Source organism: Scomber scombrus, chromosome 9, assembly GCF_963691925.1.
Source record: "Scomber scombrus chromosome 9, fScoSco1.1, whole genome shotgun sequence".
Classification (NCBI taxonomy): Eukaryota; Metazoa; Chordata; class Actinopteri; order Scombriformes; family Scombridae; genus Scomber; species Scomber scombrus.
Window position 1 is genome coordinate 16,665,503 of NC_084978.1, and position 121,643 is coordinate 16,787,145.

Below are 121,643 nucleotides of genomic sequence, written 5' to 3' on the forward strand. Positions count from 1 at the left end.
CTTGATCAAAGTTTTGAATATTTTTGTGATTTTTCATGCAACTACCATCAGCATTCTTATTTTCATATTAGGAGGTTCAAAACGAGCAGAGCTACAATTTCACACTTTTATTTGCTGTACTAGATTTACAAGAATATAAAATTATTAAAATGATCATCCAGGGATTAAATAACTAAGGCCATAAAGCTCTGACAGCTAATAAGAGTTGACCTTTGAGCTTCAATTATTTTGTTATACTGCTCCCAAAGGCCAAAAATTAATTGATCAAAGTTGCTATGATGTTTTAGTTGAGCACAGAAAACCACATGAATGCAGAATAGTCATTTTTCCAACTGCAGTGAACACGCAAAAGCAAAGGCACGAAGCTGCAGTAAGTCAAAGTCTAACAAAGATGAGGCAAAGTGCTCTTACCTTCTTTTTGTCTTTCATAGACGGTTTGGTACAGTTGCCCATCACCCCACCTCCCCTGCTCAACGAGCAAGCTCACCCTGTCTATTCCTATTCTCCTTTTTTCAGTCTCTTAATCAGAAGGTTGTTTCCTGTCACTAATTGTCTTTTACTGTCTCTGTTACCCCACCCCCCTCTTTCTTTCCTCCTTTCTGTAATTCTCAGAGGTCCAGCTCAGGTCTGAGCTCTGAAGTTGATGAATAGTTCACTCCATGTTGGTTATGAGTCGTCATTACTGATACCACAGAGATGAAAACAAACTGTAAATCCATGCAAAGACAATCCTGAGTGACTCCACCCATCTCTATATGATCCAAAGTCAAGTGATGTCAACAAACCAAGCAGCACTCCACTAAACTCATCCAACCTAAACAAACCCTCAATGGTGTCTCTTTGAGGCACAGGCAGCAGCAGTGCTCTCTCTTTTTCTCTTCACACTGACCAATGCTTTTAATCTCTCTCCCTCCTCTTCATTCCTCTTATTTCCTTTTCTGCTGCTCCCCCTCTCTCTCGCTCACATATTGCATCAGCACTCAAATGACTTGATCTACAGTATGAGGAGTTTTAGAGGGAGAATTAAAAGGACACAAACAGAAAAGGTTTTAATCCCTACCATTTCAGATTAAAGAAGCAAGTGTGGTAATGAAAAGAAACTAATGCCATCATATTATCAAAATCTTGATTTCCTGTTTATCTGCCTTTTTCTTTGCTAAACATCTGACTACGCAAGTAACGTTTAAACATAGACTAAACAAAAAGGAGAAAAACGATATAAAATTAAATTAACTTGATTAATTAATAAGTAAAGTGGGAGTAAAAGATTAAAACCATACTCTATGTGAATAAGCTGTGTCCATTCATAGTGGAATTATGTGGAAAATTATTCAGTGTATGTGATATTTTTTGGCTGGACCCCTTACTGAGTAATGAAGATACACCATGTGTGTTATAGGCTGTTAAAAATTAATGGACATAGCCAACATGACATCACCCATTGGTCTGGGCCATCTTTGTTTTTTGGAGCCAGAAGTGACCGTATTTAAATGAGAAGTGGAGCTGCTAGCTTGGTTAGCATGGTGCATTTAGACTGTGATAATGCTAATGCTAATTTTTGATGAACAAAATCTACTAAACATCTGACTACTTAGAGGGTCTTTAGTCCAACCAAACGCTGAACTAGACTTTTTTAGGTGATAAAAATGTTATAATTAACTTTCATGAACTGAAAACACTGAAAAGGCGGCAGCTATGCCTATACTCTGTGAATCCAGGGTTACACCAAGGTTATGTTACCTAACTAACCTTGTCTCTGTGGTGGAAACTTGTCAATCACAAGGTAGCCACATTCGAATCATCCCTTGCTTTACCATAATTTACAAAATGGGACCATCATTTATAAAATGAACATCATGATGAGTTGAAGAAGACTTGAAACTAGTGATTGAGCTCATAAACTCAATAGGAAACTATTTACTGAGGTAATAAATCAAGTGAGAAGTAGGGTCATTTTCCAATAAGCTTCCATAAAATCAGAACTCTTTATGGAGGCAGTGGAGCTGTTGGCCATTAGAGAGATGCATCCTCAGGGGTGGTTTACAGTGGAGCTGAAACTGACAGGAGCACCAACCCACAGATACTAAGAGATGCAACGGATCAATTTTAGCATGGCTACCATCATTAACGTGGCCGTTCCATGCTGTGTGTAGCCCAGGCTGTAAAAAATAAGGTTTGGCCACAGTGTTTCTCGTTTACAGTGTTTTGCTGCTAGTTATAATTAAAACAAGTTATTTTTCAAATCAAACATCCTAAGATATGAGTGGAAAGTATTGTTCTTGCAACCGCATTAATACCTTTTTTTACTCAAACGTAGCTTAACCATGTCATATGATATGCTACTTCAGTACACTTTTCCAGCAAATATTACTGGGACCACTACAGAATATTGCACATGAATATTTAATATCCAGGAATTCACAGTATAGACACTATCTCTGACTTTCCCTGTAAAAAGTTTGCCACAAATACACACGTTGACCATACACGGCCCAACCATATACAAGGTTTTTTTTTTATCTAGTCTTGTTTAAAAAGAACAGAGAGGATTGATTTTCTAGTAGCTTTTATAGTGACATGAAAGCTCACATCCTCCCCTAAATAAGAAATTTAAGTGTTACATTCTCTAACAAGAAACATGAAAGATGCATGTTCAAGTGTTTTCCATGAAGAATTAGGATTTTTTCACAGTTAATGGAGTATGATGGATGAGCTGAAGCTCTTCAGCGAAATGCAGCTTATGCAAGACACCATGAGAGCCAGACTATCTACTGTCGGTTGGGTTGCCTCAGGTCACACTCAGCAGGATGTAACAGCTTGACATCCGAGGTGGCTCCTGTTCTTGCTGAAGTTGACTTCTCACATCCAAGACTTAGTTTGGCCACGTTGTCCAACAATATAATGACAACGTTAAATTCACAAGTTGAGGTTATAAGTGCAGTGCAAAGTGGTCAGCTGAGTCTGTGCAAAACATCTGTCAAATCTCTCCAAAAGCAGATTTGGCGGCCTGCTTACTACAGTACATCAACATGAAGAGCAAAGCTCTGTGTGTGTCTGTGGGTCGGGGGGGGGGGGGGGGGGGGGGGGGGGGGGGGGGGGGGGGAGTTGATTGAGGAAGGCTTGTGCCAATCTGGACAAAAGCTCGGGTCAGTGGCTAAGGTTAGGGTTAATTTGGCAACCCTAAGTCTCCAAGAAATTAATGTAAGTCTATACCCCAAAAGTGACTTAAGTAAACCGGTGTGTGAGAGAGAGTGTGTGTGTGTGAGAGAGAGTGTGTGTGTGTGTGTGTGTGTGTGTGTGTGTGTGTGTGTGTGTGTGTGTGTGTGTGTGTGTGTGTGTGTGTGTGTGTGTGTGTGTGTAGCATGTCAGGAGGTAAATTTTACACCTCATAGATCCAATTTCAGCTGCTAACGTTCTTTCACCAAAACTGACACTCACCTTGTTAATTACTGTAGTATTCGCACAATGGATATGGTACAGAAACAGTAAGATGAGTAAAAATTATAACAGCTGGGTATTTTAGAAAATGAAAAGTGCTCATTAGTGAAATGCTCACAGGGAAATATTACTTTACTAACTGTCTGTATTAAAAAGTTCACTGATGAAGCTTATAGTTGATGAAATAAATGTGTTTCTACATGGAAATCTGTACAATTATATATAATTTAGGTATTAAAGACCCTAGAAATGTAGTGTTTTTGTTAATAATTAATCAATCATACAATAAAACAGATTGATGGTTTTTGTTACATGCACAAAAAGGAACATTTAAAAAATAAAATATATCTTAATGCCTTTACTAATCTCCCAATTATTTGGATTCACTAACAAGAACCACACTACTGCAATATGTGATTAAAGGTTTAATGACATGGTGAGGTGAATGGATGCAAGGAGGCGGAAACTGAGACAAACAAGAGCATAAGTTAATCATGGTAGGCTCGACAGGTGACTACAGTATGTTGTCGTCCTGCTCCCAAACCTGAGTTAACTTGTTAATTTCATATGTTGTAAATACATACAAGTTTACATTAATACATGTTAGATAACTATTTTAAGAGAATAATGTACAGCATATTTAACATATTTATTGTAAAGCCTGAACTTACAAATGTGACGTTTCTCATAATCTCTCTGAGGTTTTAATGGCAAAGAACCATGTGGTTGAATGAAATATAACTGAACCTCCATTAGTGGACCGTTATAGTGACATGAGGTCAGTTGACTGTTGTTAAAAGCAGCAGTCACCACTAGAGGTTGCTTTAGGACCATTTTAACAGCTGAGTTTTAACTGACAGCTGCTGCAGTAAGGGTCTGAGACAGAAATGATCCAACCTCTACTTAAAGCAGAAGTTTTAGGCAGATGGATTCGTCACTGAAAGATGTGCAGCTTAAGAGCGGCTGCTGTAAATTAAAAGTTTACCCGGAAAAGGTTCTTTAGTAAAAATAGCCTGTTTACTCTGAAAAAGTCGTTGTGAAAACTACCCACCATGTGGTCAGATACTGTACTAGTGCTGCCTGTAGGTATTATAAGGTGACTTTTAAAAACATTTCATAAAGAAGAAGAGTACATTTAAATGTTCTGCCAGGCTACCACTGATAAAATGAGCTGGAGCTAATATTGTCAGTCTTTGGTCAAAAAATCAGATCCTCAAAGGCATTGGAAAGCATTCCCCTGTGCTCCATTCAAGAAATGATTGCTATCAAAGACATATTTAGTTTGTATGTTGTAATTATTTGTGCAAACCCTTCCAGAAAAAGCTCATGTTGATAACCTGCACTCAAACTCAAAGTATGAGTGCCTTTAAGATGCTGTTAGAAGTTACATCTTCACTCGTGTTGTGCATCTGCAATTATTTATCATGCATGAAACAGAAATACTTTTATATGGAATGGCAGTTTTACATCTGAATTTGAAATTCAAGAACTCAAGTATAAACTATGGTGAGTCAGTTAACATTTAAAAATCTAATAATTTCTAATGTTTACATGTTATTTTACACAAGTGACAAATGTTTAACTTATTTACATTATATGTTTATTATTAGAATTTATTAGTAGGCCTATATACTTCATCACCCAATTTGACAGTGAATCCTAACTCTAACTCTTTTAAATTATGCAGCAGTTTTAGTCCAACAACAAACAAAACAACTCTGTCAGTCAGTGCAATTAATTCTATCCATCACTGTTCATCCCCAACTATTTACAACCGCCAACATTTCTATTAGCAAGAGTCCAATTAGTTACATTACTGAAGGCTCATCAGTTCTACACATCACAGTACAACTTTATCAACCAAATGAGCTCCATCTTTTCATTGAGGGTCCTTCATGAGTCACCTTGATGATTGTGTGTCACACAAAACTGACACCAGCGAGTGCATTAATAACCCAAAACACAGCCAATAACATTAAACCTGATTGATTAGCAGGTTGATTTGGTCTTATTCATGGTTTCAATTAATCATGCAAATGAGATGCTGTTGCTGGTGCGTGTGTGTGTGGGGTGGGGGAGGTGTGAGGGGGCATACACACACACACACACACACACACACTCAGACTTATTTATGTTGCTAGATTCTGTTCTGATTACTTTTCAATTGCTTGTGTAAACCTGAAGATAGTAGCATTGAATGGCTGTCACACTCACATTTATTGGTTAAATTTATCACACACTAACCATGCATTGTATTTGTGTATGTGTGTGTGTGTGTGTGTGTGTGTGTGTGTGTGTGTGTGTGTGTGTGTGTGTGTGTGTGTGTGTGTGTGTGTGTGTGTGTGTGTGTGTGTGTGTGTGAGCATGTAAACCAGTAGACATATCATGTACTGATCTGGTGTCAGATATTATCAGCTGGTGTCCAATGACAAGAGCTTTTTATCAGAGAAAGGCAAGACAGAGAAGCTGGAGCAAGGAAGGTAAGAGGGAGGGAAGGAAGGACGGAAGAAAGGAAGGAAAGAGCTTCAGACTGTTATCTTGTGTCTTGCTTTTATACAATTCCATAAAGTCATAGTAATTTCTAAGAAGTTCCCTTGAAATAACTGTGTGATTTGATACTAATTATAAGTAAAATACTTCAGACACAGTGTTCAGCTAGTACATTTGCAGTTAATTTATTTTCATGAATAACTAATTTAACACGAAGAGTCTTTTAGTCAGTGCACAGCGGGTCAGCTGAACATAAAAAGGTGTGAAATTAGTTTTCAGGCAAGCATACAGTATAATTCAGCATATAGGGCCTATGGAGAATAATGTCAGCAATGATGAATTAATGAATTTGTGGTACTGGGTTTAAATTGAGAGTTTCTTTGAGAGATTTAAAAAAAAAAAATCAATTTATAAATATAATTCAGTATGGCAGAGAAAGCAACAATTCGATCCTTTATCTACCTACCTATCCTTACTTAGCTACCACAGTTAAAAATACTCAGTACAAAACAAATTTTAGACATTATTTGATTACATACAAAGTCAATGCAAAGACACAAGTAGACATAAATTTGTCCGAGAGAGGAAAGAAAAGAGACTGGAGAGAAAAACTGGAAAGGACTTCCCAAAAAATCCCTGGCTCCAGTAGTCTCCCAGTTTCTCTCCAGAAATAATAAGTCAGTCTTTTTTTCCCAATGAGTTATTGGTCTCAACTGCTAAATGTAGGCCCTCTAATCAATGTGTTGGTGGTCATTTTGGAAATTAATAAGATTTGAAGACTTGATTGACAGCTGTGATTGACAGTTCTCTCACCTGCTGCTCTCCCCAGCTCTGGGACGCACACTAATTAGGGCCCAAGCACTACAGTGCGCAGGCCATATTGTAATCGTAGAGATTATTAAATAAAACAAACGCCTTTTTGACAGCCTAAACGTGCCCCAAAACTCACAAAAATTTGCGCGCACATCAGACCCGGCGAAAAATTTGATATTTTATGGTTCGCCAAAATGTCTGTCGCAAAATGGCTCAATAGCGATCCCCTAACGAATATAAAAATGTGACAAATTGACGTACATGAACGAAATTTAGTATATATATATGTATAATGTCCAGACGCACAAAAAAGTCTATGGGGCCCATGATGTCACTCCAACAGGAAGTCGGCCATTTTGAAAAATATGTGCGATTTTGGCGTTTTCCACGCCTCATATTTTAACGAACTTGTCCTGGGGATTTTATCCGACCGACTTCAAATTCACTCAGACACATGTTGAGACATTGGAGATGAAAAGTTATCAAAAACTTTCTGATTAGGGATTCGGTTTGGGCCTGGCGGTGCCGACAATTTCCTTCGCCATTCGATCCTTCGCCAAAAAGCAGGAAGTCCTTATAACTCCTACAGACATCGTCCAATCTACACCAAATTAATCATGCACGTAGAAGGTCCCGCCCTGAACACGTCTATGCATCAATACTGTGTTAGCTCCATAGCGCCACCTACTGGATACAATAGCGCACCCTAAAAAATCTAAAAAAAATTGAGCCCCTCAACTCAGATTGACATAGATAAACGAAATTCGGTACACATATGTATCATGTAAAGACGCACAAAAAAGTCTCTTGGACCCATACCCTCACTCCAACAGGAAGTCAGCCATTTTGAAAAATATGTGTGATTTTGGCGATTTCCACGCCTCGTATTTGAACGAACTCCTCCTAGAGATTTAATCTGACCAACTTCAAATTCACTCAGAAACATCTTGAGACATTGGAGAGTTATCAAAAACTTTCTGATTAGGGATTTGGTTGCTTTGTGGCGATGTGAGGAATTTTGCCGTTTCGCCATTTAACAGGAACTGCTGGCCAAATCGGGGTACTGCACCCCGTAGAAGATTAAACAAATTGAGCCCCTCCCTCCAGATTGACAAAGACAAACAAAATTCGGTACACATATGTTTCGTCTAAAGACGCACAAAAAAGTCTCTTGGACCCATACCCTCACTCTAACAGGAAGTCGGCCATTTTGAATCGAATTTGCGATTTCGCCGGTTTGTTTCCATTTGACTTAGAAGATGCGTCGCGGCAAGTCTCGCTCATTCGTGGCGGGGCAGGGGAGCTTGGGCCCGGTCATCGCTGCTTGCAGCTTTAATTATTATTATAGTTTTACTCCTTTTTGACAACCTAAACATGCCCCAAAACTCACCAAAACTTGCAATCATGTCCGATCCTGCGAAAAATTTGATATTTTAAGGATCGTGGAAATGGCAGACGCAAAATGGATTAATAGCGCCCCATAGAAAATTTAAAAAATCAAGCCCCTCGATCCAGATTGACATAGACAAACAAAATTCGGTAAACACATGTATCATGTCCAGACGCACAAAAAAGCCTCTTGGACCCATAACCTAAGTCCAACAGGAAGTCGGCCATCCAGGCAAAAATGCTCAAACTTGATGCTTTTTTGGCCCTTCACCCACATTCCTTTTATGCTGAGAAGTCACCCAGACTCATTTGTGGTCTTAGTTTGCCATCTAGTGGAGACATTAACCCCATCACACAATGTTCACTTAAAGGCACAGGAGCAAACACATCTACATGCCAGTTTTGACAGCCCTGCCACTGCCACACGCACCGACGTGCACGTACGGCGCGCGTTACCGTTGGGGGGAAAGCTGGGGGGTGCGAGGGCCCTTCGACACTGCTCGCATTTTTAATTAATATTATTATTATTTCATACAAATATTAAAAACATGGTGCTGTAAAAAGAGGAAATTCAGCAAGGAAATATCCCTAACCCTAACCCAAAGCAAACCGACTTTGCACCAAACTGCTTCACAAAGACAGACAGTATCTATGCACATCCAAGCATGAAAGGATCAAAATTAAGATTTACAAAATTTAAACACAAGTGTAACACTCTAAGAAATCAGATAGCAGGTAAAACACTTTAACCCTCCTGTTGTCCTTGAGTCAAGGGAGGGAGAAGGAAGGAAAGGAGGGAGGAAGGAAGGAAGGAAGGAAGGAAGGGAGGAAGAAGAAAGGAAAGGAGGGAGGAAGGGAGGAAGAAGGGAGGAAATGAGGGAGGGAGGGAGGAAGGAAGGAGGAAGGAAAGGAGGGAGAAGGAAGGAAAGGAGGGAGGAAGGAAGGAAGGAAGGAAGGGAGGAAGAAGAAAGGAAAGGAGGGAGGAAGGGAGGAAGAAGGGAGGAAATGAGGGAGGGAGGGAGGAAGGAAGGAGGAAGGGAGGAAGAAGGAAGGAAAGGAGTGAGGGAGGGAGGGAGGGAGGGAGGGAGGGAGGAAGGAAGGAAGGAAGGAAAGGAAGGAAGGAGGGAAGGGAGGAAGAAGGAAGGAAAGGAGGGAGGGAGGGAGGGAGGAAGGAAGGAAGGAAGAAGGAAAGGAGTGAGGGAGGGAGGGAGGGAGGAAGGAAGGAAGGAAGGAAAGGAGGGAAGGAAGGAGGGAGGAAAGGAAAGGAAAGAAGGAAGGTAGGAAGGAGGAAGGGAGGAAAGAAGGAAGGAAGGAGGGAGGGAGAAAGGGAGGGAGAAAGGAAAAGAGGAAGGGAGGAAGGAAGGAAAGAAGGACAGAGGAAAGAAGGAACGTAATGGGGAGGAAAGAAAGAGAGAAGGAGGGAGGGAGGAAAGGAGGAAGGAAGGAAGGAAATATAGAAGGAGGGAAGGAAGGAAAGAAGGAGGGAGGGAGGAAGGAAGGAAGGACAGAAGGAAGGAAGAAAGGGGGTTGGAGGTAGGAAAGAAGGAAGGGAGGAAAGAGAGGAAGGAAAGAAGGAGAGAAGGAGGGAAGAAGGACAGACGAAAGGAAGGGAGGAAAGAAGGAACAGTCAAAACAGACGGGGTCAATTTGACCCGGGAGAACGACAAAAAGGTTAGGAGTAACAAATGACCTCCTCCGAGCTGCACCTAACCCTAGGTTAGGGCTAGGGTTAGGGTTAGGGCTAGGGTTAGGGTTAGGGTTAGGGCTAGGGTTAGGGTTAGGGTTAGGGCTAGGGTTAGGGCTAGGGTTAGGGCTAGGGTTAGGGTTAGGGCTAGGGTTAGGGTTAGGGTTAGGGCTAGGGTTAGGGTTAGGGTTAGGGTTAGGGTTAGGGCTAGGGTTAGGGCTAGGGTTAGGGCTAGGGTTAGGGTTAGGGTTAGGGCTAGGGCTAGGGTTAGGGCTAGGGCTAGGGTTAGGGTCACTCTTAACCTTCATGTCGTCCTCCTGGGTCAAATTGATCCCGTCTGTTTTGACTGTTCCTTCTTTCCTCCCTTCCTTCCTTTCCTTCCGTCTGTTCTTCCTCCCTCCCTCCTTCTCTCTTTTTTCCTTCCTATCTCTTTCGTCCCTTCCTTCTTTCCTTCCTCCATCCCCCTTTCTTCTTTCCTTCTGTCCTTCCTTCCTCTCTCCTCTCTATCTTTCCTTCCTCTCTCTTTCCTCCCTTCCTTCTTTCCTTCCTCCATCCCCCTTTCTTCCTTCCTTCCTCCCTCCTTCTTTCCTTCCCTCCTTCCTTCCTTCCTTTCCTTCCTCCCTCCCTCCCTCCTTCTCTCTTTCTTTCCTCCCCCCTGCCTTCCTCCTTTCCTTCTTTCCTCTGTCCTTCTTTCCTTCCTTCCTCCCTTCCTCTTTTCCTTTCTCCCTCCCTCCTTCCTTCCTTATTACCTCCATCCTTCCTCCCTTCCTTATTTTCCTTCCTCCCTTCCTTCCTCCCTCCTTTCCTTCCTTCCTTCCCTCCGTCCTTCCTCCCTTACTTATTTTCTTTCCTCCCTTCCTTCCTCCCTCCAATGCTTCCTTCCTTCCCTCCTCCCTTCCTCCATCCCTCCTTTATTTCTTTCTTCCTCCCTACTTCCTTTCCTTCCTCCCTTCCTTCCTTTCCTCCCTTCCTTCTTTTCCATCCTCCCTCCGTGCTTTCCTTCCTTCCCTCTTTCCTACCTCCCTCCTTCCTCCCTTCCTTCCTTGAGGGACCTATTGCTTATGCCAAGATTCTTATTATTAGGGCCCAAGCACTGACAAGTCAGTGAGGGACCTATTACTTTTGCCAAGATTCTTATTATTATACTTCATTATTTTTCAAGTTCTTATGCCGCGTAATGAATCGCATTTTTGGTGGCCTGAACATGCATGAAAACTCATGAAATTCTGCACACATGTCACATCTGGTGAAAATGTATTTAATTTAACGTGATTGGACGCAAGTGTGGTAAGGGGACTCGATAGCGCCCCCAAACGTCGGGTCATGTGACCACAAATCTTCTCGGATCTGCATGAAATTTCCATATGTCACAGCTCTCATCGGATCATGGGGAAATTAATTTTGTGGAATTTTTTTACCAAACAGGAAGTTGCGTGGCGTGCACCGATTTTCATTTTTCGAACACCGCTTTGAGGACTTTATGATGTTCACAGAATCATGAAACCTGCCACATAGGTTTCAAATCATGAGCTCTTTCATCTGATACCACATTTGCCCAACAGTTTGCCCCAACAGCTCAGAAAGCGCCCCCTAATGCCTTTTCCCACTTAGTATGTATGACAAACTCTAAAACTCACCAAATTGGACACACTCGTCAAGACTCACGAATATTATTTTTTGGTATAAGCGCAACCTTTTCAGTGCCAAGATGACTCTACAGTGCCCCCTAGAGCATTAAAAGTTGAAGCCCCGCCTTCTACATACACATACATGAATGAAATTTAGGATTCATATATATCATGACCAGACGCACAAAAAAGCCTCTTGGACCCATACCCTAAGTCCAACAGGAAGTCATCCATGTTGGATCACAGGTGCATTTTTTCGGCCATTTTCCCCATTTCTAGGCCTCGTACTGTAACACACTCCTCCTACAGTTTTGACTACAGAGACTTCATATTCGAACTGTATCATCCTCAGACCTTGATGATATAAACCTGACGACAGATTTTTACCTACGCTATACAAGGTGGGCGTGGCAGTCGTTTGTTTGTATAAACAAACAACTCCTTATACCTCCTCCATACATTGTCGGATGTTTATACATGCAGAGCGTGAATTGTCACACCTGGTGAAGCCGTTTCATTTTCAACATCATTGGGCGTGGTGTGGCAAGGGGTCTCCATAGCGCCCCCTAACAGCAGGTCATGTGACCAAAAACTTAGTTTGATCTTTGTGAAACTTACAGGACTCATAGCACTCATGGGTAAACCCCCAAATTAATTTTTTCAATATTTTCGCTCTAACAGGAAGTCAGTTATTGTGCATTTCCTGCGTCAATTTTCCGATTTTCCCACTGTGTTTAGAGGACTTTCCCGTCTTCACAGAATCACCAAACTGCCAACATAGGTTCACACTCAGGAGCACTTTAATTTGAGACCATAACTGCCCCTGGGCGTGGCACAACAGCTCAATAGTGCCCCCTAATGCCTTTATCCATTTTGTACATTTTCACAAACTCCTACACTCACCAAATTGTACACATTCGTCAACAGTCACACATATTGACTACTGACAACGTTTGGGATTTTTAAGTGAGAAGATGACTCCACAGCGCCCCCTGGAAGATTTCAAAGTTTAAGCCCCGCCTTCCACATTGACATAGAGAAATGAATTCGACAAGGCCTATATATCATGTCCAGACGCACAAAAAAGCCTCTTGGACCCATACCCTAAATCCAACAGGAAGTTGGCCATCCAGGCTAAAATGTTCAATCTGGATGATTTTTATTGGGGCCCAAGCACTACAGTGCGAAGGCCCTATTGTAATCGTAGAGATTATTAAATAAAACAAACGCCTTTTTGACAGCCTAAACGTGCCCCAAAACTCACAAAAATTTGCGTGCACACCAGACCCAGCGAAAAATTTGATATTTTATGGTTCGCCAAAATGTCCGTCGCAAAATGGCTCAATAGTGCCCCCTAACGAATATAAAAATGTGACAGATTGACGTACATGAACGAAATTTGGTATATATATGTATCATGTCCAGACGCACAAAAAGTCTGTGGGGCCCATGACGTCACTCCAACAGGAAGTCGGCCATTTTGAAAAATATGTGCGATTTTGGCGTTTTCCACGCCTCGTATTTTAACGAACTTGTCCTAGGGATTTTATCCGACCGACTTCAAATTCACTCAGACACATGTTGAGACATTGGAGATGAAAAGTTATCAAAAACTTTCTGATTAGGGATTCGGTTTGGGCGTTTTGCCGTTTCGCCATTTAACAGGAACTGCTGGCCAAATCGGGGTACTGCACCCCGTAGAAGATTAAGGAAATTGAGCCCTTCCTTCCAGATTGACAAAGACAAACGAAATTCGGTACACATATGTTTCGCCTAAACACGCACAAAAAAGTCTCTTGGACCCATACCCTCACTCTAACAGGAAGTCGGCCATTTTAAATCGAATTTGCGATTTCGCCGCTGTTTGACTTAGAAGATTCGTCGTAACAAGTCTCGCTCATTCGTGGCGGGGCAGGGGAGCTTGGGCCCGGTCATCGCTGCTTGCAGCTTTAATTCAGATTATTGTTGCAAAGTTTCAGCAACTTTAATGTCATTTGTTAACTTTACCGACCTGCGTTAGAATAATTTAGCTAAAGTAGCTAATGTTAGCCAGCAGTCAAGCTACCTTTAGGTCTGCATTATGGATAACATTTGACTCAAAGAAAAGAGGTCCTAGCAACAAATTTACTTGTCCTGCCAATAGCAGTAGGTTTCATCGGTTGAATATCAGTTGCTAGTGGCAACAAAATGTACTTAACACTCTGTTGCTAGTAGCAACCCCTGCTGGCGGAGTTTCACACAGCATGTCTGCCACTTTATCAGATCTGTCTCAAGGCAAATATTGACAAGCATCTTTTATGTGCTATTAAGCTGCTGTTAAGATAACTGTTGTATATTTTACTCTTTAGTTTTGGCCTTGTAGACTCTACAAGTATAGTTATTACAGTGCTGTACGGCCTATGTGGACTTAACCAACACTGTTTTAAAACCCTTAAAATACTAAAACTAAAAAAATCTTATTAGACTTCTATCATACATGAATATGTCTTCACTTGTAAACTAACTGTAGCAATAATGCAAAAAAGAAAAGTACAATATTTTCTTCTGAAATGTGAAGAAGAAAAAGTAAGTATAAAGCAACATTGAATAGAAATCATTTTGAAGAAGATATTTTAACTTAAGTAGCCTATGTAGCAAATATACTCATTACTTTCACCATTGATAAAACCTAACTAAAAGAACTTTGTCTCAAATTTTTCCCTTAGTGGCACATTTTATAGTATTTCCAGAAAACCCTCTTGGAAATAACTAGGAAATATTTAGGAAATGACAGTTCAATCTGTGGTTATTATATAATGTTTGTAACTTGTTTTATGAAATAAGTGAAGTATCACTTTAAGGAGATGATGAGATTGTGCAAGTCTTTTACCAGCTCTGTCTGTTTGATGTCAGTACAGTATGTGGAGGATGAGGGTCTCTGGGAATACTACATGCTCATGTTAGTTTCATGCTGTAATGCACTAGTTGCCAAGAAAAGATCAATCCTCTAATAATGTAGTCAGATATGCGTCTCTCCTCTTCCCTCCAGATTCTGCGTCCTTGCTCCCACTCACTCAGTCGTCGTCTCTTATTTTGGATCACTTACATCACCACTGACATCACTTTTTTTCCTTTTTATATTGATTTCATGTTTCTAACCTCCCGATGTGAGCAGGTGGATGTGACTCTTTCCTCATATCAAAAGAAACTCAGAATGACTCACGAGCCACACTGAGGTCAGTAACAGGGAGAGAGAGAGAGAGTGAAGCTCTAACTTAATCTCTCTTGATTTTATTTTTATACACATACAAACAGAAACACTTTCTCACACCATGATCCTACATGTCTGACCCCAGGGTGACAGATGCCTGACTGTGCCTACCGTGCCGTGTCATGTGTCACTGCTTTGCCGTGTGAGTGATGGGATGTGATGCGATACCGAGCGGATACAATGGCAGCAGAGATAGGGTATTCATCACCTCTCTGGCTGACTATGGCCGTATCTGTTACGGATTAAACTTTCGCAATGTTTCCCGAAGTAAAGGAGCTTAAATTCTCTCAAACACACGCTATCTCCATCCTTAGCTCTAGCTTTCCGCTTCGATGCTCCCACTATTTCCAGAAAGGATTTGGGGTTAAATGAGAAGGCAAAAGTGTTAACGTTTGTGTTGCTGCACTGAAGGCAGCTTTATGGCCTTAAAGAGGTCAGAGATGTGAGAGACATGGCTTATTTACAAAAACTGAAACACAGCCGGGCTTTAAATTTGAATTGGATGGCTTAGGGTTTCAATCAAGCCGTTGGAGAGACATTCAATCAGCCAGAGAACTTGATACAGTGGCACATGGGTGGGCATACAACACACACACACACACACACTCACACAGACACGAGTACACACACACAAAGTGGCAGATACTCGCCTACACACAAGCATGCACACTCAGATGAACTCATACACATACACTCTCGTGACCCAACAGTATGAACACACACACGCTGCAGCAGATGGCTCCTACCTGTCCAAACACAGAGTCCACTATGGGCAGCAGGTCTATGGGCTCCACCTCCTTCTCTCTCTCCTTCTCTTTCCTCTGCGCTCCCTCCATCATCTCCTCCAGCTCCTCCTCCTCTTCTCTGTCCTCAGCAGCCGTGATCGTCTGGGGGATCTGCCTGGGTCTCTGATGGCGAGGTGGCTGCTGTGTGGCGACTTGGATGTCTCCGCCACCCCCTCCGTTGTCGTTGCTTCTCCTCCTCTGCTTTTCCACCTTCTTCTTGATGGCGGCCTGCACCTATAGGTAGTCAGACAGGGTTAGGGTTAGGGTTATGGCTATGTTTCTGTTATGAACATTTAAGATCATATAAATCTTACTGTCTTGTGAAGCACTTTGTTACAGCTGATCATGAGCCATGACATATAAATAAACCCAAGTTAATAATGAAAATGCCAAATTCATAGCATCATATTATTAAAATCATGTATCACCAAAATGTCAAATTTTCATGCAATAAGAACATCTGTGTGTTTTAACCTTTGTATAATTAATGTTTTTAGATAATGAAATGGCAATTTGGACACGTAGCAACATTTTCTCAACATAAAAAAAGAGCATTTATATATTTATAGTAATTCAGTTTACCTGTAAACTTCAAAACGTACCAAACATAGAGACACATATTTTTATCTGTACAGCAAATGGTTAAGATATCTTTAAGTTATTACATTTTTTTAATGATTGAACACCATTATTCATTTCCTGTTAAACAAAATTAATGCAACTTTTTTTCTGCCAGTCGAGTCTACCCATAATAAGACAGTTACATATGTGCACACAGATAAGCATACGACTTTATGAGGCCAGACAGCTTGACAGAGATAATTTCACACATAAATACTTTGCTATAAATATACATAAACCCATATTGACACGCACCTGTTTTGCAGACCTCTCCTGTGGCGTGCTCATCGCTACAGCACCGCCTACTACGGCGGTCGACTCTCGAATGATCATGAACATCTTGGTGTCACAGGCTCGCACACTCTCTCTCTCTCTCGCTCGCTCACTCACTTGCCCTCCCCCTCCCTCACCCTCTCCCTTTCCTCTTCCCTGCTCTCCTCTCTTGTGTTTTATTTAATGTGCAAAAAATCCACCACAGACTCAGCTAAAGTGGTTTCCCTTAAAAATTGCTCAAAAATATTAGCTCTGTTGTTGAGACAGTGGCAGTCTTCTTTTGATCCAGGTGTTTAAAAAGAAAAAAGAAAAAGAGAGAGATAATAAATAAAGGGATTTCAGGAAAAATAAAAACTCAAATGTTCTTCTGCTTCCTCTTTCTTCCTCTCTGTCCTGTAGGAATCAAAATAATTTCCTCCAGTTGTTTTCCTCAGTGTTGCACTCGGCTTCTGTCCATATGTCTCTCTTCGTGTGTACAGGTGAGGAGGTTTTTATCATCAACTGTTGTCTAAGCTCTGGGATTGAGTTCCTGCACCACTGCCCCTGCTCGTTATCTCCTGGTCCTTTAGGTGACACTCTATACCCCCTGCACTTTACCTCTCTCACGTTATCTACCTGTACCTCCCCGACCTCTCTCTCTCCTTTTTTTCCTCCTATTTTTCCACCGTTTCCCCTTAATCACAGGTTAACACTCCCTCTGTTGCCAGGGCACTTTGGCTCAACTATCAGAGTTCACATCCTTTCATGAAATGTGTTTTTGCTGCTCCACCTCAAACTGAATATCTTGTGTTTTTCTGTTGTTTTCCTAGCCTCTTTCACTCATCTTTTCCCTCCTTATCTTATCACATTTTCTCAGATTCCCCCTCCTGTCTTTGCCTCTTTCTTGCTACCATCATTTCACTCTGACAGTAATAGTAATCCTCATCGCTTCTCTTTTTCCCTATCTCTCTCAATCTACCCATCCTCAATCTCTTGTCCTCCCCGTGTCATATCAGGAGCCTTTGCTGTAACACAAATCGGATTCTTTTCGAGGTGCACAGGTCAGCTATTCATTTAGCGACACACATACAGAGAGAGAGATAAAGAGGGAGGGATACAACAAACTCAGCAGCCATGCGATGATTAAAGACTTTGTTTTGCTGTAAAACATCACCTCAATGTTGTCCTGCGTGCATAATCTTACACAACGATCATGGCTGAGTACACACACATGTGCACACACAGGTGAACATAACAAATCACAGCTGACCTGTATTTTTAGACGTAAAGTAACAGAAGCGTGTAAACATGTTAACATATTACTGTGCTGTTCAGCTCTCTAAAGAAGCTGTATAGCTTTGCAGCCCTTGTTTAACTCTACTAAAAGCATCACTTTTTATGAATAAAGGTCTCATCAAATTTTTCACAACTATTTTGCCCTCAAGTGCCTCCCTTGAAATCTCCCTCTATCCCTCTCCTTTGTCCTTTTGCTCTCTCTGCACCTCCTTTGAGCCTGCATTAAACATTTCTGTCAAACTAAAACACACCCAGATAACATATATTCTCCAGACTATGTATAGGCTGACTTCTCTCCAGTTTCTAATGAAGTTTCCATTAATCACTTCAACTCCCGTCTTTCAGGAAGACAGAGGGGGAGGTCTCTGTCTTCCTTCAACCCCTCTCGCCATCCCTCTCCTCATTGATTATTGATGATGGGAGGGGGTGGGGGCAAATTTTTGAGCGGAGGCAGAAGGGAGATCCATTACAGAAAAGCTGAGTTACACGCGCTGAGAGTTAAAAATAGGGGTTGTATTTTTGGGAAGAGATCAGTCATCTGAGAAGAAAGATAACAGACGCATGAACAGGATGAAGAGAAAGATGAGGGATGGAATGAAGCAGAACTTTTAGACAGGAGGTCAAGTCAAGTAAAGAGATAAAAACTTTTCTTATTTCTGGAGCACCACTTTCATCTCTTATCACCTTGACCCTCACTGAAACGGAACAAAGGCGGAGGATAAATGACAGAAGGAGTGGTGGCTGAGCAGTAATGTAGAAGTGAAGGCTTGTGTTACTGCATGTGTAACAGGCTACAATAATATCTAATTACAGATCAGGATAGTTAGAAGAGAGAAGGGTTGAACTAGACATAACCCTGACAGGTTAAGCCTTAAATCCAGTCTATGGTTAATGTATAGGCAGATGACGCAAACAGATTAGGCAGAAATGGATAATTTTATTTGGGTCAGACTAATTCTCATTATTTATTTGTCTGTACTATAAGTAACAGCTTATCACATTGCTCAATTGACATGAAGGAACTCATTAACCTTGCTTAACTGAAACAGAAACACTGCGGGTATCCCTAACAGGGAAACACAAAGCTCAAACACAATATAGAGTGACATCTAATCAATTGATTATCTTGAAAACAGATACTTAAAGCCACAGGGTGCGACACCATAAATTAAATGTTAAGTTTTTGTTATCAAAGAGGAATTTGTTGCAACTCTATGCCTGTAGTGTCTGATACTGTTGTGTTTCTTTGCATTATATTGTAAACTTTGCTTGGAAACCATCTCTGACATTGTTTCCACATCTATACAGATGTGTGAGACCACAGCGCTACTGCAGCTCACTCAGATGTCTCAGTGAATCTTTGGTTTATTAGTGTACCAGCTACAGCAGAGAAACTGATGACAAATATGGCTTCTCTGAATAAGGTTTATAAAAGCTGAGGGTCTTGTTATGAGGACCGCCAAGGAGTAATTTTGCTTTCAAGTTAGTTTTGGGCGCCCTCTGGTGGAAAAAAGACAACATTAGTTGGAAATTTACTCATAAAATCTCAAATATGTGTTCACTCTGATCTGGGTTTGGAAACTCACATGGAAAAATATATTAAAATCAAGTTCTTAAAGAGTCATCAGGTATAAATGTTGTGTTCAAGTTCAGTCAATTTTTGTCAATACTTGTGTTTAAGATGCAGTGTGTAGAATTTAGTGGCATTTAGTGGAACGGATAGCAGAAATGGGATACAATATTCATAAGCATGTTTTAATTAACATAAAATCCCATGAAAATAAGAATTTTTGCAGTTTTGTTATCTTATAATGAGACATTTACCTCTACATAGGGTGCAGCTCCCCTTCCACACAGCCTGCCATGTTGCATTACACAGACAAACCAAACATTGGCTCTATAGAGGGTCTTTTGTATTTTCATCACTAGATGCCATTAAATCCTACACACTGTACCTTTAAATCTACCGTATTGGGTATAAAATACAAAAACAGTGAAAAATATATGTTCTTATATTGTTAGATGTTGACACACAGCAAGATATTGCAGTAAAAATCAAATTCAAAGCCTTTCTCATCCACCTCTTCCAATAAACTCTTTAAAAAAAACATTTTTAGTAAACAATATGCCTTACTTCTTTTCCAATGAATTCAGAACTTATACACAAACTTAGAAGACAATGCTGTGATTCAATGTTTTTAAAAAAAATTGTCAACACATGCTATGAAAAGACGGGAACCAACAATGTGTTCACCTCTCAAAAGTTTATTAGACACTCAGCCGCAAAACCCCAAATTCTTTGACTGAAAATGTAAGTCTTTAAAAAGACTGTCCAACTGTTTCCTGAAACAGTTGGGCCCTCTAGGTTTTAGGCAACTTAACTGAAAGAATAGGAAATAGAATATTTGTTTGGGACTATTTTCAAGCGCGGAGGTTAATAGTTTTTATTGCTTTTGGACAACAATGAAGGAATTCGATTCATAAAGTTTTGGCTACACAGACAAAACTTGTTTTTGGTCTTTTCATGGGATTTTTTGACAATGAGAACAATACAATATATCATCAGGCATGTCCTTTAAAGTGTCATTTGTCTTGTGATTTAGTAGTTTGTCTTCAGTCCAGTCTTACATGAATGTAAGACAAGGTTACCTATTTATCATCAGCATGTAATTTATATAGAAAACACTTTCAAGACAAATAGTTAATACTGTGAAGGCTCAAGAGAGAGTTCAGCTCCACAGCTGCACAGTTATTAGCAGCTGAATCTCTTTCCACAGTTTTAATCTAAACCAGCTGATGGAGAGCGTCAGTATAAAAAGAACATCTATCACCAGTGTGGCGTTACTATGGTGAGCGGCTCCCAGTTGTGTCCGTTGATAATTGGCCAGGGGTTGAAGTACGGGAAAACAGGCTCTTTGAATTTTGCATCATAGAAGGTGAAGAGGTGGCTCATGTCTCCGGCATCATAAAAAGACACTTCACCACGACCATAGTCTAGATATACCCCCACCCTCCTGGGGGGTTTGGAGGGATAAAGCAAGCACTCCTCTGAGTTAGTGCACGCTTCATATTCACCGGTGCCATTTCCGTTGTCACTCAGCACCAGTGTCCAAAAGCCATCATCTGGGCAGAGGCTGATATCCTCCTTCCTGTTGACAGAGGCTGAGGCCACACCCAGACCCCACGCTGTCTTGGGGCCCACCTCCACCTCCCAGTAGTGTCGTCCTGATGAGAAGGCTTCAGAGCCAAGGACGATGTTGTAGCGGGTGAAGCGTTCTGGGTTGTTGGGCAGGTTGGGCTGAATTTTGCCCACCTGGACGCTGGTACCACACGAAGAAACCCAAAGGCAGGGGTAGGCTGTGTCTGGGTCAAGGAACACCGCTGTCGCAGCTGAGAGACAACAACAAACGTGTGTTTACAAAGAGTGACCCGAGAAAGACTCCTTGTCAGTGACCTTCAGTGCGACATCGAATGCCTACCTACTCAACTGGTGTAAAACGAGCTAGGTAAGAGCATCAACTACATGATCCAAATTAAATATAGATGATGTACTGGGTCAAGATAGACGACTGTAAAGTAATTCCAGAGATTCATTACAGGTTGAGTCTTCTCATCAAGTGTTAAGTCTCCAGGGACAATTTATGACAGCATGTCACTGGCTTATTTATAGTCTTTCAGAAACTTCTGCTTAGGAATTAGACACGTCATGTTTAAAACACAGAGCGGGTTGATACAAGACTTCACAAAAAATGCAGGGCAAAGGTTCCTCTGATTTTACATGTCAAAGTCATGCAAGAACAACACAGGCTGTGAAACATGTTAAGACTGAGACAATAACTCAAGTTTAAACACTGGGGGCTTTGTCTTGGTAACCACACATTTTCAACAGGAAGCTTGTGTAAGAAACCGGCGGCCATGTAGTTAGAAAGATGGGGAGGGTCAAACAAAACAAACAACTGAGTTGCATTATGGGTATTGAAGGTTCCAGTGGTTTCGGTGCTGCATCAATTCTTCTCTTTTTTTCTCTTGCAGTTCCTCCAACATTTTCAAAGTGCAACTCTAACACTAGTGTGGTTGATGTGTGTTCATGTCATGTGTGTATTTGTCTTCATACCTGGCTGAAAAACTGAGCTCATTTTCCTCCATGTCCTGTACTGTAGAGGTCCCAGGAACTCTCCGGAATGCAGATCCACACCCACCTCTGGGGGGCGCTCAAACAAGCTCTCAGCCCTGGAAAGGAAAGCGAGACAGAGATTGAAATCTAAAAATGGCACTAGACATTTGCATTACAAGTAGTAAAAAAAGCCTCATTACTTTCTGTGTGACAGAGGTGGCACTACAATGCCCACAGATGATTCACTAAACCACAATAATGTCCCAACATCCTGTTTCAAGCAGGCGTATTACAAAACAAAACGACACTTGACTTTACAGATGACCTAGAAATGAAATGACTCAATCAGAAATCACAGTAGTCAAGTTTCTCTAGGCTGAAGGGAGATATGATCAAGATGATACTCACCCCCCAATGAAATCTTTAATTCCCTGAAACAGAGCAGATACAAACACGCCTGTCATTACAAAACACTCTTGTCTCTTCTGAAACATGCAGATATTCTTTGTTTGTTAACATGTTTTCCTTTCAATGTATCGACATTAAAAGAACAATGCTGTACAATACATCGTATACATTTAAGTATCATCCTCCTCCTCCTTCTTTTACCTTGAGTTGCTCCGGGTTTTCTTCTTCCCTCAGTTTGAGGCGGAGCTGGTCAGCTTTAGTTTCCAGCTGGCTGATTTGCTCCGTGGCTTCAGTGAGCGCCTCCTCCAGCTGGTTGAGCTTCTCCACTTTCTGCTTTTGCAGTTTCCCCTTTATGCGCTCCTCCTCCTCCAGAAGGAAGTCCCTCAGACGGCTGAACTCTGCTGTGACTTGCTCCTCCAGATCGCCTGCTTGCTCCTGAAAGAAAGAGAGGAGACTTTGTCTGATTTGCTGCTCTGTTTATGGGAGCATTCAAATATGTTGCACCTCTGGAACCCACAAGAATGTTGAATCTCAGTGTTAAACGGTCACTTAAGAGGGAAAAGACCTTGTTTTTTTGTTTGTTTTTTTACCATGAGGGACTGAAACCAAAACCTGATGTTTCCTGCTGTAAACATGACATTTTTATTTTGATAGTTTCTTGAAAATACTTTGCATTTTCTACATTTACACTTATCCACATAAATATGAAAAACTCCACAAGGGTTAAAAATAAAAATTAGTAACAAATGGTTTTAGGCTTGACATTTTTAGGTTTATAATCAGTGGTGGAATGTGAAGAACTGCATTTTTGTACAAATGTGCAGCACTTGCACTGTACTTAAGTATTTCTGCTTTACAAATAAATCAAACTTTATTTGTATTGCGCCTTTTGTACAGATTAGTGCAATTTAAAATGCTTTACAGATGATTGGCAAACCAATATTGAGACAGAACAAATGTAAACATTAAACCAACTGAAGATTAAAAAAATTAAAAAATAGGTGTAATAAGATCAATACAATAGATTTAATATAAAATCAAGATGAAGCAGACAAACAGGTAATAGAAGATTAAAATAAATCAAACAAATAAGAGAAAATACAACATTTTATACGTCCAGTCCTGAATAAGAGGAAAAAAATGCAGTTTTTACTCCACTGCATTTATCTTACAGCTACAGTTACTGGTCATTTTACATAAAGCACATATGATTGTCTTATAAAATATGATGCATTTTTATAAGTAAATCTACCCAACATCTATCAACATCTATAAAGTACTTAAAACTAGCTCCACCTCCACCAAGTGCAACAGCAGAAATGTTTCTTGTTATACAACAAAGTTACAGTAGTAATAATATAATAATATAATATATAACACACTGGGGCCAGTTATCTGCAGCTTAATAATAACTTTTTCATAACGTATGACATAATCAATGCAGGACTTATACAATTATTTTTTTCAGTGATTTTTTTTGCAGTCTCATGAATAAACACATGTACTGATTAATGAGGATGTTGCAGATAGACAGGTAGTTATGTCAAATCAAACACACACACACACACACACACACACACACACACACACACACACACACACACACACACACACACACACACACACACACACACACACACACACACACAGGAAAAGAAGTGACAAACTTCCTCTGAACCTTTCTCTGCCACATCCTGTCATACTGACGGTGAAACCAAGAAGTGAAAATCTGTGAATCAAACAGGCAGACAGCGAGGCAGATAAACACACAGAAAAAAACCAGGCAGAGACAGGCAGACAGGACAGAAAATAGAGTAGTAGTAGCAGCCTGTTGCAGAGATATGTGTACTTATCTGCTGCAGCAGAAACACCCCAACACAGCAAACATGCCACGCTCATATCTCTGTTTGACGCACAAACACACAAAGACACACAAAGACACACACACAAACAGCCCAACATTTGAGAAGAATGCTGGAAAAAGCAACCCAACCTAAACTCTGTCAGCTATTATCTCTGTCTGTGAGGGTGTGTGACATGCCAGCTATTGTATAGTATGCTTGCACATTCTGTCTGTGTGTTGTGTGTGTGTGTGTGTGTGTGTGTGTGTCCACCTGTGAACGACAGAAATGTGAGAAAGACAAACAGAAAGACAAACATGAAGTGTACGAATGTTTATTAACCACTTCTTTGCATGACTGCCTCTACAAGAAATGAGAGTCATCATGTTAAAACAACGTATGTTATTATTAGGATGAGTCATCCTCCAATCGCGTCTCTCAGACGTGTACAGGTGGAAGAATGCAGGTGAATGTTACCTAGCAACCAGAATTTCTGGTTCTACTGAGAAGACTCACACAGGGGGATGGTGTGTTCAGGTAGCTCCACAGAGACATACATTACAAATAAACATACATATATGTACGTACATGTACCTTAATGAAGAGGATCTTTTCATTGGTCTTCTTTTGGAAGAGTGAGGCTTCCTCTGTCTGCTGCTCGACCCTCTCCAAAGCGACAGACAGCTTGTCCTGTTGGTAGGGAGGGCAGCGGAAATTAGCAATCACATGCGAAACATTTATAAAACGTGGTTTCTGTAAACCAGATTACACTTTAATGAACTTGAGTTCATTGAGTACAATTGGTGCTTGAACAACAACAGTCAATTTTAATGGGAGTCATATGATACCGCACCCTTCCCCGGTACTGACCCACAAATTCAAACAAAATAGGAATTCTAGGGGCCAATAAAACATGTTTAAACTGCCCTGACAGGCCTCTCAAAGGGAGTCTTCAAACAAACTGACAGAGGGGTTAAAACTGTAGGAGGGCTCACACTGGCCTGCTGAATTCCTGTAAATCACAAAGTACCCAAATCGCTGAGGCAAACAGAGAGTCTGTTTTTTAAAATAACTGCAATGTCTCAGCATCTGCTCTATGAAAGACCTCATTGTTAACACCATAGAAAATAAAAAATTATGAAGTAGGCTTGACTTGACTTCTACGAAAGTTAGACAGGCATGAGGTACATTTCCTTCCAGGAACAAGGAGGGAAGTCTCAAATGAGACCAAATAGTATCTTGTAACTCCAGTTATTATAATACAGAACAGAAATTAATTAGCTAGATATGTGGACGATAAAGAAAAACTTAAAATGATCTTTCAAACAATGAATCACATTGATCTAACAATAACAAATAGGCTTGTCATCAACAAGTAGGCTACAGTGTCTCAAATGGTCTGTATGAACCTGGCTGGTACCTTGTAGTTTTCAAAAGCCTCATTAATGGGGATGACATTGTGGGTTTTGTGGTCCCGGGACATGCCGCAAACCAGACAGATGGGCAGCTGATCGTCCTCACAGTACAGCTTCAGCTTCTCCTCATGCTCCTCGCACATATCCACACCAAGACGCGGCCAGAACCCGATGGACGAGGCCACGCTGCTCATGCTGGACCCGGGCTCCCGTTCCTCCGGCTCCTCCAGCGTACCACCTTCCGGGTGACACTCGATTGGGCCCGCGGCTGCATCCATGACCCGGGCTTTGCGCACACTGTCCACGACGTTGCACAGGAGAGAGTTGGGTCGCAGTTTACGGGCGCACGACTTTCTGCACTTTGGACAGTTCGACTGCTCGTCCGCCTTGGCTTCCCAGCACTGGATGATGCACACCTGGCAGAAGTGATGTCCACACTCGAGGATCACCGGATCACAGAACAACTCCAGACACACCGGGCAGGTGAGCTCAGACTGTAGTTCGTCAAGCGCGCAGGCTTCCGCCATTCTCGGCTGGGCACATAGTCTTGAAAAGAAACGTCTAACTGTAACACTGTGACAAGTAAAGACTAGACCACTCTTCCGTTTGAACTGAGAGAGGGAGTGGTCTGAGCTGAAGCTGACAGCACAGCAAATGTTTTCACGGAAGAGACGGAAGACGTGCAGCTACAGGCTCGGTGCAGCTGCGCAGCCGCAAAGCAGAGACGCAAAGCAGCCAAACGGAGATTAAGGAATATAGGCACCTCTGTCTTATAGGTCTCCGCTAATCAAGGGTTTATCAGTGGTTATAACAGATTAATTAAAGGTTATTTACCAATGTTTTATAGACCACTCATAAAACAACGATAGGAACAGCTTTTGGGTTCTGGCTGTTACTTTATTGATAAAGTAATAAACAGTAGCCTAATTGATCACGTCCAGTCATTATGAAGGGTGACAAACCATCACGTCTTTAGTGATAAATGTTTTTCAAAAATCATCAGTACAGAGTCAAGAGTTCATAAGAAGTTACTGTCTGTGTGTCATGTAGTTAGTCAGTCAATCAGTCAGTCATACATGTGCCCTGCCCACATGGACTTAAAAGACACCAAAATACAGTGGTGAAACATCTGTCAAACTTAGGCAACAACAAAACTTCTAACATTACATTGTCAACACAAAGCTTTGTCAAACAAAATCAGCCACACAAAAAAGGTTTCCATTTCTGAAACACAGCTCAATCATTCATTCAGAAAAAATCCCCGTCAGAAATACAGAACATTTTACTAAATAGTTTGGCCCTTAAATCATCATATAAAAAACAATGAAATAAAAAAAAGGACTTCATCTTCAGTCCCACATAAATAGAGAGCACGGAGCAAACAGAGCCTTTTATCCTCAGAGAGAGCAATAAACTTGTCTGTTAATGGTAATGTACCCAAACATAACTGTGCATAGGGATCTTTAAGATACATTCTGCTTCACATAAGGCTCAACATAAGTTGTTTTCATCAGACATATAGTCAGATACAGAGAGTCATCTGTATTTTATAAATGTTAATAGGCTGATAGACGGTCTTTCAATAACTCTGCAGCCCTTTTCCAGAGGAACAGATGTCAGATTATCAATTTAAAGAGTCTTCTTGATGAATTAAAGAGCTACCAAGACAAATAAGGTGTCAGACCAGAGGAAATAAATGACAGACACAACCTGGTAATCAATAAATTATTGATTAACAGTTAATAAACCCTTCATGAAGGCCATTCAAAACATGACGTTAACATCAATTACCCCAGTGATTGTGGTCATCATAAGTTTATACTTATACTGGTGTACATGAATGTACACATCAGGGGTATATTATCGAGTTGAAGTTCCTCTTTTACACTTAAAAATATATCCTGTATATAAAGCAGGAAATTAATAGAAAAGCCTGTGGCATTTTCTTTCAAGTGTGTGGTCAAGGTGTTGGACATAAGATCAAAACACACTCTAAAGCCTCTGAGTCAGCAACAAAACCAGGAAGGGGAAGGGAAACTAGCTGACAAACCGTAAATTAGTAAGTCGAGCTCAGCAGCTTTCCTCTGCTTGGAAACAAAAAACATGTTAATTTCCTATTACACACAGGTTACAACTCATCACCAGTGACTGTAAATTAAGCGTTATTATTCATAGACCAGCTGTTAAACTGGTCTGCATGACTAGTTTGATTGTCCTGAGCAGTCAGCAGCTTGTCAAGTGTAATTTGTCAGAGAGCTCACTAGATGGAAGTGTCTACTGGCCAAAATTCAAATGAACCCTGAGATGATACTGTGAACATTCAATATATTTACATATAATGTAAACCATGGAGATGCTTTATTTGATTATTTTTACTAAGTGACTGAACTTGCAGCATACTGTAAATATGCTCAGAAAACACAGTTCATATCAGGATGAAAATCCAGATATCTAAACTTCTTTTGAGAAGGAGCTGAGAGGTGGGGGTGTTAAGGCCAGTCTTCCATTTAAGTTTATTTTTTAATCTTAAATGATCTCATTAACTCACAAGAAGTTCTAGATCATTTGGAGTCACATGTAGAGATGAGACTTAATCTGAAATGAAAACGACACTTTTATTGTGACCGATACCATGACATTTGGTATGTAATATCAGGGCCACAAGCCCTGATATTAATAGAGCTATTAGACCTTTTATTATTGAAAATGGCTAACAATGTAATATTATTCCTAATTCAGGTTTCCAAATACATTTTCATCACCACTCAGTTCCAAACGTTTATTTAATTATTCTCTGTAAATTATTTAATCACATGCACATCAAAACACAAGACAACTTTTAAATATAAATAACAAATGTGTTTATTGTGTGAAATTCTTTAAACAAACAAGTTGGTCTCTGAGTTTAAGAGTTCTGAATGTGACCCATTTATTTTTGGTATCAATCCTATTGATGCTAGTATCGATACTCAAAACAAGACTACATCCACCCTTAATGCACCTCCACCAACTCCTACATCACAGTCTCAAATATTATATAATATTTATCCATGTACATCTCTCTGGCTTCCCCCCCATATCTATGTCCTTTTGTCAATCCAACATTTCATAAATACAGTAAAATTGATATTTTTGACAAATTGGAGCAAATAGAGGATTTTCTCACAAACAGATCAAGCAAATAGGGATTAAAAGAGGCTGAAGACTTTTTTTTTTATAAAAGGACTGTTGAGAAATACTGGAAGTAATGTAAGGGAGCTTTTAGTGTATATCTTCCGGAACATTTTATTTCTAGTTTCCACAATGAGGGGAGTTTCGATGAGAGCAAATACAAGATCATACAGAAACAGAAACAGAGATCAAACTCATCATGCAGAGTATCTCATGATTCCTGACACCTCAGGGGGTCTGTTGCATAGAATAGAAACCTGGTCCTGGAAGGGATATAAACAAGACAACAACAACTTCTACAATGCCAGCAACCAGAAAGTGCACTGTCAGTTCCTGAAGCATTCACCACATATTTTTTGTTCTTTTATAAATAAAGTCAGAAAGTCCTGTGTGGGTTTCACTCTCTGGATTTAAAAGATTATGAGACATGATAGCTTTTCTAGTCGGGAATAAACCAAGGTTTTTGTCAGCCTTGATGCCGAGGTGTAGGTTTTGGACTGCAGCCATATGAACCTCACCTTGCCACAATTACAAAAGAGTTAAAGCCTTGTAACAAAATCAGCTGATTGATGAAAAAGGATATGCAAAACTTTTGCTTCCCGTAATAGAAACAGGGGAAGTTTTACAGCAAACTTCCAATAAAGCGGAGTAGTGGGTGGGTTAACTGTCATCCACAGGGTTCCTGCTGTCAGTATGTATATAAGAGGAAACAACAGTGATGACGCCAGACGCTGAATTGACAAAAAGGAAAAGTAGGTTTTGTTTGACTCTGGAGCTTTGTCTGCGAGTAACAGTGCGTCTCTCTACTCTCTACACATTTATACTTCTCTGTCTGAAGGAAAAGACCTTGGTAAGTTTGGTTAGGAGTTTGTCTGAAGAGGTCTGGAGCAAAGTCTGTGTTGATTGCCTCATCTCTTTGTTCATCACAGTTGTGTTATACACAGCTGACCTGCTGATCTGTGGTGCAAGATGTCTCAAAGGAAGATGCTGCAAATCTCTACTGGAGCTCTGGTTCTTCTCCTACCCTGGTTTGGTGGACTGGTCATCGGAGAGATCAGCCAAGACTTCTCCCAGTGTCTTAATTTCTTTTACAATGAAACTCCACCACAGGGTATTGATGTAGCTGGATATGTTCCAATATGCCAGCGCCACAAAAACCAGTACCATTTTGCCAGTTTGTATCACCGGCAGCATCGCGCACCTTTATACTCCGCGTACATACTCAGCCCTGCAGATGGTAAACGACCCAATTCCACTTGGATGTATGAACCACAGGTGAGTAACACAGTGTGGTGCAACAACTCTGTTGAATTAGACTTTCAGAGATGATGTGTTTGGACATGATGAGATTATATTATGTAATTATACGGATTTATTGCGAAAAAACTAGTATCCTGACAAAGCTCTTCCTTGATTATGCAAATTCTACAATAGACAATATGAACCTGTTGTCCACTGAATTTACAGGTGTTTTTCCATCAGTGCATCATGGTCTAAATATAGAGTTAAGTGTGTTTAAGATACTCACAAGATTTCACAAAAACAACCTTTTATTTGTTTTAATTTCTACATTTTCATGCTGTCTTAATGAGCATTTGTGTTTACATGTTAAAGCAAAAAGAGAAGATGTAACAGGAAGTGTAATATAATTTAAGTGTTATTGTGCTCAATGTGGTGCATATAAAGTTTTTGCCTTTAGTTTCACACAGAAGCAGAAGCAGCTTCTCCCCAACTGTGAAAAGAAAAATGCTATCTCACATATTATTGTCATATTTTTGGGTGGGGTAACACTGATAAAATGTTGCAAAATACATTTGTGAATCTGTCACACACCCACTCACAAATGAATACAGTCCTCTTACCTTGAAAGTGATGTCTCCTTTCTTGGTTTATAAGTTGGCGTTTTCTCGTGCCAGCCCTGAGATGAAATCTTTTGCCGCCTCCATCGACCAGAATGTGATTGAGAGCCAGGCAGTGTTTAAGGACTACAAGAACTCCAACTACACCAAAGGCCATCTCAATCCCAGCATGCATCAGAAGACAAAAGAAGACCGTGAAGCCACCTTCACCCTGACGAACATTGTCCCTCAGCGGAAAGGCTCCAACTCTGGCCCCTGGAATTTACTAGAGAACCAAATGTTAAGAAAATTCAAGGCCTTCTGCAGAGGGCCGATGTACGTGATCACCGGGGTCATGCCTTATGAGTCTGAAGCTCGCTGGATCAATAATAGGGTGTCGGTCCCTGAGTACATGTGGTCTGCGTACTGCTGCCCATCTTATAATGACACCCTTCCTGAGTCTTTGCAGCCATTTTTCCCCACATATGCAGCAGTGGGGAGAAATGATTGCAACAGTGGAGAGGAGATTGTACCAGTTAATGCTAAGGCAAAGGCTTCTGTTCGGGGCTATGATGTGAGGAAGATGTCTTTAAAGACCCTGGAGGGGTACCTGGCACAAAGGCTGGCCATGCCCATCAGTCTGTTTGATGGACAGTGTCAGTAAAAAAGACCAGAGCTTTTGATTCTTATTGAAATCCAGGTTTAACATTTGCCCTGTCTGACCAGATTCAAATAGCCTTGAGTCTTTCCCCCCATTCCTAATAAACTCCCCTCTTTGTAATACTGAATGAGTGTTTGATCACCCAAACATGATATTGTCTCATGATGGTTTGAAATATTTTTTTTCTGATGATGATGGTTTTGTAAAATAAACTGTTCCCCCTATTTTCAGTGTCATCTTCTTACATGTTCATTAATAATTTTCTAATAAAACAAGATTTAAATGGACAAAACAAACAAAACACCAAGTTGTCCATTAGAATTAAAAAAATAAGGTTAAAGAGGTTTTCTGTATTTTGGCACTTTCAAGCTGTCAAGTTAAAGAATGCTAAAATAATCTAATATATATATAGACTCTGGTAACTTCAATAAATAAAATGTTTGTTTAAATGTATCTCTTGCATACACTCTCTTCTCGTCATTCATTTTGTAACCCTTTCTTGGGAGGAAATAACAGAAGTGGTGGTTTGTGGGTGATAGATACTTCTCCACTTACTAGAGTCCGCACTGACAGTTTTTTAAGAAGAGCTGCAGGGAGGTTTTACAGTCTGGGGTTTGAAACACAGTTACACATTTATACTTCTCTGTCTGAAGGAAAAGACCTTGGTAAGTTTGGTTAGGAGTTTGTCTGAAGAGGTCTGGAGCAAAGTCTGTGTTGATTGCCTCATCTCTTTGTTCATCACAGTTGTGTTATACACAGCTGACCTGTTGATTTGTGGTGCAGGATGTCTCAGATGATGAAGATGCTGCAAATCTCTCTGAGAGCCCTGCTTCTTCTCCTACCCTGGTTTGGTGGACTGGTCATCGGAGAGATCAGCCAAGACTTCTCCCAGTGTCTTAATTTCTTCTACAAGGAAACTCCACCACAGGGTATCAGTGCAGGTGGATATGTTCCAATATGCCAGCGCTACAATAACCAGTACCACTTTGCCAGTTTGTATCACCGGCAGCATCGTGCACCTTTATACTCTGCGTACATACTCAATCGTGCAGATGGTAAACGGCCTGATGTCCCGTGGATGTATGAACCACAGGTGAGTAACACAGTGTGTTGCAACAACTCTGTTATATTCTGTAATTATACAGATGTATTAGGGGGAAAAACTAGTGTCCTAGTGTGACACAGGAAAAGTGAACACTGCATGATCTTATACAGCAGCAATTTCCTTTAACAGCACAGTGGGGCTGTGTCAGACATCACTTATATAATATATCATGATGTGGTAATGTACAAGGTAAAATTACAGGTGAGAAATGCTGAGCAAAGTAGAGCTGAGCACTTTTTGTTTACATGGAGATTCTGCAACACACTTTCTAGAGGTGTGCAGTGCAAATGTTCCTGTTCTACTACTGTGGTGTTATTGGGGAGTTAAGTGTGTCCATATTAATTGGATCTCATGGATAAACAAAAATGCTGCATTTGCATGAAGATCTAATTGCTTTTAGATGGTGGTGGGACAATAGATGTGACAGGAAGGAAGTGCTGCAGTTCCTGTTTGATACATTGGTGTTGTAGTCAATGCACAACCGTGTGCAAGTTTTTGCAATTACATTCAAGCAGAAGCGACCTCTGTCAAACTCTGTTGTCATTAACGTTATATATTCTAAGAAGAAAGTAGTATTTATGTTTAATTTTCTCTTTTCCAACAAGTTCTCTGAATCAGTCACACACCTATTTATGCAAGGGAGGCATGCAAACACTTCAAACAGTTCAACTCAACAATAAAGATGAATCGACAGCAAAACAGTCTATATACTCTAAAAAAGTTTTACCTACTCTTCTCTATGTCATTAAGCTGGTGTCTCACAGTGAAAGTCCAGATATGCAGCCTTTCCCAGCCCCAAAAAACATCTACAGGAAAGTGAAGGACAGTCAGGCTGTTCTTTGGGACTACAAGAAATCCGGCTACACCAGAGGCCATCTCAATCCCAGCATGCACCAGAGGACAATGGATGACCGTACGGCCACCTTCACCTTGACAAACATCGTCCCTCAGCGGGAAGGCTCCAATGGTTACACCTGGAATCAGCTGGAGAGAGAGGTGTTAGAAAGAAAGGCCTTCTGCAGAGGGCCGATGTATGTGATCACAGGGGTCATGCCTTATGAATCTGTAGCTCGCTGGATCAAGAAAAGGGTGTCTGTTCCTGAGTACATGTGGTCTGCGTACTGCTGCCCGTCTTACAAATCTAACCTTCCTGACTCTGTGCTACCATTCTTCCCCACGTATGCTGCAGTGGGGAGAAATGACCGCAACAGTGGAGAGGAGATTGTGCCGGTGAATCCCAATGCGAATGATGAGGAGTGGGGCTATGATGTCAGGCGCATGTCCCTGCAGGACCTGGAGGGGATCCTAAACACAAGGCTGAAAAAGCGTGTTAGTCTGTTTAAGGGACTCTGTACGAACCAAGAGTGACAAGCTTCAGTTCTGCACACAATTCTTCCATTATCACCAGAGCTCTTATTGGTGAGCAGTAGTCATTAAATACGGTATATCCCTTAATTCTTCATTACTGAATAAATATTTGACTGTCTTGGTTTAAGATGTTTGTCATATTTCAGAGGATGATCTTCCAAAAATCATGTTTAATGTCATCTTGTAACCTCACAATTATCCAATAAAACAAGATGAAAGTGCGAGGAGAGCTTTCTGATGAACAGACATGTTTATTTCTTATTAACATGACCAAAACACAAACATACAAAACACCTAGCTGTCAATTATATTGTTGGGGGTGGGTGGTGGTGGCGAGGGGGGTGGGGGGGACCAAGGCCATCAGTTTTAAACTGAGTAAATTATTGATAAAACACAAACATGTACATTTTATTGATCATCATAAATAAGTACAAGCTTTGTACAAATAAGAACACCTCCAGTTAAAATGGCTGATTTCATCTCTCCTCTTACAAAGAATTTCCCATCAACTTTGGACATTTGCCGTCTCTATTAACTCAAAAATGATCATCCACACATGTAGCTGCTTCTTGATCTAGAAGTCAGTCTAACTCATCATCCTGTCAGTGTTTGTAAGAAAGGTAACTCCAAATCACTGAGAATAACAGGAGCATCTACCAGTCACATTCATCACCTAAATTCTACCACACTCAATTAAAAAGTTGCTGATTCTTTCCAGTTCTATCAGAGATTTTGAAGTACAGGCTCTAAAAACACTGGTGGCTTTTCAGCTGCTCCACATCACTGAAACCCGTTCCACAGTTGGAGCACTGCAGCGTTGCCTTTTCACTGTTGTGTATGAGTTGGTGTCTTTTTAAGTACTCCACACGACTGAACCGTTTTCCGCACGCTTCGCACCCGTACGGGCGTTCACCGGTGTGGATCCGCTGGTGGCGTTCCAAGTTACCTAGACGACTGAAGCTGCGTCCACACTGCGGGCACCGGTGCGGCCTCTCGCCTGTGTGCACCAGATGATGGCGTTCCAGGGAGCGTGAGTGTGTAAAGCGCTTCCCGCAGATCTCGCAGCAGTGTGGCCGCTCGGCAGCACAGGCGCACTCGTGGTTCTTAAGTGCCCAGGAGTGGCTGAACGTGTTGCCACAGTGGGCACAAGGAAAAAGACCCTCCTCTTCTCCGCTGCCCTGTAAAATGGCGCCACCCAGTGGACAGGGGTGATCCTCCATCTCAGCCTCTGTGGTGAAGCCTCCTCCACACTGAGGGCAGAAGTGGAGCAGGTCTGCACCAGCCTCTTCTTCCCCTCCGCTCTCCCCGACACTCCCTGGAGCAGACAGGTGGGGCAAGTGATCTGACTCTCCCTGCTCCGACGCATCCTCTCCACTCATGACGGCAGCTGAGTCGCCCTCTCTCGACTTCTTCGACCAGCCCGACTTCAGCTCCGCTACCCCGAACATGGCAGCTCTCATACGGTCCTTCACGCGGGTTTGCCCTATCTGGTCTTCTCTCTGCAGGGTGGGTGGCTGAGGATCCAGCTCTTCATCTTGCTCCATTCCATCGAGACCAATGTACTTGGGGGCCAAGTTGATCTCGCTACCTGGCGCAACTTCTGAGCCGGGGCTGACAGGCTGGGAAGCCGTCATGGCACCCTGCTCACGGCCTCTTTCAGCCCTCAGTGCAGACTCCAAACCCCTAAGCTCGTCCATGGTCATGCCACCCTCTGATGGCTCTGTGGATCCCACTTCCCAGTCCTCCTCCTCTTCCTCCTCTCGCTCTCCTGGATGAAGGGTCGGAGGACGATCCGACAACTCTCCTGAGAAGACAGTGGGGGGAGGAAACGTGTGGAGGAGAGTGAGAGAGCTGACATAAGCAACCATTTTGACTTTATTTCAAACTATTGCTCTTTGAACATTTTACTAACTTTCCCTCCTTCAATCAGTGTGCCCTGGGCTTCTTACCTTCGCTTTGGGCTCTGGAGCCTGTGTGGAGGTTTTGGTTGGGCGGGTCCATCTTCAAAGCCTCCTTGATAAGCTTGAGAGAGGCAGGTTGATAGCCCTCTGTTTGAGAAAACTGCACAAAGAAACACAGAGGATTATAGACACAAGCAGGCCAAAGTGAATGAGAGCTTCTGGATAGATCAACATGAAGTAGTTTTTATGGTTCTAACTGTATGAATCGCAACAGCAATGGGTAGAAAATGTTCATTATCTCAAGAAGGACACTTGCTGGTTAGCTCAAAGTACAAAATTAGCTATTAGCTCTAACGATCTTGTCATAGCCGCTTCTTATGAAAGTACTGGAGGGTGACAGATAATTTTGCACAGAACCTGGTGAGGAAAAAACACTTTACTCCAAGGTGAAGACAGCTCACACTGTTCCTTTGTGTTCATGGCTGTTAAATGAATCGTTTGGCTCTACAGTCGATGCTTCTGTGATCAGTTTGACACGCAGTCAGATTTTCAGTATGCGACATGGTGACAGCTAATAAAAGGTGCAGACTGATGACTTTGAGTGGAAAATGCATCGTGTTATTACACTTTTCACAGAAGAAAATAATCAAACAGGTGCACAGAGTCTCTTTTTATGATCTTGTGTGGCTGATAAATAATACTTCAAAACCTGTGTTGTCACAGTGTCTTATGAGTTTTTGCACCAATGTAACACATCTGGCCTATTTACATTGTCTGGCATACTTTCAGGAGACAAGAAGGTTTTAATACATGCCTACTTTATTAATATACCATCCAGAGTGAGAGAGCTTCTCTGCCCCTAACTTGTGCAGGAATTTCATACTACATGTGCTCCTGTTACTTTCTTTATGCTAACAGCTTCTGTGCTTTTAAACTGTGCTACCTGTTGATAATTTGGGGACACTCACAGTTAATTTCTCACTATTTGTGGAGCTCCATTTGTGTATAGTGTCTGTATGCGTTATCATTGCTACTAGCTGCCGTTTTCTCACTGGAACTCCACGCTTTATGTTAGCCAGCCATAGATGAAAGACTGAGACAGATGTGTGTTAAAGGGGTTTGACAAGTATCAGAAACAGATTTACCCTAAAATTGTATTTTGACTGGTTTCCAGCAAGTTGCTTCATTTCTAAATAATGAAAATGTCCACATATAAGCTTTCATTACATTGTGGTGACATGTTTTCTACCCCTGTGCAGTGCATGTATCCTGGATTGTTTGTAAAGCAAGATATGCAATTTTAAAAGGTAAATTGTATTGTGTTTTTTTTTTGTTTTGATCTTTTCTGTTAATTTACATGCAACCCTCATCACAGACACCATTACTTTACCTCAATAAAAGTGCATAACTAAAAGCTACATCATTTTCGTTTGGGGATTCTGTGGTTATAATTCTTAACAGCTATTTTATTAGCCAGCAGAATCACTTTGAAATGACTTGACAGGGAGACATTCTACATGCTCTGAATATTCAAATACGTAAGAAAAGTGAAGTGTGGATCTGTGCTCCTGCCACTTGGCCATGTGATGGAATAGCAAGCAGCTTTTCAACTCTGCCAGTAGTATTTCCACCTAAAAGCTTGCTGCTCTTGAGATGTGGAGAGCCCCACTCAAAGGGCCCATCGGGAAGCTAAATATCAAATCAATAGTGTTCCCTTTATCCACTCCATCTCTGCAGTGATTTGATGACTGAAGAACACAAGCTAAACTCTGTCTCGATGTGTTATCTCGCTCTTTTTCTGTCTGCGTTCTTTCTCATTCTATATGAAGCTGCTGAGTGATGCAGAGATGCTGTGCCACTTTCTCCTCCTACTCCTCCTACTCCTCCTCCGAGAAGCCTGTCTCCCTCACCTCCTCTTTGATGTTGGCCGTCTCCTCCCCCTCACCGCTGAGGCTGCCCTCCCCTTCATCGTCCTCCACCATCCCTCCCTCATCCTCTTCGCCCCCAGGGAACTGGATGAGGTACATCTCCCTGGCCTCCTTCCCCCCTCTTCCTCCTGCTCCTGCTACCATCCCCACAGCTCCTCCACTTCCTCCTCCCCCAGCGCAACCGCCGCCACCTCCTCCTTCCTCCCACACACCTCCAGGCCAGCCTTTGCCATAGGCTGCTGCCGGGCCCTTCTTTGACTTGCCTCCTGGGGAGAAGACAGGAAGATGAAGGAAGGGTGGGAGGGAGGAGAGAGAGGAAGGAGAAAGTGAGGTGAGGAGGGGGGTACAGGAGAGAGGAGAGACAGGAAGGAGAGAGAATGAAACATGAGTGGGAGCGAGGTAAGTGGGAGGAGATGATTGGAGGGCCAGGAGAGAGAGATGAAGGAGAAAAGAGGGTGGAGAAGTGGGAGTTGACGAAGAAGAGGAGGGGGGTTTTAGAGGCAGAGGGGTGAAGGAGTAGAGGGGAGGTTGGGGGAAGGGAGAAAGGAAGAGGAGCATGGTGAGAAGGAGGAGGAGGAGGAGTGAGCATGATGAATGAGTGAGGAGAGAGGGGGCGTAGAATGACAGACGAGAGGGAGCGAAGGAGAGAAAAACACGTGACGGGGAGGAGAAGAGAGAGAGAGACAGGCAGGGAAGAGAGGGAGAAGTGGAGTTGGAAGGGGCCGCAGGGGAGAGAGGAGGAGGAGGAAAGGGAGCACATGTTGGAGGAGGCAGAAGAGTGGGGGGGTGACGAGGTGGAAAGAGGAGAGAGAGAGAGAAAGAGAGAGAGAGAGAGAGAGAGAGAGAGAGAGAGAGAGAGAGAGAGAGAGGAGAAGTGGAAGTGGAGAGGGAGTGTGTAATTATAGTGGCAGTGGAGAGGAGCGGGAGAGGAGTGGAGGAGGTGGGGAAAGGGGGAGGAGAGGAAGGGGAGTGTGTGTGTGTGTGTGTGTGCAACGTGATGAAGGAGAGAACAGAGCAGGAGAATTGTATTGGAGGAGGTGGGGGCAGGGAGAGAGGCAGGGAGGAGGAGAGGGCGTGAAGGAGAGAGGAGCGGGAAGGGGAGGAGGTGGAGTTGGAGAGAGATAGAGAGAAGTGGAGTGAGAGGAGCAAAGCAGGGAGGGAGGGAGGGAGAGAGGGAGGGAGACAGTGTGCAAAAGCACAGAGGAGTGGGAGGGACAGAATGCAGTGGAGAGAGAGAGAGAGGAGAGGAGAGGGGGAGGTGAAGGACAGAGGGAGCGAACATGAAGAGGAGGCGGAGGAGGAAGGGAGGAGGAGGGAGGGAGGGAGGGAGGGGAGAGGGAGAGATCAGCTCTTGCCAGATGGTTTCCAACAAAACAAGTGCGTCTTCACATAAGCCCTGACTACACAGCAAGAACCCAATTTCTCACATCAAGAAATGTATTTAAACAAGGTGCCACTTCATTCTAATGTGACACCAACTAAATGTGACATGAACCCCCTTGTTTGGGGGCAAAGGCCATCAGAAATACTTACGGGTCCCCATAACTTTTCGTTTCTTCCTCCCTCCGGCCCCTTCCTCCGCCGCTGCCAGGCCAGCGTTGCGGCGGTGGGAAGCCCAGCCCAGCCCGTACACTCGCTCGGTCCTCAGCTTGCCCTCAGTGAGCCTCAGTCGCAGTTTGAGAGCTTCGTTCTCCTTCCTGTTGAGGGACAGCTCCACCAGGTAGTCGTTCACCGTCTCCTGGAAGAGTTTGGTGATCTCACACACCGAGGCTCGGATCAGACTGTCCATGACAGCCGTCAGATGGGTCTCAAACGTGCTCACCGATTCCTCCATCATCCTGGCCACAGGTTCGACCTGATCACGGATCAATAACAGTATATCAGAACCATGAATACATTTAACCCACTGAGATCACAAAAGTTTCTCATTGTCTTATCGATTTGATAGCCAAATGTAGTCATTGTTATCAATGTTACAGGAATAAGGTTACTTTATTTATCACTACTAGCTATCTCTGTTGTCATTTAGTTAAATACTGTAGCGTAATCAGTTCGTTCAAGAAGTACAAAGGCGCTATTGTAGTTTGGTATTTACTAAAATCAAGATCTGCTAATGAACTTGTACTAGTGGTCGACATACAATAATACTGAAGTAGAAGAGGAGCAGTAGCCTCTCCGTAACGTTGGAAAGTGATCGTGTTAGCAGCCTGGCTAATTTAGCTTTCCATATACGCACCGTTTGTTGGATGAAACCAGGAGGAGTAGGCGTGAAGCGGCGACACACCGTGTGATTTCACGGATCAGAGATAATGTTGGTCGGTAGTCGTAAGATCAGAGACACGGCGACAAAGGAAAGTGCCATCCAACTTCTCCCCTCTCTCTCCCTCTCTGCCTCTGTTTCCTCCTCGCCTCCTTCAGCTCTGCTTACTGATGCTTGAGCAAACTGCGCATGCCCAGTACCGTAATTACCCTACACTGAAGAGCAGCCGCACCCAAGAAAGCAACGCTCCGGATTATTTCACACATCACTTTCTATTTTTGTGTGACTTCAACAGCTGAGGTGATTGCTGTTTTTATTTTTATTTTGTTGTAATCATTTTTTTTTTAAATTAAGCGTATACAAAACGTAATGAAACACTTAGAGAAGACAACGTATTACAGTAAATCAATGAGAAAAAAAACAGAAAAACAGTAAACAGTGAAGGCGCACCATGTATCAACATGGTATAGCCATAGACTGTATATGGATATAGCACATGTTCCTATAAAAAAACACAACAAAAAATAGATTGTGGGAATATTTACTAATTTCTTTAAAAACGCCATCAAATTACACCAAACTTCATAAAACTTTCACTTCCTAAATCACTATTTAAAAAAAAAAGAAAAAAGATATAATACCAGAAAAATATCTATCTCCCACCTGGTTGGCGTTTTAACCTCCAGGACGGAGGGGGGCGCTGTGGTTGCTTTACCCCTGAGAGAGGAAGATAAGTATTTGCATCATTACTCCGCCTGCAGACGGGTTTGTGTGAGGTGCAGGAAGAAAGAGAGCACTGCAAAAAGCAATCATGCCGATGTTTGTAGTGAACACCAACGTGGCCAAAAGCGACGTGCCGGCGGCTCTGCTGTCTGAGGCCACTGAGGAGCTGGCCAAAGCGATGGGCAAACCTGCACAGGTAGGTCAGGGGTACGCTGCTTATCCCTGCATGAACTGCGCTCACCTGGGTCTCACTGTGAAACTCTATCCACTTTGATTATCACCTCTATGAATCATCTTGATAAACTTCACATCTCTGTTGAGTGTAGACCAGCACCTGAAGCCTGATTTCGTATGTAACTGCAGCTAACTGTGAATACTTACCAATCGTGTGCAGTGCAAACACACCAGTGACTGCACTGAGTCAGCATGGGTAGATGATTGATCAGTGGAGTCAGTTCTCTAAACTCACAAGTTTAAAGCAAATCTATCATAAACTGAGATGCTTCTTCTTCTTTTTTTTAGACACAGATCAACATCCTTTAAACACCCACAGGCCTATAGCTGTGATAATATGAATGTGCCATCTGTATGTGTGAACTTTATGCCAATTCATAACACATAGGCCTTGCTTTAACTAGCTTGTGCATAAAAATCTTTCAAACTTTATTCATGTACACCTTTCATACAGGCTAGTGTAGTTCAAAGTGCTTTACAGTTGATTGACAAGCTGATGAATTGGCAGAATAAGTGACAACATAAAGAAAAGGAATAAAAGCTGCAGTGGGTTAGTTTGGATTCATGACTTCAGTATTTCAAAAACTTCAGTACAGCTTAACAGTGATATGTAACATGCACTGTTTTTTTAATGTACCTAATGTTGTTGCCTGACATGAGTTTTGTGCATCTGTCATGTGATCACCAGTACATTGCTGTGCATATCAACGCTGAACAAATGATGATGTTTGGAGGAAAGGGAGACCCCTGTGCACTCTGCTCCCTCCACAGTATTGGCAAGATCAGCGGTGCCCACAACAAGCAATACTCTAAACTACTGTGCGGACTGCTCAACAAACACCTGAGCATCTCTGCTGACAGGTAGCTAACACACACAATACTGCACATGATTTGATAAGCTAAAGACGGTTACAGAAATATACTGACTCGGACACCCTTGTATCTCAGATACCTCGCTCACTGTTAATGTCCAATCTCATTAACCTATTTTTGTGTCTATTTCAGGATTTATATTAACTACGTAGACATGGACGCCGCCAATGTGGGCTGGAACAACACCACATTTGGCTGAGATGGAGTTCAACAAACTGAAACAGGAGCTCATTCCAGTAGTTTCCAACATGAATGAACATAGTTTTAACATAGCAGAATGGAGAAGCAAAGACACCTGGTAATACGCCGTCAACATACTGTTCAACTGTCTTAAATGCACTTATCTAGACCCTTAAGCTTTGCACTGATCTTTTCCCGTTACAATAAAGCAAACCTTGTAGAACATAAATTAATCTCTGTTTTCCTTCATTGTCTATGCTCACAAAGACACACTTAGTTTTTGCCATTAGATTTAAACCTGGAAAATACCCAGTGAGGGGAAAAAAAATCTTTTTCACTGCAGACAAGCACAGGTCTGATTAATAATATAAATAGTCACTTTTCACAGCAGACATTTTGACTTGTAGAAAGTAAGACTGTAGCAGGTAAAGGTGTAAGCTTTGACAGTATCACCTCCTTGGAGCTTATAAACCTTTCGAACAGATGTTTAAAATAAGCTAAAGTGATAAAATGGACAAATATCAGACAAGAAAAAGGTGACTTTTGGCCCCACTTTTACAGTTTGAAATTGGATGCAACGAGAAAATGACAGCCCAGTGAATGTTACATTGAAGCACTCAGTTGAAGAAATTGTTCATACCAAGTTAAAGGCAGCTGTTAATTATCTACTGTACTGTCTGCTTGAGACTATGTCCCAAGTTAAAGTCTGTTGACCTTTGCCTGACCACAGTGAGCCAAGTGTGCTGATATTGTGAAACTAAGATTTGTCAGGTGCATTGTTGACATAGTGGGAACTGTTCATATAATATTCAGATTTATTTGCCTCATTGATTTTTTCTGACTGATGGGACGAAATCATTTTGTTCTTCAGTGCACATATGATATACATGTTATACTTCTCTCCGTCCTATATCGTACAGTTTGTGTACAGGCATGTACACATGAATATGTTTATGTACATTAATGCTTACTGTAGTGATGGAATAATAAGCAATATAACAACATATCTTGATAAAACTGTTTTAGTTCAATTCTCACTAGAAAATGACCATAATGTTATAGAACACACTTGTACTTTTATCATGGCTGAAGATGGAAAAAGCTATATTTCAGTGGCAGAGAGAGAAAAACACACATGAATTAGGGTATTGTGTTGTTGAAAAAAAAAGTGCCACATTGGACCTGAAGAGAAAACATGTGCATTGTAAATTATGTCTGTTAATGAAGTTCTGTTACTAAAATAAGACCAGGCATCAGGCCTGAATGATTTCACACCACGCTATGAAATCAATAACGAGCACTTTCCCCTCACTGCCACAAATTACACACTTGCACTAATATGACTTGTTAAAGTGGCTGCTAGAGGGAGCCTGGGTCTAATGCCCTTTTCAAATAGCAAATTAAAGCTTTTTTGGGGCTCCGATATATGCAGTATGTAACTGTAGGTATCTGTCATTTAGGAATATCTTTACCTATAATGATTTAGCTTAAAAATCCATGACAGAAGACACCAGTGCTCTTGTTACTGTGGCCCACAGTAGGCCTGCCAACCTCTGCCTTAACTGCGTAACATTTGCACCTATTTTTGTTTGCCGGTTTGTCTGCTTCTTTGTACATTGATACAAATGAAAAAAAGTGAACACACACTGCTTTTTAAAAAGAAATACTTCTTTCGCCCCTGATTAATGTGTTATTGTTTATGTATTATGTTTAGCTAACTTATTTTTATATTTAATTTAATTTATTTACCATTTCATATTTAAATGGATTGACATCTTGTTTTCCACACATTGGAATATTGAATTGTACAATAATGTCCATTACATGTCAAACAGCTGAGTGTATGTATGTTTATAATGTTCAATAAAGAGTGAAAGAAAAAGAAAGAAAAAAAAGAAAAGTCGCTTTCAGTCCAAAATGGTGGCGGTGTAGCTGTTGCGCGCTGACGTTGCTATGGGACGACCAATAAGCTTTCACTTCTCACACGTCAGGCAATCAGAGGCAGATGGGGGGCGGGAAAAAAAGCCCTTCTGCTTTCCGTCTCTGTCGGAAATCTGAGTAAAAATGGTTAAAACCTTAGTTAACGATGCCTCATGAGAAACACATGCCATTGACATATATCGTTGTCAGCTTGTGTGGCGGTTTACATTTTACACAGCAGCATGTTCATCGGTTAAAAATGGAGTTGTCGTCTCTGTCGTAGCAATTACTGGCGTTTCTTCTGCTAAGCGGTCAGTATTTTCTTGCCCGTCATAGTAACATGATCAGCCTTTAACTTCAGCTTTGCAGTTTTTAGTCATTATGAAGCTCCTGGTGTGTAAAGTTCACTTTTGTTCCGCTGTTCGTACATCTTTAGCTGATCCATTTAAGTCAAATATTCAGATTCATACATTAGCTAACGATTATGTGATTTTGAAATGAACTTGTTAACCCGAGGGCCAACATTACCATGGAAGATCATTCCTGATTTTTCTCTCGTTAAAGCTGTGAAACGCTCATTGCTGAATGTGTGTCTGCATCTCAAGTTAAAACACTGTGGTCCTCATTCACATGATTGGAACTGTTTCAACTCTACCGGGGTTTCACATACTCCCACCCCCCCCACATCACTTTATTTATAGAAAGCGTCACTTATAACATGTGTGACATTAGTACAGTAACAGAGAACAATAATGAAATAAAGGTAAGAGGACATTTCAGTTAGTTGATACAGTTATCATAAGACAACGATTTAAAAGAAGTAATGACAGAAAATAGGCAAAATATTTAATTCATTCATTCATTTCCTAATAAAATTTCGGAGCATACTTACTCATTTATTATTGATTTATTAGTTGGATAGACAAAATAATAACATTTTGAAAGGTTCAAATGATGGGCAAGACCTTAACAAGTCAGATTTATGTATGTGAAAGTTCCCATTAACAGTCTCCCAGTTGACTTGGATTTTGACTCCTATTTCAGCAAACATGCGACCTACCAAAAAGACCTTATTTAAAGAAACTTATAAAGTTGATTCTTATATTTCGTCGACGCCCTACATGATAAAGTGGCCATTGAGTGAAATACCCAGCAACCACTTAGGGTGATGGGTAGCTGTCACTAATCTGGTCTCTTATCTCTCTTTTTAGGGGTGAGTGGCTTTTTGAAAAGGACCAGAGCAGCATTACACAAGACTTCCCAAGGGAGGACATCTGTAAACAGTTGCCTTCAAAGATGGCAGACTATCGGATGAGAGCTTTCAGGGCCCAGCTTGCTATGGACTCAGTCCTGAGGACAGCAATGATAGAGATAGCGAAGATCTTTGAGAGCAGTCTACACAATCATCAAATGGAGATGGCACAGAAACGAGAAGAGATGGCTCAACTTAAACTGAAGTTACAAATAGCAGAGCTCAAGTTGAAAGAAAGTCAGAATGACGCTGACAGAAGAGCGGAGAAGGATCAAATTCAGATTGATGAAACGCAAAGAGAGCCTGAAGACACCCCCAGGCAAACGTCTCATTTTCCTGAGATTGATTTTGAAGGTATAGTGTTCAAATGATGAAAATAACTTGTGTTTTCTACTGTGAAAGACATTTTTCTCAATAAATATAGTCACTGTTTTTAGACTTCAGTGTCAAAGTGAAAACTAATATTTACACAGTACAAATACATACATTACACAAAATAACAGATTGCACTTGTACACCTACAGCATCACTGTAACTAACTTTATCATATGATTATATATTATTATTTGAAAAGCAGAGATGTCCCAAAGTGCTTCACAGAGGAAATCGAGCATAAACATACAGACATAAAACAATGAATGGAGAATAGAAATATTGCACAAAGGAAAGGCTTAACAAATAGGTCTTGAGCTTTTTATTTTTATTCTGTTGTGGCCAGGTGTTTTGTAGTGCATCAAAAGTTGAAGATCACTTGTGTTTTTGTGTTCTTGTGCAGTACCTGACGACTGGTGTGCTCCTCTGGGCAGCGAGAACTTGACAAAGCAGCATGATAACGTGTGTCCCAGCGTTAGACTGCGGCGGCTGTCTATTCCACTGTGGCACGTTCCAATCATCAAGAAGGAGGTATGTGACTGAGTGGGGGAGTTTGGATGTTGTGGCATTAGAGTAGTGCAGTATTACAGGAGGTTCAGAGGGAGGGGAGCAGTGGTATGCATAGAACGGGATAACTGCTGAGAAGGGCAGTTGCACATTTGATAACCCACCACTGAAAGCCACGTGCTTTGTTTTAATGAATGGATCAAATATAGCACATCCTTAATTAGTATAATGGAAACATTATATGGCACTGTGGATATGTCTATTATGTCAGATTTTGACAAAAACTCCAACCCCATGTCAATAATTTCTACAAAGCATTGAGCATATCCACTCAAAGATTTCTTGATATCCTGCTAACTTATGAAATCAAGTGAAACTATCACTCATGTCCATTTTTTGATAACAATTTTATCTAAAACTGCCTGGGGATCAGATAGGTGTTAATGTATTTGTCATAATTTCAGACCAACACAGGAAGTCAATTAGACCTTTAAAACATAAACTTTCCATGGGGTGAAAAAATCTCTTAAGAAGGTTGGGGGTATTTGGCTGATGTGTAGAGTCTCAGGTACAATGGTTTGCAAGAACTGGCTGAAGCACTGAATTTACAAAATATATTCTGTATACAGTATATTGTGTAGGGTGTTCAAAAAGTGTAGCGAGATCCACTTTGTCACATTAAGGCAAAATGATTGAAAGTGTCAGAACATTCAGAGAGTTCATCTCCATAATTGCTGCGTATGCTGACACAGCCTTGCATGAAACAGTTTTTTGTACTTTGTATTGCTGATCACTGCAGATAACCAGTAACATTTGTTTTTTAGGTCAACCATGTCAACCATGACAGAGACTCCCACCGGCCAACAGAGGCAGGCAGGAAATCCAAGAGAAGTTGGTTAAATTCTTAATTTCATTTGTTATTTTGTACTTTCAGAACGAGGAATGCATTTCCTTTTCTCACATCCACATTCACATTCCCATATATACACACACTTATTTTAGGATTTCAAGTAAGAATCCCGGCTTTGTCAACTTGTCCAAGGCTGGATTATAGGTTTCTAACACCCATTGTATTCGGGTCATAATTGATAAGCCAGAGATGCATATTTAAAAACCTATTAACTATTTGTATTATGATTATTGGCATGGCTTGCTACCAGGTGGGATACGTTTTTATATTTTAGTAAACTGACTGAACTTCAAATGAAATCCTAGTAATGTATTATTGAACTAAATGTGGCTTTTTTAATGTCACCTGTCTTTTTTCTCAAGGTTAGAGTTTAATTTTTTTGTGATATTTTTCTCCCACAGTTTCCTCATTGAATGAGAGCAAAAAACACACTCAGGACAAAAGCCCACCAGGAAGAACCCAACGTCCACCAGTAAGAAGTGACATGAAACAATTGCTCCAAGAGATCAAACAGGAATATACTGGCCCAGCAGTCAACACAGGTCAAAGAAGAAGAGGGCGAAGTTTAACAGGAAAACAGCCAGAAAATGTTACAAAGCGCAAAAGTGAGGGGAGAAAAAACGCAGCACCTGAGCCTGTGTCTAAACAAAAAGGGATGGTGGGAAACGGTGGAAAATGGTACTCATGCAAGTTTTGTCATAAGGAATTCGATACAGAGGTCAGCCGAAATGTACATGTACAATCACACAAAAGATGCCGGGGATGCCAAAAGTTGTTCCCTTTTCCGAGCGGTCTTGTGTATCATAAAAAATCTTGCCAAAAACTCAAGAAACTTTTGCCAAAAGGATCTGAGTCATGTGACAAAGAAAAACTGTCCATGCCGAGCAAAAAACAGTATATCCTTAAAAAGGAACACACGCCTTCATCTGACAACTGCAGTGAGTCCGCAAGAAAGCACAAAGACCAAATGAAATCCAAAGGAGACCTTGGATGGACCAGGCCTTTAGAGGAGCTTGAAGATAACGGAGAGGGTTTGATTTTTCCCAAAAAAGATGCAAGCAGCACAGCCAACTTTAACAATGTACAGAGAGAACACAGTTCAGACACAATTCCCAGATGGCAAACAATGGGCACATGGGGCCCTGATGGTTACAGCTGCTTAAGGTGTCGGAAACTCGTGAAAAAAAAAAGCCTGTTGATTGAACACTTTCACATCCACACAGGAGAGAAACCCATCAAATGTGAGAAGTGCCCTAAAAGATTTCGTACCCGTTCACAGCTATACAAGCATAGAAAAAGATGTCGTTTTCCTCTGAGAAATATCCTGTGTCAGCAGTGTGGGAAGAATTTCCCCACACAAAGAGAGTTAAATAGGCATTTGATTCATTTTCACAGTGACTGGCCTCATGTCTGCCAGGACTGTGGGAAAGGCTTCCTCATTGAGGGACGCCTGAAGAATCATATTGAGCGTTTCCACACATAAACTTGTGTGGTGCGGTTAACATCTAAAAACTTCTGATTGATGGGTTTTTCCTGTATTTACGACTGAATGCGTCTGAAATACGTCTTCCATTGTTTAAAATCGTCATTTAAATCTAAAGTAAGAGCCATGAGTGTCAGTGTCAGACCATCAGTGTGTCTGTCTATGTACAGAGGGATCCAGTCCACCACAGAATACTCTTGTTATGTCATGATCACCATTATTAAAGTTTTACCCGGACATTTCCTTGACAATATTAAGGATCTTTTCACAAATTGGATGAAAAACATGCTTACAGAGAGAAGGATAAAACCTTTTACAATAGATATGACACATATTGTGATAAACTAATATTTTTCTAAGAAAATTGTATGAAGAAAGCTTTGTTAGAAAAAAGTAACATGATGGGAATGTGTTACTATGTGAAATACCTGGCAAATCGAGGGTTTTCGTCATATTCAAGACTTAGTTTATTTTAATTTTCTTGCGTGCCTGTGTACTTAAACAAAATGCTGCTCCTTTCAGCCCACAGCAGTGCGACGACAACAGAAAGGATAGATTTATATCTTAAAAATTCCCTTAAAAATTATAGAAACATAAAGTTACCAGCACAGCACATTAAAGTTATGCAATAACTATGTAAATCTGAGATTGCCTTAAAACAAACCTGCTCTTTGAACACTATATTGGCCTAAAAAAAACCCCAAAGAATAGCTACCTCGGTAAAAAGTGTATAGCAAAATCTCTACCAGTTGAAAGTCTTTGCTGCCTTGTGCTATCACCAAACCCTATTTTTGTATTCAAGGAATGTAAATGTTCAGTTGCTGTTTGGTATCAGTTCTACAAGATTTAGCAAGTGAGTTGAGAAACTTGCTCAAATAATCTTTAGGTCAACTCTGGAGATATTGGCTGTATTTAATGGACAAAATGTATCCTGTAATCTACTGTTAGTTGAAGGATATGTGAACATTTTATTTTTGACTTATTGCATTCAAAGTTATATTATATCATTTGATGCCTGAGTTCTTAAACAAAGGTGAAAACCCTGTATAACAGTTTCTTAAACTGTTACAAAATTTGTAACAGTTTAATTTGTTAAACTGTTAATTTGTTACAGCAATGTTCAGTTGCAGTTTGGTATCAGTTCTACAACATTTAGCAAGTGAGTTGAGAAACTTGCTCAAATAATCTTTAGATCAACTCTGGAGATATTGGCTGTATTTGTTGGACAAAATGTATCCTGTAATCTACTGTTAGTTGAAGGATATGTGAAAATTTTATTTTTGACTTATTGCATTCAAAGTTATATCATTTGATGCCTGAGTTCTTAAACAAAGGTGAAAATACTGTATAACCGTTTCTTAAACTGTTACCAACTTTGTATGGGTCATGTTGTTTTTCATTGATCCACATGCACATGATGGAAAATTTACTATCGTTGTTAATTTTTCATTGGAAAAAGTGTCCTTGGTGTTGCCAGATTGTTGCCTCAATAAAATCCACATTTTACACTGTATTTCCTGTAGTTATTTAATCCCAGCAATGTGTAATATTGTAGTGTCACCTACTTACTTAAAATGTAAGAGATGGGCAGTGTTGTGGAGTAATTAGTTACATGTAATGGCGTTATGTTATTTAATTACAAAGTAAATATAATTAAATTACAGTTAGTTATGAAAATGTTGATGGTTACAAAGGGGGTTACATCTGAAGTCATACCATTAAGATTTTGCTCAGGAGGAGGGCTTCCCCCTCATTTAAAAAAAAAAATTAACATGTTAGTGAATACATATATTGCTGTTTTTAATGATTTGAAAACAATATTTCTTATATTTTGTTTATAAATCATGACGTAGAATTATTTGGAGAACACATGGGCTTACATGGTGTCACAGCACCAATTAAGCCCATGCCAGACTTTTGACTCTTTTGACAAAATATCTTTATTTTATATTCTAACATATACATGAACTAGTGAATACATTTTCAAATGAGATCAATCTTTGTTAGAAATGATCTCCCTTATAAATCATGTCAGTATCCATGAAAAACACCTGAACTTAGATTTTGGTGGACTTAATGGGTACACTTACCCCAATTATATAAGTAATCCAAAAGTAATCAAATGTAATAAGTTACATTACTTTAATTAAGTAATTGAAGTATTATTATTATTGTAGTATTTACATTACTGATTACATTTTAAACAGAGTAACTAGTACCCTATTACATTTCCAAAGTAACTTTTCCAAACCTGGAGACTGGTTGGGATTCCTCATTCTGCAGCACCCTCCGTCGTGTTCTCGCGAGATTTCCTATGATGGTCACATCGCGGATACCAACCTGCTAGCTGGCCGACGACTCTCCGCATCCCTGAGTGTGATTTCACATGCGTACGGAGTGTTTCCTTGGATTTGATGAAAGCCAATAATGACACATGCCCATCGACTGTGAGAGGCCGTTGCTGATTTGCGGTCTTTGGCTGTCTTTTAAAGCATTTACAGTCATCTTTAGTACGAGCTGCAGCGGGTCAGTGCAGGTTACGCTTCGTTGGCTCCCTTGTTTACACGTTAGCCAGAGGTAGCTAGCACTCACCGAAACACTGACATTATGGCTGTTTTTTGTTGCTAGCTATAAGTTAATTGTGTTTATATTGTTGTAATATGCAAACTGAGTCTCTGCATTGAACTGCATAGCTTGTCATCACTGTATGTAACAGTAGCCAAACCTTACAAGATAGAGCACATTAACACCTTAACCTCAGTGAGATCGTTTGAAAAAAACACCTCACAGGTTAATTATCAATAGTTATTCAGTCATACGGTGTGTCACAGTTAAATGGCGTAGCTGCTTAGCATGGCAAAATCTGATGGCAGTTCACGGATGCCAGAGCAGAGGAGTGTATAGTGGTAACAGCCACATCGTGCCTCAGCTGCCTCTGGTGGCCAATCATCGAAGAAAACTGCGGTGTCAATCAGTAGTTGACATTAAAACATCGTCCCTGGAACAAAGGGCAATGGAGTCTGTGAGGGGTGCTTTCCATGCTCAGCTGGCCACCGTCATGGACTCACTGCTGGCAGCCGCTGTGTGCGAGATCGCCAAGATCTTTGAGAGCAGCCTGTGTGAGCAGCAGGCGGAGCTGGCGCATAAAACACAGGAGATCTCCATCCTCCGAGGCAGGCTGGAGAAAGTGGAGAGGAGGCAAAGGGCGAAGGGTGGAGGGATCGAGGAAGGGGAGATGTCAACAGGAGACAGAGAGGACCGCTTGAGGCAGAAGACCCTGACAGGAGCAGGTAATGCAGCCGACTTGGTCTTTAACCTTGGTTACTGACTCTCTTTACATTGTTTATCGACATTAAATGTAAAGGATGATCTTGCATCCAAACCCATTTTTGTCCTCACTTATATTCACTGCAGAAGTAGCACTCAAGGCATTACTCAGACTGATCTATGCTTTTCTTGCACAGGAAAGGATGTGTCTCCTCATTTAGACCCAGCAGCAGGACTCAGTCACGGTCTAAGCGGGCTGAAAGAGGAGGGCACAGGCCAGGATGGAGCTTCAGTAAAACATGAGGTCAGACCCAGATCCACAAAATAAATGTTGGCTGTCCAATCAATGAAACATAAAACAGCTAGAATGTACTTACATTTGCACCATGCCCTGCCTGACCTGTTATTCTCCACAGCGTGCTGGATCACGACCTACCATGGAGTCTGTAGCAGTCCAAGCCCCAGAGGGAAGCCTTGTTGCTGAGCACCAGAGACAGATAGATCCTCTGTCTGCCACACAAGCCAAGGCCAAATGTAAGAAGTCAGCACATTCTTTGTTCAGCTGCTGTCTGTTTAGTTTTTTCAAAACTATAGTCTGATGACCTTGAAATTCCCCCCCCCTCAATTTGTCTCCAGTGTCTCATTGGGATCAAGGCAGTCGAAGTGCAGACCACCGAACCCTCCAGGATCAAGCTTCCACACCTTTTCTCTCCATCTCTCAGAGTGGACGCTGCTCCCCGAGGCCTGACCCAAGCCTAGCTCAGCCAGGAGAGTGGTTACCAGGGTTAGATGCTTCTAGAGGTGGGGTGCCTGGTTTGGAAAACTTGCAGGCAGATGGCACCAGCTGCTCTGGTCCAGCCAGCAGCAGCACCGGCACAGACACACCCTGCTTCCGACCTAGCTTTGGCTCTGACGAGACCAGCAATGAAGATGACGATAGCTCTTTCCCTTTCCTGGACCAGGAGCCTGAGAACCAGGGCTCCAATCAGAACTCAGTACAGGGTCAAAGGGAGGCTCAGCAGGATCAGCCACAGGCTCCTTCTGGTGAGTCACCATGGAGACCCAGAGAAGACAGGGGTGGAAGAGGCCCCATTAATCACACAAGGCGGATCGCAAACTTTGGCAGCAGAGACCCTCTCAGACCGCAGTCCAATTCACAGTCACTCACACTACGACATGCAAACACTCTCAGCCACCCGCCAGCTCCCAGCGGAGGGAACGGACGACCTTACACCTGTCCGTATTGCACCAAGTGTTTCACCTACCCCTCCCACCAGCGCAGACACCTTTTACGCCACACAGGAGTCAGACTGCATCCCTGTCAGTTCTGTGACAAGAGCTTCCTCACTCCCTCTGAGCTTACTGTTCACACTCGCACACACACAGGTGAGCGGCCTTTTGGCTGCACACAGTGCGGTAAACGTTTTGCCCGCAGCGGGAACTTGAGAGCCCACCAACGGGATGTTCACATGGGGAAGAGGCCCTTTGCTTGCACAGAGTGTGGGAAGAGGTTTGCCCACAGAGGGAACCTTAGGGTGCACAATCACAGAGTCCACCAAGGAGATCCCTACTACATGGATGATCAGCAGGAGCCAGACATCGGCCCTAATCCTATTTAAAGACATTTTGTTTAAATAATGGTCATGCACTTAATAAACCCAAGGAACTTGTTTCAGGGTTGGCTATTGTGTCCCACTGGACCCTATTACTGAATACTTTAAACAATTAGGAAGTATTTAATGTTTCCAGATTTGATGTAGGGAAAAAATAAAATGAATAAGCCTTAAATTTTATTTTATGCATCTGATAACAAAGTTCAGTTTAGTTCAGTCAATTAATTGTGTTTTCAGTTGTGAATCTGACAGATATTCAGGTAACATTTCACTGAATTGTAAATTAATACATATGATCACCCATAATTAAGAAACATTGGCTATTGTTGTAAAGAAAGTAACTTAAATCCAGGGTCTTTCAATGATATTCTTCCTTATCAGTGGAGTACCTTTTCATTACTTGAAGTAAAAGAACTACAAAATACTGTTTTTCATAAAGCCAATACAGAAAGCCTAGTTGGTATTAGATTTAGACATGTGGCATGCAGAGGTAGGATAGCACGTCTCTTCCTTCAAAATTGTGCTTATGTACCGCGCATCACCGCAAATGTTTATTTTGACTGTGTTGTAAAATGGAAACATGTAATTGAAATGAGATCATAACTGTGTCGCTAAAGAGGAACTGAGCTTTTATTTGACATCCCGTTTTTTGCCAAGTGAAATTAAAGAATATAGTCGTACAAACTATTTGTTCTCCTCAGCCTCAAACATGTGGTCTATCATTTTTTTACTACTCTGTGTCAGACACCAGGGGGCAGTGTTAACATACAGTAGAAAATAGTTTAGTGTTGTAGTGTTTAAGTGTTGCCCTCAGCATGTTTTCCTGTGTGTCCTATATTTTCTGATGTTTTTTGCCTGATGTATGCATTTGTGTCATCATGCCATAACTCTCATGGAGTCAGACTGTGAACATGTGCTTACAAGGCAAAAATCTGAATATGAGTATAGTGTATGTGTCCTCAAGATTTGGGTTACTGTGTCTACACAAAACATAATTCCTCTTCTGTAGTTTAGCTTGTATGTAAGTGATAGTGCATGTTTTACCAGTTCTATGATATTTGTACCTTTTCCTCAAGGCATGGCTAATATGTTGGTCAAGTCTAGGGATTTCTCAACTAATCGTAAGCCGTTTTCTGCAATTACTACCCCATTAGACGTGCAAACAAATAGTGTGAGCATGTGGGATGTGTGGAGGTTGAGAGGACATTTGTCCCTGTCTCTCACTCTCTCTTTCACACATTACAGCCTCAACTGCTGAGCGGAGCAAGCTGGGTGTGTGTATTCCCCAGGCTGCTGAGTCCTTGTTTTGATCATTGAAAGATTACATTCAGTGACCCCCTCCAGTGACCTCCCCTCCCCCCGAAGGTCACCTGTGTCTGTCTCTCCCTCTGGGTTTTTTAAATTTATTTTTTACACTCCCCGTCATGAAAATTCAACCATTTCAAAGGCCAACCCTAATACAGAAAAGAGTTTCATATATAAGGATTTATGAGTCAGATGAGGGCAACATGTGTTCGTGCTTCATTGTGTGAGTGATGGGAGAGGATTGACTTCCCACTGAGTACAGCTGCGGGCTCTTACAGACCTTTTAGGTCCTCATACTATGTAATTACTGTATTTATGTGTGGATGAAAGCTCCGGGTCAGATTGACACCAAAATCTATACACAGATTTGGGACTCTGAATAGGTATGCGTGTATTTTTTCATAGGCAGAGGTCACATAGGCTTTGCAGTGTTTTCTGTTTTTTATATATGGCTATGTGTAATGTCCTTTCTGCTCTAAGCAGCTTATCCCTGGGGTGAAAGGCAACGAATGAATAGTTGACCAGGCTGAAAGGACTCTGAGGGTTTTAAAAGTGTGTGATAAAAGCATTGCAAGGCAGTGCATAAAGGTGGGATGTATACAGATTTGATCAAAGCAACCCACAAACCTGTGTGTTGTGCCCTTGTTTTGCCTTCAGGCTGTTGGTAAGAGATACAATCATTTGACCCTAATGGGCCAAGTCTAATGGCTCCTCAGTCCATTCTTCCAGTGATTTGATTTGGTATGAGTTATCATATAATAGTAACGATATCCCTGTCAGGAAAGCATATCCTACTCTGTATTTATCACCAAGCGATAGTGTTATCATACTATGTTGCAGGAGGCTATAATGTCCTTTCTCTTTACCTTTTATGTCACCATGTCTCCATTTATTCCCTGCCCCTCAGGCTGCTGCTTTAATTTTCCAGCAACTAAAAAAAAAAAAAATAACACTCTCAACCTCCTGCCACTTTCCTGCCCTTGGCCTAAAGAGTCATTCCATCACCATCCTATAATCCTCCAGGAGTAAAATGATCCCCCTGACACCCATTTACTGCACCCCGTACCCCCTCCCCTCCCAAAACATTTCATATAGGAGTAAAAAGAGAGGAAGTATTTACCCCCACTCCCTGTGGGAATGTGTGTATGTAAGGAATCAGTCAAATTACACACTCAGATGTATTAGATGTGTTTGCTTACACCTCTCTGTCTTTATATTTTCCAGTTTTAATCATACTTGTGTGTTTTCACGCATGTTATGGTTGTGTTTACTTGTGTACACACTTTCTGTCGAGTATGTGTGTGGGTATGACTTAAGTCACTTTCAGGGACACACACTAAACTTAAGACGACTTGATTTTCGATTGGCTTGTGCAACTGGGGACAAAAGCCATGTCCTCAATTGGTAGGACACTGATTTTTGGGTCTGTGGTTAAGGTTAGAGTAAGGGTTTCGTTTAGTTTTGGTTAGTGTAAATCTCCAGGAAATTAACTAACGTCTATGCAAATATCCCAAAAGTGACTTAAGCAAACCTGTGTGTGTGTGTGTGTGTGTGTGTGTGTGTGTGTGTGTGTGTGTGTGTGTGTGTGTGTCTCTCATGAGCCTCTGTGAGCACGGGTGCTAAGGGGTTTAGCGTTGCCCCAAGGCTGCCCATAATCTACCCAGTCCCACCACTCCCCAGGCGCTGTGGTTTCATGTGAGTTGCCATTACTGTAGTGAAACCCCCCTTTAGGGGATTATAGTGCTGTCCCTCGCTCAAGGCATTGAGTTGATCCATCGTCTGCTGACTGTATTTAAGCACTCACTTAATGTGCTAATAGTGTTAGACTGAGGAGATGCTACAGAGCTTTTAACTTTCATCTTGTAAAGCCCTTTGTCTGCTGGAAATGCTGATTTCATGGCTCCTGGGTTTAAATCCATTGGTAATCAGTCTCAATCACAAAATATTATTTGAGCTTTAGGGTGTAGATATGTGACAAGGGGCTTAAAAAAAAAATCAAAGACACTGATTGGATCGCCTCACTGTTATGTTGGATGTATTTATGATGCCCACAGTTGACTTCAGGGATGGTTTTCATGTGTGTGAATCCTATGCAGTCGAGAGCAATTACTGGCTTGGATCTCCTCCAGGCAGCTGTGTTGCACTTGTGCTTTTCCCTCCCCGAATTTCTCTTCAAATTTTTGGGGGTCACAGAGCGTGATGGAGGGATGGAGTGGGAGTACATTATCTTTGTCTGTCAGAGTTCCTGGGTTTTCCAACTGTGTGAGTGTCTGCACAAACGAGTGTGTGTTCTCCATAGGCTGCTCTTGGGTTGCTAAGCAACCGTGTGTCTGCACAGTGGAGTGGGGGTGGGAAGCGAGAGAAGCACCGGGTCAACACAGACAGTCGCACAAGCATCGCTGCGTTTGATTGGACACAAGGGTGCTCCTGATGAATGATGCTGATCATTATCATGTTGGCTGGGTGTAGTGAGGTCTTAAAGTCCACTCTCTCCCTCTAAAGTCCATTTATCTGTATGGAAAACTGTGTGTGAGATTCAGTCTCTCCTGTGCAAAGATGATTATTTTATAAGTAAAGTTCAGTAATAAACAGGCGTTAGAAATATTTACAGAATCCTTGTGTTCATGGGGAGCTTTTGACGCTATCTGCTCTTTTACATAATTATGACCTGTGAACTAAACCTGAGTCATCAGTGATTCAGCAGATCAGCTGTGAATCCCCACTTTTTAAATTTCATTTGGACTCTTTTTTGTTGTTGTTGTTGTTTTTAAAGCATGTCTGGTTTAAAGTCTAAATAAATCAGCTTAGATTGAGAGGTCTGTGGTGACGCACAACTACATTTTTCTAATAAAAAAAATCCCAACCCCAGGAATCCAGATAGTGTAGCCTTTCTTCAACAAGAGACTATTTGACAAAAATGACCTAATCTTTCTTGATGGATGCAGATTTGTTCTGGTTAAGCATAAAAGACTGCATAAATGATCTTCTACCTGTGTCTGCACCATCACTACTGAAGGAGATAATGTTCGGACACAATACAGATCAGATTCAGCATAGAGCAACGGGTCCTAGTGATGGCTGGGATAGTGGGTGGTTTACGCTCCACTGTCACCGAGGTAATGGGTAAAGGTCCGAGGCCAAGGCGTCATGACTGAATGGCATGGTTGCTACGGGAGACAGGCCCGAGGCTGCTGTCACAAAAGCCCAGAGTCAGGCATGGCAGGTTAACAAGGACAAGCTGAACTGAACTTACTGTACCTGAACAAACCAGTTACACACAGGGTAATGATGATGATGATTACTGTATTATGGTGATTACTGATTATTATGAGGAGGAGGATTTTGCAGTGTGTCAGTGAGGACAGTTGAGCTGTCAGGGTGGGAATGACTGTATGTGCTTGTGTGTCTACCTACTGTATGTGCCTGATTCTGCTGAAGGTCTAATTTTTTCCTAACATAAGGATTAAATTAACAAATTAGAATAAAAACGGAGGCTTTTAAATGGTGTTTTCACTTGAAAACATGTTCCTTCACGGTGTCAAACCATGCAGACAATTTGTTTTTTTTAGCATAGATTTTGAGAGTCATTTTTAAAAAATATGTGTTTCAGCAAAACCTTTCAGCTACAACCAGAATAGTAGGTTTGCACATATAAGGAATTTACCTTGGTGTTGTCAAACAGTCAAAAATATACACAAAGTTAAGTAACTCCACATACTAGCAAAACAAAGAAAGACATTTACAATTAAAAATGTGTAAAATATATTGTAAGTGAGAAGAGCTGACAATTTACATTTTAAATTGAGAATGACACAATAAAAAAAATAAAATATTGAATTAAAAAAAGTTGCATCAACGAAACACAGGATTATGAAAGTTGTTTTAATTATATACAGGTTCCAGATTAATTTAAAGATGCATAATCAACATTTTTAATCAAAGGCGTATATGAAATGTGGGACAGCTGTGGTGAAAGTAGTTCAGTCCCCATATTTCGATCTGAACACATCAATTTTTTTATCTCCAACAGCAGTGAACTGTTAGCTGCCTTCAAGCTCAGGTGATTTGAGAAGTCAGAGATATAAAAGGCTGAATTCATAGGTCTCTTTCTTCTCCTGGGTTAGTGGATGACGAATATCGCACTGTGATTCACCAGGCAGGAGTCCAGAAACACGAAGTGTCTGAATGTAAGTACATAGTTGCTTTGCTAACAATCCATGCTAACGTCACCCGGCTAATATAGCCTAGCTACCACACTACAGGATGTGAGTCTATCCACTAGTATTGGAGTTACGACATTAAATGGCCAGATGGATTCAAAATAGTGAAATAGAGTTAGGACATGCCTGTTGTAGTTGAATTATAGCTTTATTACACTACTATACAGATCACTTTTTTTAAACAGGTAGCGTGGCTCCCGACTAATTGCAATTCAGTGACGTCACAGCAGGTGTTTTCAATCAACTGAGAGGTCAATCAATTAGTTGTCCATAGAAACGGTGTAAATGCTATGTTATCAGTAGTAACACTTTTTTTGTCCTTTCCTTCCTGTCTGCATATTGTTTTAAGCTTGCCTTTGTTGCATGAAAGGTGCTTAAAGTGAAGTTCTTTGTGCAGATTTTCAGTCATCCAGGTTATTCAGAGAGGGTTGAATGAGCCTTCTTGGTTGTAGATATTATCATGTGACAACTCCAGATATTTCACATATTTGCTTCATAAATTACTTGATTGATTATAAAATTGTTTGACACATGTTCTGTCAGTTGATGTATTACTATTGATTTATTTACTATTTAATGTATTTAATAATGTCAGAACTATACACTTCCATTCTTAATTTAGTGAACAAATAGCAAATCTTAAAACTTGAATCTTTTTAGAAAGGCCTGAAGGAATATTTTGTGAATCAGTTTTTTTTTGTTTTTTTAAATAAAATGAAATTTTAAAATTGACTCTAGGAACATTTGAAGGTAAATGACCTTATACTTGTTTATAACAAAACATAGTCTTATCACTCCTATATAGTGCAATGTTAAAAAAATTATTAAAAATATAAATGTTTATTTAGTTTTTGCCAATTGACAAATACTGAGAGCTGAGAGATATAAAAGTACTTTAAATAATATTGAAAAAAATGTGTATTATTTCTCACCTCACTCTCTCTCTGTTTGGGGCACGGATTTAAGACTCAGACACTGATGAGAGGACTAAACACCAAACCTTATGGGTTTATAGATTTAACCAGAGGGGGATTTTGGTGGCATATGGTCAGGGTGAATAGGTGGAGGAGCGCAGGTAGAACAGTAGCTATATATGGGAAACAGTGGGTGGGCTTAGGGGAGCTTTGTGGTGGATGTTAGGCTGGCGGGGGGCAGTTAGAAGGGCAGATATGGCCGTGATGTGTGGAACATTGCCCATAACTGGTAAGTAGTGGGTGGGGGAGGGTGATGCTGGCAGTCTTGGAGTAAGTCAGATAAACAGCTCTTCTCGTTTCCTGCTGTGGGGGGGTTTAGTGCCTGGTGGCAGACAGCCAACACCAGTGATGGCACCAACTGTCATTGGCAGCCCCTCGCTCTCTGCTGCCACGTTGAGTGAAGCCTCAACGTGTGTTGGTGGGTTTCTCATTCATTCAGTGGCCATTCCTGCATTATGGTTGAAATCATGATAGTAACATTTTCAGTCATCGATGTATATGATGATATGGTAAATTCACATAAAATCACATATAAGACAATTAAATTGATGTTTGGAATAGGTGTGGGAGGAATGCAGAAAATTCACACATTACACATTTACTGTTTTGTTTTTCATGTATAGATTATTAACAGAGAATAGTAAAAGGAAAAGCTTAATGTTTGGCAAATCATTTGGTGGAAAATATATTAACTCATAAATGATAACATATGGCTCCTCTCTACATAGGTAACAGTACATTAGTAACTTTTAACAGTAGAGCTGAAACACTTACACGATTCATTGATTAATTGATTGTCAGAAAATTAATCAGCAATCAGGTAATTGCTAAAGCGAGTCACTTTTCGAGCATTTGATATATCAGCCTCTTAAATGTGAGTATTTTCTGCTATTTTCTGTTCTATATAATGTGAACTTATAAGGTGAATATTAATATTATTGAATATAGAATATGACTCTGATAATGTGTGTGGTGTGGTCTGGTTTTACTTGACTTGCAGTGGCTTCCAGCACAGTAGACCTTCTTTCTAAGTTGAAGGCACTTAGCATGAATGATACATTTCTTAGTTGGGTAACATATTATCTGTCAGGAAAGAACCAGCCAGTTGAGGTTGTTGGATACATCTTTGAAGCTCTACCCATCACCTGTTAGAGACCATAGGAAGGCAACGTCATAACTCAGCATCTCCTGGTGTCCCTAGGAGAGAAAGTGCAGCAGGTATTAGTTGATGAGTTAAATGAAATTATGATGCACATTTTTTACAATCTTCTGACATTTTATAAATGTATTGATTATTCAAGAAAATAATAAGCAGATTACTCGATAATGAAAATAATCATTAGTTGTGTCTCCTCTTAAGAGTAAGAGTTATTAGTATTGTTAACCACCGGTACCACTTCCTGTTTCGACTTTGTACCATTAGAACACACACACTAAGTGTACATGCTCAGTATAGATCTCACAGTTTAAATGACAAGTAAATCAGAGTAACTTTGTAACATAAAGCTTGTTGCTCATACTTAACTTTCGGCTCGATGCTAATGGATTTATGTCTCCAGGTGAATCCTCTAGTAGTCACTGTATCGTGGCTCTTATTCAGCACTCAGTCAAGTGAAACCCTGCTTCCCCCTTCTCTCATCCCATGCTCTCTCTCTCTCTCTCTCTCTCTCTCTCTCTCTCTCTCTCTCTTTCTCTCTTTCTTTAATCACCACCTTATAAGACACTCAGCCACTTCCGCTCTGCCGCCCACTCTTCCGTCCCTCTCCTCATCTCTGTTTCTTCCTCATATTTAATCACCTGCAGTCAGTGGTCAGGCAGATCTCAGCTCTGTCAGGATTGGCTGCGCTGAGGAGTGGGCGGATCCTCATCTGATGCATCACACACACGTACCAGCGCAGCAGGACTGATCTCCTCTCTCACACTCTCTCTCTCTCTCTCTCTCTCTCTCTCTCTCCCTCACTCCCTCACTTTCCCTCCCCCTCTTTCTACCTCTCTCACTCTGCCTTTCATATATACGCCAGAGCGCACACTGCAGCAGAACGCCGGGCCAGTAGGATTTTCCTCCTCATACTACAACAGCTGAGAAACGAGAGAGACGGTTACTCGCTAAGGAGGGGGAACGGATGTGATTCATGGAGGATCTACTGAGGAGTACCTGACCCAAGAGCTGCAGAGTGCGTCGGTGAGTGTGTGTGTTTGTCTTGCTGTAGAAGTGTGTCCGTGTGTGTGAGTTCACTGCAGAAGCATCAGCACTGCAGATACACCGAACAGGGGCTCTGCTCGTCCCTCTCTCCCCTCCCCCCACTCTCCTCTTCATCTCCTCTCCTCTTTTTCTCTTGGAGCCTCCTCATATAAATAGTGACTTTACCCCTTTCTGAGTATGTTACATGTTTGGCCACACCTGGACACATCAGCTGCAGGTTAGACACTTGATTTTTCTTCACGAGTCACGAGTGATATGTGCTGTGCTGAAGCACAAATCAAGCTCAAGAGTAGTCATTTTTAAATCTTTGAAACTGTTTTCAAATACTCCTCCTCTGTGCAGGTTTACATCTGGCTCAGAAGCAGTTGTGCGGATTCCCTCACCCACCCACCTATCCCTCCTTCGGGACCGGCCTACTCCCTCCCTACTTGCCCCTCATCCTCATCAAGGATAGGATGCCTGGCTCTGCGCCCCTGTGCTGAGGAGGCGTCAGCGGGCAGCAGTATGGGCGCTGTGCTGGCCGGCATCCCCACCACCCCCTCCACCACCGATCTGCCACCACCACGCTGCCCCCCCAAGACGGGCGCTCCCCCCAGCCCCGCTGATGGGCGAAGACACTGACGCCACCCCGACGCTCAACCACCGCGGCTTCCTCCCCGACCACAACTATGTGACTGAAGGTAAGCAGACGGAAGAGAAAGCTGTGTGTGTGTGTGTGTGTGCCCTCATGTGAGTCTGCATCTATGTGTCGGACTTTTGGAGAGAGAGAGTGTGTGTTCATGTCTGTGTGTACTCGTCTGTTGGACAAAAACAAGCTCAGTACGGCCTCCTAATCTTTTATAAGCTCTGTGTTGATCAGTGTAGAGCTGCAGACTGTGTAATGAACGAATTTGGGAGTAAAACTCTGTCCCCTCTGCAAATTTACAGTTTAAGGCAAGTTTTCCTCTCCTCCTTCCCTCATCTCATTACACTCTCATTCCTTCTTCTTGTCCTGCTCCCTCCGTTTCTCTCTTTTTGTTTGTTTGTGCTTTTGTAACCACTTTTTTACCTTATGTAACACAGCTATTTGTTTCACTGCAGGGAAGAATTGATCTGGCCTGTGTGTGTGTGTGTTTGTGTGTGTGTGCATATGTGTGTCTGTTTGTGTCTGTATGTCAGAGACGGAGAGGGTTTGATTTTTTTTCTGCAAAGAAAAAAGATCAAGAACATTTCAACAGATTCTTTTACGCTCATGAGACTGCATGTCATCTCTCACATCGTACTAGAGAGTAATAAGGTGCGGGTGTCAAACTGAATATATGGCAGATCAGATTTGAATCTGGGGAAAATATTGGACAGTCCAGCAGCATACAAACCATTGAATTCCTTTGGTTTGTTTCATAAACCAGAAGGATTATAACCCTATAAAACAATCTCTGCCCCCCCTCCACCTTCTGCTAATCTCAATTACACCACTAATCTCACCTGCACATTAGCTTCCCTGTTTGGCCTCTCTGCCTGTCTGTCTGTCCCCAGTCTGTTTCTTACACACAGCTTATTGTTCACCACGTCTCTTAGACAAGAACAGCGGATTATCATTTGAGGGTCACGAATGTGTTGTGAGCTCATTTGTGATCCTGGTATCACTGCAGAAAGGGAATTATGCATCCTGTGTCTGCGCTATATAATTTCCCTCACACAGAAATGCATGCTATAGTCAGGGGAGACCTGTAGTGCTGCCTGTTGATTGTGTAAATGCCTGTGTGTGCCTTCAACACATTGGACTGCTGAGAAGATCGAAGAATATTTGTGTGTGTCTTTGTCTTTGTTTTGTGTGTGTGTGTGTGTGTGTTTGTGCAAGAGAGTGTGTCTGTTTTATATCTCTCTTATACATACGTCCATTAGCGATATGTGTCTTTGTTCATCTCAGAAAAGGATTTTGATGACTGAGTGGTAGAAAATCAGTCTTAACATCCATCACCAACCATTATTGCCATAGCAACAGTCCATGATGATAAACATGCTGCTTTTCATGCTCGACCAATATGATTGACACGTCGTCTCCACCCACCAATAATAGCAATATTAATTATTCTACACATCTCAGGCAGACACAGACATTATTCAGGTTGAATTGCTGATGAGCCCACACCAAGGTGAACACACACACACACACACACACACACACACACACACACACACACACACACACACACACACACACACACACACACACACACACACACACACACACACACACACACACACACATTGAACACTATTGTTCTGAAAGGGCTGTGCAACACATGTATGACAGTTGATAGTTGTGGAGGAATAAGTACAAATGCTCTAAAAATCAATCTCCAGTCATTTTCTGTCACAAATAAACAATATGATTCATTACCTGCCTCTTCCTCTTCATCCACTACAACCCCCTCCACCTTTCCTCTGTATTCACCCCATCCCCCGTCCTCCACCCCATTTCCATCCCCCACTCTCTTCTCCCTCCCTCCCTCCCTCCCTCCCTCCCTCTCTCTTTTTCCCCATCGGTCCTCTAATACAACTCGCAGCATTGCGCGGTGCTGAAGTGGCACGTCTGCCAAACAATTATCCAACAGTGCTCAAACACAATGTGCCTCTGTATGTGTGCGTTAAAGAGGAAGACAGAGAGTGGTAGATGTAGAGAGAGAAGTGGTGCATGTGATTTTATGCTTGGGTATTTTTTTTTTAGCTCCAGTGTGTCTCCACTTTCCTTTTTTTTTGCCTGTGTTGCATTCATATTCATGTCTGTGTCTTTGAGCACATACTGTGTGTCTTTTTGTTTGTTCAAGTCTGTGTATATGTATGGGTGTGTGTCTGTAAGTGCTTGTGTGTGTATATGTGTGTGTGCGTGGCCATACATAACAGTATGTCTGTAGGTCTTCCTGTGGGGATTCCCCTGCCCTTTGACTCCTGCAGGGTAGGGATGCTTAACCTCCCTCTACCTCACCGCTCCTCCCCTCCAGTCTTCCCTCCATCTCTTACTCCCTTCTTGTCATTCCCTTTGCCTCCCTTTGCTACAATCCCACCTCTGGAGTGGCATTGGGTTCAAGAATGGATGAGGGTTTGCTTTAAATACTACTTTAAATACTATGAAATAGTTATATTATATTAATAGTTAGAAACAGTTATGCATTTGCATCAAACATCAAGGCTTTGGCATTTTTTAGACTTCTGTGAGTAAATTATTCATGATTTATTAAATTTAATAAATAATTAAAGCACATAAATACCACTACTATTGTGTACAATGTAAAAAAGTGTCTATATGAATGTTGTGGAGTGAAACACAAACATATTACTTATGTTATACTGTAATGACCCAAAAAAAGTCTACATTTTTAGATTTATGTGGTTTTGGAAAGAGAAAGATCTTGTTTTTCAGTTTCAAGAGGAGCTTAAAATGCACAAAATTGAAATTACGAGCTCTTGACACTAATAAGCACCTGGATGCAATACTTCAACAACACAGGAGAAAGACATACTATAGATTTAATTAACGCAAAATAAGTGATATAAATACAAACATACAACATTAAATCAACAAATGTATATATATATAATATTTATATATGTAAATCTAAAAGTAAAAATACCTAACATTTCCTGATCACAACATCTCAGAAATAATTATTTGCTTTTCTTCATTTCATACAGTTTAAAGTTGAATATTGGGTATTTGAACAGTAGATTAATAGTTAAAAGAAAGTTCTTTTGACTAATTTGTGAGCTTATTTCATTATATTTGACATTTTACAGTTGATTAATGATTTATCCAAAAACTGAATGATTCAGCAATAATAGAAATAGTGATTGTTAGTCACGTACTTGTATGTACTTGTAAAGGAGCTTCACCAACCTCTTACTGTCTATCATTGTGAATGTGAGAGAGCTATCTGCACGTCTTGCTTTCTTCTCCTCCTTGTGACGTGCAATAAGCGTAATAATGTTCACCTGCAGATAAGAGGTCGACAAGACTCCGTTCTTTTAGCTGTTTCTCTGTGTCCACCCTGCATGTGTTTCTACCCTTCCTGCGAAACCCAACATAAAGATACATCATGTCACATAAAGATACAGTATGATCATGAATACACCACCAGTCGGTTGTCTTTGGTGAGTACTCATGGCCAAATGTGGTGTGGTAGTAACTCAGTCCCTTCCCTAACCACCCCAACCCAACCCACACCCTGCCCGGTCCTCCTTCCTTCCTTCCTAACCCTCTGCTCCTCCCTGTTGCCCCTTGCCTCCCCTCCCCTCCATCCTTGCTCCTCTTGCAGGGCTGCTCCTGGCTATAGCCTGAAGAGCTCCGCCCATCTTGTCCACCCCTCTCCACCCTGGAGTCCTCCCCCAGGATGTTGAGCCCCATCCAGGTCCTGTGCTCCGACATCACTACCCTTTCTCTGGAGCCCGAGCCGTTTGCCTCTTACACTGAAGGTGTGTGCTCTATCCTCTTCTATCCCGAAGGTCTTATCTTGCGCCACATGACCCCAGTCTAAGACATGAGAGTGTGTGTGTGTGTGTGTGTGTGCGCGCGTGGATCATAGCTGCAAGCGTGTGTGTGTGTTTTAACATGAAGTGTGTGTCATTAAATGTGTCGAAGTATATTCTCACGTGAGTCTGAGTGTTATAAATATCTCAAACATCACTTTGTCTCTGTCTGTCTGCTTCATCCTTTTTGTGTGTCTCTATTTCTGTACTTGCCTTTTTTATTTTTGTCCCAGACTGTCTGCCTCGCTGCAATGTAGATTTTGTATGAGTGTGTGTGATTGATTTCCCTAAATAGTTTGACCAGATGATGCCCCGTCTGCTTCAGAGCAGATCTGAGTCTTACTTCTTCTGCTATCTGATGTTGATTAACATACACATATACCCAAGACACACTCTCTAAACCTCTGCAAACACAATAATGTACTGGAAATACATGGAAATACAGGCATCCATACACTCACTCACTCACTCACTCACTCACTCACTCACTCACTCACTCACTCACTCACTCACTCACTCACTCACTCACTCACTCACTCACTCACTCACATGCACAAAGAAAGATACTGTCAGAGGGGCAGCATGAAAAAAGAGCGGGACTTTTCTGAATATGGGATTACATTTCAGGAGGTTTAATCTGAGTTTCAATATTCCCAGGGTTAGATTGGGTGTAAACCAGCTAAGCTCCTAATCTTTTTTTTATGTTACAGTCTCACAAATCTTTTTAAATTAAAAAAAAAATCAAAATAAGAGAATTCATGCAGCTAGAAGGTGTTTTTGAAGGTAGGCAAAGCAGGATTACAGGTGTATTTCACACACGCTGAAGCTGGCTTGTGGTTTATGATTCTAATTGTTTGTGTCTATAACCATTAGGCTCACACCAGCTCTGCTCCATTGTGCCGGTGTGTGTTTGGAGAAATGGCATATTCCCCGCTGTGCCGGGCTTAAATCACTCCTCTTCACACATGTGCACTTCTAACACAATCACATGCACCCGTTTTTTCCCCAGATAACTCCAAAACTGCAGGACAGGGATCAATTTAACGTTTCCCTCAGGCAGTCTCTCCCCTTGTCTCCTTCTCTCCCTCCAACCTGTTTATTTCTCTACAGGGTAATTGAGTACACACACTTGTGCACACGTACACAGGAAATGCGGGGCACTCGCGCTGCAGTACGCACACACGCTCGCCAACGCACATGCACACATCTCCTGCTGAGTGGTGGCTTGTCCTCGCTTTTAAGGAGTGTGTGTTTTTGGCTGGGCTTTAATGGTCCATGTTTACCCAGACTTAAGATATCTATAATTGTGACAGCAGGACGTCTGCTCCCCTCTTTGTCCCTATAGTAGCCCTTTACAAAAAAAGGAAATCCCCCCTCGCTCTACCTACACTACCACCAACCCCCCATCTTTCTCCCTCTCTTTTCATCTCAAGAGTGCCTGCCTTGTCCGAGTTTGAAGCCACAGAAGAGCACTACTCTGAATATGTACAATACAGACTAGGGCTGCATTTTAATTATCTGTCTCAGAAAAGGGTGAAAAATGAGATGCACAACTTACAATGATATAAAATATATAAAAGTATTCGAGAAGCTAGAAGAGGTAAATGTTTGGTATTTTCGCCTTATAGATGACTTAAACAATTAATGAATTACCAAAATTGTTGTCATTCATTTTCTGTCTATCAACATAGTTTGAGAGCTGATGCAGACTCTGTACATCATTTCTTTGATCTCTGAGAAACTCTCAGAGATCAACCACCTCACATGGCATTCAAGTGTTTGTTTGTTAGTTGTTTACCATTTCTGCGTGTTTTTTTTGTGCTTCTTTGTTTCATTGGGTTCATTCATGTTTGAGTGTTGTTTTGTGTTGACATGTACTGTATGTGTGGGCGCATGCACTCGCAGTCACAGTGTGTTCTCCCAGCTCCTGCAGTGTGCCCATGAGTCAGACAGTCCTGCTGATGCTAATGGACTGTCTGTGGGAGACAGACACTGCTAGCTTGCTATAGCACACACACTTCCACACTGTAAGATATAGGTTTTGTCAAGCTGTAAGTCAAACAGACAGGTGCATACACACCCATATTTTACATGAGTAACATGGCCAGTGGTGTGTCTTGGAGGAATGCCATAGTGCTCATGATGCTGCATGTTTCTGTTTCTGTGTGTTTCTGCAGTGGGTGCTTGTATTCTCACTGGTTCATTTCTCTGTAGTGCTATTGTAATAATGAGAGTAAAATAAACCCTGATAGATTGAGAGGATTGTTGAGAAACAGATAGAGGATGAGAGAGGAGAGTGGCCACTCCATATTTTATTCAGTTATATTGTGTATGTCCTGTGGTTTTGCTTAGCTTAGCTCTTTCTCTGTGTGACTCAAGTGAAGACACAGTTGTGTGTAAGTGTGCACAGGCTCGCTTGCCCACACACACACACACACACACACACACACACACACACACACACACACACACACACACACACACACACACACACACACACACACACACACACACACACACACACACACACACACACACACACACACACACAATTTCTTTACTGCCTTGGAAATATAGATTTCTGATCTGTCATGCCAATAAAGCTTATTTAAATTTGAATTTGACTGCTAGCCTAGTGTTCTGTGTTTGTATGGGTGTCATCATGTGTGTGTGTATGCTTTAATTATCTGCACATCCTCACTTTGCACCATAGTGTCTGCTCCATCTCCTGGTATTAATTCAGCGTTGTTTGTCAGTGGACAAAACTGCAGCGGAATAATTATTTGACCACGTTGCCTCTTCCTACGAGGATTGGATTGATGAATACCCACTTCCTCCTTCACCACACTGCCATATAAGGCTAACCGTAACGCGTGCTGCTGCTACTGGTTGGCTCAGCCTGTTACCATGGCAACCCCTGCTCACCGGAGGACCCCTCCACCGCCTCCGCCCCAGCGCCTCTTGCCTCCACCTCCCTCTCCATCCTTCCCATTCCTCCACCATCAGCATCACCACCACAATCTACAATGTGCTAACGTACAGCCAGGCAGCAGAGTTCCGTGGGGGAGGGATGAGAGAGTTAGAGAGAGAGAGACAGACAGACAGACAGACAGACAGACAGACAGACAGACAGACAGACAGACAGACAGACAGACAGACAGACAGACAGACAGACAGACAGACAGACAGACAGACAGACAGACAGACAGGGTGGAAAGTGGATAGACAAACCACAAAAAAGAGAGTGAAATGGGGCAAGAGAGAGATTGGGGAGCAAGACATGACAAGATGAGAAAAGGACACTGAAAGAGAGAGAAAGCCTGAAATAGAGCAAAGAAATTGCAGCAGCTGTGAGATGAAGAAACAGTACAATGACTTGTTTAAAGAAGGAAAAAGGAGAGATGGAGGCATCCAGTAATACATGGATTGTGTGAGGAACAGGATGAATAAGGTTGTGTTGTGGTAGAGAGTGAGTAGCAGTCCCTGCCTCCCCTCATCATAAAATCTGTCTCTCTCAAGGCCACCTCAAAATAGGCAAGGCTAAAGCTTTGAATCACCCCGAGTCTCAGTAAATACACTCTCCATGCTCTGTTTTTATTACATTCAATGCTTATTGAGGCCTGTGTTCTCTTTTATCAAGATGGAGCTCAGTGGACTCCTTTTGTTGAAGACTTGGTGGCATCCAATGCCTGAAATGAGTCTCATTTTTAAAGCTAATCTATAACCTTTTTAAAGGTGGAATTGTCTGGCAGATGTGAGCTTTTGCTATACAAAAATCTTTCTGAGGCAGGATTTGGTCTGTTGAAATGCAATGTCCTTCAATATTTATGGTAATCTGTGAGCAAAAGACGAGTGGAACCCAGCGGATGTTTAATTACAAGAAGAAGAAAAAAAGTACATAAGTACAAAAAAAGTAGGTTTTAAGCTATTATTGTTTGATATTTTGAGTTATTATAGCATCTTTAGTTATGCTGATAATAATGTTTATTTAAAATAATCCTTGTGAAAACTGGTGTAGTCCACGTGTTACTTTCAGTCCTTTCATGCCAATGTTCAGTGTTGGATCAGCAGGGGTTAGTTAATAGTGTGTATTATTGTCTGCTATAGTGTCTTTTTTGATACTATTGCAGGGATACCAAGTTTTTATGTATGACTGGACAGTATTAAATGCAGGAAATGTGGCATCTTCTTTGTCCATGCTTGGTTAACAATCCAGTGAACTGCACAAGTTTCAGGCAGGCAAGAAATTATATTACAGATGTTTAGATTGAATCAACTGTAAAGAAATATTTCTGAGAAGATATTCCTGCAGAGCACAGAAGGAAGTGTGAAGGTCTGCTTACACATTTTTCTTGTTAAACTTCGATTGGTGGAGCTAAAGAGCACAGAACAGTTTTTGATGGTGGTGGAAACAATCTGATGAGTTAGAGAACATAGGTTGTTAAGGTAGCATAAACAACACATAATATACTGTCCCATACACCAGCAATTAAACGAGTGAACTGAATGCATGTAAAGCTTTGCTTGTGTCCTGATGTACGGCAGACTGCTGGTTAGTGTCATGTAAAAGCGAGGGAATCTTTGAAGTTGTTGTGACTATGTGATGATAATTTGATTATGACCGTTTTTAGGATTATTCAGTCAGTATGAGAAGTGATCGCCCTGGTGATAAGCATCACCAGCGTCAGCCCTTAACACAGCCTTACAAATGTGAAAACTTTGCAGAGCACATATTTGAAACTTCACAACTGAGCTGAAGATACAGTTCACTTCTGTTGGCAAACTGACTCGACTTGTTTGCTCATTTCATTCAAAAATATGAAAATGAGGCAGCTAGGCGCCCTGGTGACTTTTTAAAATTCATCCATTCACCGTTGCATTCTTTATTTTGGATAGACAGTGGGCTAACTTAGCTGCTATGTTTGATTTTGAGGGTTAGATAACCAAAATATAGCTTCATGCCAAGTCCGCTCCATCATCTCTTACCACCTCTTTTTCATTGAGCCTCCGTCTCTTGTTGCTTCATAAGGGATTTAACCACTGAGGTTTCCTCTGCCTCCAGAGCAACTTTCTCATCAAATAAATGTTGATAACTAAAACCTTGATCTGTGCCACAAAGGGGAAGTGAGAGGAGGATAAGGAGACAGAAGGATAGCGAGATTACATGCAACATAACATCAGATTCAAGCCTCAGATGTGACACTGACGTGTCCTTCGTTAGACAAGATTCTGTGTATATTTGTGATGCGGAGAGCGTCCGTTAAGTTAGTAAATGCTAAGTGGTTAATAATGTGCTCACTCCTCATATTACAGTGTGTCAGTGAGTCAGACTGTAATTAATGCCATGGCAAATGACTGTACTGAAAAGTAATATTTGAATGATAGTCAATCACTAATGCACATACTCTCAAGAGATGGATGTACACTTTAAGACACTACAGAGATCTTAGAGTACATAATTACTACTACATACACAAATGCGATGAACTCAGGTGACACTGTAATCTTGTGTGCTGGAGTGTCATGGTGTGTGTCATTGTGTATGTGTCATACTGGAAAACAGATAACACCTGTGCCTAATATGAAGCAGCTGTGTGTGCATGTCTTTGATTTTCTGTGCATTTTGAAAGGTTAACATGTTTATTTTCCTGTTACGCAGCCATTGCAGAATTTTTGAGTTGTTGATCAAATATTTTTTAATCCTACACATTAATTTGCATATTTGAATCCACTTAGATGTTAATGCGTTGACTGTTGACTTTGTAGGATAGTTTAGATACAGGTGAACATAAACAGATTATAATGATGAATGATGATGCGTGGTCAATTTGCTAATGGCTGCTCTCTCTTTCCCCACTCTTCTTTCCTGTCGTGCTGCATCTCCCTCTCTGTCTCTTTCTCAATATTTGTCTCTTTCTTTCTCCACAGCTGATATCATCTCCACTGTTGAGTTCAACCACACAGGAGAGCTCCTGGCCACAGGGGACAAGGGAGGCCGAGTGGTCATCTTTCAGAGGGAACCTGAGGTAGACTCACACTCATGCTCGTACACACAGATATACAGTTTTTCATCCCAGCTGTGAGTGCAGTGATGAAGGAACACAGTTCCCCTCCAGCTACAGTCTAGATTGATTGATAAATAGTTGATGCCTCTGCTGTGTCAGAGAGTGTATCATCATAGCTGTGCAGAGTCTGTGCCACACCATTTCTTCAGTTGACCCAGGTGAAGATGACTGCCTCCGGCCCCTGGGTGTTACATTTGAGGAGGTGCTCACTGAAATCTTGGCTCTCTTCCCTTCACCTCATTCTCACACTCCTTTTCTTTCCACAGAGCAAGTTTGAGCCATTCTCCCAGGGTGAATACAATGTCTACAGCACTTTCCAGAGCCATGAGCCCGAGTTCGACTATCTCAAGAGTCTGGAGATCGAGGAGAAGATCAATAAGATCCGATGGCTGCCTCAGCAGAACGCTGCACACTTCCTCCTCTCCACCAATGGTTAGTTTCTCAAAGGATCCAGGATGTCACAAATGCTTGGTTGATATTTTGCGCAACATACTTGAACAATTTTGCTTTCTGGTGTTCATGTACCACTTTATCAGTAGAGACGTATAAAAGATAGCCCATTTCAGTTTGTAAGATGTGGCATTACTTGTGCTCTCATGTCTGTGTTACCAGTGTTTCTACCTTAAGAGGCATGTGACAAAGTGAAGGGAATGGCAGGGCATTAAAGTGATTAAGGGAATTATGCTCACATTTAAATTTGAGTCACTAGAGTAAAGTCGATGTTCCCTCGGATAAAGAGTTGTATTACATTTACAATGTGCAGGGATCTCTTCTGAAAGTGTTGCATCACATTTCTGTATCGTGTTAGAATGTGAGTTTGTCTGCCTTGGAGGAGAGGTCCCATCATTAATTTACATTCTGAGTTTATGGCTATATTGGACAATCTATAGATTTTCCCTGAGCTCACAGTTATTGATTTATTTAAGTACCATATTATTTATGATTAAGGGTATGAAAAATGTAAGAGCTGCCTCAGCAGTTAGCTAATGCTGCTGCTGGTATACTTGCTGTCATTTTTTCAATATAATACAGAGACATTCTGTTTCTGTCAGTGTTGATGAGACAAAGCCTCGCTGTTAGCTCATTTAGACTTTCAGAGTCCAAGCTGTCAGAACTGAAAGCTTTGAGTATGGTGGATTATCTCATCTTTTTAAGTATTTTCGGCTGGATTCAAGTGCACGCATTGATTCTCTTTATACTACGATCCTTAAACAGAAATAGGGCAACGTTTTCTTTTAGGTTTAACCATTGTAGGTTTAAAATCTGGAGATGAAAATCTATACTTAGTCTACTTAACCACATCTAATATAAGATCTCCAGATAGCATATCACCATGCATCTATTATCCATTAGTTACACTTCCAAATTATCTCCGCTCTCACCTGATTGGCTAATGTTCCTGTCTCGTCTCCCAGATAAGACCATTAAGTTGTGGAAGGTGAGTGAAAGAGACAAAAGGCCGGAGGGATACAACCTGAAGGATGAGGAGGGTCGCATCAAGGACATCTCCACTGTCACCTCCCTACAGGTAATTATTTATCTATCCATCTATCCATCTATCACACATGTGAATACACACTCTAAAACATTCATAAATAGTAGGCTAGGCAACATAACTGGGTCAGTGGGTACAGATGTGTTTGCATGTGCAAAAATGGGTCACTGGCACAAAGGTACATGTGTGTATGTGTGAGTGTGTGGGGGCGGAGAAATCCACTACTTCCAACTGTAGAGAACAGCAGCAGAACATCTGGACTGGATCTATTAGTCGACGCATCATTGTTTCTATTTGCAGTGAATTCTGGGCGATCAGTAGCACACAGTGTGTCTCTTTAGAGGTCTGAGAAGTGTGTGTGTGTGTGTGTGTGTGTGTGTGTGTGTGTGTGTGTGTGTGCACAGTGCTGCTCGTGCTGTGCTGTATTAATATAAGAACAAACGTTTAAGCAGCCTATAAAAATGTAAATCGTGTATCAACAGAGAAATTGTGTGTTGATGAAAATGCCAAATGAGCTCTACCAAGTTCACTGAATTGGCACTTGATCAAGCTATCAAACGCGTGAATTTGGGTTCAAGCATGAAATATATTATTGATGCCAAATGAAGTAGTCTATGAAATATTAATTCATGATACAATTAAATGATTTAAATGGAATCTACTGTCTCTATCTTCACAATTCTTCTTCTGAATCAGTGACAGAGGATGTTAAACTGCTCCAACTGTTTTTCCAAGGTGCCGGTGTTGAAGCCGATGGACTTGATGGTGGAGGTGAGCCCGCGGCGAGTTTTTGCCAACGCCCACACCTACCACGTCAACTCCATCTCCGTCAACTCCGACTACGAGACCTACATGTCAGCTGACGACCTGAGGATCAACCTCTGGCATCTGGACATTACCGACCGCAGCTTCAGTATCCTTTGTTGGTTATTGTGTGCATGCAGAGTGTGAGGAGGAGATGAAGACAAACAACCATGCGTGCCAACATGTAGGCGTGAGCGTGAACACACACATGCACCAACACATGTAAAAAGCAAGACTAGATTTATTAAAGCACAAGGACACGGATAATTAATGCATATATTAACACATGCATGCACAATAATAAATCCCCCACACACACACACACACACACACACACACACACACACACACACTTAACTCCTGCACTGTGAATCCCACTTTGTTGTATAAAGAAATGCACAAAGACACACAGTGTTGGGGGAGGGGAATATTATTCTTGAGGAGTGAAAATGTAGCGTAATGAATAATTCAGAGGCTGCATAAATATTTCAGCCCCCTTTCTGAGTTTTAATCCAGCTCAATAGGACACAGTGCAGTCACATCCCCAACCCAGACAGGATTTATAATATTACAATTTATCTGAATATGGAATTACCTTTCTCCCAACAATCCCCCCCAAGTTATATTTATATTGGTTTACTTAAATCTGCTGTAAATTATTTACATTGTGTTGCTTATGTATACATTTACGTACTCCTATGTTTTTGTTTTCTGATTTACCCATGTATTCAAATCCAATCTAATTGGTTAAGTGAGTCAGTGGATAAAATCAATAAAAGGACGAACAAATGAATGAATGTATACATAGAGTATATCAGATTTCTACATGTAAAAACAGTTCTTAGACTAATACAAAGGGCCAGTGCAGAGAAGCTGCCTCTCTCTGTTGTTTTCCTGAGCGAAGCCTCTTTCTCTCAGACATTGTGGACATCAAACCAACCAACATGGAGGATCTGACAGAAGTGATCACAGCGGCTGAGTTTCACCCCCATCATTGTAACTTGTTTGTCTATAGCAGCAGCAAAGGCACCCTGCGCCTCTGTGACATGCGAGAAGCAGCGCTGTGTGACAAACACTCCAAATGTGAGTAAACCCGCTGGAGGCACCATCTCTTTGTTGCACGTTTTAGCCGACAAACACCAAATCACATACACGTAACATTGCTGCTGAAGCATTTCCAAAGTACAACCCTGGTAAACATTATACTTTTTCTTCCTAACTGCAAAACATTGAGTATTTTCATTCACTGTGAATGATTTAACATCAGAGATATGACTTCATCACACATTAGGACCGCAATAAATTTATTTGTTATGTATAAATTTATCATTATGTAATAATATTTCTTTTTAACTTCAAGGCCATTTCTAATGGCAGGGTTATTTTCCTTCATACATCTATTTCCCTTAAGGGGCAACAATTCATTGTTCATTTGTTGTAGTTTTCCAGCCTTTTATTTCTATTTTCTAGTTTATATCCTTTTACTTTCAAGTTGAACATCCCACATGATCTACAGCTTCATCAAGTAGGAATCAGTAGTTCAGTGAACACCTGAACTTCATTTAATGGAGCAGTAGCAGTCCACGAAGCAGCCGGGGACATAAGTTGTGTTATATTCAAAGAGAAATATCTGTATTTTGAAATGTGTGAAATGTCTAGATGTTACAGTTATATGTAGAGACAGTTATACAACATCTGTCTGTGAAGGCGCAGTACTAGTGATATTTGTGCTTTGTAGTCATCTGTCTGCATTTATCTGCAAGTACGCACTCATCACCTTTTTGTGTGGAGTGTAACACTGAGAAACCTCCACACCTAAATCAACTTCCACAGTCTCCTTTATCGCACTCTGCTTCACACCACTCACACCCTCCCTCTCTCTTCGTCTCCAGTGTTTGAGGAGCCCGAGGACCCCAGCGCTCGCTCCTTCTTCTCTGAGATTATCTCTTCGGTGTCGGACGTCAAGTTTAGCCACAGCGGTCGCTACCTGCTCACCAGAGACTACCTGACTGCCAAAGTCTGGGACCTCAACATGGAGAGCAAGCCCCTGGAGACATACCAGGTGTGTGACGGCCCACATATGAAAAGCGTGAGGCAGTGTTGAAATGAAAGAAACACTGGAGGGAATATTTTCCTTCCTCAGGATTGTCTCTAAAGCTTTACTCGGGTGAACCAATCAGCAGTCAAGTAAAGATGAATTTAGTTTTTTTTATCCACATCAGGGTAAAGGGGTAATTGCAGGTCACAACAAATACGATGATACTAAATCATCATCAGCTTTTTAGAGAAAATTACCCCAGTATAATCTGGAATTTATAACTACTCATCATGTTAGTTCAGAGATGTCACAGCACCTGCTGATTGGTTGCTTCATTAATGCCTCACCAGCAGTTGTCCGGCTACTACTAGCATCGAATTATATTTGCTGCCACAGCATTATTTTTACTGTTTTTTGTGTACAGTGTTATTTGTTCTTTATACTGATTGTACAACAGAGAGTTTTGTATAACTTAATTTAGGAAGCAGTATATTGAATTTCGTGATGTTCAGAGTTGTTAATAATAGACACAACTGTCCTCTATACAGCAATGTTAAACAGAGCATCCTAATGATTCTTGTTGGCAGCTTACAGTTTTCCTGCCTGCTTTTACAACCTCACCCAACCTGTTTGTGTTGGCGACAGTCACCATTCCAGACTGAGATCTCGATTATGTACTCCAAAATCTCTTTGTAGAAGAAGAAATGATCACTAACTGTTTTCTTACATTCAGTATCTACATCCACATGCTGTGAAATTTAATTCATCATTAACTCATGCTCTCAGATACTCAAAACTGTTAACAACTTCCCCAGACTGAACACAAAGCGAAAGAGATGGCAGTGGACATGCATTATTTAAAATTTGTGGGGATTTAGTTCTTCCAGCAATGTCCTCTTTGCTGCTGGGATTCTTTAAGAGCTCATTCAAAGAGCAAATTAAACTATCTAACTATTTGTATTCAGTGTCTTCACTTAGTTGACAAGTGTTTCAAGTGGAAATCGCTATTATGTCTTCCAAACTGACTAACTCCCTTGATTGAAAGAGGACCTCCATTGTCATCCTCCATAATTCTTGACAGAAATGAATCATGGGAAGAAGGTTGTCTCTCAGAATCACCGTACTTACTGGTGATTGGATTTTTCTGAAACCTTTTAAGGATAATTGGATTGATAACTTGCCAGAAAATGTGCTTCTTCTTGTCAGTGCAGAATCACCAAAACCCTCACTCTGGCTTTTTAACTTCAGACTTTATTCTGTAGACGTGAATCTGTGTGTTTGTCAGATTAACCAGTGCGTGAAACGAACAGTCCATTAGCATTATGCAGAGTATGTGGGATGAGAGATTACTGTAAATGGGCTTAACATGCTGTGAAAAAATGTAAACATAGTGTGTTTGAGGGAAGACTACTAAGCAGATAAAAAAAGAAGCTTTTTCCCATTTCTGCGTGCTTTAACACATCTTGTCTCCAAATGAATGTGTAATGTCACCTGTAAGTGTTTACAACAGGCAAAACTATCTTCTGTTTATGTATTTATGCAATGTAGAAGTATTTATCAACTCCTTTTTTTCAGTGTGTGTTTAGTATTCTTGCCACAGGCGTGTGGGTGAACATTTGTGTGTGTCTGTTTGACGTATAAGGGCCTGTGAGGCCGCCAGGAGTGGGATGCTAAAAGACGCACTGGAGCTATTTATAGGCTGCGAGCCTCCACTCATAAAGTGAAGCAGGAAGAAGGGATACCTTACACAGCGCTCGACACCTAGATCTGCAATGCAGCACGGAGAAGGAGGAAGAGAGGGAGGGAGGAAGGGAGGGAGGAGAGGGGTGAGGGTTTGGCTGGGAGAGTGAGGATGGTGTGATGAGAGGAGGAGAGAAGAATAAGGGGTTGGAAAAAAAGGTTTATAGATGAGGCTGAGAAAGAGGGGATGTGGGCGAATGGAGGAAGATGGGAGAAACAGAGGGGAGAAAAGGGCTCTCAGGGTCGAACTCCTTCTGTTTTGTTAAATTTACACCTGTATTTCTCCTGGAGCATACAAAATATGCATAAATCCACGAGGAATAAGGCACTCTAGTCTAGATCAGACACACAGGCTGGAAAAAAAACAAAAAGACAATATATTCAACTCCAGCTGACACTGTATCATTTCACTCCGTGCAGAAAGACCCAAAGGGGAAAACAAAAATGTCACCAGGTTTGATGTACAACAATGAGCCGACCTCAGCTTGACCATTTATTGATTGAGAGGTGACTGTTGACTGCTGACTTTATGCAGAATGTGAAAACAAGGAGCTGAATGCGGAGCACCGTGGCTGGAGAAGGTGTAGATTTCAGCCCATTGCATCACAGAGTGGACACAGTGCTGACACAGGCAGGTCAATGAAAGCACGAGGGAAACGAGTTATTAGTCGTGTGTGTGTGTGTGTGAGTGTTTGTGTTCACGTGTGTCTCTGTTATCATGCTCTTGGTGGATTTAATAATAGTAAGATGGATGTTAATGCATTTACTGATATGGAAAAGTTTAGATTAAAATGTACTCCTGGCCCTCATATTGCTGAGGGCGGGTGTTGTGTCTTATTAGTGTTGCCTTCAGGGAGGGTTGTGTTACAACTTGCCTGCATTTAATGTGTTTTGTATGTGTGTTCGTCTTCTGCTCAAACCTGTATTTATAATTGACATGAAGACGATACCAGAACGTGAAGCAGCTGTGGTTATACTCATTTTTAATCATAGCTCTGTGTGTGTGTGTGTGATCCTCCAGGTTCATGATTACCTCCGCAGCAAGTTGTGCTCCCTTTACGAAAACGACTGCATCTTTGACAAGTTTGAGTGTGCCTGGAACGGCTCGGACAGGTATGTTTCTAAATATAAACAGTTCAGTCAGTTCACCTACATTTAAAAAAAGTATTTTCTACCTCCACCTTGTGGTTTCGTGCCATGCTTAGAGTTGATATTACATTTGAAAGATTCATCATTAACAGGATCCTTTTTTCACCAGATAATCCACTCAGACTTCAAATTTTCACCACATTTGTTCAGTAGAAAGTAGCTGACAGGGTTTTTCAGGGATTATGCAGAATAACCAATAAGATGCTTGACTTTTGCCAAAGTAATTTTAGCAGTGAGCACCACAAAATGTGATTAGATTTACTTCCATTGTGTATTGGAGTAGCAGCAAAAATTATATTCTGTGGTTGAAAGGGTATGTAAGTAAAAGTACAAATACATTAATTTAATTGTGATGCTTTAAGCAATCGGGGTAAAAGTCTTGTATTCAGAATTGAAGTACTAAAACAAAGACATCTGAGGTCAGCAAAACAGTGCGTAAAGTAATACAACTGGAAGTTTCATTAATTGATTATTACTACTTGATGTAGTGGGGGAAAAAATCCCCTCAGTTTAAAATTAGTGAAGTAGAAGTATGAAGAATAATAAAACAAACTCACTAGTACAGGTACCTCAGTACTAATCCATTTTGGAATAAGGCTGTAACCTAACAAAATGTGGGGAAAGTAAAGGGATGTGAATACTTTCCGGATGCACTGTATATGTGTTTTATTTAATTTTGATTAACTGACACTTGAAATTTGGGCCTGTAGTGATGGATGTTTAAGGTTAGGTTGGGAAATAAGCAGTTTCCACCAGTTTAGCAACAAAAAAAAGAAGTAAATGAAAGTTCCTATACTGAGATCCTTCCTTTCCTCCTCTGTCCAGTGTGATCATGACCGGAGCCTACAACAACTTCTTCCGCATGTTTGACCGGAACACCAAACGCGACGTGACCCTGGAAGCGTCCAGAGAGAGCAGTAAACCCCGAGCTGTCCTCAAGCCGCGGAGGGTCTGTGCCGCCGGAGGAAAGCGCCGGAAGGACGACATCAGCGTGGACAGCTTGGACTTCACTAAGAAGATCCTCCACACAGCCTGGCACCCGACGGAGAACATCATTGCCATTGCCGCCACCAACAACCTGTACATCTTCCAAGACAAACTCAACTCTGAGATGCATTAATGAACAAATGTCGCTGGCGGATACATACAAGTTTACACCTGAACACACAACTATGCCAGAATGTACACATTCACACACACAAGCGCACTCTCCCAGGAATATGCCTAAAGAGGCAGGAAGGCAAACACACATGATGAGAAAACATACACACATCTACGTCTGCTCACTGATACTCTCCCTCACCTCCCCTCCAGCCTCCAAGAACTGAAAGGACCTCGAGAGGGCTAGAACAGGGACAGGCTGGATTACGCAGTGGATTATGGATTGCAAAATTGTCCGAACTGTGGATTTCTTGATCGTTAACCTCTGGATCGTGCTTGATGGTGTGTCGATTGCTACAGCTCAGCTTTCTGATGGGGATGAATTTCCCCCTCAGACTGGAGAGACGTTTACATGTTTGTCTTTATTTTAATTCTTCAGGCACTTTTCTTTCTCCACCTCCTCCTCCTCCTCTCTGTATTTGGCCGTTTGTGTGCTCGAGCTAAGCCTATTCTTATCCCCAGCCCACTGTTTTGTGTAACAAAACCCTTCGTGTCTACCAGCGGCAGTGATGAAAAAAATGGGGCATTTATGTAACCGGCTGTTTGTTTGATTTCAGATCAACTACGCCATTTTTGTAACTTCTTGTTAAATGATCTTAATGATGGTAATTATGATGACAATGATACTTATTGATACAGTATGTGTGATGTGCAAGGATGAACTCGGGACCCTCCCCTTAACCCAAGTGCACCCAGACGCCTCTGAACCCTCTCTGATTCAGGACTAAACAATGAACAACTGGTCTGTGTTCAGCGAGGTAAAACATCAACAGTCCTTCAGATAGAAGCAGAATATTATAGCCAAATATGAGGACACATACTCATACCTGCTCCACACACTGTGTTTCAGGCTCAATGTTGAAACAGGCCCTCCAACTTCTCTGATTGTGGATTCTGCTTCTGGTCCAGGGCGGCGTCATGTGCTACTTTGCCGTTAAATACGACTCAAATCAAGCAAAAAAAAACAAAAAAAAGTTAAAAACAAACAAAACAATTTCAACAATCAAGCAAAAAGATGCTGCATGTCACACGGATTTAGCCTAGGTGTTTATAAATTGACTGACTGACTGACTTGGCTGCCTTCTTAACCATTTTAGACCCAGCTGTACAAAGGCTTCAGGGGCCCCGGGGGCCCCGTGCAGCACGAGTAACCATAGATGACCGAGCTCTCCTACCTTTATTTGTGTCTTCGGACACTGAAGCATGTTTACGGTTCATACACTTACATGTACATTTTGAATGAAGCCGTCCAAGAATCAGTTTCTACTCGGTGAAACTGAGAACCACGAAGAATGGGGAATGTTTCTGATTAATGTCGTACTCTAAAAGAAAAAAGAAAAAAAAATCAAAAGGGCATAAATGGTGTCTGTATATATAAACTGTTTTTGACATGTATGAGGTTTAGTTTTTTTAATCCATAAACAGACTGTGGACTTGATCATCTGTATTGATGATTGCCTCTGAAGCTGCAGCAGAGAGATGCTACTTTAATCTCTTCAGCCTTCCTCACTGATTACTTTGCTGATGTGCAAAATTGTTTATTTTTAGAGAACAGTTTATTCTTTTATTTGTCCTTTTTTTGGGAAAACGTGTCAGTTTTACTTCACCTCCTGACCAAACAAATGTCAATTCACATATTTTTGTGTTAATGTATGTTGATGACTAAATTGTCAAATGGACAGTTATAAATAATGTTAATATGTTTTTTTCTGAATAAAGATTTCAACGAAATTGCATCCAATGAGCGTACAGCTGTGGTTTTTATTGCAGTGTAGCTATATAAACCATTATAAGCTATTATGTTAATGTGCATGTTTATAGCTTCAATTTATACAGGTCTACATGGGGTCATTAGGCAGTGGTATCAGCATAGTCATGTAGTCTGAGGCACCACCTAGTGTTGTTACACAGTTATCACATCTGTTGGCAAAATGACTGGCACACACTAGCGTAATGCTTACCAAACCTTTTCTGTCACGCCTCAGATTAGATTTCAGGCCTCCTTTTTTGCATATTAAACTACCAATAACTGGAGGATGTGGTAATGATGGGCGCCAGGTTACATTTTAGTTGAATACAATAACATTCCTGCATATTTCTTTACAAATGGTTCACAAACTGAGTTAGTAGTGAACTAGACTTTTCTAATATTTTAGATTTGGCCTCTTTGCTTGATGAGCATCACACATTTTTATTTAAAAAAAAGATGAAAAGATGTATGTGTGTTTTCCAGCCATGTGCAGCTGAATCTGGTGCTTATCAGATCAGGGACAGCAAACTTCAGAAAGAACGACTGTAAATCCATCATACATTATTTTCTTCTACCATGTCAAGCCTCTCCGTCATGCTCTTCACATACTTTTGTTATCTGAATCAATCTTACTGAAATTAATCTGGTTTTGTTTTTCAAACATATCACATTCATAGACCTTTTGACCTTTCGTAGCAGTAAAGGCACAGGTGGAAATGATTATGTTAACGATGACTCCGTCATGAATAATGTTATTAGTCACACCTATGTTTGACAGTAAAATAAATGATAAGCACATGAATTAATGCTTAAAATCCTGAAATCAGCTTCAAATCTTGAAATGTGGTGTTCTGAACTGATATAATGCAATTACTATTCAAATAAAAACTGGGACAAGCGAATGTTTTCATCATATTTATCGGTCACAGAATAGAAAACAGTAGTGACATCCTAACTTAAAACACATCATCACTCAGGGACTGAAAATGTTCAATATATTAAATCCCTGCACAGCAGGCATGAAAACGAGCAGAGTAGGAGAAAGAAGAGGAGTTAGAGGTGGAACAGGAGAGCACAGAAGGCAGAGATAAACTTGGATAATGGCTCTGTAATAAATATTGGCTCTGATGCAGGTGCGCTTTGAAAAGTAAAAGATTGCAGACATGATTTAGTTTGTTTTCTTCTAAATTATCTTCAGAGTTTATTTTATAGACTATGTTGTATAAGGCACTTAAGATCATTTCCAATACCAACCACTTCAAAAATGACATGTTTGACATCTACTGTATAATATTAAATGATTAAAGCTTAACAGCAATAAAGACTCTTACAAATTCACATCATACTTGCAACTTTTTGTGCCAAACAAATGATCTGACATCTCCTTTCATACTTCTTTGTGGGGCCATACACAACAATCTAATAAGAGTTGTCCACAGTTCAACAAGCAAACTGTAAAATGTAAATACTGATGATTTTTGGCCACAACATATGTCATGATACTGACAAATAAACATGAAATCGGATGCAAGAGATAGTGTTTGTACCGCAGACCAAATCAAAATAACTTCATGAAAAAGTGAAAAGTGATGAAATGTTTTTGACGCACAGCTGACCACAGCTGAGGAAGTTTAGATTGTGTGTTTCTTCCTTTAGTGTTAGGCAATAAGCTGTAAACTTAATCTAAAATCTTCTGTTTCTCCCCTTAGTACACTTAATTTCATTATATTATGTAGTCTCACACGTTTTGGCTCAAACGCTATAATAATGCAAACACAGGACAGAAGACAGAAATGTCTAAATATCTGTACTCCATCTAACAGTAGGCTACTGGCAGGTAACTTGCCTATTTTACTATTAGATTTGATTAAGAACAGTTGAATACAATCAATGTTCTTCAACTGAAGGTACAATGATCATTATCACACATCTTAGAATCAACATTTCATGTCTTCAGAGGTGTGCTTTTAATTCTGTCTGTCTTTCTCTCTCTCTATCACTCCACCTGTGTCTCAATCTCTGTTTCAGTCTCTGTTTCAATGTGTTGCTCTAGCTGAGCGGTCAGGAAGGGGTTGAAGAAGAAGTCAAAGCCAAACTGAAGGGCGTTCTGAGCCGTGCGCCTCCAGTCGTGTTCGATCTTATACTGTCTGCGGCTGAGCACGAGGGTGTCGCCACAGGAGATGCAGTGAATGGCTTTCAGTTCAAACACAGGCCACTTGGAGCCTAAACGTCCCTCCAGAATTGTGCTGAACTCCACCAGGCTTCCTGTATTCAAGTGTAAAAGCACATATTTGAACTCGTTGCTCGCCCGCAGTACAATGTCCTTAGTCGCATCTTCATCCTCTATGATCGTACCGTTCTTGGTCTTTCTCTCCAGCGGCATGCCCATCGTGACTTCAAATTTGTATCGATCAAAGCGTTTGATGTGGCATTCGTGCTTGGCTAATTTTTTAAGTTTACAGAGGGGATCTATTGGAGGGGGTGGCAGGGCAGGCAGGGGCTGAGGCTCCGCTGTGACGTTCTTCACCTCATCACACAAAGGATATGGATCACCATAGAGACAGCGCATCCAGTTCCCCATAAATACAGGTAGCAGGTTGATAACGGAATGGGGCCCGTTCTCAATGTCTGTCACACGGACATATTTGAAACGTCCAGTCCAGGTGACACGATGACCTTCGAGATGTGAACAGAGAATCTGAGTTTGGGCCATGTTAGACTCTTTCCAGGCCTGTGGGCCACAGAGGTTGCTGTACTCAGGCCATGTCAGGGTAGAGTTATACACCTTCATGCCTTCAGACCTGTAGACATACATCCAGCAGAAGAGCACCACTGCACTGAGCCATACCAGGATGAGCTTGACAATGCTACTTCTGGACAATGACCGGAAAACCACGATGGGGTTGAGACTGAAGCGAGTCCACAGCCTCAGGACTACTGGCACAAAACAGATAATAAGTGTGACCACCATCTTGACCACTTCTAGAGCGAGGAACCACTGCAGCAACTGGACGATGAGCATCGCAGCCAGGCCAAGTGAGAGTATAGGCAGGGCGAACAGGAAGAGGAAATAGCCAACGCAGGTCCGAATGAGTCCTATTGCAGAGGCGTTATTAAGAAACACTAAACAGAGCTCACACCAAGTGAAACAAACCAGGTACGGCACCAGGCACAGGTAGATACCCTTGAAGCCTCTCAGTTGGGCCATACGGAGGAGCAGATAGAAAAGGTGGCCGTACAGGAGACAGGGCACGCCCAGGTTTAACACCACTACTTCCCCAAGAGGCACAGTGATGAACGTCTTCCCAAAGATCTTGAGGAACCAGAGGGAGTCTGGCAGGAGGTAAGTGAGGGAGCAAGCCCCAGAGAGGACCTCAGTGGCGAGGGCTTTACGAGCAAAGAGCTGAGCAGAGGCATGAAGGCTGAGGAAGGCAGTGACGGTGAAGAAGAAGGCGATGGTGGCAAGTTCTGAGCAGGGGATCCAGGACTTGTCAGCCACAGGGAAGGAGAAAACCACAAAGACCACTGAGAGCAGGAAGTACCTGAGAAAAAAAAATTGAGGATTTGTTTCACTTCAGTTTTGTTTATTTTTAACCATTAGGTTAAAGAAATTAGATTAAAAGCTTCATTTATCCTGTCCTGGAGATTATAAGTAAAATCATTAGTTATCATTACCATAACAAAAAACAAAAACCTGCTTGAACCAAGCAAAAACTTAATTTGCACGACAGGGTGAACACAAAAAGTGATTAACTCAGCGAACAAATGGATGTTTACACATAGATGAAGGTAAATAGAGGCACACTTACAGGTAGGGCTCCAGGTGTGTCCATCCAAAGTTGGTCTCAGCCTGCTCCAGATCAAGACCAGGTTCAAAGTGAGTAAGCAGGTCTGTCAGAGCCCGGAAATTTTCCCACGCTTTTGAATTCTGTAGAAACCGATGCTTGTTAATTTCTGAATTTACAAAATTAAACATGCATTTAACTGCAGAAACAGAAGTTACCAACCTGGAAAACACGCAGTGTGCAGATGACCATAGAGAAGAATGAGAGGTAGAAAACCAGCAAGGGGATGAGGAAGATGAAGAAGTCAATGGTGAGGTTGGAGATGATGAAGAAGAAGATCAGCGCGTTGACATGGTGGGTGGGGATCAGGGTACTGAGCCACTGCATGCCAGCTCGTGATGCCCAGTCGATGAGGTGCTCCTTGATCTCCAGCAGAGCGTACAGGGGGAACTTCAGCAGCTGGTTGAAGCAAATGAAGAGGTGAGGTCAGAACATCACTGAGGTCCCAAAGTCTTATTATAAAAGAGGAGAATTTCTATGGAAGCTTTTGGTAAGCCCTCTCACTATAGCACCATATATCACTCCTATCACAGAAAATGTACTTGTGCTTCCTCCACACTTTCTCAGCAAATAATTGAAGTTCTCATTTGTGACTGATCGATATTCAAAACTGTGAAATAAATGTAATAACACATCTTGTAGTTTTTCTCAGTGTTTTCAGTGTGCAATCAATACCATCAAAATAGGGACATGGTGATCTAAATAGCATCACTTATGATGAGCTAAATCCAAGTAGGCCTAAGATAAAGACTGACTATAACAACATTGAACATATAATGTAACACTTTAGACAGTGTTTGGGCACTGCTGTTGGTCCGCTCCCATTTTCAGACATGTCATGCACACTTGCAGATATCAGCTGATAAAATGCTTTTACTCCTAGGTTGAATAGTAGGATAAACTATACTTCCCATTTGTGTTTGATCCAGCAGACTGAAACAAGGAGGCAATTTTGTAACTTATACTACAAAAAGCATAGGAAAGGAGGTTGTGTGGTTTAAGTACACATGGGTCAATGACGTATAAGGATTTTCAACAACTCAATTTTAAATAATAAAAACAAGCATATCTAATGCAGTAGTTCAAACATTCAGAATGTTGTGTACCTGACAATTCATATTACAATTTGAAAGTGATTTTAGTGGGTTTTTCAAGATTAATTGGCACTGGCCTTAAAAAAAAGTCATTTGGTGCGACCATGATTCATCTTGAAATGTCTTATATAAATAAAAGACCATCATTTACAAAGATTTAAAAAAAAAAAAAGCAAATACTTTGTTTCCAAACACTTTATATTACTGAAAACTTGTAAAAAAAGATGTGAAGCGTGTTAAGTAAATTAATTTATTTCAAGATGAATCATGGTCGCACCACATGACTGTTTTTAAGGCCAGTGCCAATTAATCTTGAAAAACCCACTAAAATCACTTAATTTCAAATGTATAATATGGATCTCAGGTACACAACATTCTGAATGTTTGAACTACTGCATTAGATATGCTTGTTTTTATTATTCTACAATTGAGTTGTTCTAAATCCTTATACGTCATTGACCCACATACAGGTGGGACAGAAAATGGAAAGTCTAACATTATACATTATGGTGTTAACAACAGGCAACAAACATAAATAATGATTTCCACATAAACACATTGCACTGGTTAATGTCCAAATCATGAACCACAATTTCCACATTTTCCCCATCTCCCCCCTCATTTCTTGTCACAACTTTACTGTCACTGTCCAATAAAAGGTATTAAGAAGAAATCTTCTTTTTTTTTTTTTTTTTTTTTTTTTTTAAATAGATAAACTGAATTTTATTCATCTGCTTGGTTCCCACCTTTTGGTGCAGGGGCAGTTCATCTGGATTTTTCACAACTACGTCATCATCATCGTCATCGTCAGTGCCTCCTGCAGCAGCCATGAATGTTGACGGCGCAATACCCTGAGCGTACTTCTTCGTCATCTCAACAAAGTCATCCAGACCGACATGAGAACTGGCTATAAAGACAAACAGAGGACACATCTTGTAGGTTAATTTACAATTAAAATATAACTTTTATTGTATCTATAATGGTATCTGTTAAAAAGTGATTCAATAAAAAGGATGTATTTATTCCCCTTGGGTTACCTTACGCATGACTCAAATGGGAATAAATGACAAATTGTACATAACCAATCCTTTTAGTGAAGACTTTTTTTTAATTGTGTGTGTTAAAAGTCATGTTTTGGATCATACATACACTCGCTGGTGACCATCGTTTCCAGGACTCTCCTTTGTTTCTTGGCGGAGCTGTTAATTGGGCCCGGGGAGACTGGTTTGCCTGCAGATGAAAAATAAAAGGGACAAAAAATTCCTTTAGCATGTTGATACTTTATTTTTTCCCATGTATGTACTTTATGTAATACTTCATTCATTGTAATTTTATTAGAAATGTTAAATGACAGTATATCCTCTCTCCATACCTGGCTCTGTGTGGACATGTTCGACGTTCTCTAGCATCTCAGAAACGGCCACTGACTTTTTCCTCTCTGGGTTCAACTTCCAGTACATGAGCAAAGCGGCTTTCCGAACTCCTCTCTCAAAACGTGTTTCTGTACACAACTTCTTCACCTCTTCAAAGTTCTCCAGAGTGATGCCTGAAAAACAAGAAGACATTTGCACACTGATGATGGCAAACTATTTTCAGCATCAGCTGAAGGGCAGTCTAATCAATTCCTAACATCAAACCAATGATTTAATACCTGTAGATTGAGAGTGCACATGGGAAATCTTTTGGTACCTTTTCTTGAGGCTAGGCATTGCTGTAGCAGCCTGACGGCGTCCTTGCGGCCCTGTTTAGCAGCCTGGATCAGCCACGTGACTGCTGTACAGTTGTTCAGCTCCTCGTCCTTTTCTTCTGCCAGCGCCAGGAAGTAACGCCCCATCTGGACACACACCCACACACACAGACACTCAGAGACAGTTGGACTTGCAGGGCAAGCATTACTGTGACTTAGGTGACTTGTCCTTCCCAGCAATATGTCATTCTGAAGTATCATTTATCATTAGTTGGCTGATCTGTTGTGCGCCCACCATATGGTCGTTAAAGTCAATTTATTTGTAAACACTGACCTTGGTCTGTGCTTTAGCATCTCCTGACTTTGCTCTGGACTCCAGATCCTCAAAACTGACCTCCTCCTCTGGCTCATCTGAAGAAAACAGAAAATTAAAAACTAAGCACACATTATACAACATTAAATCATTTCAAACATCTTGAGTACATTTTGTGGCTGTTGATGATTTAAGTGTGCAATTCTCCCTTCAGTAAATGGACAGATAACTTAAAAGTGAATTCAAAAATTTGTTCTACTTGTCTGACATAAATAAAGCTGCAATAATTGGTAGATTCATCAATTTGTTAACAACTATTTTGATAATCAAATAATTGATTTTGTCATTTTTTCCAGCCAATACTCCAAATGTTCAGTTGTTGCAGCTCTCTCAGATCTGAGTATTTGAAGCTTTTCTGTGTCAGACATGATAGTAGACTACATGATTTGACTTTGGACTGATGGTTGGACAAAACACGATATTTGAAGACATCACATTGACTTTAATGAAATCAAAGTGGGTATTTTCTGACATTTTATAGACAAAACAATTCATAGATTAACCGAGAAAAATAACTCAATCGATAATGAAAACAATCATTAGTTGCAATTTTAGACAAAAATATGTAAACTAAACATGAAAATGTGTAATATCATTAGTCCTATCTGCAGCTGATATTGACAAGCATGTGTGCAAAATGCACACACTCAAAATTGTTGTCTTACCAACCCAGCTGTCTAATCCTGACACTGTACCACATCAGCAAAAATATTTAGCTTACCCTGTTTTACATGTCCTGAAACCACTGAGCAAGCTCTTTCAATTTCATGTGTTCAAATAAAATGTATCTGAACATGGAAACCTTTCATTTAAATGCCTGTAAACTAAAAAATTGAGAAATGATTTCTCTAAAAAATAAAACTTCTTTGAGTATTATAAATACAATCACAGTTTTTTAAAATACTTGCGCATGGTCACGCAACAGGAACAGAAATATGGAAACACTCCAATTCACACAACCCATCAGCACTGTGGCAGTTAATAACACAAGAGATCCCAGAGTGTGAGCATGAGTCAGATCCTTCCAGAAAAAGCTCCTCTCCTGATGAAACTGTCCCACTGAAACCTGTTGGTTTAATTATCATCTTCTTTAGGCTGATGACTTCTGCTACTCTGTGCCTCTCTGAAGCAAGAGCTGCATCTAATGAGAAGTAATCTTTGTGATACTGGGAAAAAGACGGGGGTGGTAACAATCACTTTCCAAGATGCCAAAACGCCCACAGGCTGGAAATGATACTGCTTGTCTCAGAGGGCAAAGGAAATGTGATGGGATCCAGTAATTTCCACCAGATGCTCCACAGTTCTCTGGTTCGCTGTTCAAAACTAGACCCACCAACTGATAGCTTGAATATTTGTTCAAGGCAGTCAACAGTAGCTCCTGGTTGCTACACATAGAAACTTTTATTAGCTACAATATATTATCTACTCAATTCTGGACAAGTAGACACATGCGTTATCACAGTGTATTTTTAACAGCACAAGCTCTGATGGAAAAACCGTGGTCCAAATTAAATGACTATGGTGTTAGTTTTCACGCGTTCCAGTAATTACATATCTGGATGTCAATGCCATGCCAAGTCATGCAGTACATGAAAATATGATATTGCCAGAAGAGCTGACAGGTCTCCTGTTATGTGAACTTCACACACTGGGTTTTGGCTAAGCAGAGTTGAAAAGATAGAGGTGAGACAGGTTTTTTTTCTCAGGTCAGCAAAATGGGAGAGGCTACTTTACATGTTGTGGGAAATGTCTGTAGTTGTCATGGAGACATAACACTTTATACTGCACACTGGGAGTGTTGGTTGCACTGATTGCTGGAGAAGAAGGAGGTGAAATTGAACTGTAAAGATTTTGTTTTATGATTATAATAGGTCAAATGTCAGAGTCTGATTCTCACCTGGTTCAGGTGTGGGAGGAGGCTGTAGAGGTGTGGCATGGGCTCCAGATGGGGGATTTGCCGTAGAGGCTGCATTGAGCTGAGATCTGCCCACCTGAGAGGGGCTTCTGATGGGCATGCGAAGAGGGGAGGCAGGCGGTGTGGATAGGGAGGAGGAACGGGAAGAAAGACCAGGAGAAGCCTGAGAGGAGGCGGGGGAGGGAGAAGGTGACAGTGTTGTTGGAGCTGTTGGCATGGAGAGTTTAGGCTTAGGCCGGTCTGAGGATGGTGTGGATGTGGTAGCAGATGAGCTTGTAGAGGCAGGGCCCGTCCTCAGGGATGAGAGGCTGAGTCTTGGGGTGGATGAGGCGCCGGTCGGCGGTGGATCCATGGCTGAAAAAATAAACAGGCAACAGTCAGAGACCACACCAGTGTGTGTTCACAAACACAAAGACGTTTCACAATATGCTTTTATTTGAATATGCTAAGCACCTGTTCAAGGAGAAACAGCTGACTATGTAAGAGTATGAAGGAGAAGGAAGTTACAGGGAAGGAGAGACAGCACCTGTGGGGGAGTAGCAGCTGTTCTGACAGGACACTTTCTCTTTCCATTTCAACACCCCTCCACTTACTCAACTATAACAGTCCAGAGCACACAAACGAACCAGTGAGGCTCTTGTGAGTGCTCTCTAAAACTAATGGGTTGGTGGAATAAAAAAAATACAGCATAATGTCATGATATTTAGCATGAAAATATTATAACAATCATGTGAGGCTAAGAGAAATAATAATAGTCATCATCTAATTGGATAGAATCAACAAAGTCTGCCAATGTTATCCACTGGTAACAAATATACCATTAAAAAAAGGCATTAATTTCAGGCTCCATGCTGACCATGTGCTACTGTGCCAAGGGTCCACACATTTCTATTACAAAACAACCACACAACAACAACAACAACAACAACAACAACAACAACAACAACAACAACAACAACAACAGGTGTCTCCTTAAAGCATTTTGACAACCTTTTGTTTCCCGTGACAGCAAAACCAACCATGTGGTCTCATGCAGTCTATTTTAGATGTTATCAGGTGAGCCCTGTGCAGCTATATTGAGAAGGTGACATCCCTCAAGTGCCCTGACTGGAAACGTGATGAGTCCCGCAGGAATTCAGGGAAGCCCCCTCTTTGCTAAAGAAAAAACAGCTCCAATGACACTGATTTCACCGGTGGACTGGACATGCATATGGTGACCTCAACAACTAGAATACAGTGTGCACACGGTGTCAAAGTCTTTCTCTAAGTTAGCTGACATATAAAAGCCTGGTAGATGTGGCAGGCAGCTGAACTAGCAGGTGTTTTTTGTTGCTAATGCTAACTTGTCATGTTCAAACTACTCTTGTCCGCTCACCTTTAGGACCAGAGCGCCGGTTTACTTTTAATCCTTCTGCTGAAAGCTTAGCTATTTCACTTTCTTCGCTATTCGGTGTCCCAAGTCATTCTTCACTTTCGCTTTTGTGAATTCAGCCTGTCCGCTGTTTCTTCGTGGTCAAACTCACAAACACACACACTAAGCACAGCACCGTCTGCCAGCTGCTTCACATGATGGCCACGCCCACTTCTTGTTCTCTGTGTTGTGATTGGACAAAGACGAAGGCTCGGGTTTCTTGAAGCGTTTTTGATTGGCTGAAAAAGCGAGACGTTTAAATGATGGCCGTCAGTCAAAATCAATCAACTGTCGAAAGATTTTTTTTTTTCCAAAACTGGGTTTCAGGGATATTTATTTATCTATTTAAATGTCCATAGTAAGGAGCCTCAATACTTTATCTGTATGTTTCGTTTAACGTTTGCTCTGTTTTTTGTAAATCCTTGTTCGGTGTGTTTTGCCATGTATTATCAGTTCACCACCAGGAGATGGCAGCACATGGCATGTTGTTTCCGTTCACTAAACTTTGCTAAACTATTTAAAACATTTAATCTGCCATTGTGCTATTTATCTTTAACCCCCACCTCCCTTCACCACCACCACCACCATACAGATGTATGTAGGATACAAGACATAATATTGTTGTGTACCTTCTGGTGTTTTTTAAATTGTTTATCACTGTTGTTTAGATTAATATAATAAAGAAATAGCCTATATGATTTTTGGTCAATGAAGGTGTGTATCATTATTATTATCATTATTATTATTATTATTATTATTATTATTATTATTATTATTATTATTATTATTATTATTATTATTATTATTATTATCATCATCATCATCATTCAGCAACAATAATCAGGTAAAACTGTGAAAACCTTCCCAAATCTATGTTTTAAGTGTAATATTTGATGTGAGGTTTATTCTCTGACAGCAGCATGTTATTTGAGCCCAAACATAAGTTACTGATTGTTTGTACTGTAGCTTCTTGCACACGACAGAGCAACTTGCCACAAGGAGCACTGGGAAAGGAAAACATTAACGTTCAGATGAGGGGGGCCCAGGCAAAAAGGAAAGCAAGCAGACAACAAAAGGACTTGTAAAGAGAAGGGCTCAGAGGAAAGACTAAGATTAAAGTTCAAGTCTGGGAATGAGGGTAGATAACACAGGGTGGGAAAACAAATGAAATGGGGGCAGTAATTGCTTAACTGCAGCTGCACTGAAGCAGTTATGTAAATGGATCTCGATTAGTAGATTAACGCAATCCAGTTGAGAGGATAAGCAGGACCCTTATACTGGTTTTTGGTCTTTCACATGCACACATTCAATCTATATTAGGCAATCTGTCCTTTAAATAGGCTTAGACACACATGCTCACAGACGCAATTCCCATCTAGGTAAAACAGCTCAAGATAAATATACGTAATAATGAGCTTATTATGAGTCCAAATCTTTTGATTATTCAAATCTCCTAGGTAGGCTAGACATGCCCCTGCCTGACACTTTTTCTATGTGGTCATTACTTAAGCAATTGAAATTGAAACAAGCTGGTCTGTCTACAATCTTTTTTACTTCAGTCTGCTTGTTTGTGACTCTGTATCCCCTCCAGGACTCCACATCACATTTTCCAATCTCATATCTGGTGAGCCGTCTATGTCAGTGGCAATGACAGAATGGAGACCATTAGTCCAAAAATACCCCCCCCCCCCCCCCCCCCCACCTCTTCCTCTCTTAGTAACAGTTCCCCATATATACAATAAAAAAACGCACCCACAGGCTCCCCCAGCAATGCCAATGGCTCGCACAGGAAGAGAGACCTGAGGAGGAAGAAGAGGAGGTGTGGTCAGTAACCATGGCAACCACAAAAGGTTTTGTGAGAACAGACATTGATTGCAGTGAAGATGAGTATTTCCATCACTAATGCAGCTCAGTAACCACTCTGACCTTTGAAGTTTCCCTTTGCAGGGAAACAGGCTGTAATACTGCATGTACTGTAGCCAGCTCATACTTTTTTATGGTGTAGTTACTTAATAAATATTATTTACTGCATAGTTATAACACCAGCTTGTTTATGTTATGATACCAAAAGAACTGCCATGATGCCATACAATCAGGTATCACATTGAAGAAATTGAGGAAAGAGTGGAGTTAACCCAGCTCTGGTAATGTTTGGGACTGATCGGAAACATCCTGTATTCAAATCACTGGCACTTCCTACACACTTTCTACACTAAGTGGAGAAAACTCAACTCCTTGCCGTGGCATACGTCCCCTCTTAGCTGGCAGTCCTCTGTGTATTGATCTGCTGCTATTTAAGGCCTGTGGAAAGGCTTGCAGGAGACAGGGAAACAGGAGAAAAAGAAGTCATATAAAAGGGAAGATAGAAATCAATGTATGCAAAACCTCCCGATTTGCTCTCAGTCCCAACATGGTCAACAGGTCGAAGCATTTTTCTTAAAAAAAAAAAAAAAAGTTATCTTATGAGATATCAAAACACATTCCTATCTTGAAAATGCACACTGCTGGTATTAAGATTTACGATTAAGATACACATTATTATTATCCTAGAGGGAAACTAGTTTGCAGTGTGTGCAGAAAACCTAACGTAGACAACAACAAAAAACCCACACACTAAGGAAGAAAGAGAAACAATCAGCAGCAATCCAAGACACAGTCCATTCATGGCATATGTCATTAGTAAAACTACACACACATGCACAAAAAACAACAAAAACCAAAACTACACATCACCATCCAGCACTGCTCATGATGTACAAAAGTTCAATGTGAGAGAAGACACAATGCAGCCCAGAAATATACACAATACACAATACTTTCAACTGTGCATCACTAACTATAGTACTAGTCTCATGTGCAAAACATACACACCAGTGTCGACAGTATATTGATTTTCGAGTTGGATGTCATTTACAATACTCACATTTATTAGTCTCTTAACTTAAATACCAAATAATGTCGGTTAAAGTTAAATTTGCAAATGTAGTAACACATTGTTTATTTACAGTTTCAGCCACATTAACTAATACAAATGCATCTTTGTAACTCTGTTGACTCACATTCTTCCTACATTAAACAACTTGTTTCATGATTCTGGGTGTGGGCAGTTTAATAGTGTAATGGAACTAAGTACTGGAATGGCTAAAGGAACATTTAACACAGGCAGTTCCATTAAACTACTCATATTTCACTCAGAAACTCAGAGGCAAATTCTTGTTTAAAAAGCTTCTAAATATCAAATTAGCTTCAAAGGCTATTTTCTACTGTTATCTGTGAGGTTGTCGTCTTGTTATGTTCATGATATGACTTAATTTTTTGGGGGGATGGACATGGAACATCAGGCTCAGATTGTTTTTAACTGACTAACAGTGGTGAGTCATTCCCGGGAAGCCTAATTATCTTCATATGAAAGTGTTACGTCACCATGAGCACTCCAGCAGAATGTGGGGACTTGTGTTTACATTGTGGAAAAAAGTTTTAATATCTTAAATATACTGAAAGGTGTCCAATGTTTGATTCGGTCTCAGTTTGTGTGTGTGTGTTACCACTATCCCTCATTTGATTCTCTGGTCCCCTCTGAATACCAAACGCTGTCTCTATAAGGTATAATAAGTTTAATCTGCTAGCAGTCATGAATATGTTAAGCTTATTATGGACAGCTCTCATGGATATGCAAAAAACCAAACAGCGAGTCCTCGCATTACCAAGTTTCTCATAACTGGGCCAAAGAGCTGGAAATAGGCTGACTGACTACATATAGTACTGTTGATATATAGAGAGAGTGTTTTCAATGCTAATGAGTAAGACTGTTGTGTTTTCACATTGAGAAATCTGTGATTAAGATGCTTGTAAAACTTGAAAACTGAGCCTAATCAGTGCACCTTTTCTTAGAAGCATTGCTCATGATTTTCATTTATACCTGCTATCCATTTTACACTTTAATCATCACCAGTATCACCTAAATCTGGAGACTGGCTGTTCTTTTACTTGAGGATGGCATATCACAAGGCCTAGTCACAATGTTACTGTGACGTCAAATGGAAAAAGGATTCCCTGTTTCCGAAAAGTCTCCAGTTCTCCCGTTGTTCTTTCAGAGGGAGTCATGGAACAAAAAAACAGACCCTCATAATACCACGTTGCCTAAAACAGTTTAAAAAAAAAACCTCAGGCAAAACAATTAACATAACTCTCATTACTGCTCGCTGACACACATTTGCTCTCTGAGTCAACCCCTCACCAAAACAAAACAGACCATACATTCCTCTCTCCTCAATGAACTCTGCCTGCAACCTCAATGTTTTTTCACTTTATCTCTCCATCTGGGTGTCTGTTTGCTGGCCTCAGCAGGAACCTGAATGGACGGCTGCTTAATACTCCAAACCCACCCCCCCATTTGCTTGTCTGCTTTAACTCACTCAAAAATGTCCTTCACATATAAATAGTAGGTCCAAACCATGTAGAAAAATGCCTATGGGAGTCCAATTCTGGATGAGTGCAGTGAACAACCACCGCATTATAGGAAACCATGTAGACAACTGATCCTTATCCCTGAATGTGTTCCTCTCCTACTACTTCCTATGTCGCCCTGCAGCAATGGGCTACATATGCTGCAGCCACAGAAATCTGTGATGTGTGCGGAGCTGCGTGTGAATGGCAGGCAGGCAGTTGCAGTGTGGAGAGGCAGAGACAGGCAGCTGTGCGTAAGTAATGCATCCACCAGAATCTGGGTCACACTCACACCACTTTCGTATTGTCAGATTATTTCACCTACTTTTATAATTTGACGAATCATATTGTCCCAGCTGAATATACTGAATATAGATCCCCACTGTCATTGAAGCATCTCTTTAACAGTCTGTCACCACTATAGATGAAGATATATGGTGGAAAAAAATCAGAAATATTGTTGAATCTAGATGATGTGATGCTGGCTGGTTGATGGTTAACCTTTCTTATAACAGATTCTTGTCACCATAACACCTGGCAAAAGGCTCAGTGGCTCTTCATAGAAAAGAGGTGATAAAACATAAATGCATCTGTAAAAATAATGATAATGTTAATATTATGTTTGGGTGCTATGTTACTTCTTGTTTTATTGCAAAACTGTTTACTGTTCAGCAAATCACAGCCTATAATTTACAGTCTTTAGAGCTCTGGGGTTTGAATATTGTATGAATGTTGCCCTCCTGTTGCATTTCATTTGTTAGAAATTTAAACATAGTTTTTCTGTTTAAAATATATCCTCTGTGGATTTGAATGTTTTGCTAAGATGAATGACAAGATGTTTTTCAGATATAAAAACACATGATAATAGGTCTTTTTTTTTAACTGCAGAAACATAAAGTCAAGCAGCACATATTGAAACAGGCTGGTTAGGAAATCTAACAGAGATGTTACAACGAATAGTTCGGAATAAATAATGTATATATATTAAAAAAACAGCTTGGTGTGGTGGGCTTTCCGTGCCTCCCCTGACGGTGTACGTCCTCCCGCACCACACCAGCGTATCCACGCACTCACAGCGCGCGGTGTCATTCTTGAACACGCAGTCAGGTGTCGCGCTTCTTTCACGCTACCGGCGACGCCCGACCAGACCGGCTCTCCCCTTCCCACGTTCACGTCGGCGCTGTCATCGACACAGTTTTTATTTATTTATTTATTTGTCTCCTTTTTACACTCATGTGGATGCAACGCATAGGAGCCAATAACGTCGCGCGTGTCTGCCAGTATGCGCGTGTGTGTTGTGCGCGCGCTTGTGCGTGGAGGTGTAGCTGAATCCAGCCTGTGAGGATAATAGCATTTAGAGGTGGAGATACAACTTCGGCCGCGGTGTTAACTATTGGGAAATGAGTCATATATGCAAGGAGGAAAGTTTGTTAGTGGACGCTGCTCGCTTTAGCTCTCCACACCGAAGCCCAGCCTCCTTTTCCTGGATGTGAAGCCCATTAAGGGCAGCGGCGTTTCAACATCAGCTCGCTTCGGATCACCCGGACGTCCATTTCAGGTGAGTTTATTCTCTTTCTAACGCTCGACAACTTCTGGAGACTCGTTGGTAGACTTTGGATAAGCTATTAGCTGCTGTGGCACACACCTGACACCCGTGTTTCATCCGTTAACGGTCGACAGAGAGCCGCCGGGGAGCTTGTTAACCGGTGTCCGAGTAGAGCTATCATACGTGGGGATGCCTAACCTCCTTCATATCGACCCTGGCAGGGATGTGAATGCTGTGCTTTGGTTACGTGTAGAGCATCTCTGGCCTCTCTCTCTCTCTTTCTCTCTCTCTCTCTCTCTCTCTCTCTCTCTCTCTCTCTCTCATCTCTCTCTCTCTCTCTCTCATCTCTCTCTCTCTCTCTCTCTCTCTCTCTCTCTCTCTCTCTACTCTCTCTCTCTCTCTGCCAACCAGCTAAAAGAGGAAGTATGCAGCTTGATAACGACATGGGCGATCAATACTCAACCGCTCTGCAGTGCTATCGTTACATGGCAGTGCTTTGCAAAGAAATATCAACACATTAGCCTGTACAGAAAGAGTGCAAGGACGTCCGACCTCTGTGTCTGGAGGATGCTGCAGCAGCCCCCACGCATGCATGCCGTGGGGTGTGGTTGGCGAGCCGGACAAGCGGGCTGTCAGCAGTGTAATAAAAGCGCTTCCTCCAGCAGCACTCTAGCCTATAATCTCTCATTTGACAACTCATTAGAGGGCTGGTCACATCGCATTAGGCCATCCCATCATCTCCAGCGTAACCTCTTCACCAGACCACTCGTCTCCTCTGCCATGCATGCACTCTGCCTGTGTCCGGGCTGTGTTTACCAGTCATAACAGCTCTGCAGCTCCAGAGGCTCGTAAATCTGCCCCGGTGGACAGGAGACATGTGTTGCACTGTCACTTGTACCCCATCAGCCTGCTCAGGGCATGCTGCAAAAAAAACCAAAAACCGGTGATGATGGCAAGCTGTGCTCACTGTAGTGTGTGTGTTGTATTGACTGAGGAATAGCTCTCATGCTGGTACAAAACTGTAATTTTGTGACACAAAGCTGTTATGCTTATTTAATGTTATATTTTTCATCCTGACCTCAATCTGTCAATCTTTTTTGTTAGGTATAACATCAATGGATGCTTGACATTCACTGGAGCTCCATTTTACTTCATACTGTGGTTTCCTTTCTCCACTTTCTCCTCTCCCTAACTTAATCTATCCACTTATTCTTTATCATAATCCTATCTTTCCCTCTATAGTTTAATGCTTCGAGTGACGTTCAAGCTACTAGGATAATCTCAGTGGACTATACCCACATGTGCATACCTCTCTCTTTGCACCGCTACTGTCCTTACAACCCTTTCGTCAAGACATAAAAGGGTGCTAAATGCTTAGTGCAGAAGGTGAGACAGATAATAAGTAAATGTCTGTTTATGTCATGAGCCAGAGGGTTAAAAACAGCCAACCAGTAGTGACTGATGTGCTGTGTAGTCAGAAAGAGAGAGGCGAGGTTAATCACATTACTGACTGCACTATCATGTCTTTCTGAGAGGGGTAGAGGATATCATCGCTAACATACTGTACACAGATGGACCCATGCATGCAAAAGCACACATACACATGGATGTGATATGCACAGGCACACAATAAGACTAGAGGAACCACATCAATATATTACCATGTATAGATCCAAATGCGGTGCAATAAAACTAGCATCTGGGTAAGGAGTCTAAGTGAGTAGATGGTGTGTGTGACAGAAACAGAGAAAAGCAGGAGAGGGACTTCATGTTTATCTGTCTGGGTTGACTAGTTTTTGGGGTCAGTAACTTGTGGTCACTCTGCTGGCATAGTAGTTTTTAGGTCATATGCTTCACTAGTGTTGCACTCGGCTGTGTTACTCAGACTCTTTAGTGTGTTTGGAGTATCTCTAGACTGCTGAGTGTGTGTGTGTGTGTGTGTGTGTGTCTGGACTGTGGAGGGGTGTCTGGAGTGTGGCCAGACCTGTTCTGACAGTCGGCACTCTGCTGATGCCTGTAGCTGATCACACTACAGTTTGAATGTTTTTGTCCGTATGTGATAAAAGTGCAGGATTCAAACAGGAGTACGCCTCAGTCCGTCTATGCCCTCGCTGTTAATGTTTAACATGTGTTTTATCTCTGCGGAAGAACACATTTGTAGATTATTTTATGTATTTATTGGGCCCGCATGTCTCACTGATGTCTAGTTAATGTTTGACACACTCTGAGCCTTTGTGTGTGTGTGTGTGTGTGTGTGTGTGTGTGTGTGTGTGTGTGTGTGTGTGTGTGTGTGTGTGGTCTGTCCAGCCTTTAGGAGGTCCATCTGTATGAATGTAATTTGCTTGCAACCATTTTAAAGAACTGTTTTCCGAACATTTGTACTTTTTTACATTTATTACAGGAATTAGTTTAAAGTGTGTCAGGTTACATACATGAGATTACAAATAAACTATTAAAAGAGTCTAGTCTACTAGTTTAAATCTCACTGAATGTTGATTATGATGGTGGCATCCCTCAGCCACACTGTCATTATAAAATGCATGTTATGTCACTCTGCAGACTTAAAGATTTCCACCTGAGTCACGATTATTGCACTAATACCACACATGGCTTGCTTTAAATGGATGACTAAATTAACAGGCGTTATAGGGAAGTGTGAGGTGTGATGAATCTAGTATTCTCATCAAAAAAGGCTTGTTTTTATTTACAGTATTTGTTTAAATTTTATTGGATTGCTGTGTACTTATGCAAACTGAAAGAAAGACAAATGGCAGAATGGTTTCAGAAACAATAACACTGAGACCTGAAATGATGATAGCAAACTGTCATGTAATTGTAGCTGAAATGTAATGAAATGCAATGAGAAACAGTTTTATTGCCAATAATACATATTTTTATGCACATGATCAAAATCGTCTACAGTTGTATGTCAAAGTAAGATAAGTACCTGTTTAAAAACTGTAAGAAGTTCACTACTACATTACACATGCTGTCAATAAAAAGAGAAAAACACATACTGTCATATGTTTACATTTTAAACCTTTAAGTAAAAGGCAAACAACACCTAACAAACAAGGAACTGTTGTAACCCAATACATAACTTAACAGAGAAAAGGCGTTTCCTCAGCAGTTGTGAAACTACCTGTGTGTTTGTCACGCCTTGTTCAAGTATTAAGGTTACAGCATCCAACCAGCCACCAGTAGCCAGGTATGTTCCTCTGCCTACTCACTTTTAGGTAAAAACATGTGCTGCTGTGTTGGTGCTCATGGACACATTTCGTTGCTGACACTTTCAGGGTGGCCCACAGTTAAAGAGTTCCTTTCTCAAGCAACGATTAGTTTAATTGTGAAACCCCCTCAGCGGCTGCAGAATTTCTTCATCACGTCTTTCTTGCAGTCAGCAGTAAGTGCTTTAGCTCCATTGTTTGTTTAAGCAGATTGTGTTGGTGCTACATTCACTGCATTTAAATAAGCCTAGAAGGTGCCTTTTTATATATTATTCTTTTTATGTGACTCTTTGACTTGTGATTAATTTTGATGAGTCATTTGATCAGCCATATCTGGGTGAAGAAGACTTTTTGATCTCTTGCTTTCAGTTTTGTTTATTGAAAGGTTTTGTGTGCCCTTTGAGGTTATCCAGCTGAATATTAGCAAGGCTAACTGTTTTATACTCACAGTAAACGAGGTAATTTAAGATCTATGACCTGCGCTGGCTTTTGTTTGCCTATGTGAACATTAAAGGTGCTTGTTAGCTTCTCAGTGCCCCTATAAAATGTTCCTGTGTCCCATTTAACATTCCTGGTTTTCTATGAGCTATAAACTTTCAGAGTAAGCTCCTGGCTGCCAGCTTGGGAACATGTGGCTCCAGTATGTGCCTGTACACACATGTTTGTCTCAGGCAAAATCTGACCTCATGTCATGAGATACAGACACTGCTGACAATTAAGGGTTTGGTTGTGACAAGAGTTTTTCAGTCGAGGAGCCTACCCTAAAATGTGTAAAAATAAATATAAAAATTATGCATGAGACCAATTAAGGAGTCACTTATAGTTATTTGCCTTGAAAATAACCATTACATGTACAGTAGCTTCCATGCCTCCTTCCCTGATGAAGAAAAAACAGTGAAACCATCTGTCATGCCTCTCAGCCATTTCAACGTGGGTACACCTGGTCTCCGATAATGGCACAGACATGTTTAAACATGCTGAACAGTGGCAGAATGGCAAATGTTAAGATGTTTTTTGTTCTTATAAATTATTTTTGCAACTTCCTGTGTCACATGCTAGTTAATAAAGTATATTGCTCCACTGCAAATGAATTCATGTTTGTGTCACTAATGTCAATACGTTTCGAGAGCTTTTGGTGCTGGAGTGAATGTGTGTCAACTGAGTCTGTCGCTGGTTGTTCTGTGTAAGATTCAAAGAATGTGTGCTTGTGTCAGTGCTCTCTCACTGTGTGAATGATCTCTCTCTGCCTCTCTTTCTTTCTGCTTCTGTGAATGAGAGTGAGATCACTGATTGCCTGTGCTCTGTAACATCACTGTGCCAGCTAGTGTAGTGGGGGTTGGGGGGTTGGAGGGATGGAGAGAGGTTGGAGAAAGTAAGTGGAGAAGGGGGAGTGGGGCGATGATTGAAGGTTGGTTTCTCTGTGTGGTTTTCCCTCTTTTCCTCTTACTCTTTCCTCCCCTCTTCCTCTCTCCTATAGTCTTAACTATTTCTCTCTCATCCGTCTCATTTTCCATCGCTACTGGTGCCTACGGTTTGAGTACGTGTGACGTGTGACAATCCATGTGGAAGAAAGCTTTCTTGCCCTCCAGCATCGATGCATTTCTGTCTCTCAGTGAACCACAGTGCTTTTCAAATATGCAGCCTCTATATGATGCAAGAGTGTGTGTTTTGTGTGTGCTGTGTATGACTGTGTCTCAAATTCACTGCAAGACTCCTCCTTCCCATCATCCCTCGCTATGAGTGAAATGGAGTTTTGAAAGAGCATGGGTTGCCTTGGTAACTGTTGCTGCCATCTGTGTTATGTTGTACGAATGTTTTGTAATGTGTGAGTGTAGGAAAAGATGGAGGCGCGTGCGGTCTTGATGCTTCAGCTCCCTCATCGTTGCATTATTTATTTAATAGTCAGCAGAACGACTGGAAGGTTACTGGGTTACAATTCATTCCAGGAAGAGATTAGAGGAGTCCACTTGCACCTCAATGAATGTGTGTCATCGTTGCAACTCATCTACTATAAAAACATGCCAAAAATACAATTACAACAGCTTTCAGTGGGGAAAAAAGGAGAAGTAGAGATTATACTAATAATTAATTTAAATCCTTTTGTGTTTGCCTTGACTTGCGTGGTTCAAGTGGATGTGACCCTTTTTTCTGGCTTATCCGGTGTAGACCTACATCCTTATTGGTTTTGCATTTGAAATGACTTTTTAACCAGAAAAATAATGCCAGTGGTTACTCCTTCTGGTATGTTCTGTTTGTTTAAGAAAGGGATGGGTCTTGTAGTTGTATTGCACTGACAAATTATGATGAATGTTCAAATGAGGCAGCTTTATCCGTCTGGTCTACAAAGTTAAGACCAAATGAATCAATGATGTGAGATTTATTTGACACGGTAATCCAGCTTCCTTTCCTCTTTATAAAAAATAAGGCAAAATAAAAGACAGATGAACGGCAGAGAAGAAATAAATGAAGCAAAGATTTGTAACTTAAATAAAGGAGACTTCTCTTGGACGTCAACAGTACATAAAGTTAGTTTTTCTCTACACGCGTTAAGTAGACGACACTGATGCTAGTGCAAGCCGTATCTGAGAAAGTAAAGGATGATTTTATGTAGTCTACATAAAGAGACAAGGGTAAGTAGAGATGTAACAGTCTAGGGGCCAAAATGATGGTGGCCAGACACATTTTCATGCACTATGGAGCTGTTAAGCACAGCCCAGGGAGTGAAATGGGATGATGATAAATGACCTGAGAGCTTCCAGTGTTAGATCCACGTGTATACGTTAGAGAGAAGAGGGTGGCAGAGGAGAGTGTAAATGTTAGTCCCAAAAATAGTCACTTTTCCCCAGGCTGCAGCGCATCATGTGGCTTGGGTCCAGAGTATTGTGCAGAGCAGTTTTGTGTAACCCAGTTTAAGCACTGACTCACCCTTTTTTCCATCTTCTCTTTTTCTCCCTGTCAAATAGAAACTCTCAGGATCTTCCAGCAATGATGTAGACTTGACAATGGTGATGATGTGCTGGGTCAGCCTTGCAGGGAGGAGGAGCAGCAGCGACTGATTCTCTCCTCTGTTACGCGCAACACCTGGTACTCTATGTCTGTCCTGATTGGGCGGGCAGAGTGCTATGTCATCAACCACGCCCTCTGCGGCCCCGCCCCTTAAAAAGGGAAGGAAGCCGGAGAAATCAGAGGTGATGGCTGACTCGGTGCAGGCCACCAACGAGGAATTGAGGAGCAAACTCATGGACGTCCAGATTGAAATTCAACAGGAGCGGGGCAAGGTGTGTAAGAAAAGGAAAAAAGGGAAGGCCTGGTCCAGAGAACTGATGACAGTAGGAATGTAATGCCATTTAGATCATCACTTTGGAAGCAGAGGAAAGAGAGTGAGGCCAATTTTGAAGAATTATTTATTAATGTTTATACAGGCTAATAGTCACAAAGCTGAAAATGCTTCAGTAGTTGCAGTGTGAAACATATATTATCAGCTATACCATAAATGGCTGCATTTATATAACAATAGTAATTACCCTCAGGAGAGCATATGCCTCTGAAATACTACACATTTTAAAGATTTGAAAGTTCTACATGTTTCATTTTCATCAAATCTTAATTTGTTGCAGTGTCTGAACACTAAGATGTTTTACATCTGGTACACACACGCACATTTTCACAATTGTAAACTACGTGGACTCTCTTTCTGACACAGTACAGCATCTTGGAAAATTTGCCAGGGTGTTTTGCCCCTCCTGTATCTGCTGACTGACACACTTCTTTCATTTTGCCCTTCTCTATATCCTTCATGCTTGAACTTGGAGAATGGCAGTAACAATACCAGAGTAGGGTGAAGTCCAGTTCCCACTGCAGGGGCAATGCTTTGGGGGCAAAATGTTTGCAATTTGCATAAAAAGCGGAAGATTATTAAGAGCAGTGTATACAGTGCAATAATGACAGCTAAGGTGAAGAAATTGGACAAATATTCAAATGGAATTCACCTGAATATTGACCATTTAAAATACCTATAATGTATAAAAATGCTGCATTTTATCATAAGAAATAATAAACTGCAGCAAAGAAACCTAAACTGTTCTTCACTTGATACTTCTCCCTGTTGGTGAAAACACCAACACCTGACAGCTGATCATCCATTTTGTTTCAGACTGCTAGGACTACATACACTATACACCAGCAAATTCAGTTATCACTGTGCTGCATGTTGTCTGTGCAAATGGCTGAACACACTGGTGATGTATGTAATGATGGCCTGTTAACAGTCTTACCTGCTGCCTGTGTCCCTCTCTCAGGTGTGTAAGCTCCGTGAGCGGCTCCAGGAGCAGCGGCAGGCTCGGGAACTGGAACAACACAAACATGCTGTAGCACTCACTGACCTGCGAGCTAAACTCCATGAGGAGAAGCTACGCGAGATAGCAGCCGCTCGTGAAACCCTGGCACGGCAGCATGATGTCGAGTTGGCCAGGGCCATCAAGATCCGAGACACTGAGGTGCAGAGACTTCAGGGACTGGTCTATGCACTGAGAGACGGAGCAGCTGACAAGCTCAAAAATGCCCTTCTCGGAGAGGCCCGGGAGGAGGCCAGGAGGGCTTTTGATGGGGAGAGGCTAAAGCTACAGCAGGAGGTATGTTGTAGTGTGTACATAGGTGAAAATAATGTATTATTGATTATGTTATAATTATAGATTGTGGAAAAATATAAACGTAGTAACTGTGATTGATACAGTTTAAGTGTCAACAATGCCAGTAGACACACCTCAGCATGTTTTAAACACCTTCACACTGAAATCCATTGTCAACTGTAGTGGCTGTCTTAGTTGTATTATTTTAATCAGTAGCATCAGTATTTAGGGTGTAACATCACATACCTGAAATGACTGTAGGAGGCTGAATATTTTCTAAAGGGGTTGTATGTTTGTTTTAAATGAAGACAAACAGTTTTCTTGTGGAAAGTTGGCATTCTGAAACCATTATGTGTGTGTATCTTTGTCGTGTGTTGATGTGAGTCTGTGTAAACCTTTTGTAAACTTGCTGCTGAAAAACAGGAAGCTGCATGGAAAAGCCTGTTGCCAAGCTATTGTTTCACTGTAGCCTCTCCAGATAAACAAGGCATCTATCATTACGACTGTTTAATGGGATAGGACAAGTGTTTATAACCTTGTGAATATCAGTTTCTTTGTTGTTTTTAGGTTTTTGTGCGCACAATGAACTTTATGTCTTCACGTGATCTTTCAGATTCAGGAACAGAAGACAGCCAGGAAGCAGGCTGAAGAGGCACTGGCCAATGCTCTGCAAGCAGATAAAGCAAAAGCAGCTGATCTGCGGACAGCTTACCAACAGCACCAGGATGAGGTGCATCGCATCAAACGGGATTGTGAAAAAGACATCCGCCGACTGGTGAGACCACATGCTGCTATTCCCTAGATGTTACATAACACATATACAGAGGTTGATTTTTTGGACAATTAATATTTAACAAAATTCACTTGAATCTAATTAAATGTTATATATCATGGTTTACCAGTTAGAATATTTATCTTTACAGTAACAACTACACAGAAAGCTGCATTGGCAATATTTGACTGTAATAGGTAGAAGGAAAAATAATAATTTATGTAATCAAATAATCAAAGACACATCTTACCCTTTAAACCTTAAATCTACTATTCCTCAGTGGTAGATTAGCTTGACAAACTCAACATCTGTTATTTTTCAAGATTCAAGATTAACTTTATTGTCATTCAGACTTTACACAGGGCAAGTGCACAGCAATTAGGTTGCATTTGGCTCATGAATGAAATACCAAAAGACTGACAAAAGTAAAAAAATATAGTAAAATAATTTACTTTATAAACATACTGTAAAAAGCCATTGGTATACTGCGCACAATGTATGGAAAATGAAAGATGCTTAAAAAAACTGATGAAAATAATATATATATATACACATTTAACACAATCGCAGGTTTATTACAGAATTGAATTGAAAAAATGCTGAAAAACTGGCAAGTAAAAACAATAAATTAGTTATTTTATTTTAGTTAAAAAAGTAATTATTTTTACATTCCTCATCCGTCACATTTGAATATCACCAACAGTTCCTCACACACCAACATCTGTTTTCCTGCTTTTGAAGTTCAGTTCCAGCTCAGAGTTTATCTCACTGACGCTGTTTGAACGATAGAAGCTAATTACTGTTCTGTCTGTCTTGCTCTAACTTTATCTCGCCATGTGGAGCATACAATGTGGTGAGATGCAAAAATAAAATTCTGTGTATCTGCTGCAGTTAATCATTATCTGAAATTACATGCAGTGGAGCTACAATGACAGGCATTGTCAGTAGCAAAGCAATGTTTGAACAAGTTACCCTAATGAATTTTGGAGGCAGAATGGTGAATGAATAAATGATGATGATAAAAATGATGGAGAGCAGGCAATACAGGAAATACCCGGGGTTAAAAAAAATAGGAATGGAAGTAGAAGTGGGAGCATTTGTCAGAATAAGTTGTGTAACGCAGAGAGCGAGAGCAAAGCTTCATGAATTAATTACAGCTGAAGCACAATATTTTAAATGCAAAAACACTGTCAATCCCTTATTCTGTTCTTAGCCATCAAAGCAAACATCTTGTTAGAGTGAAAGTATTTACAATTTACAATCAAGGTTAAAATTTGTATTACACTAAGCCTAACTGTTTTCACAGAAATTACACAGAAGAAACACAATCTTAATTTAAACCAGATATTCACACTGGTTTTAAAACCAGAGAAACAAATGGATCAAGCTTAATTCTTGCCTAATTTCATAAAAGTTCTTGGTGTATTTTCTGCAACTTGATCTCAGAAATGTCTTCAGGACCTTTATTGTGAACATATTCAGTAATATTAATGTTCTCTGTAACTGGGATTTAATGGACTTTTGTCTGGCTGCCTCTTTCCACCATCCACCACCTTGTTGTGATCCTTTGCGTTTGTTCTGTAGATGGATGAAATAAAGGCGAAGGACCGGGTGGTGGGTGCGCTTGAGAGAGAGCTGGGGGTGCAGGCCGGCTACGCCCAGAAGCTTCAGCTTCAGAAGGAAGCCCTTGACGAGCAGCTGGGCCAGGTGCGAGAGGCTGAAAGACACAACCATGGCAGCCCAAAGAGGGAGATGGTGCCTGGGCTGGGGGATAACCAAGACGTGGTCAACAACCAGGTACATGCACACCTCATTCAGGTACATGTTTCTGTAAACCTGTAACTGTATTCGCTGAATTCATTTTGACCAACATGAGTTCATGAAGGCTCATAGGTAGGTTTGAAAAAAAAAACAACAACTTTTTTTTCTACTGAAGATGTAAATAACAGATATTTCTTCTGAAATTCATAATCTTCAAATTTGAGCATACTAAAACATGCAAACAAAATCTGCTAATAAATTGAGTTTTGGTGTCAGAGAGGAGAAAAGTGGAACTGGTGCATCCCTAATTTGTGTGCATAATTTATTCACCCAGAGAATAGGAAGAACATTCGTCAAATTGGAGGCGTACAATACTGTCCAATAAGTCTAATCTCCACTTACATTCATTCATGAGAAGCATACTGTGTATACTTCACATACAGGTTTACAGTCGAGCTCATCCTTCATCCCATCATCCCCTCTATCCCATCAACCTGTTCTTCCTGCCTGCATGATCTCCCCTTTTTCAGTTTTTGTCTTCCTCCTCCTCTCCTCTCCCCCCTGCTCCCCAGGAGGTGGAGGAGCGTGACATGAGGAGGTTCCAGCTGAAGATAGCAGAGCTCCATTCGGTCATCAGGAAACTGGAGGACAGAAATGCACTGCTGGCTGACGAGAGGAATGAACTAGTGAGGAACACACATGCAGAAGTACATATATGCATTGGTATAGGCATGCAAATGCATGCACAGTATTACACGTGCATATGCTACACACAAAAACATGTGAAGAAACACACATGCATATGAAACTTGTATTACAAAATGTATTTTCTAACCCTGGATCTAGACTGTCATGCTCAAACTGGAAATACTGTCACTACAAGGAAAGACTTAAGATTACAGTGTTTCCCCTCCTGTTTCCTTCTTCTGTCCAGTTGAAGCGGGTGCGAGAGGCAGAGAGCCAGATGAAGCCGATGTTTGAGAAGAACAAGCGTCTGTCCAAGAAGAATGATGACCTCTTGCAAACGTTGCAACGCATGGAGGAGAAATTAAAAAACCTGAGCAGAGAGAACGCTGAGATGGTGAGAGGCACCCAGTGTTTGTTTATTTTTACTCTGTTGTTTCCCACCTTCATCTTGTTATTAGCTTATGGTACATTCAGAGTTCAAATACTATTAGAGAATAGCAGATATTTGAGTTTTTATCAGTAGGGGAGGAGGGGATTTGTCATGGTACTTTTTGTGTCACTGAGATGAAACCGGACCTCTAGTGGCCATTGAGGAAAAGTATGAAATAATTCTCTGTACAACTCTCTCTCTCTCTCTCTCTCTCTCTCTCTCTCTCTCTCTCCATCTCTCTCCCTCAGAAAGAACATGCCTCCTCCTCTCGGCCCCCCTCACAGCAGCAAACCCATCAACCCCAGCTGAAGCGGCCAAGCTCCCTGACAGACTTAAGCCACGCCCACGAGGAACAGGAAGTGGAGTTCCTCAAGCTGCAGGTTGCTGAGCAACGTGGCATCATTGACGAGCTCACGCAGGTCAGGATTTCACTAGAACCACCAGTGTCACACACCTTTTTGCAAGCTGCTGGAATTAATATTTTGTGAAGAAATGATTACTTCTAATTGGTTTTAATTTTTATTTAAGTATCTATGAATATATTAATCTCCTTCCAGGTGTAAGCATTCATATTTCCCATTACTAAATAGGAGCATCACTTTGTGAAAGTATTAGCCATCAATTCTTGGTCCCGTCTGCCTTTGCTTTCTATCAAAATTGGATTAGTTTCAAGTGTCATTAATTGTTCCTCACCCGTCTTTCTACTCCAACACTGTTTTCTTTACCTTCACTTCCCATCCTGACTCATCCCAAACAGTTAATCACAAACTGCTTATTCTTACATTTTGTACAACTCCAACTCACACTTGGATGATCCTGGTATGTGATGTGCAGCAGTCATGTCCGGCCATCAAATGTGAGGTTGGTTTTGCCAGCAGCAAAGTTGAGATGTTAATTGGCTGTGTGTTTGTCTTTAGGAACGTGACCGATTGGTGATGAGCAAAAAGAACAGGAGGAAACCTCTCAAACTGTCTAAAGTAAGTGTAATTTGAGTGCTGTGGTGTTGTAGCTAAGCAACTAGCCGCAGTATCTGTGGTCGACTGATTTGCAAGTACTGGTGTGTGTGTGTTTGTCTCTGTGTGTGTTTAATTGGGCTCAAGAGACAATAATGACAGTACCCCTCACAGCTGGGAGCATCAAACTGAGAACGCATGCAAATCTTGCATGTACTATTCCCACAGTTAGTGGAAACTTATTACCTTTTTCCCATTGTTGTTTTCTTTTGTGTTTAATAATAGTGTAGGATTTATAACAAAAATAGCAATAACGCTGAATTTGTGTGCAGCAGTTGGGGTTTGTTGTGTGTGAACACAGAGGGGAAAGAGATGAGGATGTCTAATTGGGTAACATAATTGCTCTGATTTGTGTGTGTGTGTGTGTGCATGTTTGGGCTTAAACATCAGGGGATTGTTCTATGATGTTGTTAGGAGGAGGAGTTTTCAGTTGCATGATACATATATTCTCCCACCTTCCCTGCTGTAACCAGTTTGTCACCTTGCCGATGGGGAAACGGGGTTAGGCACGGTGGTTTGGCTCTCGGACTTTTACCTGGAAATTTGTCTCTGCTTAAGAATTTAATGAGCTGGCAGACAAAACACAGAGGCTCGCCTTTTGCTTTTTCTATTGTAGTGATTTGATTGTAACCAGACTCTTCGTTGTCTGTTTTTCCATTTTGTGTGGGTGTCTGGCGGAAAGCTACAGTACTTTCTTGGAAAGGCCTGGAGTGTGCTGTATAGATCCACTGGTACAGTCCAAGAAATGATAGATGCATTTTGAGGATAGTATTTATAGTTTGGTTTTAGTTTTAGTCTAGCATCATGACAGAGTACCTCCTCCTCATCCTCTACTTCTCTTCCTTCATTTGTCTGTGTGCACTGGTCTGCCTCTACTTCTCTGGTTGCCAGGAGATGACTTATAAACATGATGGTAAGGACCCTGTGGGGTTTGGAAACTTTAATAGCCAGAAATGAGTAAACAAACATGCAGAGACTTGATTTGATGACAGAATGACAGTCCAAGTTTGACAAGTTTGGGACAAAATTTTGATTACAACAAGTAGTGCATTTATGGGAAAGTAGGCAGATGTGAGAGGTGGATTTAGGGGCTCTTTTTTGTGACAAATAGAATTTCTTAAGTCTAAAATCAAGACTAGTTTTCTACAGAATGGGCGATTCAACGTATGCCTATTTCTGAATTTGATTTAACAAACCTGTTTTTTTGCCATTCCTCCCTGCAGAGGCATGTTGTGGAGACATATTTTGGATTTGATGAGGAGTCGATAGACTCTGAGACGTCCTCTCTGACCTCCTATAACACTGACCTCACTGATCGTACACCTGCCACTCCAGAAGAAGATTTGGAAGAGGTAAGAAATTAATTTATCTATGAGCAAAGATATGATTTGAACAAGATTCTGACGTTTTAACAGCTAAATATGCTTAGCACAAATTGAGTTGACTGACTAGACACAAACAAGATATCACAGATTGAGGGACCAGTTTATTAATAGGTGAAGGTGAAGGTTTGTGTGTGACTTTGACTCTGTCCTTCTTTGATACGGCAGTGTGTTTCTCGTGAAGAGTCAGAGCTTCGTTTCCGTCAGCTGACCAGAGAGTACCAGGCTCTCCAGCGAGCTTATGCCCTCCTGCAAGAGCAGAGCGGAGGCTCTCTAGATGCCGAGAGGGAGGCCAGGGTTTGTACTTTGTCACTTTTATCTGTCTTCCATCGACTCTCAACCTTTTTGTCTTTACAACCCCATGACAAACAGAGCTTACTTGTGACATATTTGAACAATAGTTCCTTACTGTCTGATCTCTCCTCCACAGACACGTGAGCAGCTGCAGGCAGAGCTCAGCAGCTGCCAGGCCAAGATCATCGACCTGGAGAAGGCTCTAGTTGAGCGGGGGCAGGTAACAAAGACGAGGGATGGAGACAGGAGCTCACGGGTCGTACTCTCACTGGCCCTCCTGCATGTTTGTCTGGCTGCTCTGCTCCTGGGCTGGCGCTATGCCGACCAGTTCTGCCGCAGATTCCTGTGATGTCACTTCCTGCATGTGTGATGTCACAGATCTGTGCCTGCACGCTCTGCCTCATCTTCTATCCTTCCTGTTTTTGGTTCTGTTTCCTATCAGTCACTTCAGTGCTGACCACCACGGAGAGGATTCTCTTACCACTTTGTTTTCTGTCAGCTATGAAAAAAATGTTTGGTATACTGTAAATAATCTTGATCCAGTAGTATTTTAAGTTTGAAAATACAGAATTTAAGTTAATTTAGTTAATTTAATATGCACAAAAGTCATCATAAAACATGTTGGTCGTATGAACAAAGCCAAACCTAAGCATGTGTAGAAGAAGTTAATTGAAAGAAATTCTCACACTGAGCACCTTAACTGTCACTTACACTGAATATCATGAAGAAGGCTGAAATTTTTAAGATTAGTTCATATCACTACCCTTAATTTCTTCATTTGTTCTCAAGATTTTCTGTTGTGTCACTGCATGTTGCCTGTTCCACTGTGGCTTGACCCGGCTCTGTATTTTGATTTGCTGCTCTGCTGTTCTTCACCTCAGACTGCCTTCTGTTCCTCCTGTCACTGTGAACTCTTGATGACTGTGAATGCACCATCACATTTTATCTTAGGAGTGGTCTTTATTTCTCTGGATCAATAAACTTGTGCTACCGCTATTCTGTTCCTGTCTGTTTGTGTCTGTATTACATTTGCATGTGTCATTTGGAATTAGAGGAGACGGTCACTGTGTGGCAGGATTGGATTTAGCTGATTGTGTTTCAGACAGCTTTGTTCATTACACCCTGTTTTTTCTCGAGAAATCCTCTCTCCTAGTTCTTCCTCTGCTGTTCCTGCGTGTGTCATTTCTTGCTGATGTTGTGTTTGGTTGTTATGGCAGGACTCAAAGTGGGTGGAGGAGAAGCAGTACTTGCTCAGGACGAACCAGGAACTTCATGAGAAGGTAGATTTTATTAGCCTTTACTGACTTTGGTGGCAGCATGGTTGCCCTATGAAGATCTAATAGCATTACTGTACACTTGATGCATACTAGGACTGGAATGTGGACTATCAGACATTTCTGTTGCCAAATTATATTTTCATTTTTTTTCTATTGACAAAAACAGTCAAACTTCTAAAATGTTAAATGTTGCAGAATCACAAGCAACCATATGAGAACTTCACCTACAGAAGATAAAACCTAAATTGGTGAAGTTAATATTTAAAATAAAAATAAAATGAGAGAATTGGTAAATAGATCAATGCCAACTTTCGGTCTTTGAAAATTTTACTTGGTCAGTCTCAAAGAATTGTTAAAAGATATATTCACATTTTTTGAAGTCTGTCTTGAAACATTTGTCAGGTGCACATATGAAAATTAAAACAGGTGTTTTTTTTGCTGTAATTGTTGCTTCTGCTCACACTGGCCATTGAAAATTCCCTTTCTAATGTGCTCTCCATGAAGGTGATGGGTGATAGATCTACAGTTTTTGCTCGATGTGAAGTTTTTCCTTTTAATACAAAATTCCCTTTTTTTGTTACTATCCTATTTACTGCGGCTGAACAGCAGACCATTCAGGTGAACACAAATATCCAGTTCATGTAAATCAGACTGCTGAAGCCTCACATAAGCTTTGGAATACATTTTTGCACAAAATGTTGACTGTAGTTTTTATACCCCTTCACCTACACTGAATGCACATTAGAAATCTTTTAACGACCTGTATTAACAGGAGGAATGATTACAGCAAGAAATAACAGGACCTAGCTATTGTGTAAAGACAGTCATTAAAAGTTGTTTAAGGTTTGATACCCAACCTTAGAATTGATCCTTGATGATTTATAATATATTGGTCCTCTTGGAGGCTAGCAAAGCACTACCAACAAAAACTGGCCAAAAAATGGAGAAACATGAGACTCCAGTAGAGACCTTCTAAATATGCTGTGACAACTACGGGACATTCAGGGTATTTATAATGCATTTAAAACACACCAAACCTTTGAACTTGTGTAACAAAGATCTGTACGTGTGTGTCTGTAGATGTGTGTGTTGCAGCAGGCAGAGTCGCGGCTGCAGGCGGAGGTTCAGGACGCCCGGGACCAGAATGAGCTGCTGGAGTTCCGAGTGCTGGAACTGGAAGTAAGAGACTGCACGAGTGTCATACTGTCACCAGGAGGCGACAACAACAATCTCAGCTCCAGACGAAAGACCTACATACAATGACTCACCAGACAGACATACATACTGTAGACTTAAACACACCTTTTGAGTTGTCCAGTGGATGAGTCTGTGTTTCCTTGTTTTGCATGGCAGCTGTGTGCATACCCCTTTCACTGAACTGGAATATTTTTTTAATGAAAGAATGTTATGTTGAGATGAATATCATTTTTAATTTGAATAAAAATGTATTTAAGTTCACCATCCAATCCCATCTTTGTTCAGTTTGTCTCATTTTTACATTCATGTTGTAAATTTTGTTTACATTTTCCATAAAATACCATCTGTGATTTATGGATAATTAAGGACAGATTAACAGTAGTGTCATTTGGGGATTTTATTGCTGTTTGTTGCTAAATAATTGTATCTTTAATATTAAAGTTAACCACATATATATCATCAAAGAAGTTTGGTAATTTACACAAAGGCTTAGAGGCATTAGGTAGTTGGAGTAGTAATAATCACATAACCAACCTCTCGTATATGTTGATTCTGCATCCATTTATGTTGCAGATAACTTCCTCAGATTTGAGTTTCAGCATGTGTTTTCAAACTCCCTTTTAGTTTCATTTGGTTATATAAATCTCCGGGTTACCACCTCCCTCATTTTGGCATCTTCTGATCATGTTTTCAGTGTCATGTAAGTAAATCCCTCCTTCACTCCCTTTTCATCATTTACATTCAGTATCTGTTGTCACATGTCTCACTGTTCACCACCACTAATGGTGAGGTGAAAGCAGGACGACTTGAAATCTAGTCAGTTTAGCTCATCAGATGATGCATTTAGGTGTTAGTTTCTAAGCATTAACATAATTTGTGCCCCTGCAGGAGAGGGAGCGCAGATCTCCTGCCCTCAATCTCCACATGTCTACCTTCCCTGAGAACAGCAGCAGTGCCCTGCAGCTCTACTGCCACCAGGAGGGGGTCAAGGTGAAAACGCACTCATACAAACCCATTTATATAAATACATATTTCCTTTAAGCCTCTCTTACACACAGTCAATATGAGGTCTTATTTTGACTTGTGTGCATGCAGGATGTAATCATTCCTGAGCTGATGAAGAAACTTGATATCCTGGGAGATAATGGGGTGAGTTCAAAGACTGGTACAAGTTCTTTATTGCTACATGTTATTAAAGTAGTGTAAGAGAGAAATTGGTGGAGAATTAAAATGAGCTCTGGTACTTCTGGTACTTTTTATACTTTTTTAACCTCATACATTCTTATGATTTTTTCATAACGCTACCTGCCCATTGTTATTTCTGCAGAATCTCAGAAATGAGGAGCAGGTCGCAGTGATCCAGGCAAGAACAGTAATCTCTCTGTGTGAAAAGGTGAGTGGAAGGCCTGTATGGTGTCCACTAAGTGTCTTTACTGACACTTAGTGGACACATTTTGTAATTACACTGTTTTCAAAGCAGTCCCTGTGTTTGAGTAATTTGTCAAGTCAAAAGTGGAAAGTGAAACAAAATACCACTTCTGAGACATCATTAATGCCTCTCTTTTCCACTTTGCTCCCCATTCTTACTTTTCCTGAGCAGTGGTTGAAACAGATTGATAGCACTGAAGCCGCTCTGACCCAGAAAATGATTGACCTGGAAAATGACAAGGTGAAAAATCTATTTAGCATGAGAATACACCATCTGTGTGTGTGTTTTTGTTTTTTGTTCAACTGATGCAAAATGTAATTCTGCACACATAGTCCATCACTCACATGAAGTGTCCCTGTGTGTTTTACTGTAATACACAAAACAAATATGTTTGTTTTTGTTGTTTTCATGTCCAAAATCCCATCTGTTTTCACAATAGTATATGACCCAGTTCTGATATAATGTCTATTATTATTTAATGTCATCTTTTGTTGCAGGAGCTGTTCAGTAAGCAGAAGGGATTCCTCGAGGAGGAGTTGGACTACAGAAAGCAGGCCTTAGACCAGGCCTACATGGTACGGAGCGTGGAGCAGTACAACACACTGTGGTGTTACCCGCTTTACCTGTACATTTTAGATTAAAGATGACCAAAGCTTTTTAGACGAGCTCTATTAGACAAAATAAACCTATTTATGTTAAGGTCAACATTTACCAAGGTTGTGTAGATCATAATGGTTCATGATTAAGTGATTCACAAATGCAGGGGTGCAACATTATCATTTCAGCATGACACATAAACATTTGGGACCCCATTAAACATCATGAATGCAACATTCTCCATGGAGGTAAAATCTGTCACATTGTGTCGGGATACTGCATCTTTTACCACTGAAGCCTAAATTCTCTGAACAATCTAAACCATTTGTGCTGGTATTTTGCTTCTTGGTCATATTGCTCTCTTATCTTCTCAGATATCCAATTGTTGATTTACTCTCTCTTAAACTAATAATATATAATGATTTTAATCAATCCTGTGTAATGGTATTCAATGAACAGAAATACCCCAGACAGTTTGAGTGTAATAAGTTGATGTGAGATTTGTCATCAGTGAGAATAAATACCCCTCCACTCCCAATGTACCTCACTGATTTGAATAGGTGGTAGCCTGAAATCAGAAGTCAACAGTTACAGTTGGTCACTCTCCATATACTGTAATTCTAACCATTTAATTTAGTCAGTTTTGGTGTTGGTTTGTGTTTATGGTCCCATTTCATATTACGTTGGCTTTTACATGGTAACTTAACTGTGTAATAAGAATAAAAACACTGTTTGTGTTGTTATGGTTACCCTGTGAAGGTGAAGCCTAAACACCCCCCAATATAAAGTGGAACAGTGTTCTCCATATCTGCCATGATCACAGTGGTGTGTGTGTGTGTGTGTGTGTGTGTGTGTGTGTGTGTGTGTGTGTGTGTGTGTGTGTGTGTGTGTGTGTGTGTGTGTGTGCATACCTGTATCTGTGTGTGTGTGTGTGTGCCTCTTGTGCATGCATGTGTGTGTTTCTGCATGTGCATGTGCACATCTGTGGGTGCGTGTGCTTGTGTACCTGTATGTGTGTGTATGTGGCTGGCTGTGCAGAGGATCGAGGAGCTGGAGGCCACGCTGTATAGCGCCCTGCAGCAGGAGCAGCCGGCATGCCAGGCGGTGGCCGAGTCGCTGACAGACAGGCAGAGGGAGGAGCTGAGGCTAGCCGTGGACAAGCTGCGGCGTCAGATTCTCCGGCAGAGCCGGCAGTTTGACAGTCAGATCTTACAGGAGCGCATGGAGCTCCTACAGCAGGCCCAGCAGGTAAGGCTTAAAACAAACCCAGCCAGGTTACTGAATCCACCCCGCCCTCAATCTGACCCCTGTTACCTGAAAAGTCTGACCCCACCAAACCTCTGGTGCTATGAAAAAGATGCAGTATCCCTGTGTGTGCAATCTGTAACTCTACCTGTAAGTGTTGATGTAGAAGTGAGAGAGTGAGAGAGAGTTAGAGAATAACTTGTGTGAGAGTGTGTGTTTCACTCCGCAGCCCTCACAATAGTTTTGCACCCATGGCTTATAAAGTGTGTTACTCATCAACTACATCAAACAACCATGGCACCTTGAATTTCATGTGAATCAGTTTTGCTGTAATTAACTAACACAGCACCCTCTAACTGCATAGCACTTACAACACATGATTAATCAACTACTCAAGACATGCACTACTAAATAATTAAATACATATAAACTAACTGTGTATTTATGCCTGTATGGAGAGTCAACAGCAGAAAGCTGACAGGAAATGGAGAGAGACAGACACAAAGTGAGAGATGGGGAATGACATGCAACAAACGGACTTGAACCAAGGAGGCTACCAATCCAGGCCACTATCTGCTGTATCCTGTATATTTAACCTACAGTTGAGCCCAGAAATCAAAGCTTTAGAAAGCTGCAAATCCTAAATATCAGAGAAATTCTGCATATATGTCCAGTAAAAATATTTCTTTTTCCACACAGTTGGGCTTTTATTTGCCCACTTCTTCAGTCCCCTGGTTTTATTCAGTAGTGGTCCTACAATTAAGAAAGCTTATTTATTATTATTTATTTATCATTCAACTTACTATTTATATGTTTTCAAAAGAATGTTTAGTTGAAGCTTAAGCTCTACCAAATACTCCTCTTGAACAGATGATATATAGTTACAGAATTTTGTAAATTAATTTACTAGAGCTACAACGCTTAGTTGATTAATTGATTAGTTGTCAACTTTGAAATTAATTGTCAACTGTTTAGATAATCGATTAATCATCTGGAGTTATTTTTAAGACCAAAATGTCTACATTCTTTGAGCCCAGCTTCTCAGCTGTTAATATTTTTTGGTTTCTTTAGTCCTCTGTGGAGGTAAACTGAAAATCTTTGGGGTTTACTGTTGGGCAGGACAAAAACAAGACATTTGAAGACATAATCTTGAGCTCTGGAAAAATGTAATCAACATTTTTCACCTTTTTCAGGCATTTTATGGACCAATTGATGAATTGATAAAATAACAGATAAATGGATGAAGGAAGTAATAATTAGTTGCAGCCTTGAAATGTATATTCTCCTTTTAAATCCTTAATACACTAAAAGATGCTTTAGCTTCTCCAGACAAGAATTCAGTGTGGAGTGCTCTTTAAGCTAATGTTTTATCCCAGAGTCAATGAATAAACTGCTCAGGTTTAAAGTCACTTACACTGTTCACTGTTAGATCCACTCTTTGGTTGCCATGGCAGCTCAACAGCTACCATGGAGACAGAGGGCATGATGGGAAGGGAGCAGTGTTTTTGGAGTACATGCAAAAATAGTTGGCCTCACAGTCTTTAACTGTTTCATGACTGTTTGTTTTTGTACAAATGTGCATGATTGTGTGAGATTTGAGATGGTTTTACCGTTCTTTTATTTGAACACATTTAACCACCTAACCGTGTCTGTGTTTACCTTGCAGAGAATTAGAGAGCTGGAGGACAGGATTGACTTGCAAAAGAGACAAATAAAGGAAATAGAGGAGAAGGTACATATTCAGTTTTTATCTATTTTTTTTTACCATGGTAGCTGATAATGGATATTTTAAAAAGGGAGAATATAAGACACTCAACATTTACTGAACTGTTGTGTGTTATTTTATAAAGTAATTGACACTCTTTTTTTCTGTCTCTTTTCCCACCTGTCCATTAAACCTCTTGTGTTCTTTTAGTTTTTGTTCCTCTTTTTGTTTTTCTCTTTAGCATTTATTCTTTGGCCTTAATGAAAGTGACGGGACCCACATCAGGTAGCTCCTTTATCCACCTAATATTCATTACATAACTGCACATCTACTCTACTGCATAGTATTCAGCACATTTATGGTGGTGATAATGATAAGAATAAAGATGAAGAAAGTATTAAAAGATGTTTTCTTTTTTCTCAGGTGCTACGGTGCTCTGGAGGCAAGAGTCGACAAAACAAAACCTAATTGTTTTTTATGCATTTGTAGACAGCTCATGAAAACCTTATGGCCTTTTTGATAAATATGCACTTTTTGCAGAAGACCTAACCTGGAATGCAAACATATGTGAAAGTTTAATAAATAACCAGATATACATGAGATTTATGTGAGATTGATTTATAAATGGCATCTAATATAGCGAAACTTGGACCTGGAGCATGAACTCTAACTGCTTTGTGAGAAGCAAACACATGGATTTACTGAGAGAAAACTCTGAATCAGAGGATTTATTAAAAGGAGAAGAGCCACAGCCTCAGTTGTAGGTATGCCCAATCGGACATCAAAGAGTGGAATCACAGAAGGAGAGATGGAGGGAGGAGAAGAGAAGTGAAAGTAAAAGGCTGAGAGAAGTGGCAGAGTGAGGGGGTCAGCAGTCTGAATGCCAGCTGGATATGGACGATTCTGGCAAACTCCAGTGTCTGTGGCGTTTCTAAGGAAACAATCGTGCAACAAAGTTCACTGGGCAAAACGCTGAACTCACAGGAAGCTTGCCTCTGCATGGAGAAGATGAAACTACAATCAGTGGAGCAAAAACACAAGGTTATTATTTAAGGTAAAAAAAAAACAATCATTCAAGAGCCAATGTAATGACTTTTACTTGTTTAGAATACAATATCTGTAGATTAACAATTTCCTGTTTTTACCAATGTGAACTGATTGTCCATTAGTGTATGTGTTCTTGCCTACTTAGTTATGTATTGGATAACTTGTTTACTTATTAAGCCTAAAATTTCAGGATGGGAGGATTTGTGAACAGTGGAAGGAGGTGCAGGATGATTAG

The 121,643-nt window shown here is 41.1% G+C and overlaps 11 protein-coding genes across 14 annotated transcripts in view; 7 read left to right on the forward strand and 4 right to left on the reverse strand.

Annotated features, from left to right (window-relative positions):
- The window catches only part of cabp2b (calcium binding protein 2b), a 4,611-nt gene extending 4,158 nt beyond the window's left edge, over nucleotides 1–453 (reverse strand). Inside the window, exon 1 of the mRNA XM_062425829.1 lies at nucleotides 412–453. Within this exon, the coding sequence (XP_062281813.1) occupies nucleotides 412–453 (42 nt within the window). The remainder of the gene's footprint in view (nucleotides 1–411) is intronic.
- An 18,120-nt stretch (nucleotides 454–18,573) lies between these two features.
- LOC133985903 (nuclear factor 7, brain-like) lies at nucleotides 18,574–25,951 on the reverse strand. Its single transcript, XM_062425645.1, has 6 exons — nucleotides 25,430–25,951; nucleotides 24,604–24,699; nucleotides 22,370–22,603; nucleotides 22,169–22,191; nucleotides 21,761–21,876; nucleotides 18,574–21,036 (listed from the first exon to the last, which is right to left on the reverse strand). The coding sequence occupies exons 1-6, from the start codon at nucleotides 25,949–25,951 to the stop codon at nucleotides 20,474–20,476; spliced, it is 1,554 nt and encodes a 517-aa protein (XP_062281629.1). The 3' UTR covers nucleotides 18,574–20,473.
- A 3,602-nt stretch (nucleotides 25,952–29,553) lies between these two features.
- Nucleotides 29,554–31,282, forward strand: LOC133986210 (endonuclease domain-containing 1 protein-like). Its single transcript, XM_062426018.1, has 2 exons — nucleotides 29,554–29,870; nucleotides 30,492–31,282. The coding sequence occupies exons 1-2, from the start codon at nucleotides 29,565–29,567 to the stop codon at nucleotides 31,095–31,097; spliced, it is 912 nt and encodes a 303-aa protein (XP_062282002.1). The 5' UTR covers nucleotides 29,554–29,564; the 3' UTR covers nucleotides 31,098–31,282.
- Nucleotides 31,283–31,654: 372 nt separating this feature from the next.
- LOC133985490 (endonuclease domain-containing 1 protein-like) lies at nucleotides 31,655–33,803 on the forward strand. The gene is made up of 3 exons (XM_062425139.1): nucleotides 31,655–31,759; nucleotides 31,878–32,187; nucleotides 32,950–33,803. Exons 2-3 carry the CDS (start codon nucleotides 31,879–31,881, stop codon nucleotides 33,565–33,567), a joined length of 927 nt encoding a protein of 308 aa, XP_062281123.1. The 5' UTR covers nucleotides 31,655–31,759; nucleotide 31,878; the 3' UTR covers nucleotides 33,568–33,803.
- An 84-nt stretch (nucleotides 33,804–33,887) lies between these two features.
- Nucleotides 33,888–39,783, reverse strand: LOC133985489 (zinc finger protein 436-like). Its single transcript, XM_062425138.1, has 5 exons — nucleotides 39,633–39,783; nucleotides 38,930–39,251; nucleotides 37,379–37,662; nucleotides 35,517–35,628; nucleotides 33,888–35,371 (listed from the first exon to the last, which is right to left on the reverse strand). Exons 2-5 carry the CDS (start codon nucleotides 39,231–39,233, stop codon nucleotides 34,314–34,316), a joined length of 1,758 nt encoding a protein of 585 aa, XP_062281122.1. The 5' UTR covers nucleotides 39,234–39,251; nucleotides 39,633–39,783; the 3' UTR covers nucleotides 33,888–34,313.
- Nucleotides 39,784–40,398: 615 nt separating this feature from the next.
- On the forward strand, nucleotides 40,399–41,895 carry mif (macrophage migration inhibitory factor). Its single transcript, XM_062425480.1, has 3 exons — nucleotides 40,399–40,575; nucleotides 41,302–41,474; nucleotides 41,619–41,895. Exons 1-3 carry the CDS (start codon nucleotides 40,468–40,470, stop codon nucleotides 41,683–41,685), a joined length of 348 nt encoding a protein of 115 aa, XP_062281464.1. The 5' UTR covers nucleotides 40,399–40,467; the 3' UTR covers nucleotides 41,686–41,895.
- Nucleotides 41,896–45,081: 3,186 nt separating this feature from the next.
- On the forward strand, nucleotides 45,082–49,604 carry LOC133986069 (zinc finger protein 41-like). Its single transcript, XM_062425846.1, has 4 exons — nucleotides 45,082–45,192; nucleotides 45,614–45,741; nucleotides 46,542–46,608; nucleotides 47,029–49,604. Exon 4 carries the CDS (start codon nucleotides 47,112–47,114, stop codon nucleotides 48,108–48,110), a length of 999 nt encoding a protein of 332 aa, XP_062281830.1. The 5' UTR covers nucleotides 45,082–45,192; nucleotides 45,614–45,741; nucleotides 46,542–46,608; nucleotides 47,029–47,111; the 3' UTR covers nucleotides 48,111–49,604.
- An 845-nt stretch (nucleotides 49,605–50,449) lies between these two features.
- On the forward strand, nucleotides 50,450–53,602 carry LOC133986042 (early growth response protein 1-like). The gene is made up of 4 exons (XM_062425815.1): nucleotides 50,450–51,400; nucleotides 51,575–51,681; nucleotides 51,794–51,911; nucleotides 52,014–53,602. The coding sequence occupies exons 1-4, from the start codon at nucleotides 50,977–50,979 to the stop codon at nucleotides 52,994–52,996; spliced, it is 1,632 nt and encodes a 543-aa protein (XP_062281799.1). The 5' UTR covers nucleotides 50,450–50,976; the 3' UTR covers nucleotides 52,997–53,602.
- Nucleotides 53,603–62,296: 8,694 nt separating this feature from the next.
- On the forward strand, nucleotides 62,297–80,609 carry LOC133985470 (serine/threonine-protein phosphatase 2A 55 kDa regulatory subunit B gamma isoform). 4 transcript variants are annotated; one of them, XM_062425105.1, is made up of 9 exons: nucleotides 62,297–62,372; nucleotides 72,127–72,244; nucleotides 72,532–72,695; nucleotides 73,679–73,791; nucleotides 74,494–74,671; nucleotides 75,481–75,645; nucleotides 76,455–76,624; nucleotides 79,362–79,453; nucleotides 80,315–80,609. In XM_062425105.1, exons 1-9 carry the CDS (start codon nucleotides 62,297–62,299, stop codon nucleotides 80,607–80,609), a joined length of 1,371 nt encoding a protein of 456 aa, XP_062281089.1. The 4 variants fall into 4 exon arrangements, with proteins under 4 accessions (XP_062281089.1, XP_062281092.1, XP_062281091.1 ...); XM_062425108.1 differs by having other exon boundaries at nucleotides 72,127–72,224; nucleotides 72,530–72,695; XM_062425107.1 differs by lacking the exon at nucleotides 62,297–62,372 and adding an exon at nucleotides 66,063–66,144 and having other exon boundaries at nucleotides 72,127–72,224; nucleotides 72,530–72,695.
- A 2,675-nt stretch (nucleotides 80,610–83,284) lies between these two features.
- Nucleotides 83,285–92,815, reverse strand: LOC133985488 (wolframin-like). The gene is made up of 10 exons (XM_062425137.1): nucleotides 92,690–92,815; nucleotides 91,297–91,668; nucleotides 89,361–89,437; nucleotides 89,029–89,173; nucleotides 88,712–88,885; nucleotides 88,489–88,569; nucleotides 88,086–88,246; nucleotides 86,408–86,644; nucleotides 86,210–86,328; nucleotides 83,285–85,942 (listed from the first exon to the last, which is right to left on the reverse strand). The coding sequence occupies exons 2-10, from the start codon at nucleotides 91,664–91,666 to the stop codon at nucleotides 84,397–84,399; spliced, it is 2,910 nt and encodes a 969-aa protein (XP_062281121.1). The 5' UTR covers nucleotides 91,667–91,668; nucleotides 92,690–92,815; the 3' UTR covers nucleotides 83,285–84,396.
- Nucleotides 92,816–98,573: 5,758 nt separating this feature from the next.
- jakmip1 (janus kinase and microtubule interacting protein 1) lies at nucleotides 98,574–120,622 on the forward strand. The gene is made up of 22 exons (XM_062425141.1): nucleotides 98,574–98,729; nucleotides 104,908–105,222; nucleotides 106,243–106,575; nucleotides 107,186–107,347; nucleotides 108,929–109,141; nucleotides 109,678–109,791; nucleotides 110,040–110,186; nucleotides 110,471–110,641; nucleotides 111,140–111,199; nucleotides 112,459–112,587; nucleotides 112,786–112,914; nucleotides 113,048–113,131; nucleotides 114,129–114,191; nucleotides 115,269–115,367; nucleotides 116,274–116,375; nucleotides 116,481–116,534; nucleotides 116,713–116,778; nucleotides 116,986–117,054; nucleotides 117,312–117,389; nucleotides 118,450–118,659; nucleotides 120,323–120,388; nucleotides 120,572–120,622. Exons 2-22 carry the CDS (start codon nucleotides 105,067–105,069, stop codon nucleotides 120,620–120,622), a joined length of 2,556 nt encoding a protein of 851 aa, XP_062281125.1. The 5' UTR covers nucleotides 98,574–98,729; nucleotides 104,908–105,066.
- Nucleotides 120,623–121,643: the final 1,021 nt, after the last annotated feature.

Excerpts from the sequence above, each read along its gene's own strand:
- LOC133985903 (XM_062425645.1), bottom strand. The coding sequence starts at position 25,951 with ATGGCGGAAGCCTGCGCGCTTGACGAACTACAGTCTGAGCTCACCTGC. Across the intron at positions 24,700-25,429 it reads AGGCTTTTGAAAACTACAAG|GACAAGCTGTCTGTCGCTTT; the intron begins GTACCAGCCAGG and ends CCCTACCAACAG. Across the intron at positions 22,192-22,369 it reads AAAACCCGGAGCAACTCAAG|GGAATTAAAGATTTCATTGG; the intron begins GTAAAAGAAGGA and ends GCTCTGTTTCAG.
- LOC133986210 (XM_062426018.1), top strand. The coding sequence starts at position 29,565 with ATGTCTCAAAGGAAGATGCTGCAAATCTCTACTGGAGCTCTGGTTCTT. Across the intron at positions 29,871-30,491 it reads CTTGGATGTATGAACCACAG|TTGGCGTTTTCTCGTGCCAG; the intron begins GTGAGTAACACA and ends TTGGTTTATAAG.
- LOC133985490 (XM_062425139.1), top strand. The coding sequence starts at position 31,879 with ATGTCTCAGATGATGAAGATGCTGCAAATCTCTCTGAGAGCCCTGCTT. Across the intron at positions 32,188-32,949 it reads CGTGGATGTATGAACCACAG|CTGGTGTCTCACAGTGAAAG; the intron begins GTGAGTAACACA and ends TATGTCATTAAG.
- LOC133985489 (XM_062425138.1), bottom strand. The coding sequence starts at position 39,233 with ATGATGGAGGAATCGGTGAGCACGTTTGAGACCCATCTGACGGCTGTC. Across the intron at positions 35,629-37,378 it reads CGGCCAACATCAAAGAGGAG|TTTTCTCAAACAGAGGGCTA; the intron begins GTGAGGGAGACA and ends TTCTTTGTGCAG. Across the intron at positions 35,372-35,516 it reads CTCCAGAGCCCAAAGCGAAG|GAGAGTTGTCGGATCGTCCT; the intron begins GTAAGAAGCCCA and ends CTGTCTTCTCAG.
- mif (XM_062425480.1), top strand. The coding sequence starts at position 40,468 with ATGCCGATGTTTGTAGTGAACACCAACGTGGCCAAAAGCGACGTGCCG. Across the intron at positions 40,576-41,301 it reads CGATGGGCAAACCTGCACAG|TACATTGCTGTGCATATCAA; the intron begins GTAGGTCAGGGG and ends TGTGATCACCAG. Across the intron at positions 41,475-41,618 it reads CTGAGCATCTCTGCTGACAG|GATTTATATTAACTACGTAG; the intron begins GTAGCTAACACA and ends TGTCTATTTCAG.
- LOC133986069 (XM_062425846.1), top strand. The coding sequence starts at position 47,112 with ATGAAACAATTGCTCCAAGAGATCAAACAGGAATATACTGGCCCAGCA.
- LOC133986042 (XM_062425815.1), top strand. The coding sequence starts at position 50,977 with ATGGCAGTTCACGGATGCCAGAGCAGAGGAGTGTATAGTGGTAACAGC. Across the intron at positions 51,401-51,574 it reads GAAGACCCTGACAGGAGCAG|GAAAGGATGTGTCTCCTCAT; the intron begins GTAATGCAGCCG and ends TTTCTTGCACAG. Across the intron at positions 51,682-51,793 it reads GAGCTTCAGTAAAACATGAG|CGTGCTGGATCACGACCTAC; the intron begins GTCAGACCCAGA and ends TATTCTCCACAG.
- LOC133985470 (XM_062425105.1), top strand. The coding sequence starts at position 62,297 with ATGGGCGAAGACACTGACGCCACCCCGACGCTCAACCACCGCGGCTTC. Across the intron at positions 62,373-72,126 it reads CCACAACTATGTGACTGAAG|CTGATATCATCTCCACTGTT; the intron begins GTAAGCAGACGG and ends CTTTCTCCACAG. Across the intron at positions 72,696-73,678 it reads CTTCCTCCTCTCCACCAATG|ATAAGACCATTAAGTTGTGG; the intron begins GTTAGTTTCTCA and ends CTCGTCTCCCAG.
- LOC133985488 (XM_062425137.1), bottom strand. The coding sequence starts at position 91,666 with ATGGATCCACCGCCGACCGGCGCCTCATCCACCCCAAGACTCAGCCTC. Across the intron at positions 88,247-88,488 it reads AACGATGGTCACCAGCGAGT|CCAGTTCTCATGTCGGTCTG; the intron begins GTATGTATGATC and ends TTGTCTTTATAG. Across the intron at positions 86,329-86,407 it reads GCACACTGCGTGTTTTCCAG|AATTCAAAAGCGTGGGAAAA; the intron begins GTTGGTAACTTC and ends CGGTTTCTACAG.
- jakmip1 (XM_062425141.1), top strand. The coding sequence starts at position 105,067 with ATGTCATCAACCACGCCCTCTGCGGCCCCGCCCCTTAAAAAGGGAAGG. Across the intron at positions 105,223-106,242 it reads TTCAACAGGAGCGGGGCAAG|GTGTGTAAGCTCCGTGAGCG; the intron begins GTGTGTAAGAAA and ends TCCCTCTCTCAG. Across the intron at positions 110,187-110,470 it reads GCAGAGAGAACGCTGAGATG|AAAGAACATGCCTCCTCCTC; the intron begins GTGAGAGGCACC and ends TCTCTCCCTCAG.